This window comes from Pyrus communis, chromosome 5 (genome assembly GCF_041283825.1).
Source record: "Pyrus communis isolate YQ-2024b chromosome 5, ASM4128382v1, whole genome shotgun sequence".
In the NCBI taxonomy this organism is placed as follows: domain Eukaryota; kingdom Viridiplantae; phylum Streptophyta; class Magnoliopsida; order Rosales; family Rosaceae; genus Pyrus; species Pyrus communis.
Genome location: NC_142569.1, coordinates 2,750,712 through 2,883,321, shown reverse-complemented (window position 1 = coordinate 2,883,321; position 132,610 = coordinate 2,750,712). Strand labels below are relative to the sequence as shown.

At 37.0% G+C, this 132,610-nt stretch overlaps 17 protein-coding genes, 3 long non-coding RNA genes and 1 pseudogene across 34 annotated transcripts; 9 read left to right on the top strand and 12 right to left on the bottom strand.

Moving 5' to 3' along the window:
- Window positions 1-8,765: 8,765 nt before the first annotated feature.
- Window positions 8,766-10,129, bottom strand: LOC137726181 (ethylene-responsive transcription factor 12). The gene has a single exon (XM_068465063.2). It carries the CDS (start codon window positions 9,520-9,522, stop codon window positions 8,986-8,988), a length of 537 nt encoding a protein of 178 aa, XP_068321164.1. The 5' UTR covers window positions 9,523-10,129; the 3' UTR covers window positions 8,766-8,985.
- Window positions 10,130-13,384: 3,255 nt separating this feature from the next.
- On the top strand, window positions 13,385-19,298 carry LOC137722356 (protein FRIGIDA-ESSENTIAL 1). 2 transcript variants are annotated; one of them, XM_088693767.1, is made up of 6 exons: window positions 13,804-13,835; window positions 14,084-14,131; window positions 14,346-14,577; window positions 14,746-14,966; window positions 15,048-16,615; window positions 16,725-17,479. In XM_088693767.1, exons 3-6 carry the CDS (start codon window positions 14,408-14,410, stop codon window positions 16,752-16,754), a joined length of 1,989 nt encoding a protein of 662 aa, XP_088549893.1. In that variant the 5' UTR covers window positions 13,804-13,835; window positions 14,084-14,131; window positions 14,346-14,407; the 3' UTR covers window positions 16,755-17,479. The 2 variants fall into 2 exon arrangements, with proteins under 2 accessions (XP_068317445.2, XP_088549893.1); XM_068461344.2 differs by lacking the exon at window positions 14,084-14,131 and having other exon boundaries at window positions 13,385-13,835; window positions 16,725-19,298.
- A 998-nt stretch (window positions 19,299-20,296) lies between these two features.
- On the bottom strand, window positions 20,297-21,240 carry LOC148696561 (uncharacterized). Its single transcript, XR_015961990.1, has 2 exons — window positions 20,967-21,240; window positions 20,297-20,681 (listed from the first exon to the last, which is right to left on the bottom strand). It is a non-coding gene; the product is annotated as an uncharacterized LOC148696561 (long non-coding RNA).
- A 2,202-nt stretch (window positions 21,241-23,442) lies between these two features.
- On the top strand, window positions 23,443-24,558 carry LOC137725156 (auxin-repressed 12.5 kDa protein). Its single transcript, XM_068463748.2, has 3 exons — window positions 23,443-23,603; window positions 23,742-23,946; window positions 24,206-24,558. Exons 1-3 carry the CDS (start codon window positions 23,498-23,500, stop codon window positions 24,243-24,245), a joined length of 351 nt encoding a protein of 116 aa, XP_068319849.1. The 5' UTR covers window positions 23,443-23,497; the 3' UTR covers window positions 24,246-24,558.
- A 1,214-nt stretch (window positions 24,559-25,772) lies between these two features.
- Window positions 25,773-31,331, bottom strand: LOC137725155 (putative E3 ubiquitin-protein ligase RING1a). Of its 2 annotated transcripts, XM_068463746.2 has the most exons (10): window positions 31,000-31,331; window positions 30,782-30,824; window positions 29,581-29,639; window positions 28,175-28,256; window positions 27,899-28,019; window positions 27,760-27,801; window positions 26,847-27,374; window positions 26,555-26,662; window positions 26,239-26,448; window positions 25,773-26,074 (listed from the first exon to the last, which is right to left on the bottom strand). In XM_068463746.2, exons 1-10 carry the CDS (start codon window positions 31,091-31,093, stop codon window positions 26,045-26,047), a joined length of 1,317 nt encoding a protein of 438 aa, XP_068319847.1. In that variant the 5' UTR covers window positions 31,094-31,331; the 3' UTR covers window positions 25,773-26,044. The 2 variants fall into 2 exon arrangements, with proteins under 2 accessions (XP_068319847.1, XP_068319848.1); XM_068463747.2 differs by lacking the exons at window positions 30,782-30,824; window positions 31,000-31,331 and adding an exon at window positions 30,489-30,694.
- Window positions 28,282-28,587, bottom strand: LOC148696560 (uncharacterized). The gene is made up of 2 exons (XR_015962270.1): window positions 28,449-28,587; window positions 28,282-28,409 (listed from the first exon to the last, which is right to left on the bottom strand). It is a non-coding gene; the product is annotated as an uncharacterized LOC148696560 (long non-coding RNA).
- Window positions 31,332-34,652: 3,321 nt separating the features above from the next.
- Window positions 34,653-37,322, top strand: LOC137725854 (mitochondrial arginine transporter BAC1). 2 transcript variants are annotated; one of them, XM_068464666.2, is made up of 8 exons: window positions 34,653-35,054; window positions 35,567-35,656; window positions 35,803-35,904; window positions 36,091-36,195; window positions 36,270-36,368; window positions 36,449-36,637; window positions 36,733-36,831; window positions 36,909-37,322. In XM_068464666.2, exons 1-8 carry the CDS (start codon window positions 34,962-34,964, stop codon window positions 37,041-37,043), a joined length of 912 nt encoding a protein of 303 aa, XP_068320767.1. In that variant the 5' UTR covers window positions 34,653-34,961; the 3' UTR covers window positions 37,044-37,322. The 2 variants fall into 2 exon arrangements, with proteins under 2 accessions (XP_068320767.1, XP_088549891.1); XM_088693765.1 differs by lacking the exon at window positions 36,270-36,368 and having other exon boundaries at window positions 34,688-35,054.
- Window positions 37,323-37,582: 260 nt separating this feature from the next.
- On the bottom strand, window positions 37,583-39,762 carry LOC137725855 (squamosa promoter-binding protein 1). The gene is made up of 2 exons (XM_068464668.2): window positions 39,302-39,762; window positions 37,583-38,022 (listed from the first exon to the last, which is right to left on the bottom strand). The coding sequence occupies exons 1-2, from the start codon at window positions 39,652-39,654 to the stop codon at window positions 37,926-37,928; spliced, it is 450 nt and encodes a 149-aa protein (XP_068320769.2). The 5' UTR covers window positions 39,655-39,762; the 3' UTR covers window positions 37,583-37,925.
- An 8,051-nt stretch (window positions 39,763-47,813) lies between these two features.
- Window positions 47,814-49,933, top strand: LOC137727135 (mitochondrial arginine transporter BAC1-like). Of its 2 annotated transcripts, none has more exons than XM_088693763.1 (7): window positions 47,814-48,164; window positions 48,311-48,412; window positions 48,599-48,703; window positions 48,777-48,875; window positions 48,956-49,144; window positions 49,240-49,338; window positions 49,479-49,933. In XM_088693763.1, exons 2-7 carry the CDS (start codon window positions 48,353-48,355, stop codon window positions 49,611-49,613), a joined length of 687 nt encoding a protein of 228 aa, XP_088549889.1. In that variant the 5' UTR covers window positions 47,814-48,164; window positions 48,311-48,352; the 3' UTR covers window positions 49,614-49,933. The 2 variants fall into 2 exon arrangements, with proteins under 2 accessions (XP_088549889.1, XP_088549890.1); XM_088693764.1 differs by having other exon boundaries at window positions 48,281-48,412.
- A 215-nt stretch (window positions 49,934-50,148) lies between these two features.
- On the bottom strand, window positions 50,149-52,287 carry LOC137727086 (squamosa promoter-binding protein 1-like). Its single transcript, XM_068466023.2, has 2 exons — window positions 51,757-52,287; window positions 50,149-50,454 (listed from the first exon to the last, which is right to left on the bottom strand). Exons 1-2 carry the CDS (start codon window positions 52,134-52,136, stop codon window positions 50,358-50,360), a joined length of 477 nt encoding a protein of 158 aa, XP_068322124.2. The 5' UTR covers window positions 52,137-52,287; the 3' UTR covers window positions 50,149-50,357.
- A 12,598-nt stretch (window positions 52,288-64,885) lies between these two features.
- LOC137726688 (dof zinc finger protein DOF1.4-like) lies at window positions 64,886-67,444 on the top strand. The gene is made up of 2 exons (XM_068465627.2): window positions 64,886-65,368; window positions 65,574-67,444. Exons 1-2 carry the CDS (start codon window positions 65,300-65,302, stop codon window positions 66,639-66,641), a joined length of 1,137 nt encoding a protein of 378 aa, XP_068321728.1. The 5' UTR covers window positions 64,886-65,299; the 3' UTR covers window positions 66,642-67,444.
- Window positions 67,445-81,222: 13,778 nt separating this feature from the next.
- LOC137725221 (uncharacterized) lies at window positions 81,223-83,522 on the bottom strand. The gene has a single exon (XM_068463841.2). The coding sequence runs from the start codon at window positions 82,438-82,440 to the stop codon at window positions 81,562-81,564; it is 879 nt and encodes a 292-aa protein (XP_068319942.2). The 5' UTR covers window positions 82,441-83,522; the 3' UTR covers window positions 81,223-81,561.
- Window positions 83,523-86,245: 2,723 nt separating this feature from the next.
- On the bottom strand, window positions 86,246-87,545 carry LOC137725222 (uncharacterized). The gene is made up of 2 exons (XM_068463842.2): window positions 87,324-87,545; window positions 86,246-87,093 (listed from the first exon to the last, which is right to left on the bottom strand). Exons 1-2 carry the CDS (start codon window positions 87,462-87,464, stop codon window positions 86,374-86,376), a joined length of 861 nt encoding a protein of 286 aa, XP_068319943.2. The 5' UTR covers window positions 87,465-87,545; the 3' UTR covers window positions 86,246-86,373.
- A 2,113-nt stretch (window positions 87,546-89,658) lies between these two features.
- LOC148696559 (uncharacterized) lies at window positions 89,659-91,905 on the top strand. The gene is made up of 2 exons (XR_015962269.1): window positions 89,659-90,467; window positions 91,499-91,905. It is a non-coding gene; the product is annotated as an uncharacterized LOC148696559 (long non-coding RNA).
- A 3,543-nt stretch (window positions 91,906-95,448) lies between these two features.
- On the bottom strand, window positions 95,449-96,520 carry LOC137725220 (uncharacterized). Its single transcript, XM_068463840.2, has 2 exons — window positions 96,319-96,520; window positions 95,449-96,220 (listed from the first exon to the last, which is right to left on the bottom strand). Exons 1-2 carry the CDS (start codon window positions 96,454-96,456, stop codon window positions 95,669-95,671), a joined length of 690 nt encoding a protein of 229 aa, XP_068319941.1. The 5' UTR covers window positions 96,457-96,520; the 3' UTR covers window positions 95,449-95,668.
- Window positions 96,521-96,804: 284 nt separating this feature from the next.
- Window positions 96,805-103,614, top strand: LOC137725219 (uncharacterized). Of its 6 annotated transcripts, XM_068463839.2 has the most exons (10): window positions 96,830-96,937; window positions 98,550-98,660; window positions 98,999-99,076; window positions 99,564-99,702; window positions 99,858-101,294; window positions 101,381-101,455; window positions 101,707-101,807; window positions 101,917-101,963; window positions 102,059-102,132; window positions 102,717-103,614. In XM_068463839.2, the coding sequence occupies exons 5-10, from the start codon at window positions 100,725-100,727 to the stop codon at window positions 103,347-103,349; spliced, it is 1,500 nt and encodes a 499-aa protein (XP_068319940.1). In that variant the 5' UTR covers window positions 96,830-96,937; window positions 98,550-98,660; window positions 98,999-99,076; window positions 99,564-99,702; window positions 99,858-100,724; the 3' UTR covers window positions 103,350-103,614. The 6 variants fall into 6 exon arrangements, with proteins under 6 accessions (XP_068319936.1, XP_068319938.1, XP_068319940.1 ...); XM_088693760.1 differs by having other exon boundaries at window positions 99,564-101,294; XM_088693761.1 differs by lacking the exon at window positions 96,830-96,937 and adding an exon at window positions 96,975-97,082 and having other exon boundaries at window positions 99,564-101,294.
- Window positions 103,615-104,639: 1,025 nt separating this feature from the next.
- Window positions 104,640-107,179, top strand: LOC137726161 (small ribosomal subunit protein uS5c). Its single transcript, XM_068465041.2, has 2 exons — window positions 104,640-105,458; window positions 106,708-107,179. Exons 1-2 carry the CDS (start codon window positions 104,779-104,781, stop codon window positions 106,955-106,957), a joined length of 930 nt encoding a protein of 309 aa, XP_068321142.1. The 5' UTR covers window positions 104,640-104,778; the 3' UTR covers window positions 106,958-107,179.
- Window positions 107,180-107,641: 462 nt separating this feature from the next.
- LOC137722266 (transcriptional corepressor LEUNIG) lies at window positions 107,642-113,448 on the bottom strand. Its single transcript, XM_068461235.2, has 16 exons — window positions 113,188-113,448; window positions 112,953-113,050; window positions 112,509-112,621; window positions 112,284-112,411; window positions 112,053-112,092; window positions 111,866-111,965; window positions 111,454-111,500; window positions 111,187-111,345; window positions 110,734-110,787; window positions 110,396-110,543; window positions 110,136-110,245; window positions 109,882-110,031; window positions 109,496-109,651; window positions 108,864-108,980; window positions 108,547-108,753; window positions 107,642-108,241 (listed from the first exon to the last, which is right to left on the bottom strand). Exons 1-16 carry the CDS (start codon window positions 113,220-113,222, stop codon window positions 108,095-108,097), a joined length of 1,809 nt encoding a protein of 602 aa, XP_068317336.1. The 5' UTR covers window positions 113,223-113,448; the 3' UTR covers window positions 107,642-108,094.
- Window positions 113,449-116,186: 2,738 nt separating this feature from the next.
- LOC137727030 (uncharacterized) lies at window positions 116,187-118,801 on the bottom strand. Its single transcript, XM_068465975.2, has 3 exons — window positions 118,605-118,801; window positions 118,328-118,485; window positions 116,187-116,905 (listed from the first exon to the last, which is right to left on the bottom strand). Exons 1-3 carry the CDS (start codon window positions 118,683-118,685, stop codon window positions 116,785-116,787), a joined length of 360 nt encoding a protein of 119 aa, XP_068322076.2. The 5' UTR covers window positions 118,686-118,801; the 3' UTR covers window positions 116,187-116,784.
- Window positions 118,802-119,904: 1,103 nt separating this feature from the next.
- Window positions 119,905-124,743, bottom strand: LOC137726647 (nonsense-mediated mRNA decay factor SMG7-like). Of its 5 annotated transcripts, none has more exons than XM_088693758.1 (6): window positions 124,624-124,743; window positions 123,761-123,899; window positions 123,065-123,646; window positions 122,827-122,949; window positions 122,520-122,716; window positions 119,905-122,098 (listed from the first exon to the last, which is right to left on the bottom strand). In XM_088693758.1, the coding sequence occupies exons 2-6, from the start codon at window positions 123,821-123,823 to the stop codon at window positions 120,055-120,057; spliced, it is 3,009 nt and encodes a 1,002-aa protein (XP_088549884.1). In that variant the 5' UTR covers window positions 123,824-123,899; window positions 124,624-124,743; the 3' UTR covers window positions 119,905-120,054. The 5 variants fall into 5 exon arrangements, with proteins under 5 accessions (XP_088549884.1, XP_068321688.2, XP_088549883.1 ...); XM_068465587.2 differs by having other exon boundaries at window positions 124,540-124,656; XM_088693757.1 differs by having other exon boundaries at window positions 123,761-123,872; window positions 124,624-124,655.
- Window positions 124,744-131,342: 6,599 nt separating this feature from the next.
- Window positions 131,343-132,059, top strand: LOC137726976 (protein RALF-like 19 pseudogene; annotated as a pseudogene). The gene has a single exon (XR_015962268.1). The product of XR_015962268.1 is annotated as a protein RALF-like 19 pseudogene (transcript).
- Window positions 132,060-132,610: the final 551 nt, after the last annotated feature.

Sequence of the window (132,610 nt, the reverse complement as noted above, 5' to 3'; positions counted from 1 at the left end):
GCTAACCACTCGCTTGAATCTACGTCCCAATGTTTTGCATCAGTGAACACATTTTTTTAGGTCATTGTTCAATGTTCGTCGCGTGAAATTTTTACTCAAGTTGAGAAACGTTTCGATGTTTAATAATGTTTCTTTAACAAACACATGAACATTGAGTGAAATTTCGTGAATAATTAAGGATCTATTGAATTAACGGTTTTGATCATAAAATTATATTTAGAACTTGGATTTCTGATTAGTGAGAAGTTAGTGTGATTAGTGGGAAGAGAACCCCACTTGCAGAGAATAACTCACATGAAAACAAATTTATTGACGTTTTGATTCAATAATATATTATCATGTGCATAAAAAATATTATATAATAATAAATTATTGAACCAAAAAATGTCACGTAACAGTGAATTTATTACGTAATTCATTCTACGTTAGTAATTCTCAAAAGTATGTAGCTTTGTAGAGTGTCATTTAAACCCTTATTTTTTTTTTTTTGACATATCTTGTTTATTTTTAGGGAGTTTTAACGAAAAACTCACGGTACTGTTCACTTTAACGAAAAACCATATTTTTACATTAAAAAGTCAATCCTAGTATTATTCACTTTACCTTTTTTTTTTGTCCTTATTATTAAAACTCAAAGTTTTCAAGCCCTTTTCATTAGTTTTCCTTTATTTTTATGCTTTGATTTTTTTTTAAAATTTATTTGGTCTGCGTAAACGTGTGAAAATTATAAAGGTAGGTGTGTGACCTTATCCTTTTGAACTATGATTCTCTCTCCCTCCTCCTTCCATCTTCTTTTCTTATAATCTTTATTTTGTCTTTCTGATTCTATAAAAAATTAATATAAAATAGTAATGTGATTTAACCGTGATCGTTTAAATAAGAGGGAAGAGAAAGAAATAGAAAGAAAAAAAAAGAGAAAAAAATCTTACTCCTATCCATTTATCACATGAGTATTGTCTGACCGAGTCTTGGAGCCATGGAGACGGGGACCACGGAATAATCGGGTAAAAGAAAGAAAGAAATAATAAATATGTCACCGTCCGGGGATTGTTGTGGTGTTATTAATTGGAACCGCACGGCGACGCGCCACTCTGCAACTCTCTGCCCCCACGTGATGCACACCACTGTCGGACGGACTCTCAGTGCCCTTCCCTTTTCGAACAACTTTCATAGCATGCGAGTGCATCGTCAATGTAGTGTTTTGTTGTTTTGTGTCCATGTTACGATCTGATATGTAAATGTTATTGCGTACGATATTGTATTTTTGCACGTGAAATTATATTAGCAATGTATTTACGTTATACAAGTATTTTATTTTGCTATGTAGTTTTCAGTTTTCATCGTTCTAAAACTTATAAAAAATATTACCCTTAGTTGATCTAAATTATGAGGAAATAAATTTTTGGCCACGCTTTCTGGAACTCTAATTTAATCTCAGTTTGTTCCTTGTAAGTCAAAAGTCGTCACTTTACTAACTGAAACTCAAAGTTAGCTTCATTTTGCTCCCTGAAAATCGTTATGATCTTATTTTGCCCCATGAAACTAAGTCGTATCTATAAAACTCAAAATTCGCTCTATATTGCCTTTAGATATGTTAATCTCTTATTTGGGTTTATTTTGGTGCACTAGGCTAGTCATTTCTTCATTTTTTTTTCCTTCATATCTTCAATTTCTTTTATACTTAATATTCTTTGCTTATTGAATGTTAATGCATAACGGAGATTTATAATTAACTTCATTACACATGTAGTATAGTGTTATTGGGTGTTGGATCCTACATATGTTTTAGGAGACAATCCATAAGTTTCAAAGGGAAGAAAGAGTACAAATCAAAGTGGAACGAATTTTGAATTTTAACTTTCAAGAAATAAAGTGGTGACTTTTGAGTTACAGGTAATAAAGTGAAATTAAAATGAAATTCTAGGGATCGCAACTACAAATAAGCCAAAAGAAAATTGAAACTTAAATGCAATAAATGTAGTATACGGCTCTGACCAATTTTTCTAAATCTTAATACGTTTCATCATTCTAATCTAAGCTTCTCTTTGTTTCCAATTAGTTTTTTTTTTCTTTCACCTTATATTTTGTTTCAATTTTCTTGAGTTGTCAATCGTTGGTCTATTTATGTATTTGCTTGCTCAATAGTTTTATTCTCGACAATTTTGAAATGGATTCGAAGCTTGTTTAAGAAAGGAAGTTGAAAACGACATGCCAAAGACAACAATCTTTCACTCATCCCTATCAAAACGGTAAAAACCTTCTTAATGCATCATTATCATGTATGATAAAGGCTTATTAGTTGTTATCGTCACAATAGAGAAAATTTTCATTATGATCGGAATACAAGTATTACATTACGTGTTTTTATATAAGTGATGAGAAATTTTATTTTTTCAATTATTAACTTTTTAACACACATATCCCATCATTTATATAATAATACGTGGTGTACCATCCCGTGTGTCGGTCACACCAAAAAATCTCTCATATGGTAATGTATTTTCATGTTATTTCATATAGTGGGCACACGTGTCACATAAAATATAGCTTCGTCGTGTCCCAATGCTTGCCTTTGTAGTTGCTATATCTTAATCATGGATAAGGATTGTCTGCCCTTCCACTTCCGGTACCCTCCCGTGCCCTCTTGTTTTGTGTGATCACTGTTAAGCCACGTCAACATTTTATATTGTTTTTTTTATAGAGATAATAAGACAAAAATGAATAGTAATATAAAATGTTGATGTGGCTTAACTGTAACCACACAAACAGAACGGCACAGAACGGCACCGGAAGTGGGAGGGCAGACAATCCTTGTCCCTTAATCATACGTACCAAAGTGACTCACTAAAAATATATAATTCTCAATGAGCATCCTCTTCAGATTCTCTTTGTGAGAATTCTAAGAATCCTTATTTTATATCTGTTCATTGTATATTGTGTAACTAATTTTCGTTATGTACTGTTTGCATTTAATTTTAAATAAAAATATTTAAAATAATTTATGACCGCACGATGTACGATGAACGATGAACGGACATAATATGAGGATCTCCATAATCCTTACAAAGAGGATCCGGAGAAGATCCCCATTCTATAATTCAGTAGATACGTCTGTGATTTGTATAAAAATATAAATTTATATATAACCAGGCAAATATTTCATATAAGAGATTTTTTTTCATATAATATTATATAACTTGTGACTATATTTTAGCTGTAAAATACATGATAGCAAGTAAAATTATAAATCTTCGACAAAAAAGAAAAGAAAAATTGTAAATCAAAACATTAAATCATAAAAAGTATGTTTTATACTAAATTATAGTATGACAACATAATAAACAGAAAACTAAAAGCATAACTCAACTTTTGTTGTTGTTGTTGTTGTTTTTTTTATTTATTTTTTAATTTATCGATTTATTAAGAATGTGGTGTAGGTTGCGCAACGTAATAAAAAGCAAAACCAAACGTTGGAGAGACGGCCGTGACACCTCTGGTTCCGACAAGATTCGCCTGGTCCGGGGACCCGCCACAGTTTGAACGCCAGCCACTGCGCGCGCAGAGAAGCAGACACGAACGTGGGGGCAGTGGATTCCCGCCTTAATAAAATGGGAAAAAGAGAGAGAAAATAAAAAAACTAATAAAAAACTTTAAAAACTTTAAATTTTAACAAAAATTACAAAATTAAAAGTAAATTAAATAATATTAAAATTAACTTTTTACTGTAAAAATATTTTTATTTTTATTAAAATAAATAGTAACAAAAATTTTTCGTCAACGTCACCTAAAGAAAACTGAAGAGGGGAAGTGGGGAGGCACAGAAAGGCATGTGGGGACCAACTGGGGAGGGTCAAATCGGCCAGTCTATGAATTGACGGCCGGGGGTAGGTGTACCCACGCGGCAGAGGGTGGCAGCGGATGCAGCGTACAGATTCTGCAGAAATTGCAGGAGGGAGCAGCTGATGTACATGTTTGCTGAGTGGTGATGATGGCGAGTGGTGACGTTTGGAATTGCGTGAAATATCTCCTCCGTAAAAGCAATTCAAGTCTGCTGCTCTACCTGCACCTGCAGCTCCTTTGCGTGTTGTATTTAGTCTTGTTCCTCCTTTCCCCCTCTTATTTTATTCGTTGTCTTCTTCTCTGTAACCCTAACCCTAAATCCGACTTGTATATTCCATGCAACTGAAGCTTTTATCCACTAATATTTAATTATCATATTCTTTAACTGAGGAATTGAAAAAAAAAATACGGACATAAGCTGCAAAGATAAAACGTTCCAACTATTAATCATGGACAACATTAACGTTATAGAGATTAAATTTATAGATAAAATTTAAAAAATTAAAACACATAAAAATTGGTGATTTGTTCATTATTCAAACGTTGATAAACGTGTTATTCATATTTATGACACATTATTTAGTTTACAAATTTTGTTTTTAAATTTAATCGTCTTAGCATTATCTTTGAAATTTATAGTCTTGTTACAAAAATAAACGAAGAAAAAAAAAAACTAAATAATCGCTTTTTAACATAACAGAGAATTCTTGATTGTTAAGGAGAGGAGAGGGAGGGGGGGGGGGGGGGGGGGCGCTCGCAATGAATGAAGAGTATGAAAATTATATTCGAGTGCAAAGGCAATATCGGGTAGTGTCACTAATTTTTGGAGCCGATGACATCAATACTTAACATGGACAAATTATTGGCAAATATTACACGCTGAGTGGCTTGATATTATCACGTTTGATGGATTTCACCCACTTATTACTCTTTGGGTAGCAATAAGACATGGTTGAAATGGTAATTCAAATTAGAGAAATGCTAAGGAGACTCTCTCAAATTAGAATTCTTCATGGATTCTTTATTATCTCATAATATAATTTAACGATAATTAAAAAAGACCAAGGAGATAACCATCACAGAGTGACCCAATTGTTGAGAACGAATTCTAAGCTTATATTCCACACGACACGTTCTGAATTCGATTCCTGACGCTGGTGAATTGTACGATGATGCTTAAGATGAAACTAAACTACTTTTGTAAGTCTTCTAGGCTCTGAGAAGGATGACTAATGTGAGGAAACCACTAACTGATTCTTAAAAAAAAAAAAAAAAAAAAAAAAAAAAAAGAAAAAAAAAGACCAAGGTGGTAGCTAGTTTGCTTGTGCTACACATGAAAACGACATTACGTTTTGAACATTTGAGTCCAAGGGACACACGCACCATCATAGGCTACCTGTATCGATTTATAAAATTATATAATATTTTGTGACCAAAGCCGCCGCCCTAAAAGGAGGCTGTGAAAAAGGAAAACATTGACCAACAATATAATCCTAATGCTAATACTTAATCAATGGCCGTCTCATCCACTTTCTTTACCTAATCAAACCATCTTTCCTTCTTTTTTTTTCCCTTCCCTTTCCAATTATTACATATTAAATCCTAATTTAATTGATTAACAATTGCGTAATTTTGCTTTTAACTAGATTTTGCAATCTTTTGTTTACTTTTGTAACTTAAGTGACATTCTCCTGTTGTTGTGTTGTTGTGTACGAAAAATTTGTTTGAAAGTACTTTTAAAATAATTTAAAATATTTTTAGTAAAAATAATTTTGAATTTAAAAGCACTTTACTAATAATTTGTTCTAAAAAATATTATATCAGAAGCGTTATTAGCCATTTTAATTTGGGAGTTTTAACGAAAAGCCTACTGTACTGTTCACTTTAAGAAAAAATCATATTTTTACCCTAAAAAGTCAATTCCGGTACTATTCATTTTACCCTTTATTTTGTTCTTATCATTAAAACTCAAAATTTTCAAGTTATTTTTATTAATTTTTCTTTTTAATTTTACTTCTAATCGAACTTTGAATTAGCAACTGCACATCTGGTTGATTCACAAAATACCCAAAGCAGTGTCTGATCGACTAATCAAATCATTTGGTGCCCGGTGTGAGCCCACAGACTTGGATTCATACTAATTTATTGGTTTTAATATTGTTTTGTCTAATCTAAGACACGTCCTAAAAGCAATTGTGTTTCTGGTTGACAACTACAAACGATTTTGTATTACAACTTCATTTTCACAAGTATTCAGAAAAATTGGTATTGCACCACTACTTATTTTTAAAATTAAAACAAACAATAAGTTACCAAAATAAATAAATAAACAATATGACATATATAAAGAACATCCAAAAGTTACAATTAGAGTGAAAAGTGTAATTTGGAAGTTTTATAGAAATTTGTAAATTATATGATGTGTCACCAATAACAAATAAACATGTTGATCGTGTTTTAAGTAATAATCCAATCATCAACAACCATATCATGTAGTTTACAAAATTTAGTCTAAATAACTGGTCTCTTTAACATTACTATTTTCTTATATTTGAAGTTTTGAACACATCAGTTTGGTAAAAATGTGCTAGTTAAAATTACTTTGCGTGTATAAATGACCACTGACAGTTAATTAAAAGAGACTCTTATAACATGAAAATTTAGTAATTGAATAACTTGTAGTCACAGCCTGTATAATGTATCAATCATCCTACAAGATGCATTTATAACAAACAAGCCGCAAAAAATGACAGTATACCACAAATTCTAAAGAGAGTTGAACTTAAAACCTTCTCAAATTACGAGAAGATCGAGTGTCGCTAGACCACCTCAACAACATTGCGATTATATTGCACTTTGCGGGTTCATTTTTCCGACTTAAAAGTCTTAAATACAAACCCTAATCCACCAAAATAACTAGTGGTGTCATTGCACATAAGTTATATATTTGTCTTTCGCGATTGGTGCGAGAATTGTGATCAAGAATTATTTTACAGAATACATCTGGAAAAAGAAGAAAAATCCAAAGGTTGTCACTCACTAGGCTTGAAATTGACATAAAAATAATGCATGTGATTTTTTATCGTTATCGTTTTAATCAAGGTTCTGTGTACAAGTAAATAATATTATTTTCAAATATTGGTTGGGTTGAGAGAGAGAGAGAGAGAGAGCAGATGATTCCCAGAGGATGGAAAAAGAGAGAAGAAGAGAAAGTGACCCAAAGCCGGCAACATCACACCACATGAAGAACGCGGCCCTTTTATTGTGTACGTATGTATGTTCTTGCTTATACATAACAAGGAAAGGCTACGTCTTCACACTTAGTGCCATGAAATTAACAAACAAGACAAACCAACTTTTTCCAAAAATCCAAAGTTTGTCATACCAATTAGGCCCTACAATAATTTCTATAAATCACAATCACAATCTCTAATTATCGTCTACGTTTATGGATCTTAGCAAGTATGTAGTCACGATCTACGGATCTTGTAGTGAATTTGTAAAAACTAGCTGGAACTATTAGCTGTGTGTTATGTTTGGTTCTCGTACAACATATACAAAATTTAGAAAATTTGTAACCAGATGAACAATAACAGTACCCATCAATATTCCATTGGTTGCACTGCACGGAGTCAGAATTTTAACCTAAAAATTGCGCAAAAGTCACATTTGAAATGCTCTCTTAAGCCTACAAAAATTACTATGTCATGTGATGAGCAACTGTCAATTGTCGTTTACGATTGATGTAGTGTCGTCCTCATCATTTCTTCCTTAAACCTAAAACTCAAGCCTCTATGCCTTTCTCCCTCTCTCCCTATTTCTCAAAAGCTCACAAGAAACGGATTACTTGAACTCCATAAGAGCCACCAATTTCAAATCAAACGTAATAAAAGAAATTAAACTAAAAGGTCAGATTGGGGCCCGAGCTTGCGGAAAACCCTTGAAAATCATAAATATAACACTAAACTTTTCTGCGTGCAAAAAATGTTAGATGGGTCTGAGACCATCGCGGTCCCTTCATGGCTCCGCCTCTGTTGCACATATACAGGAATATGAGAAGATGAAAAATCAAACATTGAAGCTCAATTGCAAAAACTATAAACCCCTTAACGATGGGGTTTCTCTCGCCTCCCTTTTTCCTTTCCCTCCCTCCCTAGAATGTTTTTTTTTCCTTCTTTCTTCCCTCCACAAAGATTAAAAAAATAGAAGATGAAATTTCGAACGTTCAAATAGTAGGAGAGATAAAGAAAGAGATGAAAGAATCCTAGTTCATTGCTTAATGAGCAAGTCTATGTGTGGCAAAGCAACCTACACTCAATCATCTGTTACTTATCATTTCACTTAATTGTGGTTAATCCTTTCAAAATTAAAAAAATTAACATTTAATGTAAAAATTAACATAATTAAGTAAAAGAACATATGACAGATGATTAGGTGTGTATGAATATACAGCGTAATTATGGTGGTGAGCAATAATGCTCTTGAAATTATTTGAATATAAAGAGATAATTAAACTAATTGAATTTTGAAAATTTAAAAAAAAAAAAAAGTGATATTTATAGTTAACAAAATTAAGTAAAATGACATTTGACAATGATTAAGTGTAAAATAAGGCTACAACATCGTTCTTGCGGTGAAGCAAAAATGCTCTTGAAATTATTAACAGATGGAGAGATAATTAAACAAGTTTAATTAATGATTAAGGTACCGCAATCGTCATGTCGGGACAGACATGGACACTCTCAACTACCACGCGCCTCAGAACTGCAAGTGGTTCTATTTTTCGCTTCAGATTTCATGGGGATGCTAAGATTATCGGAAACAGAAGATCCCACTCGCACTGCACTGGAAAAACCAGAAGACATTTCTAACTGATAAATTACAAAATATTAAAGAAAAAAAAAACATAAATATTGAAATATATATACAAAGAAAAAGCCTCTCTAATAATTTAATTTTAACAACATTATTTTTTCCTCTCTCAAATATTAATATCCTCATACATCCGAAACGTAACAGTGAAGATTTTCTTTAGATAATTAGTGAAAATACTAAAATAAAAAGAAAAATTATGGCGAGAGATAATTAGAACCAGTGATGAGAGGGAAAAACACAGAACGACAGAGGGACGATTAATGCTACTCTTCACAGCCACAAGGGAGGAGGCTCATTGAGATCAATCGGCAAGCCACGCCGGACCAGTCCCAGAAAAGACGCCGTACTGCCGAAACCCGAACCTTCCGCGACCGTGGCATTACCGCCGCCGCCGACATTTCCCGCCACACCAACTGGAGTTTGCTGAGGTTCCCTCCTCGCCATCAACGGCAGCGTATCATTCGTGGAAGTGCCGCTGCCCATGTCGTTGAGGACTCCGGTGTGGAGGAATTCGACGAGGCGGCCGGAGTGAGTGGCCCAGTGGGCGGCGGAGGGAGCGTTGAGGTCGAGGGATATGCCGCTGGGGATCGGCGCAGGGAAGTTGGTCTTGGCCTTGGCGCCGCGGAGCGTCCTGGCGGCGCCGTCGTAGGCGAGGGCGGCTTCCTCCGGCGTGTCGAATGTGCCGAGCCAGACCCTCGTCTTCTTCCACGGGTCCCGGATTTCTGCGGCGTACCGGCCCCATGGACGCTTCCTCACGCCCCTGTAGTGGCCCTCGCGGGAGGAAGACGGAGCAGCTGCAGTCGCCATGGAAAGATCTAGAGAGAGAGAAAGCAAAGCTTTTGAGTGAGAGAAAGTGAGAGAGAGGGGGTTTTTGACGGAAGTTGAAAACAAGAATCGGTGTAGAAAGTGAAAAACTGGGGGTCCCACTCAGCCATCCGTAATCGTCGGCTGGACGGCACGGCTCTATTCTACTTATACATATACTGATTGTTTTGATTGGATGGCGCGGTTTTTTCTACTTGTTAATTATTTGGGCCGTTGGATTGATATCAAGATTGGAGATGTGCGCTCAGGTGCGGTCGGACGGTTATGGTGAGGGCGCGAGAGGGGTTTGCACACGTGAGGATACTGCTGTGGGCCCTAACGGGAATGGAAAGAAAAGAGCCGCCGCCTGAGTAGACGTGTGGGTTTGTGTGGGGGTGGTGATGTAAGCCCTACCGATATCTGTACGGCGGTGTGGCAGGCTCAGCCGCGCCCGCCATTTATTTCGTATTTTGGGATTTTGTTTTTAGATTCTTGGATTGATTATTTAAACAGTAATTCATGGGAAGTGGGGCCCGGTAGTAATTTTTTATTATGACCGGAACACGAATGGTACACCATATGTTTTTATACAAATGATTGAAAATTTTATTTTTTAGTTATTAACTTTTTAGCACACATATCTTATCATTTATATAATGACACGTAATTTACCACCTTGTGTTCCGATCACATTGAAAAATCTCTCGTACAGTGAATTGGATTGAAGGGTGTTTGGTGAGGAGGGGACACGTGGCGGGCAGAGGTGGTGTTTGAGTAGCAGGAGACAGAGGGCCGGTTGGGTTGACCCATTGAATTGAATTTGTGGTGGGTTTTTGGGTTAATTTTGAATTATGAGATGGGCTGCTGCTGGGTGTGGGTAGGGCTTCCGTCGATGGCGTGTTTGACTGGGACTGGGTTAGGGTGTGGGTGTGAGTCGTGTGACCACTGATCCACTGACTGCTGACCCACGTACAGACATCTGATGGAGGTAATCGTAAAGGACTGAAGGACTGAAGGCTCTCATCCTTCGTAAGCAACTCTCTCATCCTTCGTAAGCAACTCACGGGAACCTGACTGCTTTTTCTTCTGTTAGTTTTGTGAATATTGTTTTGGATCTCTGAATTTTGAAGGCTTAGATACGTATGGTGGTAGGGATTGTGTTCTTAGACACGTTTTATCTCTTTCTCTCTCACCTCACGTTGGTATTGTTATGTGTAACTCATTTTATTATTACGCTACGTACATAATATTAAGAATTTGAAGTGAGAACGTTGATATATACTCTGTTACTTGTAACTCAATCCATTATACGCTACGTGTATGGTACTAAGAATTTAAAGTGAGGTACACGTAACGGAGAGTGTATACCAACGTGAGGAGAGAGAGCGGGGGAGAGAGAAATACAATGTATCTCGTTGCAGGCAAGTTTTTTGTGCTCGGCAATGCCCAAAACCTTAATATGTGACATTCAAATGCCAAACAATTTCTTAGAAATCTTGTTAAGTAACACTATTTTAGTATTCTAAACTCCATATGGGAGTAAGTTGTGGAAGCACGGAAGCATTTTGATTTCTACATCGACATCCTTACCTGCAGTCGGATTTTGCCTAAAAGATCAACCAAGGGCAGTCAGAAACATAGGTAGTCCCGGTATCAGTGAAACTGAATCAAAACCAAATATGTACTTCAGGATTAGTATACATACATTTCTTTTCATGTTAACATATGCAAAAAGCCCCAAAAGCGTGCAGATTATGAAGTGTCTAATTCTTCCTTGAAGCTTGCTCCGTGCAAAAGCCTGCCTCCTAGAGCAGCTGGGACCTTTCCGGACAGGGAATTGTCATTGACATTACTGCAACATAACAACTTACATAAGAGTCTTTTTCCTGCACATTTTGGTTTCATACAACTACAAGTTGCGTTATAATACGTCTTACAGTCTTCGCAACGAGGTCAATTCTTCACGCGATTTAGGAATTGAACAACGAGTCCCTGCCAAGGAAGGAGCATGAGTTTTTTTTAAACATGAAATTGAACTGTTGATACACTGTCCTGGAAAAGAGAATATATGAGCTACACTTAGGGTTAGTTTGGTATTGTTGTGCTTTGAAAAAAAAACTGCTTCTGCTGTGCTGTGAGAATAAACTCATTTTTACTGTTTCACGTTTTCAGTTTTTTTTCACCCAAAACTGTGAAAATAAGCTATTTTTAAGTGTTTACCAAACACCTTTTTTATATCAGTTTTTTTTTTTATACTCACTTTATATAAAAGTACCTAAGTACCAAACCAGTATTTACAATACTTCTATAAGCTTGTTTAACTTAATTTCCAAGCGAGGAAGGAATGGACCCTTGTATGTTATTTCTGCTCAAATTTCTGAAGAACAAAACATGCGTTAAAAAGGCTGTAAAACACTCGGACTTGCTTGCTGTCGCATTTATGCAGTGAGTACCATTTCATCGAAGTTTAGCACGTCAAGTTGAATAAAAAACGAACATGCCATACAGAAGCTAACGAACTTCGATTTTGTTATTCAAAGCAAGTGTTAGAGAGGAACTCATATGCTTCGAAGATCACGTAATTTGGATAAGTCATTCGGCAAGAATCCCTTCATCCCTTGGCTATCCAGAGCCCTGTGCATGCAGAGTTAAAACACCCATTACAGTCCGTCGATGACCGACTTGTTGCTTGTTCTATCAAACTGGCAGTCAGCTCCGCTCCATGGATGTTGTTCGGGGAGCACATTGATCACCATTCCACCCCAACCGAACAGGAAGCTCCATTGTTTTCTTCAATGACAGTAATGCCTCAACTGGTAATTTTTTATTGTGAAGTAGAAAAGGAAGATAAATTAGTTACAGTTTCAGTAAAATTTTGGTAATAATTGGATAAAAGTCACACATTATGTGTTTTTAAAAAGTCACCCTAAAAATTAGATAACATTTTGATAAATTAGTCACCCTAAAAATTATGTAGTCATTTATATGCAAAAATAAATTGACGATTTAAATAATAATTAGATTAAAGTCACACATTATATGTGTATTAAAAAAAAAAGGTTTAAAATAACCACAGCAAGCGCTCTAGTGGTAAGGGTGCAGAATATGGCTCCCCAATAAATATAAAACTTTGGGAGGTCCCGGGTTAAATGCTTTGAGATGATCAGTATGCTTGATTGTGATCATGGACAAAATGAAATTCCTCATAGCCTCTATGGGTCTGGAAGGGATGGATAATCATGGTTTGTCATTAATTATCCCCCTTTACATGTAAAAAAAAAAAAAAAAGAATTAAAAAGAATTTTTAAGTGAATAGAAATTAAAATAAAAAAGGGAAAAAGTAGGAAGTATGAGAGAGAGTGTACGAGTAAAACTATGTGTATGCGGGTGAGGTAAGAAAAAAATTAACAAAATTTTTTTAATATGTAATTTAAATAATAAATTCTTTTTGTTTGACGCAGATTATAGATCTATACTAATATACAATGCCAATAGCCATTTAAGGTCACAAGCTTCACAAAAAGTAATGGGACATAAATGCCCCCAAACAAAAATGTATTATTACGTAGAATATCCATAAATTTATTCTAGCATGGTCTAATATTATTCATTTAGTTCCCAAATATTTGACTTTATTTTTCTTGGATGGAGTTGTCTATCTGCTTTTGGAATATCGATTACAAAAAATGATTCTTGTCGGATTTTTTTTCCTGAGGATTTTAAGGATTATGTGACTGTTCATCGTACATCGTATAATTAGTTATTGTTAAATATTACTTATATTTAATTTTAAATTTTAAAATAATTTCTAACCGCACGATATACGATAAACGATCACGAAACTTAGATTCTCACAAGAAGTATCCGGCAAGGATTCTTTTCCATTGATTACATGGCACATCTACGGTTTTTTCTAGTCCAAATAATTATGACATCAGCACTACCCGGACCCAAATTGCCTTGTGTTCCTTGGCCGACGGAGATCAGGGAAGCTCTCAGTCTCAGCGTCCCCGCAAACCTCCACACCAGGTCTCACCGTACCAACGTGTACAGCCGCGCACTGAGAATGCCTCACAGCGGCGATGACCAATCTCTGGAACCGGCCGAATGCTCCGACTCCGATATCGAGGAAGAAGAAGAAGACCCCGAGTTGTTAGAAGAAGAAGTGGAAGAAGAAGAGGAGGAAGAGCAGGAGGCGGAGGCGGAAGAAGAAGAGATGGCGGCGGAGGAGAATATGGAAGACGAAGCAGAAGGAAGGGTTGAAGTGGATATGGATATTTCAGATTCACCAATTCGAGCCCATGATCATCAGAACGGTTATTTAACTCTTCTATTAACCGAGTTTAATTTTAATTTCTTATAATTTGTTTGATTTTTTTTTTTTGAAATTTCGGTGTTTTTTTGCTTCTTTTGACTTCGAATTTAGATTGATTGTGTAAAATATGGCTTGATTGTAGCAATTCATGTTTCAATGCTGTGCCTTTTTATCTTAATTGGAAAATTTTAGGTGAAATTAAGTAATGCAATTGGGTTATGACGAATTGTTGTAAACTTGGAACTGTAGTTTGAAGAGTTTGGGAAAAGGTTTCGGTTTGCTCGTTTGAACTTATAGGTAAAGCATTCTACTTGATTCGAAATCCACCCATTATTCGATTCAATCATATATCCCTTAGCTAGAAGATGAATGTGTTCCAGTTTTATAGAAAAATTTAGCTCAAGGATAACTGGATTGTTATCGAATACGTATCAACATTCTATCTCTCACCAACATTTTGGTATAAAAGATGATTATGTGGTTGTTAACAAGGATGCTGGAATCCTTTCAGGCCAGAGAACCTCTGTAGACCTACGCGATGATGGCAACAGTCATCTGTGTAATAGTGAGATTATGGATGCTAAAGCCGCCAGCTCATGTAGAGTGGGCGGGGAAGAGAAGGCTGATGCCATCCCGATGAGGGATAATTTAGGTAAGGAGGTTAGAGGTGTTGTGAATCCAGAGGATGGGATGAAACAAGTGGACATGCGGCAGAGGAATGATAGAAAGCAAATGGATTCAAGGTGAGGTGATGTGTTGGCCCTTTATACGTTTAAAATCTTTTCATTGTAGAACCAAAGCCAATGCATTTTCAATATTTAGAGTGTTGGATTAACGTGCGTACCTGGTGGCTAATTATTTACCTTTTGAACCAAACCTTCACCCATCCCACTAACTGTCAGGTTTTTCAGGTCGGGTGCTTTTGAGATATGGACCACAATTACGTCTCCTGCGGTTGAGACTAGTGATCGAAACAAGCACCCAGCTATTATATGTGATTTCCATGCGAAGGGTTGGTGCATTAGAGGTAGTTCTTGTAAATTCGTCCATGTAAAAGATAATCCCATTAGTTCCCAACCACAACCTGAGGGAGATATTGCTAATTCTACTAGAGAAGTCCAGCTTGATGAAGGTACGTTGTATCTTCTTGGGTATGGATGTCAAAAAAGTGCTCTCCTATGACGTTCTTATTAACACCCTTCTATTGTAACAGGCCTAAGAGACATTACTGAGAGATCAAGGTCACCTGGTTTTCGTGAACCGCTGGCCTCTTCAAGTGGAAGTGATTTTGCATTTTCTTCACATCTCACATCTGAAAAGATCCGATTTTTGGAACACATAGGAAGGCAGCACCAGTTTCATGAAAAGCGCAAGTTTCCAACAGTTATAGAGGAGGAATCAAATGTGGGCGAGTCCACTGTTGCAAAGAAATTGCATTCATCCAAAGATGATCCAGGCTTTCTCTCTTCGCTTAAGGATATAGAAAGAGATGATCAGACACGAAATTGGCTTTCTGATAAAGATAAATCTATATTTATGAGCGGTTTGCATCCTGAACCTGGATTTTTTTCAAATGGATCTATTTCATCATCAGGCAAGTACTTTATAAGGAAGACCTCTTCACATACGAGCGGTATGGGGGAACCAGATGGAATTTGGAGCCAGCATGTGCACCGTGTTCATAGTTCCCCACTCGTGAACCTTGCTTTAAATTCAAGCTCAAGAAATCTTTCAACTACTGGCTTGTTTCCAACTAGCCGTATTTCATCTTGGACTGGATTTTCGTTGCCTTCTAGTTCTTCCAATCTCGATGCAAGTCCTCATGATACTCTTAAGCTTTTTGATCGAAGTAGGGATTACCGGTCTTGTACTAGATTACCTCCCTTGCTGAAAAGCTCTTCTCCCTTCTCTAGTTCTGAGTTGAAAAATTTTCCTGTGACCAGCGTGTCATTGTGCTCAGCTGAAATTAAAACAAAAATTTCTTCAAATGACTGGGAGCCATCTGTGCCTTTCTGGCCATCTTTTATTCTTCCTCATGCATTTCTATCATCTTCAGGAAGGCAGTATGACCCTCTTCGGGACAGCATTGAGTTACCAAAGTTAGCAAACATCTCCGGTGAAACTTCTTTCTATCCTGAAGGGGCAACCGCTGTGAATAAATTGCATCAGCAAATACATGTTGAATCTGCTAGTGGGACCACACGGACAGCTTGTGAGGGTGATACAAACTCTATGTCTTCACATAATACATATCATGAGAAGGTATTAGATAATAGCTGCTATATACGTGACCATAATTCACCTGGCACTGAAGCAGAGACATTGGGGACTTCTGCTGTATGCCAAAAAGGAACCATGACTGGAGAAGAAAATCCCTTGGGCCCGTCTCATCTCAAAGGTAGTACAAAACAAAACAAAGCCAGTACGGCGTATGGTGATTCTGGACATGAAAGTGACTGTTCTAGACACCAAGAAGACATAAAAGTAGATAGATTTAGAGATAAGAATGAAGTGGATGGTGAACATTTGACAGACGGGAATGTACAGCAAGAATCAAAAGCTGTGAGGAATTTCCGTGCAGCTCTTGTAGATTTAGTAAAAGATATGTTAAAACCAAAATGGCGTGATGGTAGTCTCAGCAAGGATGCACATAACATGATAGTCAAGAGAGCAGTAGAGAAGATTATCAGTGCTTTTCAGCCCCATCAAATCCCATCAACCATAGAAACAGTTATGCAATACTTGTCTGTATGCCGTCCAAAAATCTCAAAGCTTGTTGAGGTTAGCCTTTTCTTTTTCTTTAATTTCTGGTGATAGTGTGATGAAGCAGATCTTGGGTTTTGAGTATACAATTGTTCATGGAATCTGACAGCCACTTGTTTCATTGCAGGGATATGTTGTAAAATATGGAAAATCTTGAGATGTTAGGCCAAGTGATTTTTCTTTTGCAAATTTTCCTACACAGTTGACTAATCAGAGGTCATGGACGGTTGGTTTAGTATCCCCTGTTTTATATAATCAAAACTGAGTTTTTGTAGAAAGTTTTTAGTTTTCTTACAAGATTTATTCTTTCATAAATTATTTATGTTACTGCCAATTCATAGATTGTGAGGTAAATGGTGTCATAACTAGGACTTATCTTAGTCTGTGTTATAAGAAAATGGTTATCATTCATTTCATTTTTATGCAAGGAATATTGCATTAGGCTTGAATTAACTCAGCTTGAGGGTCTTTGCAAATTTTACCAAGTGTGTAAATGCTGGTTCTTAGTCTTTCTAAGGTCAGTCTTCAATTCTTAGGTGCTGTGGAGTGACAAGGTTAAATGAAACATTTTGGTTTGGGAAATTGGGAATTAATGATACCCATTTTGGACCCTGTGAAATTGAACTTATAGTATGTACATTAGTCTTCCATGAGTTAGGATGGATATGTAATTGATCAATTTTTGGGTATCTTGATTCTTGAGTTTACGTGTACCTTTATACTGCCTACAAAGCACTTGGAGAGTGGCAGTTTTACTTTAGGATAGTGAAGTGAATGGTTCAGAAATTGTAAATACTTAAAAGATGTTCAATTTAAATTTATGAAATTCGAGTGGACATATAATTGCTAGCAGTGTAATTTGAAGTTTTACTCTTCCTCCTCCGTCCTCATTTTTTTTGTTATCATGATCTGTAATTGTTCAGATTCTTCTGGGTTGTGTTTCATTATGTGAAGACAAATGTGGATTGAGGTACTCTTATTTTTCTATGGCTTGCTGTTATTTCATACTTTGGTAATTTACTCTCATGTTTGATGTGAAATGTTTTTGACAGTTCCATTCCCGTGGAGTCCTAAAACAGTTTATTGTCATGGAGTCCTAAAACTCAGATTTTCTTTCGGAAAATAACTTACATATGGGATTGTTGGTGAGGTCTGATAGCTGCAACTACAAAAGCTGTAAAATTAATCATGCTGTAATAATTTTCCATTTTCCCATCTCTAGAATAAGTTACGTTTGACCAGATGTATGGTTTCTCAACCCCAGTCAAAATTTGTTATCATAAAGGCCTAACAAGTTTCAAAAAGTAGCTTAGTTTTGGTATGATCAAGATTAGGATTAAGTAAAAGAAAAGGCAAACACAGGGCTTGGGAAATGATCTGTAGTGTTAATGTTAGTGTTAGGTCCAGGCAGCCTTACACTATGAACGACTTCAGTACGTTAGAAACGATACTGAGATGCCATGAATCCTGTTGGATATCAGATAACTTCATCTGATCCTGGTAGGTTGAATTATACTTTTTGTAGTTCTCTATACAATGCACTGTGCTGTATGATGAAGCGTTAATATAGATTATAAAGAAGTCGGGACTGTTTATCGGTTTATGGCATTGACTGCTGCAAAACAGATTTGTATTAGTGACTTTAAGTGACCTGAGACTGTTGAGAATCTATCATCGAGTTGTTTATTGATCAGAGCTTCAGAAAAGAAATTCATATCTGAAATTTATTGATTATTGCTAACTGAAACAAACTCAGGTTATATTGAAGCCTCACTTCGAAATCTAAGTTTTCTTCTCTACTATTTGAATGGACTTCTGATTAGCTGAATTAGAAAGAATTGAAAAGAAAAGGAGCTTCATGTCAACATGACTTCCCATTTTGTTCTGATACTCTATGTGCTCCCTCGATTGGCTTAGCAACTTGGCATTCCTTGCAAGGGAAGAAAAGTGAGTTGAATATTTTCTTGCCAAACGATGATCTTGGCGCAGGCTTCTCCTTTTTCTCTTGGTTTCTGGATTCTGGAATTGGCTTAGCATATACTTCTGTGCCACTGGTGGTTTCAGTTGATCTCTTATTTCTGGCATCAGTTGATCTCTTATTTCTGGTAAGTGTTGCTCGTACTGGACCATTGATGCGAAGCTGGTCAGTCTTGAGACGTTGCGTTGATTCAAACGCAGTTGCTTTTGGTACGATCTGACCATTCGAGATCAACAGGTCTGCTGGGTAATGCTTGATTGGGTCAGTGACAATGGACTCTGTGTGACTGAACTCAAACTCTGTGTCTTGTTTGTGAATTTGATTAGCATTGTTAGTAGGAGGAAGGCACTTGGATTGCTGATCCTGAACACAGATAAGGCCCGCGAATGATAAGGAATCGAGTGAATTGCTATCAGCTGCAGCATCCACAGCGATCTTGTTTTGCAGGCGGGCTGCCATTGCTTCGATGATGATGCTTTCATGGTTCCAAGCTTTCCAGGTTCTATATATACACTTCTGGATAAGGGGAGCAGGTGTGGATTTGAAGTTTTGAACTATTTCTTTTTTGTCTTGTTTGTTTATTTTTCACTTCTGCTGCTTTTGCCGTATTGTGTCAGCCATGATATACTCTTCTCCTTCTATTATTTTGGATGGTTAGGCAGCTTGGAAACAACGAGATATGATAAGAATATTTCGAATATTCAATATAGTTTTTATGATTCATTAATTGCGTAAAATTTGAAACTAGCCTTTGATCTATTGGTATCTGTCTATCACTTGGTTTGAGAAGGTTTCAAGTTCAACTTACATAGATGGCAATGATGATTTATACTTGTGATGAGTTACGATACCTAGTTGCGACTTGCGGCAAGTTTTGTTGGGGTATTTTCAAAGTTCGACTCACATAGATGTCGAGAATGATGTATATATGTTAGTGATGAGTTTGATACATGGTTGTCGGCAGGCAACTTGTAGCCTTGTTGGTGTGTTTTTTGGTATGGACGTGGATGATACCAAAGAATTAACTGGTGTTAAAATGGTAAAGTAATAACAAGGTTTGGATTGAGTTTGTAGAAATTATAATTTTTGTGGAATGGTTGTGGGTGCGGCCGGACGCCGACTCCCACGAAATCTGTTGTTCATCTACAAAACCTTAAAAATAAAGATAGCTTCGAGATTCCAAGGAACTTTTGTCTGGTGCTTTTGATCTCAACATTAATTACAAAACTTCGCTTTAAGAAGCTGATGTTATCGAGGATGGCATTAGCAATGTTAATAAATAGAAATACCAAGGGACTAACCACCATGGCTGTCCAATAGTTAGGGATGAATTTCAGACTCGTATTTCACAAGGCACGTTCCGGGTTCAACCAGCGGGAGGTTGAAATGCCTCTGTGAGTTTTCTTAGCCTTAAAAATAGTGGATTGTCATGGCCAAGGTATATCGCCAATATTGGAAATATTGGTAGTCCAAAAACACGGAAATTTCGATGGAAATATCGGGATATTACTGGTATCAATAAAAATTGAATAAAAACCACGAAAATTGTAAGAAAAACTTGGAAATTTTTATTGAAACTTTGCAGGATGTTTATTTAGTCAATTATCTATTAGTTTATCACAAAAAATTGGAAGGAAATGCATTGCATGATGGATTTAACTGATTTAAGTTGATTATATAGCGAGTTGGCAAACATTGCGAGTGTAGAAAATATGTAGTAATTAATGAAAGAAGTTTAAACACACCATAATCATTTATATATAATGAATTAGTACAATATTTTACGCTTTATACATTGCATGGTAAGATACATGAGTGACTTAGTACCACATAGAGTTCCTATGAGGTTCAAAATTTTCACTATCTTCATCATCTCTATGTGTAGAGTAAGTGTATTGTGAAGAGTAGTCATCAAATGATAAATCCCCAAAATAGTTTTGCATGTAATTGTTAACATGCCATCCATGGTCGCTTGATTCCATCCCAACAGGAATGGGATATGAAGGGTAGGGAAATGGTTGGTTATGAGTATAACCATAGTTACTACTTCTCACTCCAACAGAGTCCGAAGTTATAGATAACAAGTTAATAATAGAGTCCGAAGTCCTAATATTAAACATATTAATGAATAATAACCAATTTAATAATAATCCAATTTAATGAATAATCCAATTTGATAATAAAACCTAATATTAATAAAATAATAAAATAATAAATAACATTAAACATATTAAAATTATCCTAGGGAATAATTATACAACATTACTTAATTACTTCAAAAAATTAACATGCAAGTATTATTTGGTTCTTAGATCACATGTACGGGTCCACACAATTTTTTTTTGTTGTTGTATAAATTACAATAATATAAATATAAGTTTGTAAACTTACCTTAAATATGGAACCCTTTGTGTTGAAGCTCTGAAAGGGCTCTGGAAAGGCTTTGAAAGGGCTAAGGAAAGAAGAAGAAACGAAAAGGTGTAATAGAAGTGTGATGATCTGATACTCCGAATGTAAAAGAATTGGAAGTGACACACGGTTTTGAGTATGAAACCAACAACCACTACTTTTTGTCTTGTCAAAAGTTGGCCGGTTTGGGGGATTTATATTATATATATTATATATTATATTATGTAACTTATCATAACACACACACACCACCACACACTCATTGACACACACACCGACACACACACTGAATTATTATGTTTATTTTATCGATATTACCGATATTATCCCGATATTACCGATATTATCTCGATATATTGACGAAAATAAGGTGGATACGTGTGAAAATATCCCCCTCTCAAAAAAATGATATTATCGGCGAAATATCGCCGATAATATTGATATTTAAGACCATGGTCATGGCGAAACAAGTTGGTCCCTTTTTTTTTTTTTTTTTTTTAAAAAAAAATGAAATGTTAAGGGATTCTCTCAAAATTGAATTTTTCATGAACTCTCTGCCATCTCATAGTTTACTGTCAATTTCTATGCTAACATTATAAAATATTATGTTAAAAACATGAAGCAGCAGATAATATATAGAGAGCTCCACTTTTGAGAGAACACTCTTAAAATTTCTCTAATTAAATCACCTACTTACGAACTAATGGAATGATTTTGTTGGTGGACGTGTCTTCGTCCAATTGCTTGCTACACAATATCATCACTATTTGACTATTTCGTCAAAAACCTAGGTTGATTGTTGGGCCTTGAAACCGAGTCCATTTTCTGGATTCGGGAGGTGGATTCGGATCCGGAAGGTGGGTCAAAAACTTTGGTGTGATTGTTGGGCCTTGAAACCGAGTCCATTTTCTGGATTTGAGAGGTGGATTCGGATTCGGATTCGGAAGGTGGGTTTTGGGCCTTAGGTTTAGTTTGGAGAGAACACAATCTGCCAAATGAAGGGATGACCCGATTGTTGCAGTTGTATGAATCCTTGAAGATGCTCCAACGCTGTTATCTCTTCTAAGATTAAGCTCTAGTTTAGTACTGAGGTGATTCTGGCTATTTTTTTTTATGTTTGGTAAACATTCAGCTTCAGTTTTGTTTCACAGTTTTGGGTGAAAAAAAACTAAAAACACAAAGCTGCAAAACTCAGCTTTGAAAAACCAATTTTTTTTCACATCTGTTTTACATAAAAGTTTATCAAACATTATAACACAGTTTTTTTTTTTTCAAAAGCACTTTTACAAAAAATTTTACCAAACATTCTGCTGCTTTATTTCACAGCTGCTTATTCTCACAGTACAATATAATCAATTTTTTTTCAAAAAACAACCAGCCCTAAAAAAAACATATTTCATTAATAAAGAGGATGAAAGTAAATTTATCCTTCTAATCCTATTATGAGTTTGGAGAGAATTAAAATCTCTAAGTTTCGTTTTGAATAATTAATCTTTCACTCTGGATTTGGTTGTAATTTTTTTTTTTTTATCTCAACATATTTTGAAGCTTGGGATTCATGCAATCCAGTCGAATCTTATGTACCAAATTATGTCGAGAATATAGCCTAGATACATTAAATATAATAATATCGATAAAAAAATTTAACTAATTATATTATTATACTTAATAGTTAATATACCGAATGTGTTTTTCGCGTACTAAAAAATGTGTCGCACCAAACGAGCCACTGACAAGAATTGAGGACTTGTTGGAAAATACGAACCCCAATCAAAGTTTTCCACATGTCAGTCTGACCCATGTCTCTATCACTTTGTGGGCCCCACATTGTTCTGAGGAATAGGACAAACGTTTTTGCATTGAGTGTACACTTGTGAAGCAAAGCCCCAAGTAACTGACATTTAGATCTTAGGTGGATATTTTATGGCGGGACCCAATTTTAGCAAGTCTTCAGTCTTATCCATTTCCTTCGTCCTTTTCTCCACTCTCATGTTTACTATAGCAACTCATCTTAATTATAGTTAAAAAATAATGCTACATAAACTAAATTGTAAATAAAATTTATAAACCAAAAAATATGGAAGCTTCTGACTAGATTATTAAACATTGATAAACATGATTATTTTTTATTGACGACATATTATTTAAGTTGTAAATTTTATTTACAAATTTAATCGCCTTAACATTATTTTCATAATTCCTGATTCAATATCAATGCCGCCACCCCAGGTGGAAGTAGCAAAACAAAAGAAAACAAAAAGATAATGTTATATATACATTTACTTTTACTTTTTACGTACGTTTGTTAATTTTTATCAATTGATTTTTTTTATTATATTTTACTATTGAAAATTGAGAGGATATACAAAAATAAAATTGAGTGCATTAATAACATAATTTTTTAGCAAAATTTTAATGAGAGTGGAGATATTTTAGCTTCAAGTTGTATTATAAATAGAACCATCTAGATCCTAGATAGAAAGAGTGGAAAAGGAGAGAGAGAGAGAGCAAAAATGGTTCTGCTTGAAAAGCTTTGGGATGATATTGTCGCCGGACCTCAGCCTGAACGTGGCCTTGGCATGCTTAGGAAGCCGTCTCCTAAGCCCTTGAATATCAAAGGTAAGACAATTATTCTCTGAGCACGACGTTCGTTCTTTCTCCGTCGATCATTGTCCCTTTTTAATATGTTCTTTGCTATGGATTTAGAGGTTTTTACTTTTGGGTTTTAATTAATATTAACTTGGTCATGTTTTGAAGTGGAGGGAGAGTCGAGCAAGTTGGCGATGCCGATGAGCCCCGGAACACCAGGCACCCCAGGAACCCCGGGCACACCAGCTTCCGCTCGTGCTAAGGACAACGTTTGGAGGAGTGTGTTCCATCCAGGTAGCAACCTTGCCACCAAATCCATGGGCAACCAGGTTTTCGACAAGCCACAGCCCAACTCTCCCACCGTCTACGACTGGTATGTATACGTAGCCTAACCCTAATAACGTACGCATAGAACTAGTTACAAATTTTTAATCGAAAAAAAAAAAGAACCGAAAGATACAAATATGGATACTATAAGTACCGTGATTATATACGGTTCTGTTTGTGCGTATTTTAATATTAACGTAAATAGATTTAAGCCGTAGATCGAGGATCTGTTTGTCGGGTTTAGATCTATATGGTTTCTTGTTGCGATCATGGGTTAACCTTTTATGTATGATCTGATCTCACAGGCTCTACAGCGGGGAGACCAGGAGCATCCATCATCGTTAAGGTGACGAAGAAACAACTGAGCTGACCAGCAGCCTCCAGGGGCTGCATGTAAATAGTGTACCTTTTCATCTCAGTGTTTGCCACGCGCCCCGATGAGGGTTTTCTGATGGCAATACGATTAGGTATCCTTATGGATTTTGTATCTAGGGCTTTCTTCCAGGAGAGCTCACTGTCTTGGAATTATGATATGTGAGATTGTCTGAACGCTTGTGCGGTGATGATTGTTGGGTCAGATCTAACGTTGGATGGTTGTGAGGAGCTGTCGTGTTTCTACTATAATCAAATAAATAAATATCTTCTGTATTTTATTAAACGTTATGATGCACTTAGTTATTTGGTTTTATTGAAGGGATCATCGGGTCTTTTCTATTAAGGTCACTGGATCAAGTGATCTAGATTTTTGAAATTTGATCAAACAATCACTGGATCAAGTGATCTAGATTTTTGAAATTTGATCAAACAACTTAAGTTATTATGATTAAGGAGGTTATGATCAAATTTTAAAAATTCGGATCGTTTGATGCGGTGGGCGTGATTCGGTGGGTACACGATCCGGTGGGCGTGATTCGGTGGGTACACGATCCGGTGGGCGTGATTCGGTGGGTATTGATGGAAGAGATCTGGAGCGAATTTCTTTCCAATGTTTCTATCTAAACGAGATAAGAATCCAATGAAGATTGAGGACGACTTTATACGCTTAAATACATAAATACGTCAACGTGGAAGTATTTCAAGTTGATCGCTTATTATACAGAAGATATTAGATATTTTAATTTTTTTTCATATTATAATGTGGTATATCGTCCTTGTATTTTTAATAATTTGGTCTGTCCATGTAAAGAGACCCACATGTCTATGGATAAGGAGAGAGAATTGCAATTGGGACGTTACGTGAGGTTGGTGAGTGGGGCCCATTGGAAAGAGAGAAATTATGATACATTATCTTTGATCATAATCTTCATATGGTCCATAATAAAATGGAATCATGGAAATGGGAGATTCACCTATTTCATTTTTGTTCAAGGACAAATTAGGTGGGGACTAGGCTTCGTTTTGGTGTGTTGGATTGAATTGAAATGTTGCTTGCATTACAATTTACAAACCCGCAGATTGTAACGTCTGTTGTCAATAAGACAATAAAATAATACGGCATTTTATTATTGGTGGAATCATCGAAAAGTTACTGTAATGTCTCTTATCAATAATACAACACTTTTTAACACTCCGCACATTGTATTATTGGTGGCGTCCCGCAACGCATGTAAATCTTTCTCGTTGAGTGATTAGATTGGATTATACAGAAAATAAATCTTGAGAGAGAGAGAGAGAGAGAGAGAGAGAGAGAGAGAGAGAGAGTTTACTTTCAACTTTGGGATACTGCCTGATTGAAAAGACTATTTTAAAGACTGGAAGAAAATTCATAGGGTTGTGTTACTCACACCCATGATTCATTCTCACAAACTCCTCTTAATTTTCGATCGTAAGATTGAATGAAATGAAGAAAAACAAAAATTTAACAAGAGTGCGAGAGGTAAAAATGATGTTATAAATAGCACTACCCAATTCACATTGTATAAGTACATATAATATAACAGTTGAGTTGGTAACAAGCTCGGAGCATGACATGGCGATTTGCATCTGCATCCAAATTGCTCTGTACTTGGCGGCGAGTTTCTAAAACAGACACTCTTCTATTCAACAACATATGCCAGCAGCTGGGTGATCACAGTAAACATAAAAGGAGAAGGAGAAGGAGAAGGTAGAACCACTTGTTTTCAGATTTCTCGTCATCGTCGGCTTCAGTTCCACTTCTTCTGATATGCCAAAATCTGCAAAAATCATACATACAAATAAGCACAGTATTAAGAAAGAAAAGGAAATTTTTAAAAACCTGTAGACTCTCTCTTTCTTGACACGCAAGCCTTCGTCCCGCACAAGTTTCCCGCTAGCTCTATTGATAGTGTGAAATTTGAAAGAAGTGCTCACTGCTCACCAGATAGCCAGGAATGAGATTGTGAGTTCTAAGTTCTGCCAAAGTTTCTTCTTCTTTTAAAAGTTGCAGGTTTTCTTTGCTTGAATCAAGAACAAGAGACTTGGAAATTTGAATATTGGTGGCAGTTGAATGACTGAATTCGGCATGCAGCTCTTTCACCAAGTATATTTCAACTTCTTCAGCTTGACACGCGGTTCGGAGAGCTACATACTGTGTACAAATAAAACCAGTTTCGATATGGTGACGAAAGCTTCGGAGATCCGAGACAGTGAAAAAGCCATCAAATGAAAAATGCAGCAAACAGCTGAAGGATCACCTGACATAGTTGTCCAACTGACAGAGTAGACCTGCAGCAAAGATATGGCCGCTGCAAACTTGGTATTCTTTGCTCATCTAAAGATACAAGCAGGAGGTGGATGTCCAACTGAAAAAAATGAGAAAACGTTTGATCCAACCATCTCGGTACTAAAGCAGATTGCCAGATAAAAAGTCTAAATGCACATCATATATACATAGCTTGTGTGAAGGAATGATCTCAAAAGGCACTGCTCACAGTCCCCTATCACAGAGGAGTCATGACAAGATCGTCAGCCTAAACTCTAAATTACCTCGTCATCAGTATCTCCCGGGTTCCGAAGATACTCTACCAACTTAGAGAGACGGATGTTCCTGGCATTTTTACCACTGCCACCACTTGTACTGCCATACCGTGTATGACTCCGCATGCCACCTTTTCCCCAGGAAAGCCTCTCTGAGCTGCCAACACGCCCCAAAGATGCACCCAGAATCTCTGATTTGTTCATTTCATAATCATTTTCATCATCACTATCTGCATTAGCAGCTGCCGATGAGGGCTGATAATATCGATCTCCTCTCCATCTTTTGGATCTCTTCGGTCTTGGTTCTGTGCGCTCATCACCCGATGATAAATCTCTACCGCCATCATCACCATTTACATCCTCATTGTCATTGGACCCTTGATGTTCAGCAACATTTCTATAGCTCCTTCTCCCCCTTGCATTTCGATAGCTACCCCGTGATCTCCTCATAAATGCAGCTGCAGTGGCTTTAGCTGTTCGTTTCCTTCCTAGTGCCTCGGTTTGTCGTCGAAATGTCTGGGCAATGGAAGCTTGGATCTGTGCAAATAAGCTCAAAGATCAAGGGCCCGAAGCAGAAAAATAAGAACAAAAAGAAATCTCTATACAGTTCCACTAACTTCATGGTGACGAGTAACACCTAAATGATGAAAATGCGATGATTCTAGTGTAATACCTTATTATGTAGAAATTGCATTCTTTTCAGTAATGGGACACAGATAAGACCCACATACAAATAGATAATCAAGTCTTAACTAAAAGTTTCAAGGAATTACTGTTCCAGGGTTTTACAAAACCATATAACTCATCAATTGCATGAGAAAACTAGAATAATTCGCAGTTTGTTATTTTTCTTTATTTAGGGTTAACTTTCAATTAAACTATATTATTATCCCTAAAAGAAACTTGAAACTTGAATAGTCACCTGCTTATTGCGAGCCTTCTCCTCTTCATGAAAAGCCAATTCCTACAGGAGGTAATCAACCGTCAATTCTCTCAGTTATAATTTAACTTACAAAAAATAAAATTTACAGTTGAGATGTTGTAAATCAACATCGTAGTACCTCTTCCTCATACTTGTCAATATCCGGATATATAGCTGCAATTAAGGAATCGTAATTTGGGTCATCTCTCAAAGAGCGACGACTTGCACAATGGGTGCGGCAGGCAGGGCATTCGTTGTTCCTGCAGCAAAACCCAGTTACCAGTATTGAGAAGTAAAGCCACAAACTCAAACTTTCTAATACTTTGTAACATCCTCCAAACAAAATCTGTATGACAAAAATAACTTGAATGTTCATTTGAATTAAAAAGGAAAAAGTAATAGTTTGAAGACGTACCCCAGGCGCATGGACTTGTCAATGCATTCCCTGCAGAAGCGATGCAGGCATTCCATCACTGTCCTTGTTTTCCGAATGATCCCTATAGATACCAAACGGTGAATGAATTTCTTTTCTTTTCCAATGTGCGAATGTAAAAGGGACCAATGAGTACTTTGCTTTATATAGTCTGATTAATTGTCTTAATATTTAGAAAAATTCTAATATGAACAAAGAACTATTGGATGTGAAAATTCTCAATCTTTGGACATTAATTTCAGCCTGCATAATTAACATAGATTTAGACCGTCCAAATGGTTTTAAGTTATATTGGCACATCAATAAGGCTGCTTGTGTTTATCAGAGGAAGATATTCAAAAGATAATATAAAATTTTAAGGCCTTAGATATAAACCTGAGGATATAATTCTATTTCTTCCAATGAATTTACCATGACATAGAAACTTATGTGCTTCCGTTAACAGAGTTATGGGCCAAAAAAAAGAGAAAGTAATAAGTTTGACAGCATTGATGCTTTGTTGAGCTGAGATGACCATCTTTCAATTAATATGTAACTACCTATGAGCTACTATCATGAAAATATGACTCTGTAAACAGAGTAATTCTGTTGAAGAATGTAATCCATAAATTCTCTAAACAGAGTAATTCTGTTGAAGAATGTAATCCATAAATTCTAACATATATAAAAAAACCTAACAACTGCAATTTTAGGGAAGAAGATGTTAGGACCAACTCAGAGTCGCCACAGAATTTGCAAATATAACTCTTAGATATTTTTTGGATAAAATATTTTACAAATTACACAAAAAAATTCTGTCTTTAAATTATATTCTTGTAAAAAGAAACAACCACAAACTTCTGAGAAAATGAGACAAATATTGAGCTCTCTACCATACCCAACTACAAATTTTATGCAGTATAAAAAAGTTAAAAACAAAAAATTTCATGTCTATGTCAGCAGAGCAAACACATTGATAGTGGGCATGGGATTTCTCATAAAGGTGTATGGATAGAGTTGAAACAGAAAACAGCGGAACCAAAGATCACTACCCTCTATTGGTAGCTGATGTTTTGGCACTGACAAAGTGGCACACACAATATATGGTTTCGGATAAGTTAACAAAACCAATATTTCTGACTTGTATGCAAGAAAACTTTTAGACAAAGGCATTTCAAGATATTCTAATATCAATGCTGCCACACAACAAACGACATAAGCATGCGAAGCTACTATGATGTTCTAGAACTGAACTACAAACTTCCCTTTGATAATAGATAATGAGCTTTATTCTATGCTGGTCCCCAACAATATTACCTTTTACAAAAAAATAGAACCAGAAGAGATCAAAATGCTTACTTCCCATCTTGATCCAGTTATAATCCAAAATTTAGTATGCCAAGACATACCTAAACAGATGGGGCACTGGACTTCTTTCCGAATTTCTGACAATTTCACTATGACAAATCTGTGTATATTACCAATAAAAAGAAAAATTAGCATAGAGCAGATGTAATGTATAATATGTAGGTTGCCCTATGTGCAAGTTTTTATTTTTGCACGCTTTATAATTATATAAAGAATGAAAAATGTGTGCACTTCAATTTCTCAGAGGGAAATACAGAACCTAGCACAAAAGAGAGAAAAAAAATGAAAGTACAGATTTTCTGCAGAAAGAGCATCTGTAAGCATAGCCAAGCCCACCTCGAGCCATGATCAGATAAAATATATCATTGATCACTTTATAATATTGATTTCGTCCTCAAGCATAAATCCATCATTACATGGAACTTTTCATACCATTTTATCAGCCTTATGCATATCGAAACTAGAACATAAACTGCTGCATGTTATGGGGTTGCATTTTGCAAGCAGCATACAAATGCCCAATTCAGCATGCATATTAACGTTATTGTCAGCATTGTTTACCATATCCCAAAACGAAAATAAGAAAGTTAGTTGCTTTCTTTTATAAACATGGCAACAATTCAATCTAACGAGTAAAAACTAGCAAGCTTGGCGTGGTAAATATTCTGTAAGTAAAACACTTCTATGTGGAAGTTTAGCAGAACAATGAGAACCCAGTAGAGTAAGCAGGTTGTTTGTTCCTTCAGCCAAGCACCAGCAAGACTGAGAGAGTGAGAATTTCTGCTCGAAATGACCCAACAATCATCGAAAATTTTGACAAGAAGCGAAAGGAAAATGATCAGACTCTGCAGCTAATGAGCAAACCAGATTGGGCAACATGCTTGAACCACCCATGCACGATGGAATTTGAAGCTCGAATTCAAAAGATCCAAAACCCAACTCCACCAACCTTCTTCCCAACACAAACACAGCAATCCATCCCAGAAAAACAGAAGAGAAAACCCACATCAACCCAAAAGCCATTGCTTTCACAGTCGCATACACACGTCAATCCACCCAGCTCAAACCCAGCAGCCGCTCGATTACCACAAACAAAACAAAATCCAGCACGAAGATAAGCATGCAGATCCAAAATCACACCCAGCATTCGAACATCAAACAGTTACACAATAAACGGAAACGACCACCAAAAACAGAAGAAAGAGAAAAGCAATGAAGAAAAAAAAGAGAGAAAAAGCTCACTCGTCTTTCTCTTCGGTGCTCTGAGACGGGCTTCGATCGGACTCTGGGGAGCAAAAGGGATGAGCGAGAACAGATGAAGCAACAGCACAGAGAATCAGAGAAAACAAAAATCCAAAAACCATGTGAGGGGGAAGAAACGTGCGTGTACGGTGTTTGTATATGCGGTGGGTTGGAAAAATCTGGAGTTGGGTTTGGGCGTTGGGAGAAATAAGACGTACCCTCTTCGTCTTGCGGCGTTTCGTGGCTGTTTTCGCGGTGGTTCTGCGGAGGATCATCTTCCATGGCCTCATGGGTGCGCTTCTGTGCCGGCATTGCTCTGGTTTGCAGCGGAACTTTAGCAAGGAACGGAACCGTTGTGTGTGAGGTAAAATTGTTAGCTGATTGTGGTGCTCTCCGAGAGAGGAGATAGAGAGGTATGAAGGTGGCGGTGGTGGGCGGTGGTGGGTGGTGGAGTGTGGCTGACCAGAGAGAGAGGCGGAGGGGTAGAGGCTCGTGGTCTTACCGAAAATTCCTCTATTTATAAAAAAAAAAATTAAAAAAAAATGGAGACAATTCAAGCTTGGGTAATATGGTAAATATATCTTACTTTTTTGCTTTACTTTTCTGTTTTTGTTTTTGTTTTTGCTTTTTTAATTTTTGGGTTTACGTTGAGTTGCTGGCAATTCCTGGATTTGTAGTAAAAATAAAATCATAAAAATTATAAATTATAAATTAAAAAAATAAAAATAAAAATAAAAACTCTCTAATAGAACAATTATTCTTTCATGTTACGTACTATTTAATGATCTAATAAATTTAACGATTAATTTTGCATGTAGAAATATAACAAATTTGTATAAGGATTAAATTTTGCATAAAACCTATACCATTTAATGATACTTTCATCGGAAATTCAAAAAGGAGAATATTGATTGATTAACTAACATGCACCCGAATCTTATTTTCTCTTTAATTTCTCTCTATTGCCACCGACTTGTTATTGTTATTGTTATTGTTTAATTTGTTCTTACTAAATTAGCCCTAAACCGATACAAGTCCATTATCAATCTATTAGATTTGGAGTTTCATGTTTTCTTAACATTTTTGTTTTGGTTTTGAACCTTTTTCACCAAATACTTCATTGATAATGTCTAAGTTTGAAATTGGGATTCGCAATAATTTATTACGTTAAAGTTGAGCGTATTGAGTCGGGTACAATGAAAGTATGGCTAGAGATTTGCCAAAGTAACACGTCTGACATTCATTGGAAGATATTGAATTTGTCAGAATGTTAAATAACTAAATTGTGGCTTATTATTCCGTGTTTGACGTCTCTTATGCTTATTTTTCAACTGAAAGCACCATGTATCTACATGTATAATCAAGATCTAACCAATAAAGTATCTATAAGACAACGCTTTATTCATCTAATACGCCAATACTCTCCTAAACAATCATACAGAGGGGAAATTGGTAAAAGTATCCACTTGTTTCTGTTTGCTTGAATTCGGGTGCCCTTGGAAATGAATGACTTGATTGTGTCTGCGTGTCATTTTCTTTTGGCCTTTTATACAATCCAGTCAAGATTTACTGTACATAAGGGATTTGTAACTGGATCCCCGCCGGACCTAAAGGTACTGAGTTCAAAGATTAAATGATCCGGGCCAGTGAAATTTGATTCAACGGCTACAAACAGGGATCCCTCTAAATTTATAATAATTGTAACCGTTTGATCAAATTTCATTGATCTCGATCAATTGATCCTTGGGCTAAGTTCTTTTGAGTTTGGAGAGGATCCGGTTCCATTAACAAATAGCATGACAATGTTGAACCTGAAAAAGAACTTTATGCATAGATACAGTTTATGCAATCCTAAGCTTGAAGTTCTCTTTGTATACTCGCGCTGCATTACTGATGCATATAGTTCGGAAAAATGGATGTTGAATCTTAGTGCCACGGTTGGGAGGGAGGAACTGTACATATGTCCTTGCATCTGTCGTGCAATTTTTGTTTCCCCCCCTCCAAAAATTGGCTTGTTTGTTTGCTTGATTTAAAAAGTCCTCTTATGCTTCATGTCCTGAATCCTGATTGAGTTTAATCACATTAGGTTTCTCCCCATCAACTTGTTTTGGTGTTGTCACGAAAGTTTTAAAGTGAAAGTTTCCGCTCTCATATCAAACGAACCAACCAGGAAATACTCAAGGAGTTTTTCCTGCGATGCTTGAAGTTGAAACAGCAGCTGCTGTCCATCCTGGTGGTAGTGGCGGCGCTGTCGTTAATTCAGAGGGTCATATGATTGGACCTGTTACAAGGTATGAAGAACTAAATTGTTGTATGCTGATTGTCTTAAATTATTTTGCTCTGTGTACAGCCATGTTTTATAAGAATCACAGATTTGCACTTTCAATGGTATGAAGTTTGTTATTTCTACGAACGTGTTGCGTATCTACGTTGTTATTGAAGCTGCTTCCAGTGTCAGCATCGTCCATTCAGATCTTAGACGTGTTCATTTGGTTTATGTAAGTCCGTTTAATGAGATATATTCTTGAAACAGTAATGCAAGGCATGGTGGAGGAACAGTTGTACCGCATCTGAACTTCAGCATTCCACGTGCTGCTCTTCTGCCCATCTTCAAGCTTTCAAAATGTTATCTAGTCAACTTTTTATTTCGCACGTACCGGTCGTTTAAATTCATCTTCTGTGCTTGAATTTTTGTTTTATTGTTGGTGGCATACCGTATAAGATGTGTAGTGGAACTCGTTCTTTTTTAGCAGCCGAAGGTAAGCAATCCTGAGAGATCTGACTACTGCAGTTTTTCTCGCACAGACATGCAGGATCTTTCACTTCTCCAAGTTCTTGACCAGCCAAACCGTTATCTTTCTTCTGTATGGGCGTTGATGCCACCTCTGTCTCCCAAGCCCCCTCCTTTGCCGCCTCATATTCCACACTCTTTACTACAAGATACCAACAAAGAATGAAAAGGCTCTCGTTTGCAAGATTTGTCGCCGAAAGAAAAGATGTGTTTGAAATGCCAACCCAACATGCAAGGCAAGAAAACTTCCTAACAATGTTGTTCATAGCAAGTTATGACGTGCCAGCATCCTGCAACGTTCTCGTAGCAAACTGAAAGGCGTCGTCTGTAGAAAACCGAGATCAGGTTTCGTACCTGTCGTAGTGTTTGTTGTGCTTGACTGACTTCACGTACAGGGGTAAAACAACACGATTAGGGATTGAATCTTGTAATTTATAGGAAAAGCATTGTGCAATGCGAGATAATGTTCTCGGTCCCGAACAACAGTCTTATATCTACTGTAGTATATCATATATGCAAAGATATATTTGCAGTAAGGAGTAAGGGAGTGAAGAAAAGTACCAACAATGCTTTAGTTTCTTGTGAAAAACGCATCCTTGTCAGTTGAAAAGTACCAACAATGCTTTAGCTTCTAGTGAAAAATGCCTCGTCCTCCTCTTCCTACCAATATTTTCTTGGTTTCCAGATTTTTTTCCTGTTAAGTGAGTCTCACGCTATTGAAGGCTTATGCTTGGGCTAATTTGGCCTCGTAAATGAGAGATTTTTCAACATGCCGAAAACATAATCCGTACTAAGTGTTATGCAATTAGTTGAAAACTAATAAAAAAAAAAGAAATTCAACCCAAAGTACTACTCCGTTAGTGGTATAACTTTTTATCTGTCTCAGTAATATGGTCCAACATAAAAAAAAACTGTCTATCATCCATGACTCTTGTGTATTCTTTTACCCTTTGATGATATCACATATAAATCATTAATAATGAATACATGATATTTAATATACTGAATTATGTTCTCAACGTATTAAAAAATTTCTCCTCACAAATGCTTAAACTTCAAATTGAGTAGATACATTTTGTTGAGCTAAAAACTGTGTTTTCAGTTTTGGGGTTCGTATATGCTATCTTTTGGGAAAGTGGGTCTCGAGTCACATCGCACTTACCAAAACCAATCGCACAATATTTGCGATTTTCCCAAAACAGCCCAATAAAATTTTGTATGCGGCGGTCCTGACCCAGAGCCCCGCCTCTCGTCTCTCTTGCCGCCGCCTCTCTGGTCTTAAGCTATTTCAACAAAACTCCAGAGAGACGCAGAGTATACGGACAAGGACACCAAGATAAAATCCCAGAAATAACACAAGCCAATTCGCACAGAGAGAAAGAGAGAGATATGGCGGACAACTCTGGTTACAAGGAGTACGTTGCGGGCTTGATCGCCGGCGTGGCCACCGTTGGAATCGGCCATCCCTTTGACACCGTCAAGGTAAAGTCACATCTCTTTGATTTTGTTAACTGTCAGTGGGTTTAATGATGGTGAGGTTTACTTTAATGGGTGTAGCTTTTAATTTTATTTTCAAGTGCAATTTGATAGAATTTGGAAGTAAAATGTGTTAAACAATGCCAAAGATTAGTTTTTGGAATCTGGGTAGTTTAAATTTTGATTGGAAAATGTTTGGATTGGTATGATATTAGTGGAAAGAATCAAAATTTAGATGATATACTAAACTTGGTTTTAGTAGCAACTTACAGAGCTTAATTTTCCTTTAGGTATACATTGTTGGCCTGTTTTCTTATTAGCTTGATATTCTGTAAATTTACCTTGGCCAAGCTGTAATCTTTCGATCCATTCGTCGTCTTGTCACATCTGTAGTTGATGATTTCTGGATATTGTTTACCTCTAAGATTATCTTTTGTGAACTGTGAGAATGGATGGATAATTTCTCTCTATGTGTAAATTGTGCTTCCCGTTAAGGTTGTCTCTGAATGTTGAATTAGGTTAAGATGCAAAAACACAACACTTCAGCACACGGGATTACGTACAGGAATAGTTTGCATTGCACTGCAAGGATACTAAGGACTGAAGGTGTATGATTCTGAACTTTATCTAGCTGAATATCTCTAATGTAACGATCTAGAACCATTTTTCTTTCGGAAAGGGTGCCAATGTTATAGAATTTGAGTTTCCGCATCATCTTTTCCAGGAGAGCTGACTGATATTGGGTCATTAACAGATTAAAGGACTTTACAGAGGGGCAACATCATCTTTTGTGGGGATGGCTTTTGAGAGTTCACTTGTTTTCGGCATGTATTCCCAGATCAAACAGTCACTGCAGGTTTGAACGAAAATAAAGTGGACAAGCTTTGTTTATTTTATTTTGTAATGATCTGGATAATGGCTTCTGTTAGATGCATAATAGCGAACCAGTTTAGTGACTCTATCGATACGACTTCTATAAAGATATTGTGTATCTGTTATGGTTCTTATGTGACGTTCTTCTGAATTGCAATGACACTTGAAGGGAAGTGCCCAAGGTGCAGGTCCACAGCCCCAAGTCATAATTCCATCTGCTGCTTTTAGTGGATCAGTCATCAGTTTTATATTATGCCCCTCGGAGCTGGTGAAGGTAAGAGGAATTGGATGGTTTTTAGATTGTTCCGTTGCTTCTCACAGTAAACTTATTACACTGCATTTTTCCAGTGTAGGATGCAAATTCAAGGCACGGACTCTATGGTCCCAATGTCTAGAAGATATGGCAATCCTCTTGATTGTGTCCTTACAACTGTGAAAAATGATGGGGTAAGAAAATACTGTTATTTCTGGTGACAGTGGCGAGCATAACTTTTTATGATCATTTTAGGTGATTGAATGCTTTTCAGGTTAGAGGAATTTTTCGAGGAGGTTTTACGACATTGTTAAGAGAATGTATTGGAAATGCGGTCTTCTTCAGCGTTTATGAGTATGTCCGCTATCACATGCATTTACAATTGAAATCTGCTTCAACTGACCACAGAAACTTGATTGACGTGGGAGTTGGGATTGCTAGTGGTGGCCTTGGTGGTATAGCAGTATGCATCTTCACAATTTAACGTTCTCTAGTACACAAGCTCACATTCTTATTCCACTGGACTTACAAATTCTGATGTTCTCACCCTACTTCCAGTTTTGGTTGGCTGTTCTACCCTTGGACGTGGCAAAAACCATAATTCAGACGACTACAGATAAGAACGCTGCAAGAAATCCATTTCAAATCTTGAGCTCGGTAAGGACACCTCTCTCTCTCTCTCTCTCTCCCCCGGAAAATGTTTAAATTGGCCTTTGTTCTTTTTTCCTCTGTAGATTTACAGAAGGGCTGGATTGAAAGGATGCTATATTGGCTTGGGTCCTACTATTATTCGGGCTTTTCCTGCTAATGCAGCGGCAATCGTCACCTGGGAGTTGGCCATAAAACTATTAGGCATCAAACGCGACTAATGATTTCTCTACAATAACCAATGCTTCCAGCCTGTTTGGCAACTTTTAAACCGCATTCAGCAAGAGAAAATTATTTCACTCCGATGAACTCCAAGGGTGTTACTATGCATTGTTTTTTCGATTTAAGGAGCTTGAACATTTTTTCTACAAGAAAATATCAGAGATTGGAGTGGTTTGTTGTGAGATTTTTTTTGTAATGATTGTTGAAAAGTTTGTATCAAGGATTTCACATGTTTTATTGTAATTTCTGTCAGCTGAAATAGAAGTTTTTCTAACAAAGCAGCCAAGAAGTTTTGGTTGGTGTTTTTCTGTTCTTGATATTACAATTTTTTGAAATATTAGAGAGAAAGGTCTGGACATGGCTAATTCATATGGTAAATTTGATAGCCCTCCCCGTCCCGTCGCACCTGAAATGTGATGAGTAGATATACGTGTTGTAATATGAGTGAATATGTTTATATTTGTGGCTATATTGGTATCAACAAGTAAAATATATGCTAAACATAATTACATTGGTAATATTAACGAACAGTGTGACTGTTCATTTCACGTACATGTTTTCATAACATAATAATAAGAGAGATCTTAGGACAAAAAATACCATGCTAATGTACGATAAAAGTAGTGACAAATTAAAGCATGTGAAGAAAACAAGAATTATCGTTACCAACTGAACGGATCAAGTCGTAGCGTTGTTTCAAATCACAGCCAAGAATCATGAAGCACAATTTCAAGGTTCGAAATTGTGCTAGCAAAGAAGCAAATCTTCCTTAATTAATGCATACAATTGAGAGAGAGAGAGAGAGAGAGTTTCAGTGGTGCATACGTATAATGAAGGCTAAGGGTTGACAGAAGATTGGGAGCTTCGCCTCCATGTCCATGTTATTGTAGGGATGTTTTCCGACGCCGCTTATTGTGTCCAGCTAATCGCCGGCGACAACTCCTTTTACGGTCATCAAACTCCGATACGCTGTGAAACCTGTCAATTCACCACCATTCATTCATTATTCGACTCATGACTCATGAGTGTCTTTCCTACAACGCAGTTGAATGCACTTTTTTAAATGCAGAGTCAAGTTTATTAAGGAAATATTGACAACTTTATGGTCTGTAAATAAACTAAAAAGTTAAACAATCAACAATATCAACAAAATTGATGACAATTCGCATTTTAAAAAAGGCAGTTAATCAGCCATGAGTATTACAGTCTGATGGTATTTCTCTCTACTTGAAAGTGAGAGGTTTAGGTTCGAATTTCGTGAATGACGAATTCGATACCAAATTAGGCTACCCATTGTGTGGCTTAGCCAAACTCCCCCTCCCCTTAATGTAAAAATATCGATATACTACAAAAAAGGCAGTTAATCACACTTTAGAAAAACATGAGTAAGTGTGTATCTACAATTTATGTTGATGTAGAACAAAAGGCCGAATGGGTTGAAGAGGAAATGAATCGTCAAAAGGCAAAAGGAAGCAATGGGAATTTGCAAATTTGACATTCGAGGTCCGATTTAGGCCCATGGTACATTTTTAGAAAGGGAACGATGCCACAGTTCAAACACACAATAGATTTTGGCCATCCGAGATCGTTTCAGCCTCCAAAACGTAGTTTTAATTTTTGTTATAAAAATCGAACATTTGAGTTATCTTCCAATTAATGTTGAATTATTGTCATTTTAAAGTTCAAAGTCCTTTGAGTTGTTTTAGGAGTTGTAGTCCGTCTATTTAAGCCGTTTGACTGTTTCAATGTGATTATCAAATATCAATTAAACAAAACAACTTTTGGACTTTCTGTCAAACCCTGATGGACTCCAAAAATCTTGTTTTTCAAGGGTTTACGTTTGTATCTCTCTTGCTTCGTGCTGCATCATATTTAGATATATATATATATCTACATGAATACTAATTAGGCAACAATTAAGAAAACCGTTTAGCTAGGCATACTAATATTGCCTTCTCTCCATAAGATATGGCATGAAACTGTAGGTGTGGGTTCTTGCAAGTTTAATTCATACTATAAACCACCCGGGAACCTTTTCTTTTGAAAGGACTTCAAGGGAAAAGGTAAACCCTACATTTCCCAGCAAAAGAGCTTTCTGAAAGAGGGCATTTTATTTATTTTTTGCTTGATCATCAGGCATCACACGAGAGAAGAACTTCATAGATAAAAAGGTTTGAAGGTTGTCTAAGTGTTTAATGGAAGAGAGTTATTATTTGCAAAACTGTGGTAGTTGAAAAAACAGTTCTAAAATTGTTACCTACTACACTGCTGGCAAAAGCGCTGCAGGAATCCACCCATGAGCACCGCCGGAGCCTTGGCATGAACATCACAGACCTTGTGGCGGCGGTAGTATTGCTTTAAATCACTCAAATCAGCATTGCAACTATCTACCTTACAACATGGCCCTGCTGTAGACCCTCCTGCACCAGATCTTCTCCCTTTTGGAGAAGGAGCAGTACTATTCATCATCATCACTGTATCTCTCCTCTCATCCTCACCATCCACTATTGATGGTGTCCCACTCCTACTTTCTTCTTCTTCCTCCTCCCCCTCCTCCTCTTCCTTGTATTTCACCCAGGTCTTCTTTCCATGAGCTCTGCCTGATTCCATGTTTTTCCGACAGAAGGAGAAGCAAAGAAATGAGAGGAGAAGGAAGATGTTATATTCAAAGCAGAAGTAGGCTAAAATGAAAACATTGATCAAACAGCAAAGGTGTAGAAAAAGGAAGAGAAGTGTGTGTGTGTGTGTGTGTGTGTGTATGTGTGAGGACCACAAGTTCCATTTGAGTGAATGGTACCTCCAAACCCTAGAATTATTTACTCCAACAACACATCGTCTACATATGATTTTTACACTACAACAACATAACCACAGTTCAAACTCATCTTCACTAAATAATATCTAACCTCAATTTTAGACTTGATTAGTGCTCGTTTAGAGGCACTTTTCTTTAAAACCATTAAGTGATTTTATGAAGGGACGCTTTTTATGTGTTTCTCATTATAAGTGATGTTGGCCCCTTGAAAATTACTTTCAAATGAGCGCTTAACCATTACTTATATTAGGGGGCTAGGCACGAATTTAGTAACTAAATTTGGGTTCGGCTAAGCCAAGCTAAGGTGCTCTAGAGCTAGGTTATTTCGAAGGACTTTTTTTTTTTTTTGTTGTAATTTGAGATGAACTGGAGGACACTGAAACGCGTCCATGCATGTGTGATTATTACGCCATATAATCTTTATATAGAGCACAGAGCTTATGTCTAAACCAATCCTGGATCAACCTAACCAACAACTCAATTGTTGTAAAAATGAATTTGATTTGTACATTTGTCAATTCGTTACAAGCCTATGTTGAGTACGAGTCTCATATTGATAGGATGAATGACCTTACATGGGCTTATAAGTAAGTTGGGCTACTCCCCATATTGCCAATTGGTTTTATGGTGGAACCTCAACTTTCTTCATGGTCTCTTAAGTAGGTTGTCTCACGTGTGAAGCCAAACGGCCACATATGCTCCACGTCACCCGTTGTTGTTCACGTGTTGAGCTTGAAAATTCGCCACACGTGAGGGGGCGTGTTGAGAATGAGTCTCACATTGATGGGAGGAGGGATCTTGCATGGGTTTATAAGTAAGTTGAGTTACTCTCGATATTACCAATTGGTTTTATGATGAAACTTCAACATTTTTCAGCCTAAAGCGCTATAAAAATTATAGATATGTTATAATTTATATGGTCAGGCTTAATTATATGAATATATACATATAGATATTGACAGCCCTTTTCATAGAGAGTGTGACTTCTTCATTCATAATGTATTATAATTATTGGAAAGTGAAAGGTGAAAGGCCAAAGAAAAATTAATCCTAAATGATCCAATGAGGCAGCAACAGTGCCTTATCATGCTTTGATACATATGGTATCATATATTGTCACTTATAAATAGGGTTTGGTCCCCATTTGTACGATCCAACCCATGAGCAGATTCATGTGCAACATAGAGCACCGGTGGGTTTCAAATCTAATCCCTTAGATTTGGATTAACTAGTGTAACATATTCAAATGTACTCTGAAGAGAATGGCATATTCTAATTGATTGGGTTAGACATCATAATGGGCGAGCCACAAATTAGGTATCAAATGTAACAAAAAAATAAATATGTCTTCATCATATGTGTGAATCAAACATGAGACCTCTTACTTACTAGTAAAGATGAATACCACTAAATTGTAGTACTAACTAGTTGGTAGTTTTTTTGTTATGAACATTAAACAAACAAACAGAAGATGAGCCTTGCACTGACAAACTATGTTCTCTTATTTTAATTGCCAAATGAGGCATTTGCTTATTGATTAAGAAGATTAGGTTAGTTTGCCAAAAAAAAAAAAAAAATTAGGTTCAATTGAATTCAAATACAAGAAGTGTATAGCATGTGAAATAAAAATTTATTTTTTCTGTCAAATTATAGATTTTGTTAGATTAGATGTTAGATTAGTTATCGACAAAGTTTTTTCAAATTATGGGTTCGACATCCATGACGACCAAATTCAACCCTAATTTAAATCCCAACTAGCCCACTAGGCCCAAGAAGGTTAGCTTAATTACAATCTTGGATCTAGATCCTTGACCCATTTTTGTTTGGGCTGCAATTTTAGCCCATTTTTATTTGGGTTACAATCTTATATGCAGTCCAACCAAATGGTGGCCGAAGTCATTGAGCCCTTCTTATTAGGCAAAAGTTGCTCGACATCGAAGCCAGTAGTTATTGAGCCCTTAATATATTGGGAAATATTTGTTTCACAATTGGCCCAAATTATCAGATATTTTCATGCATAGTAGAAAAATGCGTGTGAGTTGCTGCATGTGTTTAAAATGTTTTTAATACATATGCATACAAGGGGGTTTATAGAAGCTGATTTATATACATAAGTTCAGAGTTATCAAAAGATTGGCAATTTTCAACAGTTCATTATTCCAAAGATCTTTATGCTACAAAAAATAGAGATGTTACTTGTATACATGTAGCAAAATGCCCAACCGGTGCGGATGTGGGTTTGGCGGGAACTTGCGTAGCTCCAGAAAGGAGAGAGTGATATCGAGCAAAAGAGTGATGTTGGGAGAGACAGAACAATGTTCAGTAGAGAGAGGAGACAAGAAGACGAAATCGATGAACACACTGATTTTTAGCACAGTTCTCCCAAAAAAGAAATTCACATTGGTTTTTCAGAGAGTACAATATTAGAATAACATAAATTAAGCAGGAGAAAAATTAAAACTACAATATACTTAAAAATAGTGAATCAGTTCATTTTGAGTTTTAATTTAGATTGAATTTGCATCTACTTAGAGGTCGAGGACCACACACTAGTAGAGTAACCGCTATAATTACAAGGCTTGATTATTGGCTTTTCTTTGAGTGATTGGGGGTTAAGTAATGATAATATTGTTTAAGTTAGACCATATACAAAAAGGATCATATAGCTTAATAGTAATACTATAACTACCAACACATACAAATATATTTTATATGCACGTTTTGAAAGTTACTCCAATTTTTTTAATAGGTACAGAAAAAGTTGGCTAGTTGTTGAAGTTAGGATTTCGGTGTATGGAATGTGTTCTTAACCAACTCAGCTATAAACTTCTTTCTAAGAAAAAGTTTGCGGTAAATAGTTGTTTAGTTGTCATATTAATCATTTTAGCTTTTTTTTTTTTAGCTAAAATTTTTTTTTAGTACAAATAATATTCTACACTAACATAAGTGTTTGAATTTGAAATACAGTGATTTGGAGAGGTAAACCTTAAATTACCACTTACCCATAACTTCTAGTTTTATTATTCAATTTACTTAATGTTAAAAAATTTATAGCATTTCATACCGAACAAAGGATGATTCTCTTAATATTTGACGTAAATATATACCCGACCAAATGTCCGACCTTTTCATGTCACGAAGGTTGAAGAGAGGGTTAATCACACCTAATGCCAATGTTTGGCATAATTACCTCTCTCTCATCATAATTACTTCTTATCACCATGCACTGCATATCCACTAATCACATTCCACAACATATTAGTTAAATATGATATATGCCAATTAATTAGGAGAAAATGAGGGAAGGTTTGTGGGTGAGACACCTTGAAGTGGAATAGTACCACACTCACTATCATAATCACATGTCACAAATCATTTGCCCATTCCGAACAAAGTCAAGCCACATACATGTGGTTGTGGGGAGTTGGCCATGAAAAAGAACCATGTCTACATGTTGCCTAATGTAATAATGATGGTGAAAGGTAGGTTAAATAACCCACGGACTTTCAATTTAGTAGTACTTCTCTTTTTAATTGGGTAAGAAATTTCAAGTTCGAACAACATATGTGATTAACCAGCACTAAGATCCAATTGACGAAGAGGTTTATATTATTACAGTTAATAAGATTAACCTAAAAATAAATGTTTTTCATTTGTCGTTGATGTTCCTCAAACAATGCTGTTGGTAATGGACAAAAGAATTCAAGATCGACCAACGTAATCATATCAATGTAAGATTACCAAACCAGACATTTAATTATGAAGGAATGATAATTTATGATCTACAAATCCCTCGATGATCATTAATTATTGTGCATGCTTCTATATGGGATAGGATCAAGAGACAAAGATTTTGACAAATATTTTTACACTTCTTTGTAGCCTTTAGATCTCATAAGATCCAAGGTCTTGTTGATTAAGAGTGATTTAGAGGCTTTTAAAAATAAATGACTTGAATGATTATGTGGATTATAACCAATAAGGAAAACACTAATTTAAATAAAAAGAATATCAAATAATACTAAAATTGAAAAAGAAATAATCAAACTTTGAAATATCAAGCGTAAAAAAAAAAAAAAAACATGAAATTCCATTTCCATCTCTGCTGAAGAGGTCTACAACTTCTTAATGAAAAGTCTTTCTTTCCTTCAAACAATGAACCCTAATTATAGAAAAACAAAAACAAAAAACAAAAACATGATACCAAGCAGAAAGAGTTTTGCTTTGACAATAATTTGTTTTGAATTAAGCACCCTAATCCTAGGCTAGCAACTCAATCACTTTGCCACCTACCATTCATTTGCACCGTATTTAAACAAAAAAAAAAAAAAAAAAGGTGAAGTCCAAGAGTCAAGATTAAAGATTTAGAATTTAGGGTTTTGTTCTGAGAAGATTCAAGAGACTGATAGCTTGATTCGTTGTACTGTGCATCAAAATTTCATATCAATCGAATTAGAGTATCACAGGTAGTGAGGCGCGACAACATTGATCTGTCTCCTTACCTTTCTTGGGTGTTCTTCACTATGGGTTTCTCCTTACCTTTCTTGTGTGTTCTTCACTATGGGTTTTACATTCTTTCTCTATCAGTTCAAATTTTGATTTTTGATTTGATTTGATTTTATTAGATAATTCTAATTAATTTAAATTTGTGTTTTCCTTATTAGTTATAATCCACAAAATCATCTTTCTCTATCAGTTCAAATTTTGATTTTTGATTTGATTTGATTTTATTAGATAATTCTAATTAATTTAAATTTGTGTTTTCCTTATTAGTTATAATCCACAAAATCATCCAAGTCATTTAATGTTTAACTGTCACATCCCAACCCGGGCCCCTACCACATCCCGAGCTCGGCTCCATTGTCGTAGCACGATATTGTCCGCTTTGGGCCCTGACCACGCCCTTACAGTTTTGAGCTCGGCTCCATTGTCGTAGCACGATATTGTCCGCTTTGGGCCCTGACCACGCCCTTACAGTTTTGTTTCTGGGAACTCACACGAAACCCGAAGCCAGTGAGCTCCCAAATGCCTCGTGCTAGGTAGAGATGAGAATATACATATAAGGCTTACAGGATCCACTCCCATGGGCGATGTGGGATGTTACATTAACAATCTCCACATCATTCTTAATCTAGACCCTTGATTGTTATAGGATCCAAAGGCTACAAAGGAGTGTAAAAGTGTTTGTCAAAATCTTTGTCCCTTGATCCTATCCTTATATATATATATATATATATTTATAATGAAGAGCATGATCTGTTGACAGCTTGTTACATAGAATGAGTGATTGACGGTTCTCACTACCATTATGCGTTTAATTAACAATTTTTTATCCAACATTGATACTATAAAGTATAACCATCAACTAAATTACATTTCTCTATATATGCACTTGGGTTCATGTTCGATCACCATCAATTCTTCTCCCTCATAACATTTAACACTTTAACCAAATCTCTCTCCCTCATAATATTTAACAATTTAACCAACTAATACTATTCTTTGTTAAATAATTTGTTAAAAAAAAAAAAAAAACTAAATTACATTTTCACAAAGTGGAAGAAACCTCCATCAACATCGCTGCCCTAATCCATGTCTATTAATGCATCGTTGGATTTGATCTAGTCTACCAACATACGTGAAACATGTGGACTCTCTCTCTCTCTCTCTCTCTCTCTCTCTCTCTCTCTCTCTCTCTCATGAATAGATTAGCAATTAAATAAAATAGTTTAGGGCACACCCAATTTGATTATTGTCCTTATTAATCCCCAACATTCCGAAGGCCCCACGGGACCGGCGGCACTTGAAACTTCTAGATATATAGCAATTAGTCCTTCCACCCCAGCTTAATCCTAAACAATGTAATCATAACATTATAATAATGGTGTTAGATTCTCTAATCATCTTCATTCTTGTGAGCTGTATACCATTTTTAATGGTTAATTCTTCTAATTAATGAGCATCTGAGAGTTAGACTAATTGATTAAAGCAAAGTATATATATCCCATTTTCTCAAATTTGAATGTATCATAAATATTAGAGTTTAGAATATCTATTTACCCTCAAGTTTGAATTTCCTCGTGAAATTTTCATTTTAATAATAATATAAATCAATGCCACACATTGAAGCAAAAATAAGGTGATGTGAAGTACAATGGTTTTGATCAAATCCACATACTGATGCTTAAAATCGAGCTGAATGGGATTATATGCTTGAAACCAACGACTTACTTGGAACTAATACTTTTTAAATCCCAGAGTCACTTTATTAGGCAGCATAGGAGTTTGACTACTGCATCTTTAGAATCACATGCTGCATGAGTTGATTACTAATTAAGTTTGGCGTTCATCTATTTTATCAGTTAGTGGAAATGGGATTATGATGTGAGTAGGTCATCGATCTCCCAGCAGAATATTCCCTAGCTAGCCCTACCTGGGTCGTCAGTCATCATCATGTGTTTTTGTAGTTGTTCCACGCGAGTCCATGTCTATGGAAATGACAATCTTCTGACTTCTGTGTAAAACAGTGGCCACATTGTCATTGAATCACACATTAATATCAGTACAGCTGCAGGTACATGATGGATATATCTGCGGTCGACAAATGGAATATGTAGTTCTAGAAAAACTCCATTCGCATTCTTCCTTCCACATCATTATCTGTATGTATATATTCTATGTACTGTATATTTCAAGATCAAAGATTAAATTCCAAAAGTAGGCCATTGCCTCATCATTGCTGGGTGTGGTCATTGCCTCATCACTGCTGGGTGTGGCCAACTGAAACTTCCTAACAATGTTGTTCATAGCAAGTTTTGAAGTGCCAGCATCCTGCTATGTTCTCGTACTAAACTGAAAGGCGTCGTCTGTAGAAAACCGAGATCAGGTTTCGCACCTCTCCTAGTGTTTGCTGTGCTTGACTGACTTCACGTATAGGGGTAAAACAAGAAGGTGGATTGTCTGCCTTCCCATTTCTATACTCTCCACATACCCTTCTGTTTGTGTAGTCACGTTTAAGTCACGTCAACATTTTATATTCCTATTACTTTTTGTTTTATTATTTCTATAAAAAATTAATATAAAATGTTGATGTGGCTTAACCGTGACCACACATCATAGAAGGACATGGAGAGAGTATGGAAATAGGAGGGCAGACAATCCACCTCCGTAAAACGATTAGGGATTGAATCTTGTAATTTATAGGAAAAGCATTGTGCAATGCGAGATAATGTTCTCGGTTCCGAACAACAGTCTTATATCTACTGTAGTATATCATATATGCAACATGAATTTGATGCAACTTGCAGTAAAAGCCGTATGATTTTAATTCTACCCTATTTTGCGTTCAATATTGTGGGAATGACCTCGGCTTTTGGTATAGATGTGAATGCTCTTAAACCAATTCATCAACGATCCTGTGCAATCCGTATGATAACTTTCTCAATTGTCTTCTTCTTCCACCTTTCAGCTATTCTTTTTCGGCCTTTTTTTATACAAAAATATATTTACAGTAAGGAGTAAGAGAGTGAAGAAAAGTACCAACAATGCTTTAGTTTCTTGTGAAAAATGCATCCTTGTCAGTTGAAAAGTACCAACAATGCTTTAGCTTCTTGTAAAAAAATGCCTCGTCCTCCTCTTCCTACCAATATTTTCTTGTTAAGTGAGTCTCACGCTATTGAAGGCTTATTCTTGGGCTAATTTGGTCTCGTAAAGGAGAGATTTTTCAGTATGCCGAAAACATAATCTGGTACTAAGTGTCATACAATTGGTTGAAAATTAAAAAAATAAAAATTCCAACCAATTGTATTAAGATATTTGATGTACGAAGTTATGTTCTTGACATATTAAAAAATTTCTCCTCACAAATGCTTTGAGTAGATAAATTTTGTTGAGCTAAAAACTGTATTTTCAGTTTTGAGGCTCGTATATGTTATCTTTAGGGACAGTGGGTCTTGAGTCGCATCGCACTTACCAAAACCAATCGCACAATATTTGCGATTTTCCCAAAACAGCCCAATAAAATTTTGTATGCGGCGGTCCTGACCCAGAGACTCGCCTCTCGTCTCTCTCGCCGCTGCCTCTCTGGTCTAAGATATTTCAACAAAACTCCAGAGAGACGCAGAGTATACGGACAAGGACACCATGATAAAATCCCAGAAATAACACAAGCCAATTCACAGAGAGAGAAAGAGAGAGAGATGGCGGACAGCTCTGGTTACAAGGAGTACGTTGCGGGCTTGATCGCCGGCGCGGCCACCGTTGGAATCGTTTGCATTGCACTGCAAGGATACTAAGGACTGAACGGGTATGATTCTGAACTTTATCTAGCTGAATATCTCTAACGTAACGATCTAGAACCATTTTTCTTTCGGAAAGGGTGCCAATGTTATAGAATTTGAGTTTCCGCATCATCTTTTCCAGGAGTGCTGACTGATATTGGGTCCTTAACAGATTAAGGGACTTTACAGAGGGGCAACATCATCTTTTGTGGGGATGGCTTTTGAGAGTTCACTTGTTTTCGGCATGTATTCCCAGATCAAACACTCACTGCAGGTTTGAACGAAAACAAAGTGGACAATCTTTGTTTATTTTATTTTGTAATGATCTGGATAATGGCTTCTGTTAGATGCATAATAGCGAACCAGTTTAGTGACTTTATCGATACGACTTCTATAAAGATATTGTGTATCCGTTATGGTTCTTATGTGACGTTCTTCTGAATTGCAATGACACTTGAAGGGAAGTGCCCAAGGTGCAGGTCCACAGCCCCAAGTCATAATTCCATCTGCAGCTTTTAGTGGATCAATCATCAGTTTTATATTATGCCCCTCGGAGCTGGTGAAGGTAAGAGGAATTGGATGGTTTTTAGATTGTTCCGTTGCTTCTCACGGTTTACTTATTACACTGCGTTTTCCAGTGTAGGATGCAAATTCAAGGCACAGACTCTGTGGTCCCAATGTCTAGAAGATACGGCAATCCTCTTGATTGTGTCCTTACAACTGTGAAAAATGATGGGGTAAGAAAATACTGTTATTTCTGGCGACAGTGGCGAGCATAACTTTTTATGATCATTTTAGGTGATTGAATGCTTTTCAGGTTAGAGGAATTTTTCGAGGAGGTTTTACAACATTGTTAAGAGAATGTATTGGAAATGCGGTCTTCTTCAGCGTTTATGAGTATGTCCGCTATCACATGCATTTACAATTGAAATCTGCTTCAACTGACCACAGAAACTTGATTGACGTGGGAGTTGGGATTGCTAGCGGTGGCCTTGGTGGTATAGCAGTATGCATCTTCACAATTTAACGTTCTCTAGTACACAAGCTCACATTCTTATTCCACTAGACTTATAAATTCTGATGTTCTCACCCTACTTCCAGTTTTGGTTGGCTGTTCTACCCTTGGACGTGGCAAAAACCATAATTCAGATGACTCCAGATAAGAACGCTACAAGAAATCCATTTCAAATCTTGAGCTCGGTAAGGACACCCCTCTCTCTCTCTCTCTCTCTCTCTCTCTCTCTCTCTCTCTCTCTCTCTCTCTCTCTCTCTCTCCCCCATCCCCCTCCCAATCCCCCGGAAAATGTTTAAAATGGCCTTTGTTCTTTTTTCCTCTGTAGATTTACAGAAGGGCTGGATTGAAAGGATGCTATATTGGTTTGGGTCCTACTAGTGTACGGGCTTTTCCTGCTAATGCAGCGGCAATCGTCACCTGGGAGTTTGCCATAAAACTATTAGGCATCAAGCGCGACTAAGGATTTCTCTACAATAACCAAATGCTTCCAACCTGTTTGGCAACTTTTAAACCGCATTCAGCAAGAGAAAATTCTTTCACTCAGATGAACTCCAAGGGTGTTACTATGCTTGTTTTCTCGATTTAAGGAGCTCGAACATTTTTTCTACAAGAAAATATCAGAGATTGGAGTGGTTTGTTGTGAGATTTTTTTTGTAATGATTGTTGAAAAGTTTGTATCAAGGATTTCACATGTTTTACTGTAATTTCTGTCAGCAGATATTCAAGTTTTTCTAACAAAGCAGCCAAGAAGTTTTGGTTGGTGTTTTTCTGTTCTTGATATTACATTTTTTTGAAAGATTAGAGAGAAAGGTCTGGACATGGCTAATTCATATGGTAAATTTGATAGCCCTCCCCATCCCGTCACACCCGAAATGTGATGATGTAGATATACCTGCTGTAATATGAGTGAATGTGTTCATATTTGCGGTTATATTGGTATCAACAAGTAAAATACATGCTAAACATAATTAGATTGGTAATATTAACGAACAGTGTGACGGTTCATTTCATGTATATGTTATTCATAAAATAATAATAAGAGAGATCTTAGGACAAAAAATACCATGATAATGTATGATAAAAGTAGTGATGTGCATAGTTGCATACGTATAATGAAGGCTGAGGGTTGACAGAAGAGAGAGAGCTTATCATATGCCGGGTGGAAACTAATAAATTAATTAGAAATGCCACCTCCATGTCCATGTTATTGTAGGGAGGTTTTCCGACGCCGCTCATTGTGTCCAGCTAATCGCCGGCGACAACTCCTTTTACGGTCATCAAACTCCGATAGGCAGTGAAACCTGTCAATTCACCACCATTCATTCATTATTCGACTCATGACTCATGAGTGTCTTTCCTACAATGCAGTTGAATGCACTTTTTTAAATGCACAGTCAAGTTTATTAGGGACATATTGACAATTTTATGGTCTGTAAATAAACTATAAAGTTAAAGAATCAACAATATCAACAAAATTGATGACAGTTCGCATTTTAAAAAAGGCAGTTAATTAGCCACGAGTACTATGATCAGGTGGTATTGTTCTTTACTTGGAAGTGAGAGGTGTTACGTTCGAATGTCGTGGATGGCAAATTCGATACCAAATTAGGCTACCCATTGTGTGGCTTAGCCGAACTCCCCCTCCCCTTAATGTAAAAATATCAATGTACTAAAAAAAATAGAGGCAATTAATCACACTTTAGAAAAATATGTGTTAGTGTGTATCTACAATTTATGCTGATGTAGAACAAAAGGCTGAATGGATTGAAGAGGAAATGGACCGTCGGAAGGCAAAATGATGCAATGAGAATCTGCAAATTTGGCGTTCGAGTTCCGATTTAGGCTCATGATACATTTTTTAAAAATGAACGATGCCACAGTTTAAACACACAATGGATTTTGACCATCCAAGATTGTTTCAGCCTCCAAACGTAATTTTAATTTCCGTTATAAAAATTAAACATTTGAGTTGTTGTCCAATTAATGTTGAATTATTGTCACTTTAAAGTCCAGAGTCCCTTGAGTTGTTTTAGGATTTGTAATCCGTTTATTTAAGCCTTTTGAGTCTTTGACTATTTCAATGTGATTATCAATTATCAATTAAACAAAACAACTTTTGGACTTTCTCTCAAACTCTTATGGACTCCAAAATTCTTGTTTTTCGAGGGTTTACATCTGTATCTCTCTTGCTTCCTGCTGCGTCATATTTAGATATATATATATATATTTATATATATTTAATGGCGCTTGAAATTAACAAAAAATTATGTGCCTACATGAATAGTAATCAGGCAACAATTAAGAAAACCGTTTAGCTAGGCATACTCACTAATATTGCTTTCTCTCCATAAAAACTGTAGGTGTGGGGTTCTTGCAAGTTTAATTCATAGTATATAAACTACCCGGGAACCTTTTCTTTTGAAAAGAGTTTAAGGGAAAAGGTAAACCCTACATTTCCCAGCAAAAGAGCTTTCTGAAAGAGGGCATTTTATTTATTTTTTGCTTGATCATTAGGCATCACATGAGAGAAGAACTTCATAGATAAAAAAGAGTTATTATTTGCAAAACTGTGGTAGTTGAAAAAACGGTTCTAAAATTGTTACCTGCTACACTGCTGGCAAAAACGCTGCCGGAATCCACCCATGAGCACCGCCGGAGCCTTGGCATGAACATCACAGACCTTGTGGCGGCGGTAGTATTGCTTTAAATCGCTCAAATCAGCATTGCAACTATCTACCTTACAACATGGCCCTGCTGTAGACCCTCCTGCACCAGATCTTCTCCCTGTAGGAGAAGGAGCAGTACTATTCATCATCATCACTGTATCTCTCCTCTCATCCTCACCATCCACTATTGATGGTGTCCCACTCCTACTCTCTTCTTCTTCTTCTTCCTCCTCCTCCTCCTCTTCCTCTTCCTCCTCCTCCTCCTCTTCCTCGGACTTCACCAAGGTACTCTTTCCATGAGCTCTGCCTGATTCCATATTTTTTTGACAAAAGGAGAAGCAAAGAAATGAGAGGAGAAGGAAGATGTTATATTGAAAGGAGAAGTAGGCTAAAATGAAAACATTGATCAAACAGCAAAGGTGTAGAGAAAGGAAGAGAAGTGTGTGTGTGTGTGTGTGAGAGAGAGAGAGAGAGGACCACAAGTTCCATTTGTTCCTTTGTGAGCGCAAAGTATAATAGTGAATGGCACCTCCACCAAACTCTAGAATTATTTACTCTAACAACACATCATCTACATATGATTTTTACACAACAACATAACCACAGTTCAAACTCATCTTCACTAATTAATATCTAACCTGAATTTTAGACTTAATTAGTGCTCGTTTAGAGGCACTTTTCTATAAAACTATTTGGAAAATCACTTAAAGTGATTTTATGGAGGAACGCTTTTTATGTGTTTCTCCTCATAAGTGATGTTGGTCTTCTCAAAATTACTTCCAAATAAGCTCTTAATCATTACTTATATTAGGGGGCTAGGCACGAATTTAGTAACTAAATTTGGGTTCGGCTAAGCCAAGCTAGGATGAGCTAGCTAGGTTATTTCAAAGGACTTAAATGGGAACTTTAACGAAAAACTATCTATATTGTTCATTTTAACAAAAAATCATATTTTTACACTAAAAAGTCAATCATGGTACTGTTCACTTAACCCTTTACTTTGTCCTTATCGTTAAAACTCATAGTTTTCAATCATTTTTCATTAGTTTTCCTAAAGACAAAATAAAGGGTAAAGTGAATAGTATCATGATTGACGTTTTAGTGTAAAAATATAGTTTTCCGTTAAAGTGAACAGTACCGAGAGCTTTTTGTTAAAGTTTCTTTTTTTTTTTTTTTTTTTTTTTTTTTCTTTTTTCTTTTTTTCTGTGTAATTTGTGATGAACTGGAGGACACTTTAACGCGTTCATGCATGTGTGATTATTACACCATATAATTTTTATACAAGGCACATAGCTTATGTCTAATCCAATCATGGATCAACCTAATCAACAACTCAATTGTTGCAAAAAAGAACTTGATTTGTACATCTGTCAATTCGTTATAAGCCTATGTTGAGAACGAGTCTCACATTGATGGGAGAAAGGACCTTACATGGGCTTATAAGTAAGTTGGGCTACTTCCCATATTGTCAATTGGTTTTATGATAGAACCTCAACTTTCTTCATAGTCTCAAAGCAGGTTGTCTCATGTGTGAAGCCAAACAGCCACACGTACTCCACGTCACTCCGTTGTGTTGTTCACGTGTTGGGCTTAAAAATTTGCCACACGTGAGGAGGCGTGTTGAGAATGAGTCTCACATTGTGGGAGGAGGGATCTTGCATGGGCTTATAAGTAAGTTGAGTTACTCTCCATATTGCCAATTAATTTTACGGTGAAATCTCAACTTTCTTCGTTTTAAAGCCCTATCAAAATTATAGATATGTTATAATTTATAGGGTTAGGTTTAACTATATGACTATATACATATCTATAGGGTTAGGTTTAACTATATGACTATATACATATATAGATATTGACAGTCCTTTTCATAGAGAGTGCGACGACCCCTCCATTCACAATGTATTATAATTATTGGAAAGTGAAAGGTGGAAGGCGAAAGACCAATGAGGTAGCAACAGTGCATTATCATGCTTTGACACATATGGTACCATATATTGTCACTTATAAATAGTGTTCGGTCCCCATTTGTACGATCCAACCCATGAGCAGGTTCTGTGCAACATAGAGCACCGGTTGGTTTCAAATCTAATCCCCTAGATTTGGATTAATTAGTGTAACATATTCAAATGTACTCTGAAGAGAATGTCATATTCTAATTTATTGGGTTAAACATCATAATGAGCGAGACACAAACTAAGTATCAAATGTAACATAAAAATAATACGTCCTCATTATCTGTGTGAATCAAATATAAGACCTCTCATTTACTAGTAAAGATGAACACCACTAAATTGTAGTATTAGCTAGTTGGTATTTTTTTATTATGAACATTAAACAAACAAATTGAAGATGAGACTTGCACCGACAAACTATGATCTCTTATTTTAATTGCCAAATGAGGCAACGCATAACTTAACAGTTGCTTATCGATTAAGAAAATTAGGTTCAATTGAGTTCAAATACAAGATGTTTATGGCGTGTGAAATAAAATTTTATTTTTTTATGTCAAACAAGAGATTTTGTTAGATTAGATATTAGATTAGCCACCTATAAAGTTTGAATATACACCGTCATATAAGGACTCAACACATTTCTACCACTATGATAAAAGGCCACTTCCTGTGTTAAATAAAATTAGTGAACTTAATATAGCGGGGAAAAATGGAAACGTATTTTGAATTTCTTAATAAATGTAGACCTAAATAATTGAGTTTGATAGAGAAGGAAGGGGAAGGACACACTCACAACAGCATGCATGCACCATGATTCACACATCCTATCACAGCTTTTTCCCCTGAATTTTATTTTTTCTTGTTTTTGGACTCGTATATAGCATGGCATGGGAAACTGAGAATGACTTCTCCGTCTGTGGCTCTCGGTACATCACCGTGACATTCTGAACAAATAATACAATATTGTACATTTTTTATTAACATGTAAATTGCATTTTTAATGTAAATAGCACGATGTTATACCGGAATGCATGTAAGTCTCTCTTCTCTCTTCAAACTCTAGATGCGACATTTATGACGGCCAAATTCAACTCTAATTTGGACCCCAACTAGCCCACTAGGCCCAAGAAGCTTAACTTAATTACAATCTTGGATCTAGATCCTTGACCCATTTTTGTTTGGGCTGCAATTTTAGCCCATATTTATGTGGGTTAAAATCTTACATGTAGTCCAACCAAATGGCGGCCGGAGTCATTGAGCCCTTCTTACTAGGCAAAAGTTGCTCGACATTGAAGCCAGATGTTATTGAGCAGTTTATACATTGGGAAAAATTTGTTTCACAATTGGCCCAAATTGTCAGATACTTTCATGCATAGTAGAAAAGTGCATGTGAGATGTTGCAGGTGTTTTAAATGTTTTTAATATATATACATACAGGAGAGGTCATAGAAGCTGATTTATATACATAAGTTCAGAGTTATCAAAAAAATTGGTAATTTTGAACTGTTCATTATTCCAAAGATCTTTATGCTACAAAAAAAAAAAAAAAAAAAAAAGATGTTACTTATATATATACATGTAGCAAAATGCCCAACCGGTGGTGCGGATGGGGGTTTGGGGGGAACTTGCGTAGCTCCAGAAAGGAGAGAGCGATATCGAGCAGAAGAGTGATGTTGGGAGAGAGAGAGAACAATGTTCAGTAGAGAGAGGAGAGAAGAAGATGAAATGGATAGACATACTGATTTTTAGCACAGTTCTCCCAAAAAATGGACAATTCAAATTCACATTAGTTTTTCAAGGAGGACAATATTAGAATAACATAAATTTAGGAGGAGAAAAATTAAAACTACAATATACTTAAAAATAGTAAATCAGTTCATTTGAGTTTTAATTTAGATTGAATTTGTATCTACTTAGAGGTCGAGGACCACACAATGTGGACTACACTAGTAGAGTAACCACTAATTACAAGGCTTGATTATTGGCTTTTCTTTGAGTGATTGGGGGTTAAGTAATGATAATATTGTTTGACTTGACATATACAAAAATGATCATATAGCTTAATAGTAATACCATAATTACCAACACATACAAATATATTTTATACGTATGTGTTGAAAGTTACTCCAATTTTTTTAATAGGTAGAGAAAAAGTTGGCTAGTTGTTGAAGTTAGGATTTCGGTGCATGGAATGTGTTCTTAACCAACTCAGTTATAAACTTCTTTCTAATAAAGAGTTTACGGTAAAAAGTTGTTTAGTTGTCATATTAATCATTTTAGCTTTTTTTAGCTAAAAATCGTTTTTTAGTACAAACAATAATCTACACTAACAGGAGTGTTGGAATTCGAAATATAGTGAGTTGAAGAGGCAAACCTTAAATTACCACTTGCCCATAACTTCTAGTTTTATTATTTAACTTACTTAATGTTAAAAAAATTATAGCATTTCATACCGACAAAGGATGATTCTCTTAATATTTGACGTAAATATATACCCGACCAAATGTCCAACCTTTTCATGTCACGAAGGTTGAACAGAGGGTTAATCACACCTAATGCCAATGTTTGGCATAATTACCTCTCTCTCATCATAATTACTTCTTATCACCATGCAATGCATATCCACTAATCACATTCCACAACATATTAGTTAAATATGATATATGCCAATTAATCAGGAGAAAATGAGGGAAGGTTGGGAGTGACCTTGAAGTGGAATAGGACCACCCTCACTATCATAATCACATGTCACAAATCATTTGCCCATTCCGAACAAAGTCAAGCCACATACATATAGTTGTGGGGAGTTGGCCATGAAAATGAACCATTTCTTGTAACAAAAAATAAAAAGGAGATGTACATGTTGCATAATGTAATAATGATGGTGAAAGGTAGGTTAAATAACTCACGGACTTTCAATCTAGCAGTACTTCTCCTTTTAATTTGGTAAGAGATTTCAAATAGGTTCCATTAACATATATGATTAACCAGCTCTAAGGTCCAATTGATGAAAAGGTTTATATTATTACAGTTAATAAGAATAACCTAAAAATAAATGTTTTTCATTTGTCGTTGATGTTCCTTAAGCAATACTGTTGGTAATGGACAAAAGAATTCAAGATCGACCAACGTAATCATATCAACGTAAGATTACCAAACCAGTACATATAATTATGAAGGAATGATAATTTATGATTTACAAATCCCTAGATGATCATTAATTATTGTGCATGCTCTATATATATATATATATATATATATATATGAGATAGGATCAAGAGATAAAGATTTTGACAAATATTTTTACACTCTTTTGTAACGTTTAGATCTTATAAGATCCAAGGTCTTGATTAAGAGTGATTTGAAGGCTTTTAAAAATTAAATGACTTGGATGATTATGTGGATTATAACTAATAAGAAAAACACTAATTAAATAAAAAGAATATCAAATAATAATAAAATTGAAAAAGAAATAATCAAACTTTGAAATATCCAGTGTAAAAAATTTAAAAAAAAAAAAACATGAAATTCCATTTCCATCTCTGCTGAAGAGATCTACAACTTCTTGATGAAAAGTCTTTCTTTCCTTCAAACAAAGAACCCTAATTATAGAAAAAAAAAAATCCATGATACTAGGCAGAAAGAGTTTTGCTTTGACAATAATTTATTTTGAGTTAAGCACCCTAATCCTAGGCTAGCAACTCAATCACTTTGCCACCTCCATAGCAAAACCGTATCGAGTCAAGCATGTTTGAGATTTCTGCAGCCACAAACTCATCAACCATTCAATCGCACCTTATTTAAAAAAATATATAGATATATATATAAAATAAAAATAAAAAGTGAAATCCAGGAGTCAAGATTGAAGATTTAGAATTTAGGGTTTTGTTCTGAGAAGATTCAAGAGACTGATAGCTTGATTCGTTGTAGTGTGCATCAAAATTTCATATCATCGAATTAGAGTATCACATGTACTGAGGCGCGAGAACATCGATATATCTCCTTACCTTTCTTGGGTGTTCTTCACTATGGGTTTTACATTCTTTTTTTATCAGTTCAAATTTTGATTATTTTTTCAATTTTATTTTATTAGATAATTCTATTTAATTTAAATTTGTGTTTCCTTATTAGTTATAATCCACAAAATCATCTAAGTCATTTAATGTTTAACAATCTCCACATCATTCTTAATCTAGACCGTTGAATGTTATAGGATCCAAAGGCTACAAAGGAGTGTAAAAGTATTTGTCAAAATCTTTATCCCTTGATCCTATCCCTATATATAAAAGATGAAGAGCATGATCTGTTGACAGCTTGTTACATAGAATGAGTGACTGACGGTTCTCTCTACCATTATGCTCTTAATTAACAATTTTTTATCCAACATTGATACCATAAAGTATAATCATTAACTAAATTACAGTTCTCTATATATGCACCTGGGTTCGTGTTTGATCACCATCAATTCTCCTCCTTCAAAACATTTAACAATTTAACCAAATCTCTCTCCCTCGTAATATTTAACAACTTAACCAACTAATACTATTCTTTGTTAAAAAAATAAAAATAAAAATAAAAAATAAAAAAAACTAAATTACATTTTCACAAAGTAGAAGAAACCTCCATCAACATCGCTGCCCTAATCCATGTCTATTAATGCGTCGTTGGATTTGATCAGTCTACCAACATACGTGAAACATGTGGACTCTCTCTCTCTCTCTCTCTCTCTCATGAATAGATTAGCAATTAAATCAAATAGTTTTAGGGCACACCCGATGTGATTAAACATGTGGACTCTCTCTCTCTCTCTCTCTCTCATGAATAGATTAGCAATTAAATCAAATAGTTTTAGGGCACACCCGATGTGATTATTGTCCTTATTAATCCCCAACGTTCTGAAGGCCCCACGGGACCGGCGGCACTTGAAACTTCTAGATATATAGCAATTAGTCCTTCCAGCCCAGCTTAATCTTAAACAATATAATTATAACATTATAATAATGGTATTAGATTCTCAATGAGCTTAATCTTATGAGCTGCATACCATTTTTAATGGTTAATTCTTCTAATGAGTATCTGTAAGTTAGACTAATTGATTAAAGCAAAGTTCATATATCCCCTTTTCTCAAATTTGAATGTATCATAAATATTTGAGTTTAAAATATCCCTTTACTCTGAAATTTGAATTTCCTCGTGAAACTTTCACTTTAATAATAATATAAATCAATGCCACACATTGAAGCAAAAATAAGGTGATGTGAAGTACAATGGTTTTGATCAAATCCAGACTGATGCTTAAAATCGAGCTGAATGGGATTATTTAAAAAAAAAAAAAACCAACGACTTAATTGGAACTAATACTTTTTAAATCCCAGAATCACTTTATTAGGCAGCATAGTAGTTTGACTACTGCATCTTTAGAATCACATGCTGCATGAGTTGATTACGAATTAAGTTTGGCATTCATCTATTTTATCAGTTAGTGGAAATGGGATTATGACGTGATTAGGTCATCGATCTCCCAGCAGAATATGCCCTAGCTAGCCCTACCTGGGTCGTCAGTCATCATCATGTGTTTTTGCAGTTGTTCCACGCGAGTCCATGTCTATGGAGATGACCTAATCTTCTGACTTCTGTGTAAAACAGTGGCCACATTGTCATTGAATCACACATTAATATCAGTACAGCTGCAGGTACATAATGGATAAATCTGCAGTCGCCAAATGGAATATGTAGTTCTAGAAAAACTCCATTCGCATTCTTCCTTCCACATCATTATCTGTATGTATATATTCTATGTATGGTAAATTTCAAGATCAAAGATTAAATTCCAAAAGTAGGCCAATCATTCGATCCAACACCCCCTGCCGTATACGAACAACAAAAAATCGAATCAACCAGTCAAATTAATAAACCTAGAATCATACGGAAAATAGAAAGAAAATACACACACACACGCACACGCATATCGATATATGTGTGTGTGTGTGTGTATATATATATATGTATATATTTGGAGGTATAAGTCAAGATAGCTTCACATATGTTCTTGTGCATTCTCTAATAAGATTTTTAGCTGAATTTAATGGTTGTCTAATATGGTGTTAGAATCTGTGTCAAAAAGCTCTGACTCTTGAAACCCTAATATATACTCATCTCTTCACTAATTAAGTTTTTGAGGCATAGCCTCAATCGAAATGGGTGCTCATATAAATGGTTTAATAAATTAACTAAATAGAGAGAAAATCCAATGCAAGACGATGGAAATGGAGAGTGAGATCTTTGTCTGTCGACTGCAAAATTGTATGGGGTGCATCAGCCTGTGATGGATATAGTTGGCTTGGATTTGATGCTCAGCTGGTCCCCGTAATCCTCTCTCAACTCAGTGGCGGATGCATTGAGAGGGGGGGGGGGTGGATCAGCTGACCTCCTAAATTTCGGTGAATGTCCATGGATACTTTAGGTGCTGCCCGTATGAAGATTAGAGTTGGCTTCATACATGCCCTCCAATTGTTTGATAAAATGTCTGAAAGAAGAGTGAATCAAATGGTGATCTCGGTGAATAACAAAGCATCATCATTCTTGGACAAACATATTAATGGGATGCAATGATATCAAACATTGTTAGTGTGTTCACGATAAGTGTGTTTCTTTGTTAAGCATTCATATGGGAGTAGCCTTAGAACATGCTAGTTACCTTCACACATGAGGCATTAATAGATGTGCAGCATGCCCTTCCAAATGACTTTAGGCTTATCAAGACTTGATGAAATGGCGATATGCATGCTATTTCTAGTAAAAAAAAATTTGCGCGCCCCTAATGTTATTTCCTGGATCCACCACTGTCTCAACTGAAATTAAAACGGGAGGCTTCTTTCTTTCTAAAGCTTTAACGTACGTGTTGGGTTTCTTTCATGTTCTTCCAAATTGGAATCTCTTGTGTTGTCCGATGGTGGTGGGGGGGGGGGGGGGGGTCGTCACGAAAACAGCACAAGTTTTATTGACGTAAACTAATACCATAAATAAAGAAATTAAAAAAAATAAAGAATGCATAGGCTCATGGATATTTCTTGCAAACTTTTTATATGCAAACCCTGGATATTTCCTTAAAATATCGAGGAAATTGACTGATTTTCGGAAATATCGCGGATATGGGGTGAAGTCTAAACTTCACCCCCTCTTTCCATATCGTTCCCTTAATTTTTGGATATTTCCGAAGAAATATTGAGTATATCCAAGATATTTCAAACACTGCTTATAACTAGTGGCGGAGCCAAATGAGGTCATTAGTTAGCTACTTATGACTCTCATAGCTTCATAAACCTAATGTATATTTATATGTTTATTTGTCTATGACACTTATACATAATTGCGGCAAACTGAAAGAATGAATAAAAAAACATTGTATCACAAGCTGATGCTTCTTTTGTACAACTCAATGTATAATTATTTGTAGATGTGTTCAATAAAAAGCCTCACTCGATCGGCCTAAAAAAATCGATAAAATGCGGCATAACTTGACGGGTATCCACCAAAAGCTCGATCGACGAAATGATCCAATAAAGTTGTTTTTGCCAAAATTAATTATGATCCGATTATTATAACATTCTAACTCTGCCACTAGAGTTAAACTAAAATCAAATATAACTTGTCTTACAATTTTATGAAAAGTGTCATAAAAATGATGTGGTAGGATACTCTTACTCGAGTTTTACAAGAAACAATTTCTTATATATAAGTATCCAAGTATACCATAACTATATATATATATATTAGAGAGTATTCATATTGATTTACAATTGACCACCAATATCCATATGGGTGCCCACCAGGACTATGATCAGTGGACCTCCAGTATAGTCCAATTGTCCATGAGGTACAGCTACCAGCATCATCGTCATAATTCAAACCCAAAAAACTATTAACAAACACCAACCAAAGTAGATTAAAGATGATATCCATGTTTTGGATAACAATTGTCCATGAGGTGGGTGGCTTCAATTTTGGTTAATATATAGCAAATTGGGTGTTGCAATTAAATTTACCAAGTTGTAGTTGTAGGATCTAAATCACCCTAACATGCTTACTGTATAGTATACATTTGTTTTCCCGCAGTAGCTACTTTAATTATCTGTAGTCAAATTAATAGTCTTACACCTGCTGATAGAATATACATGATCTCAATCTAGTAAAAAGCAGCAACATGCATGACAGTAATATTTTAATGTGAGCCCTATTTTAATTTCCAATTAAAGGTATAATTAAGTAGAGTAACAGTATGAGAGAGAGAGAGAGAGAGATGGAAGTGGTCACTGGGGGAAGGAAGAATAATGATGGGTTGTAGGGAAGGAGGAGAAGATCCCTTGGGAGACTACAAAATCCATTTGTTCCCTCCTCGAACGCCTTTTTCTTTTTCGGAGCCGATGAGCTGCCCTCCACATGCAATTCACTTCTGTTTCCCTGCGGCTCTCTATTTTTTTTTTTCTTTTTTGATAGAAACTGCAGCTCTCTATATGCTAGCTTTGGTTTGATTTCCCCAGTTTTATCTCTCTCTTTCTCTTCCTTCGTGAAACCATTAACGGTTTTTCTTTCAGTAGTCTCTGTGATGTAGACCACCACATTGTGCCCTCTTGTCTCTTTCTTTTTGGAGTTTTCACCAATTCCTATTTCAAATGAATAATTCCCTCCTATATATATATATATATATATGTTGTGCTTATTAATTATAAGGGTGCTTTAGATTTAGCTCCTTACAATTGTTGAACTCTAGACATAAACCTACCAATATTAAAACATCTAAATAAAATCTAAATTTTGAATTTGATGCCATGTAAGATAAAAAATGTCCATACATTTAAATTTATTTACAACACCATGCCACCAACATTAATATGTCTATTACGGTTTTTTTTTTTTGTAGACTTTTAATTAGTTTAAGTTTTTTTTGCTTTTAATTAAAAAAAAAAAAAAGAAGTTCTTTTCTTCTTTTATGTGAAATCGCCTATTCCAAATCTAATTAGTTCAATATACATTCTATTGAAAAAGTAGATACATTAACTTGTGAAAATTTAAAAAAAAAAAAAAGAAAAAGGTAAAAGTAAACTAGTAGATACATTGTTTCTTGTAAAAACTAAACAATAGTTACGTTATTTTCATAAAAAAATAAACAATATTTAAATTTTTTTTTAATTACACAATAGGTACACAATTTTCGTAAAAATTAAATAATAGGTACTTTATTTTTGGAAAAAAAAAACTAGTAGAAACATTGTTTTTTTTTCTTTTAAATTAAACAATGAATTTATAAGGTAAATTAGTTTGCATGTATTTTGTATTATGGATTTGTTATTATGTAGGTAAATTATTTTTCATGTATTTTACTAGTAGGTGCACTATTTGAATCAAATGTTTTTTTTTTGTAGGTAAATTATTTTGCATGAATTTTACATATATCAGTTATATATATATATAGATATATATATAGATATATATATATATATATAGATATATATATATATAGATATATATATATATATAGATATATATGTATGTATACACACACACATACATATATGTGTGTGTGTGTGTGTGAAATAATATATCAGTCATACACACACACACACACAATAATTTACATAAAATTATATATGTAAAATTATATTTTATATACACACACATGTCTATATATATATATATACACACACACACACATACATTATATATTAGGCAATGAGTTTATAACATTAATATTTTTTTTTGTATAATCACTAATTCTCCCTTACCATCCATCCGCATAGCATTAATTATGTACATCAAACATTCAAATAAAAAAAAATTCAAATAGGGGTATTTTAGGCATCCAAATTTTTTTTAATATGTGAAGTCAAACATAATTAATGAATTTGCTGATGTGGAATCTAGTTAATGGGTTTTATTCAAGAAAAAAACTTATGTCGGGTTTTATGTGGAGAAAATTAAGTTTTAGGTGCTAAAATCATATTTAATCCTCCTTTCTATTGCATATAATATCCTACCCTACCCACCATTAGTTCAACACATGCCTCCACAATTTAGAGCTCGTTTGGATGTGGTTTTAAAATAACTAAAACCCCTTTTATTGAAAATATTTTTAGAACCAATACTTAGTAAAAATGCAAGTAAATTCTATAAAATCACTTAAAGTGTTTACTGGAAGAAGCACATAACTGGTGCTTCTTCCTAAAAGCACTTTAACTGCTTTTGAAATCAAAAAACATTTTCTCTAAAAACGCTTTCAATCAGTTTAAAAACACATCCAAACAAACCCTTAGAGTTGTTAGATTGTAAATATAGCTGTTAGACTGTATATATGGTCAACTGATTACGTTGAATTTTACAGTGCAATTTACGGATTCATCAATATAGTAGTTATAGTCAACAATTATTCATGCAAAAAAACCTATAAACTGAACAAAAAAATGTAATTAATATAAAGTACAAGTACCACTTGCCACTTTCTATAACAAGATCATTAACATATTTAAAGAGAAATCATTTTCCACAATATATATGATGTCCCACCAAATTAACAGTTACACAATTCAGTTTGGATTATTATTATAGAGGGTGGACCTATGCATACATTTAACTTTACTTCTTACACCCCTTCTTAATTTTCAGTCATTTAATTGAATGAATTAAAGAAGATCAATAAACAAAAATAACAAGGGTGTGCAGGAGGTAAAAATAATGTGTGAATAACACTACCCTTATTGCATGTGGTCCAATATCCTAGTAAATAAGGTGTTGGGTTGCTACTCATGCATCCCGAATTCGAAACTTCCCATTTTCCTAAATTATTGTAATAGTATCGAACTCTCTGAACTCTCCCCCTTCCTCCTAAATAATAGCACTCCCCTTATTAGATTACATTGTTGTGGAAATGGGGATAAGTAACATGTTGATACATGGGAGTTGAGGGGCCATACATGTAGTAAAGTGTACAATTAATTTGATTAAATAAACAAAGTAAAAGAAAAAGAGGAAGTGGGATTTGCTGCGAAGACTGCATCGAATATTGGGGCTCTAGGGATTCCCTCAACTCTTATCTAGTTTGCTTGCTGCTATCTCTATGCAAATAAAAGGAATGTATGTTCTTGATTAGCTTCAACTCCTTAATTAGTAAAAGTCTCTCCTTCTTGAACCTCCCAAAGATTCATCTCTAATGTCACATTACCTTCCTGTCCGCTTCTCGGATTTCGAATGTCCTCAATATTCTTTCCCATTTTTTAATTCCATTTATAATAATCAAAACCGATTTTACACCACAACCATCACGTGAAATTAGATTCCAAGTAATTAACCCTTAACCAATTCTCATCTAATATTAATCAGACAACACATTCATTCCCTCTCGATCTCCTCTCTCTCTCTCTCTCTCTCTCATAGTCATAATATATTTCAACTCCATCAAGAAAGACTCACGTCGCCACCTGCTCTTTGTCCGCATACTCTTTGTTTCAACGATTCCCTTCTCAAAGAGAAAAAACATGTTGAGCAACTGTGATCATGAGAAGATGGCTCTACTCATCTCTTCAACTACTAACGAATGGCCACAGGTTCCCTTCTCTCTCTCTCTCTCTCTCTCTCTCTCTCTCTCTCTCTCTAGATTTCAATTATTAGGCAAACCATGACACAACTTTTGTTGCTTAGCTCTTGGAACAGAATATTTCTCCTGTGATGTAGTTATTTTTAACCTAGTACCACTGCCTTAACCCTCTTTCTTTCTTTCCCCTTTCCTTCCTTCCCTTTCGATATTTGTAGTTGCAGCAGGACATTCAAATCGATGATATTCATCATCAAAAGGGCTTGAACAACAACAACAATAACGTTAGGTCTTCATCCACGTCTTCGCCGGCGAATCGGATAATGGAGAAACCAGGTCAAGAACAACTCCAGCTCCAACAGCAAGCCCTAAAGTGCCCTCGCTGCGATTCGTCAAACACTAAGTTCTGTTACTACAACAACTACAGCTTGTCTCAGCCGAGGCACTTCTGCAAGGCCTGCAAGCGCTACTGGACCCGAGGTGGGACCCTCCGCAACGTTCCGGTCGGTGGAGGGTGCCGAAAGAACAAGCGCGTAAAGAGGCCCGGCTCAACATCTTCAACATCATCAGCCATGGATGGAGGAGCTACTTCTTCTTCCTCTTCAGTTCCTAGCACTACTGCTGCTGCTAATAATAATACAAACCCCAATTCACATCCATCCCACATCGATCAAATCAATCCGCTGTTTTATGGGTTGTCTAGTAACCCTTTTATGGATACTGCTTCAGGGTTTGATCTTCATCAGTTGAATCATCACGCTCAGCTGGGATTAGGGTTTTCATCATCCTCAGGTACTAATATGATGTCCAGTGATAATTATCGAAACCGGTTTAATCCTGCTTCGAGTTCATCACTTCCTTCCAATTATAGTCCCATGTTTAGTACTTCCCCATCCACCACAGTTCCAACTATGGCTTCTGTGCTTGCTTCTAAATTCATTAATGGCGGTGCTTTCAAAGATATTCAAGCTAGAGGGCCTCATCAGCAAAACCAGTACTTCCAGTCCTTACTACCCTTCGAAGATCTTCAAATAGCGGCAGGAAACAACGGCGAGGCTGGTGGTGCTGTGAAAGACGTGAAAGTAGAAGATCATAATGGCCAAAACAGGTTACAGTGGAATAATAACAATGGTAGCAGTCATGTGAATGGTAATATGAATTGCCAGAATCAGATCTCGGAGCAAATGGGGCTATCAGATCCTACTCCTTACTGGAACTCATCGACTCTCGGTTCTAATTGGCATGATCCAGCAAATCTTGGGTCCTCCGTCTCTTCACTGATCTAGCAAAAACCCAACTTCATCCTCAACCTTATTTTTCGATCTCAAATCTTCCTTTTACCTTAATTAGAGTAATTTTTAGGGTTTTTTTTAGTTGGTTGGTTATTGGTTTTTAGTGAATTGGAGTGTGGTTTTAGAAAAGTTAAAGAAAAAAAAAACAAAAAAACTTGAAAAACAAAAAATTGGAAAAAGAAAGTTCATGGGTACAGTATTGGAAAGAAGATGGCAGGAGCTGGGATCGGAGTGATCATGTCAGCAGCAATAAGAGAATCAGCCTCTTGATAAGTTTTTTATTAATCAAGGGTTGACAATCCCCCCTAATTTGCGCTGAGAGGAACCTCGGATCTTCTTCGTCTCACTGCCTCGAGTACTATCAACGATCATTATGATCATAATCGTAATCATCTTCTACACAGAGCTGAAGTCTCCTCCTCCTTTGGTGCAAACAGCTTCCTCTCTAGTTCAGTAAGTTGGTGTGTTTATTTGGTATATGTATATATGTGCATGACAATGTTTCCTAACTGCCATATGTATTGGTTATAATTAGCTAGGTTGGGGTTGGTGGGTTACTTTATCCATGATCAGAAGAACTGATTTATTTTCTTCCTATTTTGTTCTTGGGGATGGTGTGTTTAGAGGGGAAAAAAGGGGTTAACTTGGTATAATGGTATACAAGAGATGGGAGACGATTGTTGTTGCAATGTGGGTAATATATATGTTGGTTTTTCATTTATATGATGTACGTTTCAACTTAATTTGTACTTTGTAGTTGACGATATTGTTCAGGAGCATCATTAACTGGTTTTGAATTTGAGTATGTTTTTAGAAGAATGCTGATATTTTCAAACCATTCACATTAAAAGCTGAACATATACTGTATGTCATGATACTGTCTGTACATGATGTTTCACGAAGCTACGTACTAAGGTTAGCTGTACAGAGTATGGGGTGGGTAAAACGCCTAATTGTGGCCAATAACCTCATTATTGATATGCCTTTTAACTCGTGCAATTAGCTACTAACACGCATTTTCCTGACTCGTAACAACTAATGTCAGTAGCTGGCTATTGTCAGTTGTTGCATGTAGTGAGCATGCATTTAGGCTACCATTGAGATTGAGTGTGGTGTTTGTGGAAACTAATGTGAACCTCAAGAAAAGTAGATGGTTCGAGTCAAAGCCACAGTTTTCATGTCTTGAAATTATTCTACGGGAGACAACAAATATATGGATTTGAAGGTACGTGAGATTTATGCCCTTGGACAATAGTATGCTGGCTGTAGGGAACTGTTTATTCTCCCAATTTATAGTACTACCAGCTTGGGGAGAGATAGAGAGAGAGAGAGAGAGAGAGAGAGAGAGTGGTGGAGATTCTTTATGCACGTACGTGATGAAGGTTTCACATGGGAATAACTAAGATAAGGTAATGAATTAATGTATTTTCAAATGGACAAGCCATAAGATATCTACCTATGAGATATCAGTGGGAATTCTTTGACTTATGCGTGCATGCATGTATATGCAGATTTAGATGATTAACTTAGTTTGAATTGTTAACTTGTAAATTTTTGTTAAACTAGCTAGCTAATCATCTGATGAAATTTATGTTGTTGTCACAGTAATAATATTCAGTATGGATATGATATCCTAGACTTAGTGGTAGACAACTGGTAGCGCACTCCTTCAAAAGCTGCCAATTCATGATCTACCCTTGCCGGCTCTCCCTTTGATAAAATGAATTCAAAATCTGGTGAGAGCGAAATTCAGATGGAAAACAGACTTACTAATTTCTTATTTTATGTGGGCATACAATAAAATGACTAAGGGGAATTTGGAAAATTAGCTTTTTTAAGATTCAGATATATCCAGTTGAGTCCCCTCCAACAATGTGAAACTCTCGTTAAAAGAATTTACTAAAATTCTTTAACATATTCCACATTTGGCTACTTTGCAAATTTTCTCTGAGCTCTAGGTTTTGGCTTAGGTTTTTGGAATTTGAGTGACATTACATAATTCATGCGTAGGATGAAATTCGGCCTTGTCTCACATTTATATATACGTGCATTCGTTTTTGGGACAATATATACTCCGTTCTTTTGGGTCCTTTTTGCAAGGGTTTGTGGGTTTAGAATTGGCAAATTAGTAGCAAGAAAACTAGATTAATTAAAATGAGCGTGTTTTTCCTAATGAAGACAGGATTTTATGAAATAAGGTAATATATGGTGGTTTTCTGTGGTGGTAGTGCTGCTGGTCCCAATTTATATTGGCTGATCGGCAAGTACTGATCACGATCTAAACTTGCCTCCAAGATGGAACTTGGAAGCCTTCATTATGATATCCATGCCATGTACATGTACTCAAAAGTAGCTAGGCAAGTGACGATGCCAACATGTATGCATGGTGGTCCTCAGTTTGTATATTTTATGCATGCATGTTTACATGTTGTCTGGATTGAACATCGTTTGGTGATGAGGGCATGTGCCTTTATACGATGATCTAATATATCAATATATCAAAGAACAACCGTGTGATATGATTTCAACGATGTGATGATTGTAGCCTCATTATATATTTATAACATTAAGAAGAAATAAGACCATGGTTGTGGAGCACAAAGCCATACTACATTCAATAATTTTCGTTAATAATTTAACAATATAACATGTCAGATTATCTTGTAGAAAAACAAAACATTTAGACGACTGATTTGTGTTACCGTATCAACATATATAATGTAGTACCAACGTTTTACTGCAGATTACGAGGTCAGATTATACATCAAAATTAATTCTAGGCCGATATTGGCAGGGCAATAAGGGGAAGAAACCAAAATGACATAGAAACCTGTTTTGTATCTTTTATAAGAGGTAACTTGTCCAGAAATTCAAAACACAATTAGATTTTAGGGCGTTCAGTAATTAAGAAAGGGAGTGTACATGTTGTAAAATAAACCTGTACAGGGATCAAATTCTGCAGAAAGCTGATCCTCTAGGGCTGAAATTTGTGTCGTTGAAATTAGGGTTCCAAGCTGCATGTGATGGTGTCTACAGTTTACTTTTGTAAGAAATTACCGAGGCATGTCATTGACAGACCTCTGCAATTGCAACCTCTGCAGAAGTGGGGTCTTGGATGCCAAATTAGTCCAGTGGGCTTGGTTTCAGGTTCAGTCTCTTATATTGTCTACTTGTTTATCCCTAAGAAATCCAATTTTTGGGGGGATGCAGGCCCCCCTCAATTGACAGAGGAAAGATGATCAGCTTCTTAACACATGCGGGGTCTCCTAGCTCCTGCCTCTCATTCCTGCATTTAATTTAGTTCTGGCTTTTCATGCAAGCTATCGATATCGGAACATGGTCGCATCGGCATCGTGGTATAGTAATTAAAGAGATAAATCGAACCATAACCTTGACATAATTCAATCCAAAATTAATAAAAAAATTTAAAACATTTCAAAAAGTACGTATTGATTGAATGATAATATAAGATAGGCTTTTTAAACAAAATGATCCTTGAGATTTGCATAACACATCATTTTGGTCATTGAGATTGTCCACCATCTATTATTTTGGTTCTTCCATTAAAAACTCCGTTAAGTGGTCCCGGAGCTTATACAAAAAACTGAGATTTTTAGCCGGAAGTTTGGGCAATTTTCAAAGCTTCGTAACTCAATCGTTTCTTAACCAAATTCGACCCATACTATATCAAAATGAAGATAGGAAAGTGTTGAACAAGATTATACCTATTTGGAAGCCCAATGGTTGCCGGAGATGGCCGGAAAATATCCTGAAAGATGACTGGTCCGCGGGTAAACTTTAAACGTTCATAACTTCTTCAATACTCAACGAAATTGAAGGATTCAAAAATGAAAATCATACTTCTCGACAAGACAAAGAGAATGGTACCTTTCTCGACAGAAAACTAGGTGTGGTTTGGCTGAAAAATAGCCTGAAAGGTGACTGGTCCACGGAAAAACTAGAAGACTAGGTAAACTTTAAACATTCATAAGTTCTTCAATACTCAACGAAATCGAGTAATTCAAATACGAAAATCATACTTCTCGATGACACGAAGAGAATGTCACATTTCTCGATGGCTAACACACTGTGGTTTAGCCGAAAAATATCCTGAAAGATGACTGGTCTGCAGGAAAACTGAAAAACTTGCCGGAAACTGGGTAAACTTTAAACGTTCATAACTTCTTCAATACTCAACAAAATTGAATGATTCAATACCAAAAATCATACTTCTCAACGAGACGAAGAGAATGGTAGCTTTCTCGATGGCTAAGTCGCCATGGTTTGATCGGAAAATGGTTCAAAAGTGGTTGTCTTAGTCTCATCAAGTTACCACTTTCGAGCTATTTTTCAACCAAATCACAGCGAGTTAGCTGTCAAAAAAATACCATTCTCTTCATCTTGTCGAGAAGTATGATTTTTGTCTTTGAATCACTCAATTTCATTGAGTATTGAAAAAGTTATGAACGTTTTAAATTTATCCAGTTTCCGGCGAGTTTTCCAGTTTTCCCACGGACCAGTCACCCTTCAGGCTATTTTTCGACCATCTCCGGCAACCATCGGGCTTCTAAATAAGTATAATCTTGTTCAACAATTTCCTATATTCATTTTGATATATTATGGGTCGAATTTGGTTAAGAAACGATTGAGTTATGAAACTTTGAAAATTGCCCAAACTTCTGGCCAAAAATCTCAGTGTCCGGTATGAGCTTCAAGACCACTTAATTGAGTTTTTAACGGAATGACCAAAATAATGGATGGTGGACAATCTCATGGACCATTTCTATTGATTTTCAATCTCAGGGACCAAAGTGATATGTTATGCAAATCTTAGAGATTATTTTAGCTAAAAATCCTATAAGATATAACAACCTGAGCACCACGATGTTTTTTTTTATAGAGTAATGCTAGGTAGACCAACTTTTTAGACTATATTTACAAATCATGTAATATATCATCAATAGAAAATAATATTGTTAACACTTAATCCAATCATCAACAATCACGTCATGTGATTTATAAAATATGATTAAATACATGTTAATTTGTCTGGATTGAACATTGTTTGGTGAAGAGGGCATGCCTTGGTATCGATGATCCATATGTCAATATATCAAAGAACAACCATGTGATATGATTTCAACTAAGTGATACTTAAAACAATACGAAGAAAGAAGACTACGGTTGTGAAGCACAAAGCAGTAATACATTCTATAATTTTCGTTAATAATGGAACAATATAACATGTTAGACTATCTCATAGAAAAATAAAACATTAGACGACTCATTTGTGTTATCACATCAACATGTATAATGTAGTACCACCGTTTCACTGCAGATTACAAGACCAAATTATATATCACAATTAGTTCTAGGTCGATATTGGAAATGCAATAAATGGAAGAAATTAAATGGCATAGAACCTGTTTTATATATTTTATAAGGGGTAACTTGTCTAGAAATCAAAACACAACTAGTTTGATTTTAGGGCCTCGAGTAATTAAGATAGAGTGTTTAGGCAACATGCATGTTGTAAATTAAGCCTGGACAGGGATCAAATTCTGCAGAAACCTGATCCTCTAGGGCTGAAATTAGTGTCGGGTGAAATTAGCTTTCCAAGCTGCATGTGATGGTGTCTAGTCTGCTTGTGTAAGAAATTACTGACATCGTTGACAGACCTGTTGCAATTGCAATCTCTACAGATGTAGTGGGGTCCTAGATGCCAACTTAACCCAGTGGGCTTGGATTCAGGTTCAGTCTCTTATATTGTCTTCTTGTCTGTATCCCCAACAAATCCAGTTTTTTGAGGATGCAGATGCAGCCCCCCACTCCCCTCTTTCTACTCCTCTCTCAATGGACAGAATTGACAGAGGAAAGACGTTCATATGCTTAACACATGCTGGTCCTCCTAGCTCCTGCCTCATTTCATTAGTCATTCCTGCATTTAATTTAGTTATGGCTTTTCATACAAACTTGCGATATCGGGAACATGGTGAAGCTCGCTTCGTGACATAGTAATTAAATATATAGATCTATCGATAACTCTGAGTCAGAATTCATTAGCAATCCAAATTCACTAAAAATTTGAAAATACCTCAAAATTTATTGATCTAATGATAATTAATAAGATAACAACCTTAGCAACAACAATACTATTTTATAAGAACTATGCTTCGCTACGGAAAGAAGAGCAACATTGAAGAAGTATTCTTCCCACTTTACTCACAGCATGGTCATAATTATCATTTGAAAAATAGACAATTAGATTTAAAACCTTTTCCTTAAGCAAGTTTTAGGTAACTCCTCCAAAAAAATCACGTTTGATGTAAATCCCTTGACTACTGTACAACCTAGGATAACCTTCCTTTTGTGTAAGATACAAAGAAATATTTTTATTTTTCAGTTCAAGCCAGCCCCTAAGTTTAAATGGATACAAACATGATTTGGGCAACACCTATATATTAATTATTATGATTTCAAACGGCAAAACTTATATTTGATTGGCATTTTTTGTTAATTGTCACTTTCATGCTAAGTTCTTATTCATCTTCTTCAACTCTTTTTTTCTTTTTCTTTTTGCCCGTGTTATTCTACCTTATATGGAGGCATAGTTTGTATTGAAATTTGTCATGGTGAATTGGTGATAACTTGTAATATATATTCCTTTTGCTTCTACATGTCTTGAAATTTGCATTAGGTATATAATTGTTTTGGTATCTTTATTGAATGTAGATAGTGATATTTTTCATACGTAGAATTATTTCGTATCTCTTTTATATAAATGAAGATGTTTTATTTTTCATATATATATAATTGTATTATATATGATTTAAAAAAATTATTTTAGATATCATTATCATAGGTAAACAATTGCATATAATTAGGAATTTCAATTTAATTATATATTTAATATCAATGTCATCAAAATAATCATACAACAAGAAATGAATGCACAAATTATGTTTAAATTGTAACCCCATAAATGTTGGGTTAAACAAAAAAATTACTATATTGATTGGGCCTACATCAAAAGACCTCTTGATCGTAAGATTGGGTTTGTCATACATCACTTATCATATGAATCCAATTGTAAAGGATGAAATTCGTTTGAAATATGGTTTTAATTAAATATATAATCTCATTATATAATTAATGGGAAGTGATTTTCACACACTTTTTTTAGTTTCTCACATACTTCTCTTTATTTATGATCATCAAATTAAATAAATTAAACAAAAATTAATAACAAATTGAACAAATGTGTGCAAGAAGCTAAAAATAGGGTATGAAAATCACTTTCCATAATTAATAAGAGAAATACAAGACGAAGCTCATGTAATCTTAGAAATTTCTAATATAATTCCCTACCAAATACATTATGTTAATTTTATTTTATAAACATTCTATTACAAGCCTTACGACAGGTATACGAAGGAACCAGCTAGAAGAGGACAAGTAGACCAATGCGAGGAAATATAGGTGCAGATATGAGACAATGGGCAGTTGTGTGTGAGGGATTTAATAATTAGATTGGTGATGACTGATGGCATGCAGTGCAATTGTAACCCCTTCCCTCCTTCCTTCCTTAGAAGTACCCCCTTCTCCACGCTATTTTCACAACTCCTTCACTTTGATAATGGCCTACGTCAAACCTTTGCTCTAAAGCAACCCTTTGCCATGACAAAAAGAAATTTCAACTACCTTTCTTGGTTAGTCCAACCCCATCTTCTACATTGGTCCCCTTCTCTCTTTTAGTCTTTATTCCCACTAAAGTTTTAGTGTTGGACAAAAACTTAAAAGGAAATTCGATCACATTATTCTTACGATAATTTTTACAGAAGTATGTGACTCTATGTATTTTGGTTTCACCTGATCTAACGTACTCTAATTGAATAATCTGGGTGTGAAAGCTACCCTAGTAGTGCAGCTACCAAAGTTTCTAATATAGAAATAGGAATATTTTGCAAATTAACTACACTTTTGTGAACCCATCATTACTTTATCCACATTCACTTTCTAAGACACAAAGTCTCAATACCATAATGTGGTCTAAACTTTCATTTTACGGATCATTGACAGTATTTATATTGTATAAAGAATTTATGTGAATTTAGAATATATTTGAGGAAAAGACTGCGTATTCATCACATACATTTTAAAGTATCAGTGTTGCTTAATGGGATCGTAGAATAATACCATTAAATAGTATATAAGTTGATTGGCTGAGGAATGAGGATACATATTTACTTTCTAACCATTTTGATTGAAAATCTAATTACAAATAACTCCTTAATATAATTATGCACACACACTATTGTCCTAGATTAGCACACGTAATTGTCTCAAACGATCATATGGTTTAAGTGGCTAGCTAATCCACAAAACTGTCTAATGAACCACAAGACACCAGCAAGCTTGACCAAATGATGGTGCATTGGGGCTTTGAGTCCCACATCGACGGGATGTTAATTTGATGGAAAGTCCACTTAATTTCCACCGGAGTTTTTGTATTTTGGCCAAGTTGGTCACCACCACTTATGCATACTTCGATCTTAGAACAGTTCCACCCCTAAAGACTTTGCGTCAGCACCCAGCGCATTTATCCATTCAAGTGAACAGTAATAAATCCCAGTAAACAGTAATAGGCCAAAGCATTTCCACCCCTAAAAAAATACGCTGGCACCCAGTCTAAAAATGCGATGGCACAAACGATCTCCACCCCTACAAAATGCGCTAGCATCCAGCCCATTTAAAATATTTTATATTTTTTTAAAAGAATAAATAAATAGTTTTATTTTCAGATAAGATTTTTAACCAATTTCGGATAAAATTTCAAATAAACTTAAAAAAAACAAACTAAAATAAAATTACATACTCATCAAATAAACTTTAAAAAAAAACACACTAAAATAAAATTACATAAACTCATCAAATACACTTTATTCTTCAACCACAAGTTTATTTTAATTATCCTTCTTGCAATCCCCACTGGTGCTCAATCAAGTTATTCTAGCGGGTTACGTGCCAGTATGGCTCTTGCACATTAGTGTACTGCTGAGCGATCAATTCATTGTAACGTCCATCCCGTTCTAACGGCTCGTGTTGCATGGGATCTTCGGTCCGGTCATGAGCACAGTAGATACGTGTTCTTGAGTTGTTCATCAGATTCGGCTCATATTCATCGACGGCATCATAATCATACTCATCTTCCACAATCATGTTGTGGAGAATAATACACGTCATCATGATGGATCGAAGAGCCCCGACATCAAACATTCTAGCAACAGACCTGACAATCACCCAACGAGCTTGCAGGATACCAAAACAATGCTCCACATCCTTCCTACACCCCTCTTGACATTTTGCGAAGTGTTTTTCTTTTTCAGTCTATGGAAGATGAGGGTTAGGTATTTATAGAAAAAAAAAAAAAAAAACTTTTTAAAAAAATTTATGTATTTTTTAATAAATTTTCTGTATTTTTTCATAATTTTTAATAAATTTTAATATAGTTAAATAATCTGGACCGTTGGATTTGAAAAATATTCAAATCCAAGAGCCAAGGCACTGCCACGTGGCCAACGGTCATAATTCTAACCGTTGGGCCTTTTTTATTTATTTTATTTTTATTTTTGGTGAAAAAAACGTGAACCGTTGATCTGTGATCGGACGATCCATTTTAAAAGTCAAATTTAATTTTTTTTTACTGTTGGAAATCCAACGACACTGAGGAGGGCCACGTAGCTCTAATCCGGGTGAACACAAGTGGGCTGACAAGCGGGCCCCGCCGCCTGCACCCTTGTCTCCTACTCACGCCAGTCGCGAGCGTGCTGCATGCGCTAACCAAATAGGCTGGCCTCTGGGTCTGTCCAAAATGGGCTGGTTTGTTGCCTGGCTTGGGTTGGGTGCCAGGCTGTTTTGCGGGCTGGAGCAGATTAACAGGGTGCTGGGCTGATTTTTGGACAAGATCCTGGGCAATTTTGTGTCCGATGGAACTGCTCTTATAGAAATATATACATCACACATCAAAATCATATGTAAATGTTCGATGTGGAGCTATAGCTAGACACTGGGTTGTTCCTCCATGCAAAGGGTGGTGGAAGCTTCCCCACTAATGCAGCTGTACTCTCATCATACTTTGTCCTGAAAGCTGTATTTACCATCATGCCCTTTCCAGTTTCAAGCCAGACCCTTTAGGTTGAAATACTCAATCATTCCCATTATTTATGGAAGTCTCTTGGGGCACAAGCAACCGAAGATGGCGACCTCCAATGTGCTTTACTGTTCACTTTAGAATGGATGGATGTGGGGACTGGATTTTTTTTTCCAACGAATAGTTTTGGCTAAGATAGTGATGGACTTCAAAGGAATATTTACCTATTTCTTTATTTTTTTTATTATGTTGGAGATATTCGAATACTGATTTTAAGTTATTCGTAACATCCTCATCATATACAAATTGCAGTGGCTTGTCATTCTTTAATCCATTTTTCATTTATTCCACATCAAAACTCCAAGAGCATATTTTACTTTGTTTCGACACAATAAATAGACATGAGATGATCATCTTAGGGTGATTTGTCACATCCCAGACCAATTCATTTTTCATTTATTCCACATCAAAACTCTAAGAGCATATTTTACTTTGTTTCGACACAATAAATAGACATGAGATGATCATCTTAGGGTGATTTGTCACATCCCATACCAATTCCGTCGTAGCACAATATTATCCGTTTTGGGCCCCGGCCACGCCTCACAGTTTTGTTTCTGGGAACTCAAATGAGAACTTCCTAGTGGGTCACCCATCCTAGGATTGCTCTCGCCTGAACTCACTTAACTTCGGAGTTCCAATGGAATTCGAAGCCAGTGAGTTCCCAAAATGCCTCGTGCTATAGGAGGTGGGTATGTACATATAAGGCACATTACCTCATTTCTGTTGGTCGATGTGGGATGTTACAATACACCACCTTTAGGGACCCGACATCCTCGTCGGCACACTCGCACCGAACGGCAACCTGGCTCTGATACCAAACTGACACACCCCAACCCGGAATGTCCACCTGGACACTTGAATCGCGATGTGTTGGGCGACACCTGGAAGGTGACGAAGCCATAAAGTGAAGTGATGTGGAAAATGTGAATAAATTAAAACCTAAAAGTGACTAATTTAAAGTGCGCATGTGAGCGGGGATTGAACCCATATCACACAAGTGATGTCAGAGCATGATAAATTTGCTGTAAAATAAGAGTAATGATAATTGTACTGAAAGGAGAAGTCTCCTACATAACAGCTTTTGCCAACCATCCTTGTCATCACGAAACCTCTGGCACTAAAATAACATCCCACATCGACCAACGGAGAAGGGATGATGTGCCTTATATGTACATGCTCACCTCCCATAGCACGAGGCCTTTTGGGAACTCATTGGCTTCGGATTCCATCGGAACCCCGAAGTTAAGTGAGTTCGGGCGAGAGCAATCCTAGGATGGGTGACCCACTAGGAAGTTCTTGTACGAGTTCCCAAAAACAAAACCGTGAAAGCGTGGCCAGGGCCCAAAGCGGACAATATTGTACTACGACGGAGCTGAACTGGGATGTGACATAATATTGTACTACGACGGAGCTGAACTGGGATGTGACATGATTCTTTTTGGATGGATGCTCCTTTTACACTTGTAGGCTCTAAAGGATAAGAACTAACTAACTATGTAGCATTTACATCGATAATTCAATTATCATGTAATATTTGTACTTGGGATTAGTTAATGATGCTGGAAAAAAAAAAAAAAGACAATTCCACTAAGTTTAAGTCTTTAATACGTGGGTACTACTCTAACACTACATAAGCAAAGATAAGGTAGCAATTACAAGCATAATATGCACCTAAGATTCTACTAGTTAAGGCCAATATTTAAATTCCAATTAACAAACTATCCATTGCAGATTTTACTCTTAAAGAAATAGTAAGCCAATATACATCAAAATTTAATCACAAAACTGGAAAATTGTTTATTGATATTCAGCCTTTCTCAAAAGCAAATTCAAATGAAACTTGATGAAACTTGTAATGTTTGCAGTAAAAATTATTTCATAGCTTAAGCTTATTATAATTGTAGAAATTGAGATTCTACCATAAAATTAAAGGAAAACTAACAAAAAGTTCAAAAAAAAACTTCAGTTTTAATGAAAAAAGACAAATAAAGGTGCAGTGAATAGTACTAGGAAAATGTAAAAATATAGTTTTTCATTAAAAGTGAATAGTACCAAAGTGTTTCGTTAAAACTCTCTAAAATTAATTAAAAACATATAGAAAATAGCCCAATATTTATAAATAAATTCTATTTTCATTCTTTTCTTGACATAAAATTTATACTCTCAACAACGATACAAAATAAGATATACTACGGTCTACATGTCTCAACAATTTCCACTCAAACTTGCTTTGAAAATTTAAATAGTATTCACTTTTAGAGTTTATGGTTTAAACAATAAATTTTGAGTCACTCGCTATAAAATAGAAAATCGGGTTTTCCCTTTTTTGTTGTGCGACAGAGATCTCTCTGTGGCAGACCACAGATTTGCTTTTAGTCCGAAACCACAATGCCCACCTTCACGCCCTCCCTACCGACAAAGAGTCTCACGTTGATTGAAAGATAAACTTTAAAAGAGTTTTTTAAGTTGTACTGTTTTTTATATTGCTATTTAGCTTTTTATGGAATCTTAATTTTTTTTTATGGTATCAGAGTAGGTTGACTCATATGTAAAGTTCAACAGTTACACGTTCTTCCTGTCATTCAATTCATGCCACATGTTTGCTTTAAAAATTTGCCACACATGAAGAGCGTGTGAAAATATGAAGGTAAAAGAGTTTAACATCAATAAAAGAAGAAAACATCAATGAAAAGAGAAATCTTACAAACCACAAATATGACACTCGTTTACTTTCACACTCACAACATTCTGTATTTGTAGAATAATCCCTCCTAATCCCACATGGATCTTTGCTTTCAGTCTTAATGCATTGATTATTATATGTTAATTCATCATGCGATTGCAAGTCCTAATACATGATTGTTTACGAAATAATTAATTAATAAATGTAGTGCTAATCAACTGTGCCGGTGGTGGTCCTTGCAGAGTTGGATTCACTGATGGAATTGGATTCACTGTCCTATAGAACGTGGACGGTGTTGTTTCAAATGGAATCAAACCATGCCGGCTTTTTCTCCCTTCCTTTAGGCTCTAATCTAGAATTCATTTGACATGTTGTAAATCTGTGAAGAGAGACTTATCTACACCTGATACTCCATCATGGCGTCACAAATTCAGGGGCCTAATAGTGCAATTAGATGGTATCGTGTGATTCGTACAAAATATCACATATCACAATAGCATATGTAGACAAGTAACTTATATCTTTGATGAGGCATTTAAACTCACCACACGCAAATAGTGGTGAGCAATACCAGCATATTATTTTGTTATCAAATGCGTTTAAATTTTAAAATATATATCCTATGAAGATTATATCACACACCCGATTACAATCAACACAATGGTCTCCAACAGCTATGCCTGCACAGACGACACAATCTCTTCCAATACTTATTCATTGATATGAATTATTAGTATTTTTTTTTTTTACAAAAATTAAAGCAAATAAAGAGAGCTTGTAGCTGTAATAGGCAGGCTTTAACTTGCCAAGTGCAATAATAAATCATAAAGCAAAATAACCAAAAAAATAAAATAAATCATAAAGCAATTTGGAAGTCTGTCTCAGGTGATTCATCCTTCATCAAAAGCATTTGCAGTCAACCACCACATGCAACAAGACCTATCCATATGACTCTCGTTCGTCAACTTTTCTACACATTTAGCTAAACCTTCCTCTGTGCTTGCATTACATCTAACTTTCTGTTCAAGTACTCTCTTCTTGCTTTTGACCTTTTCCTTCAAGACCTTGAATCAAGTACAAGTCATCAGTTTGACATAATTTTCACACAACTTTAACATTTATTGATCACATTACTAATTGCCTATTTAGTAAGAGTTTTGTATACGTAGATAGAATTAAACTCTATTTATTAAATCGGTTTTCAACAACGTAATCAGTAAATATATATAATGTATAAATAACTGATCAGATACTCATCATTTATCTAGTACAAGTTCCGCATAAATAAGTCAAACTCACTTATTTTTATTACACGTCTTCAATAGTGTGACTAGTAAATATGGTATAGAAAATTGATTATATATTGACCACATAACCGGTATGAGTTCTGCATACATGCATACACGAGTTGAACACATCATCTCTGTTATTTAGATCTGTCTTCAACAATGTGTTCATTAAATATGGTGACTAATCACATACTGACCATTTTGCTATGACAAGAGTCCCGTGTAAAATTGGAATGCACTTGTCTAAATCCCACGTACAATTGGAATGCACTTGTGTTATTAGGTCAATCTTCAACAACGTGGTCAACAAATATGATATAGATGGTGTTAATTTTGGAGTACGAGAGCAAACAATAAAGGCATAAAATACCAAAAACAAAAGCACAAATATTTAGCTCAATAGCTTTCGATGAATTTCAAGTTCAAAATACCACCACCTAAATAACCCAACTCATGGAATTGAACAAAAGGCTATATATGCCTATGACCCAAATATTATCCTCTCATTTACAACATAATATATAGTTTTGTTCCACGAGAAACAAAGATCATACATACCTTAACCACCAAGTACAATTAACCAATTTAGTAAATAATTATAAGAACTGAAAATTAATGGGTGACACTTTGAGATCCATATGGTAATCTCCCTTTGGTATACAAAAGTAAGTATATGATTAATTTGCATGCTTTGTAGGGATACGATCATACGCATGCCTTAAAAGTCTCTCAATTAGGAGAGCCATATGATCCGGGCAGATCAGGCCACTGCTTTGGGTTCAGAGATGGGCCGCCGCTGCTGCTGCTGGCAGTGGTGGTGGTGGTGGTGGTGGTGATGGGGTTGTTATTGCCCATGGTCCACAAAGCGCTGTCCGAGGCTGCTGCTGCTGCAGAAGAAGAAGGATTCACAGATGATCTGTTGACGACGCTTTGGGGGGCCCACTGATCATGCTCAGATGGGTACAGAGCAGCTTGATCCAACAGATTGTTGCTCCTGGAGCCGCCCATCTGAAAAAACTGCTGACGTTGCTGCGGCTGCAACGCCACCATAGGAACTGAGAGATTGAACCCCTGCAGCAGGCTCATGTTCGAGGCAGGATCATGACCGCCCCCAACATTGAACGGCTGAGATTGACTCAGAGATTGAAGCCCTGCAAAAGGTGACAAGTACCCATGAGAAGAACCAGGGTAGTACTGATGGTGAATAGCCAATCCACCGCTCGGGTTCGCCGTAGACATCCCCACGGACCCGCCGCCAATTCCCAAATTGTTCTGCACGTTCTGCTCTTTCTGTGGTGGCTGCGGCTGCACGGTCCGAGATGCTGACGCCGAGGAGGAACCCCCCTTGGCGCGCTTCCCCTTCCGGCATCCGCCGCCGACGGGGACGTTCCGGAGGGTCCCGCCCTGAGTCCAGTACCTCCTACACGCCTTGCAAAAGTACCGTGGCTGAGAGAGGCTGTAGTTGTTGTAGTAGCAGAACTTGGTGTTCATGGACTGGCACCGCGGGCACCTGTGCGGCTGCTGGTTCTGCTGCTCCGCCGCCTTCAACCGCTGATCCTGGTTCTGCTGCTCCTTCTGCTCACCTCCCTCCTGCTGCTGTTGCTGCATGTTGCTTTCTCTCTTGTGATGGTCTGAAATTGTCTGATGGATTGATGTGGGGCTTCAAGCGACATGCAGAGGTTTATAAATAGGAGGAAATTGGATCGTTGTTAGGGTGTGCTAAACGTGTCCGTCGCTAGTCCTAGATAATCTACTCTCGACACCCAAAACTGCCAAAACTAACGGCGAGCGTTATCGTTATATTGCTCTCTCTCTGCATGCCGGGTGTTCCTTCCTTCTTGTTCCCACCCACCTACCAGGGTTACATCCAAACCCATCGGCCATTCATTTCATCATTCACATTGAATAATGAAACAATTAAAGCCCAGGTGATAATTGAAATTTATGGAAAATCTGATCTTGAAATCGAGCGATATCCGCGAGGATTTCTTTTTCTCCTTCTAGAAACGGTGTCAGAGTTTGAGACGAATCGGTTTGACTTGCTTCTTCTTTTTTCTGGAATTTTGGACCGGTGGCAGATATGCAGAAAACCCAGAAAAAGGAGAGCGGGAGAGGGAGAGGGAGAGGGAGAGGGAGAGGGAGGGAGAGAGAGGGAGAGGTTGTAGTAATCTGTGGGAGCTAGAGACAATATGGGAAACGATTTTCCGTCACATAACAGCATCTATCTCACCAACCCAGCTCAGAAAAAGTTAGAACTGATAAAAAATTCCCAGTCCATTTGCTTTTGATCCATCAAATACAGGAAAACCAATACAGAAAAATTCAGCCCTTACCGGAAAACGGTCCAAAGAGTCGGCCTTTCCGTTCCGATATGCTAAAGATTTCAGACCCAATGATCAATATCACCACCCAAAAAAAAAAAAAAAAAAAAAAAAAAAAAAAAACCACAGAAATATTATGAGAAGAAAAAGATGAGAGTTTTAGCTGTATTCGGTTTCTAGATATATGGAGGTGTAGGGTAGGAGATGGACCACAGGAACAGGGGAATAAGAGAGAACAGAGCCTGCAGAGGCGGCGGGTAAGGGCGGAAGAGGGTGGCTACTGGCTAGTGGCGGTCGTCAATGGGTTTTTAGCTGCTGTGTCAGATACTCAGACTTCAGCAACTACTATTTCTTCTCTCTCTCCTCTGCCTATCTACTACAATCATACATACTCTCGAGTCTTGTATTCACAACTATTTTCCATTTCCTTATTTAAAATTTTATTTTGTGGTGTTTTTGTTGGGAGAGTACAGATTTTCTCCGGATCTGAAAAAACAAAACTCAATAATTAAATAATATAGATCATTCAAATTTGATTTAATAATTACAAATAAGATATTTTTTAAAAAATTATAATAATTGTAATCGTTCGATTAAATTTTAATTATCCGAATTATTTCATCATTGGGTTCCATTTTTTTTAATTTGAAGAGGATCTGTACTCTTGTTGGACGGATTTCTTCTCTTCTATTTGACATCACCATGCTAATTGGACACCAATTCTACTCAGAATGACAATTGTGTCCCCTTTGATAAGAACATTTCCACGGTGACTCTCTCTCTCTCTCTCTCTCTCTCTCTCTCTCTCTCTCTCTCTCTCTCTCTCTCTCTCTCGCATATTTTCTTGTATACTACTCAAGTTTTGGATTAGTCAAAGTACTTTGTCATTCTTCAACAAACTAACTTTGTCCAGAAGAATTCGAATTTGGTTGTAACCTATATTTTTTTATACAAGCAATAGTCTATGTTAAATTTATCCAAAATACAAATAAAAAAATTTTAATTTGAGTGTAGAAGAATGAAAATATTGCTCTGTTTCTCGTTTAAGAAAAAAAAATGTACGTGTGTGCGCTAAAAAAAGCAATAGTTTCCATATAAAAACTTCACATTTAAATCTCTCTGAAAAATGTCAGCGTGTGTTAAAGTATTCTCGAATCTCTCTTATCTCGTTTACCTAAAACCGTCACCGTTAAAAATGTTAACGTCAAAGATATTCACGTTAACATATATTCCAATCTGCCTCTTTGATCAAAAGTGTGTGTGTTAGAGAACCAAATCTCTCTTTTCTCGATGATTAAAAAATGTATGCGCAACAATATAACGCCAGGTGGTGATTGGTAACTAGAGTTGATGGAACGTCGAGCGTGTTATGCAATAGGATTGAAAATTAATTACGTATCAATGTGGAAGAGATTATGTTGATAATGATTTATCTACCACAACAAAACTAAGATTTTATTGGGTTTTGTATGTTAAGCCATCTCTTATGCACCAAATAATTTGGACTAAGATATTATCTGTGAGTCCATATGTAACATTTATGCAACGGAAAGTTAAAAACCTCTATATAAGTTTATATTCAAATCAAAACTTATATTCAAATTTTAGTTATATATAAGATTTAAATCTTATGCGGAGCATTGATTTTTCACTAATTCATTCTAAATTGCACACGCAAGAAGCACCATAACCATGTACTTCATAAATATCCAATTATTAGAATATATAGATTGCATTGGAGATGGTCTCATTAGCATTATGTTTTTTTTTTTTTTTTTTTTTTTTTTTTTTTTTTTTTTTTTTAACTCATTTGCTTTACGTTTGGTAATGGAAATTACTTGATATATATAAGGACCAAGGAGTGGCAATTTGGGCAATTCAGTTTGAAGCTATGAAAATGGGTGCTGACTGCTGAAATTCACATTTTCTAGGCCTAAAATATAGATTGAAGTGTGAGTGTGTGAAATGGAAATTTGGATTTGATATGTGTAGAGATGTTTTTGACACACATCTTAACACTGATTTAGTTATTTTGTAGGGTTATTTCGCAACATACTTAACTAATTGAACTGTTTATAGTACAACATTCATCAAATCATTCTTATAAAAAAAAAAAAAAAAAAAAAAAAAGATAGATTCCAAACAATTAAGACATTTTATTTGTAGCAAAGAGAAACAACACAAAACTCTAATTTCTATCAGTCATATAGTTTTAAATTTGCGTGATTTTTTGTAAACATGATATTTTAAAGAAGACCTAAAAACTAAACATATTCAAACTTTTGCAATTATATTACGAAGTAAGTTCTACGTAAACACGTTTAAAATATGTCTTAAAAGCGTGAATCCCAACTCCAATCAAATATAATACTTGATAAGATTGGATTAGGATGATAGAGAGGCACTTACCCCTGCCCTAACCAACGTAGTTACGTAACGGCAGACGGCAGAAGAAGAAGAAGAGGAGTTAGCAGATGGACCAGTTGGTGATGGTAGCGTCCGTCAGGGGTTGCAACTGCTCCCCCACACTCCCACATTCATACCGTTGTCCTCGTCCCGCACTCCACATCGTCCTCCTCAAAGCTCTCTCTCTCTACGTGGTATGGTGGGGACGAGGTTACTTGTATTTATGCCATGCGAACATACTGCAATTTCTGATTTCGATGGCATTGTTGGGCTGGTTCAATTTGGGCCCGGCTGTTAATTCTGTTGGGTCGAGTGGTACACTATTCAATTCATCCGAAGGCTATTGAGTTGGGTTTTTGTAATCCATCTTTCGTCACATTGTCTTAATCTCACAAAATTAAAAGTCCCTGCCCAACCATATCTACATTGTTCTTTAATAATAAAACTAAATGAGCCAGTATTCTCTTAACTAGTAAAGAAGAGGTTTTAAGTTTCGTGCTCACTAGGTAGCCTCACAAAAAACACAAATGGTTCAGAGAACGAAGGCTAACTACATTATTGTTAATCCGTTGTGAGACTTAATCCACTATCTGAGATATCGTTTGTTAAAAAAAAAAAATATACTAAGCCAAAGTTGTAAAATATACATTTGAAAAGCAAAGAAAAAAAAAAGATGAAAACATTAATGCCACTTCAAACATGCCACCTTTGATTTATTAACTACAAGTCTACAAGTACCAAACATTAGGCTTCAACTCCCTCCATGATATGCAATGCAACAACTGAGCAAAATTTCCTTCGCCAAAACATCTCACTATTTCTTCACATCATCTTCAGGCCTCCGAATCCGCCTCCTAACATCCACAACATTCCCCTTCTCATCTAATATCTCCACCACCACCACATCCTCATCCAGAACGTCCACAACATTCCCCTCCTCATCCAATATTTCCACCACCTCCACACCGTCATCCAAAACCCCCACAACATTCTCCTCCACCGCCACCTCATTGTCAGAGTCCGATGAAGTCCCAACCACTGTCTCCTTGATCTTATGCCCCGCCTCCTCCACGGCCCCCCACGCCCCCTTCACTGTGTCCTTCGCCGTCTCTGCTGCCTTGCTCGTCCCCTCCTTCACCTTCTCCGCCACCGTTTCTGCCACGTCCTCTGTTTTCTCCTTCATACTCCAAACATTCTCTGTCGCCTTCTCCTTGGCCTGCTCCGCCGTCTCCACGACCTCATAAGTTCCATCTTTTGCCTTCGCAGCCGCAGTGTCGGTCATTTCTTTCGTTTTCTCCCTTGTTTCATAACCGTACTGTTTCGCTTTCTCCTTGGCGCTCTCTGCCGTCTCCGCTGCTCTGTTCACTCCCTCTTTAGCCTTCTCCGCCATGGTCTCCGCTGCGCTCTTCGTCTTATCCTTGAGTTCATCTGTTGGATCCTTTCCTTTGTAATTCACGTTCTCATTCCTCCACTTCTTGTCATCATATGCCCAGTCAGCCCTCGAATCTCTATTCCCTTCTGGTGCATTTCGACCCTGAAGTTCAAGCGTGTACCGGATCAAATTAAATTATGAATCCATCAAGAAAATTTTAGAGAGACGGACCAATTATCTACTACTAAATGCACCGATGTTATCCCTAACTTGCACATACCTTGTGAAAACATGGGTGGAACCATTCATTAAATATATCAATTTTTCGATGTCAGATTCTTACATTCGTCGACAAGTATTACTGTTAATCACGTACTCTAATAACTAATTACCTCGGAGGATTTGGAGGCGGAGGCGAAGCAGACTCTCGAGACTTTGTGAGAGGAATTTCTGAGAGAGAGTGATGAAGGGGTTTGAGGGAAAGACTTGGAGAGGTTGAAGATGATATTTTTTGCCATGGAAATTACTACCATCTTCGCTGCTCAGATTATTTTCTGTTTGCTCTCTTTCTGTTCTTTCTTTCTTTCTGTTTCCCTGTTAAATTTAGTTTTCCGTTGTGGTATTATATCGAGCCACCGCTTTCTGGGGTTGCTTCTTGTTTGGGAAGATAAGGTGGCAGCCCTGTTGCTCGACGCGTGTACTGGTCAATGGATGGGGGCTCTGCATACTTACACATGTTCTGTGATTCATGAGTCAGATATACTGCAGTGTTCTGTTAGGTATTGGCAAGATTGAAAAGCAGCTATCTAGTTTGAGGGTAAATTACATAATACCCTCTTAGGTTTGGATCGAATTACAATCTTATATAATATTTTTAAAATATTTTAACCTCGTATATTTATTATTATTTTTTTTTAATTTCATACGACCGTTTTTTTTTAATTTCATACAACCGTCTCTTTTCCTGTTAGCCCTTCTGTTAACTGCTGAAGCAAGTCGGACATGTGGATTAAAAAATTAAAATTTTATTATGTTTAAAATTAATTAGAAATTCAACTAAAATTTTGAAAAGATAATTGAATAATTGAAAAATAGAAAAAAGTTTCAAACACCCAGAAATTCGTTTCTTCATGTTCTTCCGTCTCCACTTGGTCCACTCAAGGACCAGAAGTCCCAGCAAAAGCTCAACCTCGAATTCGACGAAGCCGCACTGAGATCTAAGCCTCTGACGGAAGGCAGAGGTCGTCCAGAAGTCGTCGAAGGTGAGTTCGACGAAGCCGCACTGAACCTAAAGCCGAAATCCCCAAAACCCAGATTTCGCTGCCCTTCGATTTCGTTCCAAGTGACCAGTCGAATACCAAAATCCCCAAACTCCCTTCGATTTCGTTACTGGCTGCGTCTCGCGGTTCCGATCGACGCCAATTCGAGGTTAGAGTGAGAGGATGAGGAAGAGAAAGAGATAGAGGAGGTCGCCGGGATCAAGTGGGAGGGCAGCAATGGTGTTTGTAAGGGAGGGGAAATAGGTTCCATCTTTCTTTTTTTTTTTTTTTTTTTTTTTTTTTCTAGGGTAATCTGTTTCAGATCTTATATATATTTTTTGGTTGATTCTTGTGTTGAAAACAAATATGGTTTTTTTTTTTTTATGGGGCAGGGGTTGTTGTTCGATCATGTTGCTGGTTGTTGTTTGGGTTGCAGATAGGGGGAAGAAATGGGTAGCAGGTGAGGACACGACTTGGAAGAAGAAATCGAGGCAAGGCAAGGGTTTGAGGTGGTGAGGAAGGTGGGGCAAAATTCATAGTGAGCCCTTGGGGTTTTCTGGGTTGCTCCGGGCTTTGCTGATGAGGAAATTGATGGTGGTGGTTCTGGAGGAAGAAGCTTTGTTGGTGCGGAAGTGATGGGTGATGGGGGATGGGGTGGTTATGGTAGAAGGGTGGCTCGGGTGGGGAAAAGGGTGGTGGTGGTGGTGGGAGAAGGGGTGGCTGGAAGAAGAAGATGAAGATTTGTGTTTTTTTTTCCTTTAATTAATTATTTTAATATTTAAAATTTTTTATTAAGTGTTTAGTCACGTGTCACAAATGTGGCAGCCACGTCAGCACAAATAAGGATTTTATATTTGCCACGTTATTATTTAACGGTTAACTTAACAGATTTTTTAACGGTTGTATGAAATTAAAAAAAATAATAGTAAATGTATGAGATTGAAATGTTTTAAAGATGTATAAAGTTGTAATTGGACCCAAAGTTGATGGGGTATTATGTAATTTACCCTTAGTTTAATTCTAATAACGTTTCTAGAAAAGTGAAATTGATATTGAAATTATTTAATGCTTTTTGTCACACAATTTTGTGGTGGTATTTATTCAAGGTGTTGCATACGAAATTTGTAGACTGGAAATTAAATACTTGTATATTATAGCTTGTCATTTCTTTTTAACAAATGATAATTTTGTTAATTAAATATTAGTTAGTCACCGACATGATTCGAACTCGTACTGTTATGTAAGCGTTTAACATTTTTCTACTACGGTGATAAAAGGTATTAGCATATAGCTTGTCATCGGATAACTTAGTCTGATTTCATTTTTTTTTTAAATAAATAAAATCAACACATTCGAAAAAAGAAAGTGATGATTACAAATTTTTTGTAAGAAAATGTTTCTAGTAGTGCTTTCAACACCTATTATCTAACATGTAATTTACGATGATTACTTAACAACGCGACTGTTGCACAACTTTAAATCATGAATGTCATGTCCAAAAGTTTTCCTTTTTAACACATATATGGCACAAAGGCATTCACGATATACTTATGTTGATCCTAAAATTTACCAAACGTACGTGGCGCGCAGACCGAGTAACTAATGAGCTAACTACGTTTTTCGGTTATGTGCAAGGCGTGCCAACTCATCGGCCAAGCTCGGTCGAGGATTAAAATATGCTGATGTTGCATTAAGCGCTGCTGACTTCTTAATTTTGCGACTGCGGCCTAGTAAGGAATACGTATCGGCCTTCAGGTTTTAGAGCTTGAAGACAAAGCTGCTAGTTCTGCAAAGCTCATGGACCGTCGACGCCGGGTTCGATCACGATGATTATATTCGTGAGAGTAGGGTTGGGCAAACGGATCCTGGACCCGCGGGTAGGGGCGGGTACCCGTTGTTTGGGGCGGGTAAGGGCCGGGTCCAAAATTTCTAAACACAAAACGGGGAGGGGCGGTTCTGGTATACCATATTAGCGGGGCGGGGCGGATCTTGAAATAGAAGTGGACGGGCCCCCGGCCCGGCCCGTTTCTAGAATGAATAATAGAAGAAAATCAAGAAATTGTTTCCTCCAGGTCCTCCCGACTCCTCTCATTTCACAGTTCACTCAGACCTCTCTCCTCCTAACTCTCTCCGATCGTCCTAGCTCCATACATTGCTACCCTCCGTCCGCTGCCATCATCATCAGGCTTCGATCTTCTTTTCCTGACTCACTCTCTGGAAATCAATCTCTCTCCCTCCGACGAACAACGAAGTCGAACAACTCGTGTACCCAACAAGGTAAATATTTTCTTCTGCTTCCTTAGATTTGTAGATGCTATTCTGGGTTCTCAAAGTGAGCAAGACCCCAATTGAAAATTCATGTGGGTTCTGTGACTGTGTGCTTTTCCCAGTCTGCGTTTTGACCCCAATTGAAAATTCATGCTAAAATTCGTTTTTTCTTGTCCATTTTTGTATGATTGTTAGGTTGATATGGAGGGTTTTGGGATTTTTGGTTGATTGTTTGAGATATTGGAGTTTTGGGGATTTTTTGGTGTTGATCAGGGGTAGGGGTTTTTGATTGTTGATCAGGGATTGTAAGTTCCGAGCGTGTAATCTGAGGTGGGTTTGCCGAAATGTTGCAGAAATCTGAAGAATTTCATCGGCAAAAGCTGAGATTGCTGAGAAAGCGGCGGTCTTGAATGTGCATTTTACGGCAAGTTGTGTTGTTTTTGGGTGTTATTAGTTGCTGGGTTTAGTTTGGTAGTGGGATTTGAGAATTAGGTTTGATTAATTTTGGTATTGTGGTGAGTAATTTAGAATTGGTTTGTAGCAAGTTGAAGAGATTGATGATGTTGTTGGTAGAATTTTGGTGTTGGGTTTTTGGATTGCAAGTGATTTTTTGATCCCGTGGTTTTTGTGAACTTTTGCTGGTATTGCAATTGTTTAAGTTTCTTATTTTTGCTATGAACTTATGATTGCTGAAATCTTAATAGATTGAAATAGTAAACTTAATTGACTAAAATTTGCTTCTTGTAGTTTCTGAATTTCGTTGCGAACTTATGCTAAGTGAAATCATAATACATTGAAAGAGTAGACTTTACTTTACTATTGTAAAATGTCATTCTGGTTGAATGTGCTATAAAGTGATGGGGGTATTGAGGTTTTGATGAACAAAAATTCCAAAGTGAGCAGCCTATGTAGCGCTCCTTCCATCGATTTATGTTCTTTTAGTTTGAGAAGTGCAATATTTGGACAGTGGTGTTTGTGAAATTGGGGTCCTCAATCAAATTTAAGAACTGTGACATATATGGTAATTTGCTCCTTTACAGTTTAGACACACAGTGAGGGCAAAAACTAGGGATGGCTGTGGCAAATATGCTCGAGAATTTTGTTAGAGATGGATCCTTCAAATGGTTGCTTGGAGATCGTAGCCCTTATGATGAAGAATTGGAGGATATGGAAAAATCTCCTTCTGCCCAGAAGAATTGGGTTCCAGAGCTATCTCCAATTGCAAACATAGTTGTCCGAAGATGTTCAAAGTAAGTTTTCAGCTGTTCACCTGATACTCTGTCAACTGTTATATTATCACGGTAAAACTGGATGAAATATGTGCAACTTATGTTTATCGCTCCTTTGGAAATTATTCTTTGTTGTTGGGAACTTCATATGAATCACAAACAAAATGTGGTAATTAGTATTGTTAATCTATGAACTTGGATGTTGGACTTTGTATTTAGATTGGATGTGAATCTGTGCAGTTTTGCAATCTGTGCAGTTTGCAATCTGTGCAGTTTTGTGCAGATTGCAATCTGTGCAGTTTTGCAATCTATGCAGTTTTGTGCAGATTGCAATCTGTGCAGTTTTTGTGCAGATTGCAATCTGCAATCTGTACAAATTTTTTTTTTTTCAAACAACCGAAAAAAAAAAAAAAAAAAAAGGACCCGTGGACCCGGCTCGAACCGGCCCGTTTCAACCGGGCCGGGTAATGTCCGGTTCTTATATTAGAAAATGTAATCCCCGGCCCCGCCCGCCCCGTTCTCTTTGAACCTAGGTCCGGTCCGGTCCCTTCAAAATTGGGCCCGGCCCGGCCCGTGCCCAGCCCTACGTGAGAGTATAAGCACGCCGAGGTACCAGACTATACGGACACAAATACTCGAAAGAGATGTATGTCTTGATGGTAAATGTGGTTCGACCGTCGGAATGTCGAACTCTAAAACTAACTTGTGAATATCCAACCATAAAACAACTCGGCGTCCAATGTGCCGAGCCTGGTAACATGTAACACCTCACTTCGCCGAGAAGGCTGATGAGATGACCTCTACCAATAAGGACTAAAAAATCCTCGTCGACCGAGACTTGGATAAATAACCAATCGGTTTCAAAGCAGTGCTGTTTATCCAAATTGAAGATGTCGTCGGTTGCCTTCACAGTGCTGTTTATCCAAACTGAAGATGTGTTGGTGAGAAGAAAGGGGAGAAGGCTGGGACGAAGCCATAAATTTGTAAGAATGAGGGCATCATCAAACAACAAGGTAAAATTAAAAAAACTCAAGAATTTACTACACAAAACACTTATATATTAATCCATAAAGTTTTTCATACAACATCTTACAATATTCCTCAACGTGTTTTCATGTTTTGAAAGCGGTGCATGACAACATCATTACCAATACCATCAAATCTCTCTCTATAAAAATAATCATGTTATCATTCATCTATTGATCTTCCATTCAATCTCAATTGATTCAGAAAGTTTATGGCCGAAAATGTTTTTTCAACAGTGGCAGTAACAACTGGAAGAATTAGTGCTAATGTCATAAGTATGTAAATTAGTGGATACACCTTATCTTTTTTCGACTAGACCATTTTTTTATAGTTTAATTAGAACTAACTTTAGAATTGAAATGTAATCTATTTTTTCATTTGTAGTTTAATTAAAGCTTGAGAATTAGAATGGAAAAGTACACACACAAAATTGATTGGGGGCGGATGCCCCCGAGGCCCTATACAACTTTGTATGTTGAATTGGAGAGTCTTTTAGTCATCTGCCGCTGGGTATTTACAGCGACTTGCATGCCCAAGTCCTGAAAACAAAATCCCAATTGCACTGTGATTCTGAGTTTTTATTTGTTGATGTTGACCACGCACTTATCCCATGCATAATCGCATAATAAATGAAGCTCTGAAACTTTATCTTATATACACATAAGTCCACGCCTTATCACATCAATCAAAGCTTTATCCCATCTTTTCCATCTTGACCTGCCAATACAATCTTTTTCAAAGATTCAATCCTAATTGCGTCATCACCATTGTTCAAAATCCACGTGTTCCCTTGTAGCAACCTGATGCAGTCCCACTTTACCTCCGCATCTGGTATGCAATCCCACCTTTTCCTGGATAGAATAATGCATGCAATTTCATTAATCCCATTTAATTAAAATACTTGTCATTTTGCCAAGATACTCAGTGGCTATGATTCTTCCATATCTGCACATGTTGCTTGAACTACTCCGTGCTTGAATTATTCGAAGATACTCTCCCAATACACTTAAAAACTCCAATACAAGAATCCCAACCAGACCTGTGGAGGAAGAAAAGTCCTTGATTTCAAACTGCACTCTTCAAGCTCATTTTAGTATTTTACAAGATAATAACTACAATAATCTAATAGTAATATCTAGAAAAATATTAGAAACAAGCCAATAATACTACAAAGTTGATCACATTCCAACGTCTAGAATTCTTTATAATCATCCGACGGTCTTAATTGCTTGGACCGAAAATGTAAAATCGGGTCCAAACAACTTATCAACATATAATTAGAAAGACAATTTATAATCCTAATCTTACCTAAATTATTTTTCACACAAAATAATTGTTGTCTATGTTGACATTTTCTTTCCAATGTTTGTCATCACCATAATTCACCATGTTAACAAAATTAGAAGAGCCCTCTAACCCTCTATCATGGAAACCATCAAAAACTCAGTTTCTCCAATCCAAATATAAAATTGTCGTTGTCTCTCCACTTATTCATCTAAATCCTGTTATTGAAGTCTCTTCACTTATGCATCTAAATCATGTTGTTCCTCTCGTCTATTTAAAAGGTTATAACTCTTGAACATGCATCCGCCATCTACGAGAACCTCTTTTAACTCTTAATAGTGATTCCGCCATCTCCAATAACCTTTTTAACTCTGGAAGTATCAATGTGGTTCCATCCAGGGTAGAACTTTTTGAATCACAACTGTCGGAGAACTTTTTGAATCACAAATTTCGGCATTCGCGTTGAAACTGACAATTCAAGTCTTGTGATGAGTACATAGGATTTTGGACATCATCGAATTGATAACTTTGAGGGAGGGGAGAAGGAGTCAGGAGTGTGGTTAACCTACAAACCCACTCGTAGCTGAAATTTTGTAGATAGTAGTGCACAATTGTGAGTATTATTTAGTTTTCACCAATATTTTAAACTATTTCATAAATAATTTTAATATTTTTGGTTCGTGTCCCCTCGAAATTCTTATTAACCTACGTTAAGCAAAAGAGGCACAAGCCGCACAACGAACGGGGAGAATAAGCTGCCATGGTACCAAGCTGCCATGCCATGGGTGGTCTCAAGAACAAATCATGGCAGTTCATTTCAAGCCACATAATGTATAAGAGTTTCAAAATGCAAGGTCGGCTAATAATCGAATCAGGCGTAATTAGCATGATATATGTCACCTCCTTTTGGTGATCTACACTCACACTAATCATGTACCGTCACACTAACCATATTTCAAAGTAGTAAGGACATTCGCAAGATTGAAACTCGCATAATTGCTAAATTGTAAAACACAATATGAAGTTTGTGTGGACTTCCTTTACAAACACAGTTCACACTTCAAATACCATCATTAATTTTGATTAATTGGTTCTGATTATCGATGTGATTACTGCAATTTTACTTGACCAAGTAATTAATCTAAAGGCATGCATCAACCTGAACGGAGATGAGATATTGTGGGTGTGACAATCAAAATTCTAATTTTTTCTGATTTTGGAGAAGAAATAATTCCTTTTACAAAATGAATGTCAATGCATCTCAAAACACGGGTTATGTCAATGGTTTAGATTTAAGGAAGTTTAACGAAAAACTCCCGATCTCATTCACTTTAACGAAAAATCATATTTTTACACTAAAAAATCAAGTATTATTCATGATATCTTTTATTTTATCTCACTTTATCTTTTATTTTAAGATTATCGTTAAAATTCAAAAAAATTTCAAACCATTTTAATCATTAGTTTTCCTTTAGATTTATTATTAGAATGCACAATTTGCAAAAAGCAAATAACCTAATTCATCGATCACAACAGTTGCAAATTAAAAACGAAATATTGTAAGTCTCAATATTACTTCACAAGGCCCTTGCCGGCATGCCGCCTTAGTTCGCATCCATCACCTTCCCTTCCGCCACGCCATCGCCATCACTCTCACTAGTAGAGTCATCATCAATGGCCACCACCTCCCACTTCCTCATCAGGAGCTACCACCGTGTCCTTAATCTTCTGCCCTGTCTCCTTCACCGCCCCCCACGCCCCTTCCACTGTGTCCTTTGCCGTCTCCGCCGCCTTACTACGCCCCTCCTCAACCTTCTCCGCCACAGTTCCCACCGCATCCTCTGTTTTCTCCCCCATCTCCGACATATTCTTTTTGGCCTTCTCTTTGACGCTCTCCGCTGTCTCGGCTGCCCTCCGAGTCCCCTCCTCCGCTTTTTCTGTCACAGTGTCCGCCATCTCCTTGGTCTTCTCCTTAGTCTCGTAACCGTACTCTTTAGCTTTCTCCTGGGTGCTCTCCACCGTCTCCGCTGCTCTGTTCGTTCCCTCTTTCGCCTTCTCCTCCATAGTCTCAGCTGCACTCTTCGTCTTCTCCTCTGCTTCCTGCGCGTAATCCTTGGTCGTCTCTTTCATTTCCTCGGCTTTTCGCTTCGTCTTTTCTAGGCCTTCTCCCATGGTTTCTTTCGCTTTGTCATATCCTTTGATCTCTCCTGCCACATTTCGTCCCTGAAATCAGTCGACACAAATATGTTAAAACTACAATTTTTGACAATACGAGCATACTGCCCTAACTAACTAGCCTAACCCGTATTTGTAAATGTTACCTCGGATTTGGAGGCGGAGGTGAAGCAGACGCGGGAGACTTTCTGAGGTGAATATCTGAGAGAGAATGGCTGAGGGGATCGAGGAAAAGATCTGGAGAGGTTGAACAAAACATTATCTGCTACAGAAAGCACTGCCATGTCTGCTTGCTCTGCTTTTCTCCTTTCCTTCGGTTGGTTTGTGTTATCCTATCACCGCCTCTAGGGTTTGCATGTTATAACGAGATTAGGAAGAGTGGTGGCAGCTTTGGCGCTTGACACGTGTCCTGTCACTTGCTGGGGAGCTCCTGTAGCCTACATAGATCACCACTTTTGTCTCAGTAGCCGACTCTCAATTTTGTCTCAATAGTCGACTCTCAATCCTCAATCTTAATATGGGCTCTAGGGCTAAAAGCCCATATCATTTTGATTTATTTGTGGCCTAGAAAAGTATGGAAAAGAAGTGGGCCATGTTCAAGAGGGATATAAAAGCCCATCAATTTGCTTTTTGGAGCCCAAACTATTCGGGTTTTTACTGATCCGAAGATTTCAGTCCGGCAAAATAATGCCAATTGGGGCGCATTCTTCCCCAGCTCCGGTACGACAGCCACCGAGGCTAGTTTCGGAAGTCCACCGTCTTCAGGTACTGACAAAAGCTCCTCTCTTTGCTTGTTTTTACTACATATATTTTAATTAACAAGTTCATATTCAAATCCCTAGAACTGGATTGAATTGGGAATTGAGGGGTCCCGCTAAAGATTTGTTCTTTACGCTTTAGAAGTTGATGGGTATTTTTTTTTCATAGAAATGTTTAGCTTCATTTGGTTGATTTGGTACGCTTCAGGAGTTGATGGGTGTTTTTTTTTTCATAGAAAAGTATAGCTTCATTTGGTTGATTTGGTTTTGGAAGCTGATCATTGTTTGTTGTTAATTGGTGTTTCTCTTCCATGTTTAGCTTTGTATGTGCAATCTATGAGGCTGTGAAGCTTCAATTTATTAGATTTCTTAAGATAAGTCATTGACGGGAACTGTTACTTGCACTCCAAAAAAGTCATTTCGCACTTTTCTCCGGAATCTAAGAAGCATGCCTTAGATCTGACCAATGTCATTTCCTTAGTGGTCTATTCCATATTTTTGCAGCAGATGATCTCAAATTTCTGTGATTTTTGGTGAACCATGGTTACATTATTCAGTTAAGTAGAGCATTGTCATGTAAATTTGACAAACAAGTCTCTTATGAAGCAAAGGTGAAGACCAAGTTTATCATTACACTCACCTAGATTAGAATTTTGTCCGAATCTTGATTAAAATAATCCTTAAGAAAGATATATCGTTGTGTCGCTTTCCTTCTGTATTGTTCTTTCTATCTGAAAGGAATTAGACCTCACTTCATATTCATACCTTATAAGAACTAATCTCGAACAGATAGTCTAGAACCTAATGAAATCCTTCCTGTTAATTCACTTACTTGAATACATAAATGTATTTACTGCAGTTCCATCTATCATAGAGGTCTATTTGCAGGAGATTGATAAAATGCTAATTTATGTTCTTCCATTTATCCTAATTATTTACTCATGTTAGCTCTATTGAGTATTTATTTAGCATATATAACATATATGCAGATCTTTTCTACTCTGAAACAAATTAAACTCAAGTTCATCTTTACAAATATATGAATTACTAGAACCCAAATTAGAAGTCCTTCCTTTGTTTGGCTAACCCTTGTTAACTTTGATAAGTTTCACAAAACATAAATTTCGCAAAACATAAATTATCTAGTGTTAGGATGCTAGGTTTTTTGTAGGTCCTGGATGTTTTTGATGTCTTACTCTGATTTTTGGGAAATCCTATTCCATAATCCATATAACATCATTATTGAATATTGATTATACATGTCTCCGCTCATGTTTCAAATTGTCCCATATTCAGCCTGCTAATCTTTTTAATTTTTGAAAATTTTTTTGACTAATGCAGCCTAAAACTCTTTAGTTTTGAACAGTAGAATGAAATAAATTAAAAGAGGAACATACATAAAGGATAAAGGGAGCCAATTTTCACACACTCTTTTTAGCCTCTCACATACCCCTCTTTATTACTGGTCGTTGGATTGAATAACTCAAACAGAAACAATGGACAAGATTAAACGGGTTGTAGGAGGAGAAAGAAAAAAGTGTGTTTATCATTTCCCATGATAAACTGATTTACTTACCAATTTGTCTTTTTTGACCATGAGTTCATTCCACGTTGAACAGGTTGAGCGTTTTTCTCCATGATCGACATATATATAACCGCCTGGGCAGGTGTTGGGTTGCATGCAGCTTCTCAATAACTTTCTCAACTCGATATGAATCTGCTTCGAATAGGTTGAGCATTTTCCCCATGATCAACATCTATAAAACCGTCTAGGGCAGGTGTTGGTTTGCATGTTCCTTGTCGAACCTTTATGCATCCACGTTCCACAACTTGAGAGCATTTTTCTGCATGATTGACATATCTATATAACGGTCTGGGGCAGGTGTAATCACCTAACATGTTTGGTTTGCATGCATTTTTGTTGAGCCTCTTTATCACCTCTATATAAATCCTAGTTATCCTATGGTCTCATCTCAATTCGGTATTCAAGGTTTTTCTTCCCTGTTATTGCTATAAATCTGCCATACCTTCTTTCTTATACAAGCAGTTGAAATTTTTGCTGTCCCAGTGATGAATATACGAGGAAATCGTTGTAATGGAGCTTCCTAGTAGATGTGATTACCACAGTTATTCTGTGGCTAACTTTGTAAGTACTAGGCAGCAATACTGCACTCATATCGCTTTTCATTTTCAGCTCTGTTATTATGATATTATAAATGAATTTCTTTTTTTCAGCAGGTACCATGTGTGAATTTGTATTTATGGTTTAAGTTATCAGGCCTCTGTTAGGTTTTCCAGCTTTGGATTAACTTCTATGCTTAAATTTTGTATATAAATTTTTATTACCTTTACCTTATGGATCTCCCAGATAAATTTGAATCCATTACGTGATGGATGGAGTCAAAAGATATCTAAAAGTATTCTAAAAGGGAAGATCATGAATTGCAAAATTTTAAGTTCAATTTGCTTCTAATTTTGTCCAAAACCAAAGATGGTAGCCTCTTTAGTGGATACGGATATGGCAACTGGTGGGAATAGAAAATAATAATGGAAAGCACTCTATTCAATACTTTTCGAACAGATTATGCTAATGCAACCACAAAAGTGCTAACGAGATTTTATTTTTGATGTAGGATGGACTCAAAAGCAGTTTTGATTCTCGCTTTGTGATTGAAGAAATACCAAGCAAGCGAGACATGGCATGAAACCATGAACTTGAAGTGATTCAGTGCATGACGAAAATAAAAGCACAAGTTCCATTGAGTTCATCAGGTTGTGCTACCCCTTTTACTCACATTCCCAACATTATAACAATCGTTTACTCACATTCCTAACATTACAACCTCTAACCCTCTAGCTATAAAAACTTAATATAAAATTTTAAATATAACAACTTAAGAGGGGAAGTTCTGGGTTTGCTATTTCAGGAGGAGGCCTTAATTTGCAATCTTGGGCTTCAATTTGTCTAGGATGGCGTTTCTGGTACTTGTCATACGAGGCGTTGTTGGGCTTGGTTGCAGAGAGAGGAAATCATCCCTGGAGATAGCAGTCCCTCTACTTCTTCCTTTTATAACATTTATAACAATCCACCTCCACCAGTTGCTCTTGGGATGCTGGATTTAGAGAGGGAAAGAGTGTGAGTCTTGAGAGTGAGGGAGGCAAAGGAGCGAGAAAATGTGGTTTGACAGAAGGCAATGACTGTATGGGCTTGCCTTGGTTTTCCATGGTGTTCTGTGAAAGAAAAGGATGGAGGAGTATGGCTCCACATATGTCCATACAGTCAGACTCTCATAGCCCAAGTTTACCACATTTGAACTAAAAGAGGCGCCAGAAAATGTCGCTCTCCTCTATGTGTCTCTCTAACTCTTCTCTCTGATTATGTTCTTCTTTTACACACTGGTCAGATGGCTATTCCAAAACCACCACCCTCCGGCCACTTGTCATTCGCTCCCCACCTTGTCAAACTTTCCATAACACTTACAGTATACTCTCTCGTTCAACCCAATTTTCTCTATCTGGCACTCCTCCTCAGCCTTTTCGTTAATTTCTTTCGTCTTGCTTCCTTTCCCTCACGTGCTTTTCCCCACTCCTTTGCACCCCTTACGTGTTCCTCTTGCTTTGTCCACACCTGTACTCTCTCCACTGGCAGCATCCCCAGTTTACCAAATTGCCCATGGCCTGCAGCTTATACAACCCCACCCTCACCCTCACTCACACACACCAACATAAAACCATCCCCTACCTTCTCTGAAGACCAACCCTCGCTATCAACAAGCGCTCTGTGTTCATAGACAATGGAGAACTTCAACCCACCATCTATGCCCTCTACAACCACCGTAACCTCTACTCACAAGACAAATAACTCACAGTCCACTTGTGAACCAGTGAGTTGTTTGCCTTCAACTACTTGTAGTCCTTTGGCCACTCAGTACAGGTATTACCCGGCGCAGTATCTAGCACCAAATCCAGGCCTGCAATTCCCGCATGCAAATAATCATTACCTGTACCATCAGGCCGGTCTCCATATGTATCCATTCCTGGTCGGTGCCCAACCGAATATGGTTCTTTCCAGAGAACAGGCCAGCCGAGACCAATCAGGATGGATATTGGATGCACTTATGTCCAAGTCTGCAAGAAAAGAGAGAAAGATGGCGAGACAGAGGAGTCTCAGTTTGAGCAGAAACGCAGCCAACGCTGCAGTTTCCTGTACTTGTTCTCCCCCATTGAGCAGGCATCCTCCATTTCATGGGAATGATGGTGATGATGATACTCGTGGAATCCTTTCCACATCATCATCTGGAAATGGTGCTGATTTGCAGGACACCAAAGAACAGCTCTACTTGTTCTGCACGCCGGATAACAAGGTATGGGTTTGCTTTTTACCTCCTCGAATCTGAATTTCAAATGAGTTTTTCTTTAAACTACTAATTCTGTGTATTTTTATTAACAGAAATTGAGACCGCTTTTTAAGAAGGAGTTAAAGAATAGTGATGTTGGACCTTTGGGCAGGATTATACTACCAAAGGTGAGGTCTTTGTTTGTTTTGGCACTTTCAGTCCCTTTTACTTCTTTTTGTTTTTCCTTTTCTGAGAAACGAGGATGGAAGAGAAAGAACTAAAAAGGTGAACCAACCAACTTCTTAGTTTGATTTCTTTCACTTTTATTGACGATTGCAAAATGTTTCTGATTTAGACTGCCTAGTAACAAATCCCTTCCTCATTTATAAAATTTTGCACCAACATTGCTTCTCTGTATGCGTTTTCTCCTCATTCACAGAAAGAAGCGGAAAATAACCTTCCAATGCTCTCCGACAGAGAAGGCATCCAGCTGACTGTCAGAGACGTACATTCCAACCGGCATTGGGAATTCAAATACAAGTAAGCGTATGGACAGTACTATTAATTTTATAGTTTAACGGCAAACCATGCAAGAGTTTTCTGCCAATTAATTGAAGCCATTTTTTTCTGCTTGGTTAATTTTACACAGGTTCTGGTCAAACAACAGAAGCAGAATGTATGTGTTCGAATATACAGGTAAAAACCGACGGAATTGCTCTTAATGTTCATTGACAAACACGCGATATATCATGTTTACTGACTTAAGAGTATCCATATTTTCAATGTAACAGGCTCTTTTGTTAGGAAAAAAAGGCTGCAGGCGGGAGATTGCATTTATCTTTACGAGGATGAATGCAAGAACCTCGTGAGTCCTCTTTTCTTCCTTAATTACTACAGAATCTGTTGCAAATTAAAGTAGGATTTTGAAAGTTGAATACAAATTAAAGAGTCTGAGCTGCATGCCTGGTGACATTACTTTTTACGTTATGACAACGATATCCTCTGGAGGATAGTGTGAAGGTACATAATAAGGTGCATGTATGGATAGGATAGGATGGCCAGTGATGAGCGCCTAGTAGATTATGCGTTGGAAAGCACAGGTGTGGCACAAGTATTTTGCAATTGACCCGAGCGTTTAGAAACAGCTCTAATTAGCTGGCAGGAAGACTGAAATGGGCGTTTTAGGCTTGTATTAGTGTACAATTCAGTTAAGTGGGCCATAATAATCCCCTGAAAATAATAATATTTCCTAATGAGAAAATCTGGAGTTTATGGAAAGACCATTACTCTGAGTCATATCTTACATAGATTTTGAACTGTCATTGTTTGCTGTATATTAAATCCTGCGTTGTTGGATATAAATTTCAGTTTATGCATTAGACTATTTTGCTTCTCTTAATATGATGTTATCTTAACTAAGCTGCTTTTTTCGTCCATGCGAGGAAACAGTACATCTCCGTAGAAAAGGTGCCAAGACCAGTACATGTAGCTGAGCCTTCCTCTTCTCAACAGCGTAATACTACAACTAACCCTACAGATCAAACCATCAAGATCGTCCCCAACATCAACTCTAGCCTCAAAACCAACACCACCGACAACAACAAAACGAACACCAACAACTCTGCCAACACAAACACCAACACCAACACCAACGCTAACACTCCCAACGCTGATGCCAAAACCCTTAGAAGTAACCCCTATGTGGCCTCAAACTTATCTTCACCTTCACCATATACCTATGTAGCTGGCGACGAAGTAGACAAATTATCTCTAGAACAACTTGTGGAACAACTTAAGCAAGATCAAGAAGCTAACATCTTCGCGGATGCTTTGTCTATGGTCTCTAGAGACTATAGGGAACATGAGGAAGCTACTACTTTGTCCAACATTGCTGCTAGCCATATTGAGACATCTACCCAGCCACCATCCACATTGGCTGCCGGAATCGATCCTTCATCATCATTATCATCATCAGAGACTAGAGCAACGATGGGGATGGTAGATGAGGATCACTTTGAGCTCGATGACTGCTACAAAGGCCTTGGGACGCTCCCAGAAGTCAACCGCTACAAATACATATGACTATCGTCTCTTTGATCCCAACTGGACGAGGCCACGGCGGACAATGACATGACTTAGCCGGGGATCAGCAAGGACCGTATGCAAAAAAATGTGACTGCGTGGTTGAGTACTTTTTTCTGGCACAGGATATCTCATCAATTGTTTCATGTGCTTGAGAAGATATATAGGAAAAGCAAATTATTTATGTCTTGTTAATTTTTACATTCTGATGTCAACTATATTCTCAAATGGAATAATATTAAAGTATTTTTGTACTTTTATATTTTTCGCTGGAATTGGCATCTTCTTACATGTCTTCCTTGCTTCCCAAGACTTGAAATGGACGAGTTTCCAAAAAAAGAAAAAAAAATAAGACTTGAAATGGACTGGGCCGGAGAGTTGGGCTGAGCTAAAGTTAGGATGGGTTCCACCTGATGCCTTGTTCCAAAACGAAGGAAGACAAAAGATGGGAAAGTACATTGCAACAAAACTAAAAGCTAGTTGGCTCAAAATTTTGATTGAGAGCCACGCGAGATATATACTAAAGGTGGGATAGAACGCGTTGAGTGAGTCCAGGAAGAGTATCTTCTCCGAATCCACTTTGTAGAGATTATAAGGATTTCTAGATCTTAGCCGTTTATCGTATATCGTACGGTCGGTTCTCGTCAGGTACTATTTGTGTTTAATTTTAAATAAAAAAGTAAATGATTTTTGACTACACGATACACGACGAATGACTAAGATCTGAGGATCCCTAAGATCCCCACAATTTGGATTCGGATGGGATCCAATTCCATCAAAATATATAGAGAGAGTAGGTGTTTTGTGTGTGCGGTCGGTTGGTAAAGGGGTCATGTTTGGTGTTTGTGTCATACCTTATCTTAATGAATTGTGTAATGCCAATTTCGTTATTTTAACAGATTTTTAGCAGGTGATCTGATACCGACCCGACTTGTTAATAAGTTTTGTCGTTTTGTGTCGGGTTAACAAATCATGCAAGAAATTGCCATATCTAATGTTTAGGCCTTGCAAACGGGTCGTGTTCGCGTTGTTTATGTGTCATACTCGATAACGAATCGATTCGTTAATATGTTTCTAACGAGTGACCCGATAACGAATCGATTCTTTAACGAGTGACCTGATAATGACCCCACTTGTTAACAGGTTGATCTGAAACTTGTTATTTTTGTGTCGGATTAACAGTAGGGTGTTTTGTGTGTGGGATCGGTTTGTAAGCGGTCCAATCGTCCGCACTCAAATGACAAGTCGTATAAAGGAAAAAACGACTAGACGTATAATGCTCGACTGACAATTGCATATTACACATCATCATCGTCTTGATGATGAGGCGATGACTCAGCCATCCTCCAAGCTTCTGCCTTTTTGGGGATAAGTCTGTCTGATCCAAAACCCCCACACTGAACTCCAACCCCTCGCTGCTCCTCCTGCCATGGCCATGTCCACAACCTCCTCCTCTCTCTCCTCTCTCTCTTCCCTCTCTCTCCACCCCTCTCCCCGCCTCTCCCTCCTCCCATTCACCGCTGCAGCTACCCCCGCAACCAAACCCAGAAAACCCATTTCCCTCATCCTCTCCTCTTCCCGACCCACCACCGTTATCTTCAATGCCGCCGCGTCCGACGTTGAGACCTCCTTCTTCGACAACGAGGACCCCGAATTCGATGGCGTGTTCGAGCCCCCGGAGGCCCCCGAAGACTTCGTCCCTCCGCCTTCCTTCGATGAGGATTCGACCGAGACCGAGGACGAAATTGCGGCCGCGTACGAGGAGCTGTACGGCCCGGCGTACAGCGGCGTGACCATGCTGGGGAATGACATTTACGTGATGGACTCGAAGGTGAAAAAGCTTGGGGCTTTTGGGAAGCTGAAGAAGGAGAAGATTAGAGATGGTTTCGAGGAGAGGGTGGTGCAGGTGAGGAGGGTAACGAAGGTGGTGAAAGGAGGGAAGCAGCTGCATTTTCGGGCGATTGTGGTGGTCGGCGACAAGCAGGGCAATGTGGGTGTCGGCGTCGGGAAGGCCAAGGAGGTTATTGGGGCGGTGCAGAAGTCTGCAGTGAATGCTAGAAGGAACATTATCAGTGTGCCCATGACCAAGTACCTGACTTTTCCTCACAGGTATTGTCATTTTGGTTTCTGGGGTCGATTAATTTTTGTTTGAATTGTGCTTGAATTGTTTGTGTTGGATATTTTGGTGGTGTGGGAAATACTGCATTTTCAGGGTTTTGTTTAGAATGTGGAATTGAATGTCATTGCATTTAGTATTTTGGCTATCTGCGTAGCTGTGGTCATTTCTGCATTTCAGTTGGGTTTATTTCAATGACAATGTGTGAGAATTGTGTTAAAAATGATACTTTTGGTCATTTGATGGCATGGAAAGTTCTGCATATAGGAATTTCGTAGAATTTGAATCGAATGTAATTGCAATTTTTGGGCGCGCCTGTGCTTTTTAGTATAAGACTGCCTATGAGACTTCGAAATATTTGAGAGAGGATGGTGCTTGGTTAAACTTGGAGTCGTAGGTCTGAGACAATACGGAGAGGTGAAATTGATTGTATATGTGGTTTTATCACACTGCACGCTAGCTATACTTGAAGTATTATATATTCTCTGAGTCTTATGATTAATATTTGGTGAGTTACTAAAGTGTCATTTATACTTGAAGTCGTCTGTTCAGCATACATTTTTTCGTGGAACAGTGTCTTCTAATATTGACAACCCCAATTTGTGATGGATGTAGTACATATTTATCAATAACCAGTGAATCAGTAGGTTGTTGCAGTTGTATGGGAAAGACCATACAGGTACAACGTCACGTGGTTGATAGCATTGACGTGTAGCCTAGGAAGTGATTTGATAAATGGCATCAGAAGGTGTAAACCATGTAATGAAAATATGTGGATTCTCATTCGATCTGACAGATTGGTCTTCTGGCGTAAACCATACACGAATTTAAATGGGATCAAAAGAATTGCAAAGCTTAGTTAAATATGAAATTGAACTATTAAACTTTTGATTAAGTGTAACCTTTAATTACTCGGGAAGTGGAAATTCATATCAGGAATATCGAAGTAGGTTAAGTTGTGATGTTAATGTGGACTACTAGCAATATTGTCATTACACTGGGCGAGTCCCACTTGAATGTTCGTAACTTTCTTTGTTCAATCCAAACTGAAGTTGATCCATTGTTTGGAACACATTAGGTAGCGAAAGGTTGTCTCCATTTCTTTTCTTTGATAACGACTGTTTATATTCTTATCATGTTCCTTAAAGTTGAATGCAATTACTGGTGATGGGACAGAAGTGAGTTCCTTCCTATTCTTCTAATTTTTGCATCTCCTGTTTTGTTTACTCTAAAAAATGGCAGATCTGAGGGAGATTATGGAGCAGCAAAGGTGATGCTGAGGCCTGCTTCTCCTGGTACTGGAGTTATCGCCGGAGGGTCTGTGAGAATAGTTCTCGAAATGGCAGGTGTCGAGAATGCTCTTGGGAAGCAACTTGGAAGCAAGAATGCTCTCAACAATGCTAGAGCCACGGTGGTTGCCGTACAGAAAATGAGGCAGTTCAGAGATGTCGCTCGTGAGCGTGGTATCCCGATGGAAGAGCTTTGGAAGTGATAGAACAGAAGTAAGCAAAAGCAGCTGTTCTGCATTGTAGATTAATTCTTGTAGTGCAGGCTTCTTGTTGTAAACGTATAAGAGCCTTTTTTTTCTTTTCAATTTTGTCTTCATTTGAAGCTTTTGATGTTTTTAAACTTGGCGTAGCCTTATCATGTTTCCAGAGAATCTACAATACCACGTTGCATTCAATCTGAAATGAACGGGTGAGATTTAAATAAATGAATTTACCCGATAGATAATTATACCTTCATCAAAATGGGTCTAGAGAAAAATTCATACTCCAAAGCTTGCAAATAATTAACCGCAAACGTTAGAGGCTTTTTATTTTTGTGTAAAAATGACACGACGTTTGGAGAAGTGAAAACTGAGGTCAGTAAAGCTTCTCTACTTAGCGGTCACGCAAGACTTAGCATGCACGCGGCTGCCTTCTCAATTGCTCCATGGACCATCAATTTAATATCTTTTCCCAAATTTCTCCGAAAATCTCATGCATGCTACATCAATATATATCTCTACATTTCCGCAATGTAACAAAAAGAAAGTACTCCTTAGAAAGAGAAATGCTAATGAAATTCTCAAAGTGGAGATATTCATGGATTTTTTGCCACCTTACAGTTTAACGTTAATTCCCGTATCAATATTATAAATATTGTGCTAAAAACATGAGCTCACGAGTCCATAGAGAGTCCCTTTTTTAGAGTCTTCTTAGCATTCCTCTCTTGAAAATTATGAACTTGTTTAAACTCAAAAACTACATAATATAATATAACATAAGCAACTTTGGCGGATTTCTATTTAACACTCGCCATGTTGGTCCAAAACTTTTACATCGAATTTGTAACTTTGAGAGTGCAAATGTGCCTGTATCGGAGACCAGAGGGCACAAATTAGTACCTTCTTCCTCCTATACAAAAATTCAACCACTCCGGCGTATGGCATGCACCGGCCAACGAAGGGTTGAAGACCCAGTCTCAGACAAATTTGTTCAAAAAGTTCACAGAATCCAACGCTTTAAAACTCCTGTGTATACTATTTTTAAAACTCCTGTGTATACTATTTGGCTTTGTTCTTGATTTCCCAATTTACGTATTCTCCATAGTTTCTCATGCAGCTGCACTTTCACAGTGAAGGGTCTTATTTCCATAGCTTCACACACTGATCATGGCTCACTGAGGCAACCATTTCAGTATTCGCGGATGCTGACAGTGCAGAAACTATCCCCTGGTGCGCCGGAACTGTCAGTGTCTTGCTGCTCTCGCTTGGACTCCACAACTCAAGGGTCTGCCAAGAACAAATGGATACTTTAGACGAACAAATTTACGATCTTGTGGACATAAACTGAGAAACTAATCACCCTATGACTCCTGAACAACAATATTTTCAAACACTAAAGATATTCTACATAGTAACTTGTTTCCAGTTTCTTGAACGTATCAAATGCAAATACAAAAGATCGGCATCTAGTATTAAGGAACCCGCGAAAACTTGTAAGTGCGGAACCCCATTTTTGTATAAAGGGAGGTTATAATCACCAACAGCCTCGCCAAATTACTGGCCACAATGACAGTTTAAATATTAATAGTTACCTGGTAACCACCGATAATCAAGAGCAGTGAATATCCGGGATGAAATGTGCATGATTGGAATTTGTTGCCATTTGATTTCAGTTCGTATATGCATTTCCCGTTTGACGCAGGAGACCAAACTCTTGCACTATCTTCACTAACAGAGGCAAGATACTTCCCAGTGGGGTCCCAGCAAAGTGAAAGAATATCTTTGGCGTGTCCGGATCCCTGAAAAATGTTTTCTTTCTGTCAATTTAAATGAGCAAGAACAGGGAACCTTGATGCATTAATAAGAGCTATTGTAGCATGTAAAACGCATGAATGGTCTCAAGGCTTACCGTCAAGAACAACTCAATCCGTCCAGTCTCAAGATCAAATATATTGATATCTTTTCCTGAAGCAGTAGCCAAAAACTTTCCAAATTGAGGCTGGAATCTGACTTGTTTAGTTGCTCCCTGCAGTTACTCAATAGGGAGATTGATGAGGAACATAAGTGGTGGCTTCTTAAATTAAAGGGTGTTTTAGTCTTTTAGTCTCTAGGGTTTTATTATTTTAATATCGAGGGGATTAGTCTAGTTTCCTACTTTTATAAGGATTAAGATTATATGTGTTTTCGCTTCCGCTAAACTACCTAATTTCCGCTGCCACCTCAGTCCTGCATCAGAGATTTAGGTAAGGCCTTGGGATGAAGTTCCAAGAGAAACTTGTCTACCAAGTTATCTCCAACTTATGCGTTGGGAGAATAAATTGCCATATAATTGACTCAGAGTTCTAAAGGTTTGAATGATATGCAACATAAAACGATGCTGCTACTGAATTTAAGCGCAGACCTCATACTTATACAGATAAAGAAGACAAGTTTCTAGAATTTATTCCTTAAAACTCTCCCTCAATGTGGGATATCAAGTTTTAGCATAATATGATGCTACCATTAAACAATAACAAATGCAACGATCAGGTATATTAGTACCTTAAACAAGCGTGTGCAAGCACATTGGATGGTGTTCCAAAGTCGAACTTCATCGTTACTACCACATGAGCAAAGGAGATTGACCTGCCTTGGGTGGAAATCCACTGACATTACTTGCTCAGAGTGCCCTACAAGCTGGGACAATGATCTGCTTGACTACAATGGCACAAGAATGTAACAAATATCATTTATCTATGTTGAAGGATCTTTTGTCAATCATTACTTCAAAGGGGTGAATTGCAAGCACGTGTGAGTCCAGAAGATACAAGTATGGAGACAACATAAGACTAGCCAGACCCAACAGGCTTGGACTTGGAGCAGCGCTCGTATGTTCAACTCACATACGAAGACAAGGTCTTAAATTAGTGAGAATGGAAAAAACTTACGTTTGATGCATCCCATATCTTCACAGTTTTATCAAATGAAGAAGTTGCAAAAACGGTTGAGTTTGGTTGAAACCGTACATCTGTAATGAGAAGAGAATGCCCTTCTGAAGTTTTAACAAAATCAAAAGTTTCCATATTCCAAATCAGAACCTGCCAGAAGACTACGAAATCAGCCATAAACTCATAAAAAAGACTACTAGAACTGACTAAGAATGTAATAAACTGAACATGATAGATGGTTTTCATCAAGTGACCTTTTTCTCATGCCCTGCACTAGCTAACAAGTTCCCTTCTGATGAAAAATGGCAGCATACAACCTTCGACTTGCTTGAGTGGAGGGAACCAACTTCTTCAAATGTGAAGCCTAGCAGTTGGTAACAAAGTAAAGTTAATGAAAGCTTCTCATCCTATGGGGAGCAAAACATGGACGGGAACTGCATTGAGACTCAGTATAACAAATTTAGATAGTACAAAGTACAAAGCATTATTATTTTTCTAACTCTCAATGAATTACCTTTTTGTTCATTTTTGTTGCAAGCTGTAGCACGACGTCTTAAAAATCTGAAAGGAGTGCGTGTACCATCAACGTTGTCATCACCAGTGGACAAGAAAGATTCGGCATTTTCTTCCACAGGTATTTCTTCATTAGCATTCATTTCGTCCTATGGTTTGATCCCATGAAGAAATTAAGCACAATGTTGGATAATAGAAGCCCAAGAAATTATAAGTTTCAGGAGAAGTATCCATCAGAAATGATGAGATTCCCCAAATCAAAGCATTCATTAACTTCCAAAAATATCGATGTCATGTGATAAGGGAACATCTTCATGTATTGCAAGGTGTATGACCTACCAAAGCGCTGCCTCCAGTTCTCAAATGGGGTGCTGTCTTCCTCTGTCTGCCATTCTGATTTTGAAATGACAATGTTAGACAGATATACTTCAGAAAAAAAAAAAAATGTGAACCATCACCTTCAACCAAGCCAAGAAACTTCTAATAACCAAGTTTCTAATCAAGCGTGTTAATCAAGGTTACTGCTAAACCTCTAGTAACTTGTGCTTCTTTTCCTTGACCAATCATCTTAGTCATCATCACCAATCAGTTTTCAATAGGAAAAAGATTTTAAACATCTACTGAAAACTTATTAACATGTAGCTTGCACTCTGGTTGCCAATATTCGTTTTCGTATCTTTTAGTCAATGATAGCACCAAATAAATCGGGAAGTAGTGTACAAAGACAAGTATGCCAAAAGCTTATGCTTGTTGTATTTGCGGGATGACTTTGTAGGTGATGGTACAGCATACCTGATCCAAACACGGATACTGATGTTCTGTTGTCAACGTCTGAATCTGTTGCTGATGGCTTGGACCCTGTTTTTGCTGATCATTCAAAGCCTGTTGTTTCTGATGGTTCAAAGCCTGGTGTTGCTTATGATTTGGAGCCTGCAAGGCTGAGTTTAATACCTGGTGACCCACCAGGGAGTTTGATCAACTTCAGATAAAATATTAAGAAAACTGAATCAAAATGATGCTAAAAGAGTTCCAATGGACAAGTACTTATAAACCACTAACTTCTAAAGGCCTCCCATGAAGTGTTCCAGGATTGACTGCAAGCATACCTGGAAACATAAACAGAAAGCAATCACACACCTACATAATGTAAATCAAATATAACACTTCTCTTTGTATGATAGAGGATCAAACAATTAATTCAAGATAACCATATAATGTAATACTGGTATACAAACAAACATTCAAAGTGATGGACATGACAGATATAATGTTTGACCACTCCCAAAAGTATCACAAAACATGGTCAGAGAGTGCAAGATTAGTCCTGGATCAAACAATAGCAGGAGGTAGTAGATACATGTAGGTATAGAAGATATATCTTCTTCTCAGTGTGTTATATGATATATCTGCAATTTCACAGTGCTCTGAGCACTGTAATTCCAAAAAATGAAACCCAATAACACTAACAAACCTGAATCCAGATCTTCAGTTACTGGCAATGTGGTACGACGCAATCCATAAAGCCTAGGGTCCTCAGTGACAGCCCTGCCCGAGCTTCTGTTGTCCTGTGCCTGAACATTTAAGTTTATCTACGTCACTCTAGCAATTTGGGGTTCTTATTCGTTTGAGTTGACGGAGTACACAAAATTTCCAAGTACCTGCTGTTGAGCGTAATTGGGAAGTTCTGGCTGCATATGGCTAACACAAGAAGGGAGAATGTCAATAAAAGAGAAAAATAATGCTCTGGATTTAAACAAAGCCAACTAACAGTAAAGAGGACACGTATTAAGGAATTGCAAAAATGTTCAAATGAATTGTACAAATGATTTCAAAACGAAATCAGCTTCTGATATAATTAATCCAGAGTTACGAAAAGGACTAAGGTATACCTTGACCTGGTTGCAACAGACCTTGAACTAGTACCCTTATAAAATTGTGGAGGCTTCGGTGGGGTGGTTGCTTTACGTGCCGCTCTTGGACGCTTATTCTGTCCTTCATTCTCTCGCATTTGCTTAGCCTGAAAATTGGAACAAAAATATAGGTATATAAAATGATGCACCATCTTACACAAAACTTGGAAAGCAAGACTTCAAATTAATTCAGCAAAATTATACCTCAGTTGCAGACGGTCCTGCCTCGGCCTCTTGAGCCTCTAAGTGCCGAAGGGCATACACATCATGAAACAAAGACCACCATTCGTGCAAGAATCCGTCTGGACTATTAATGACTGGAAATGCAAGAGCCTCACAGTTAAAATTTATAACTCTAATCAATCAAATTTTGGGTTATGAAATCATGATTGAAAGCAAATCGAGCACAAATTCCCCAAGACCGTTCAACACAATCGAAAACCATAATTTTAAAGCGAAATTCTAATGCTACATTCTGTACAGCCACGATTAACTCGATTTTTGCTTCTTTCAAACAATGTATGATCAACAGTATAATCAACAAAATTGTGGGTAGTATTTCATTGCAATTCCAACTAAATCAACACACTCATTCATACAAAACTTATAAGCATAAAAGCAGGGGAATTTGAGCAAAAAAGGACTAACCAACAGGATGGTTGAAAACATCAGCCTCCTCCCTGAAAATTGCAGCAGTCTCGTGCATATTTTTTTTCACCATATAGTCATGTAAATACAGATTAAACCTAATACCACATATCAAAATACACACAGATTACAAATTAAAAACCAAAAGAGAGAATGTGAAAAGAAAAAAAAAAAAACCAATATTTATTATTTCAAACTTGATAAGAACAGAGAAAATAGAGCAAATAATACCCACATTTTTTCAGCATCCCAGTGTGAACCTGAACCCATGATCACCTCCCAGTAAAAACCCAGTTGCGTTTGGAGTAAAGTAAAAACCCAGATGGAAAGTCAGTGACTTGGAGAAATTAGTGTAAACCCAGTTGAGATCATTGAGGAAGAAGAAGAAGAGGAAACGGCCAGATAGACAGAGAGAGAGAGGGGGGGGGGGGGAGAGAGGGAAAGAGAGGGAGAGAGAAAGAGAGAGAGAACTTGAGTGAGCTAAGAAAGTTGTGACAGCGCCATGCAAAAAGGGAACCAAAGAAAAGGGACAAGCAACAAATTTGGATTTTTCTATTGAGAATTTGAGAAAGAAATAGAGAGAAGAGAGTTTGGTGAGTCACCGACTCGCGAGGTTTTACATGTACACACAATGGCAACTCCCGGGTTGGTGACTCACTGACTCGGAGTTTGCCACCTGGCCAATAGCCTCGCACCACGCCGCTTTAACCCAACACAATTTTTGCTGGAAATAGAAGAAAATATAGGGAGGATTGTTCATAGAACCATAAGAAAATCAAAAGGAAAAAAATTTCATGTTGTGATTGCCTCCTCACTTTTTTCCATGTAGAGAAGAATTGTGATTTCGTGTAGGAACTAGGAAGTCATCGTAGTTATTAACTATTTGAGTTGTGAGTTATTTGGTTTAAATGCGCATACTACATTGATTGTCACGTTAAATTACTCGTTCGGTGAGACTAAAAGGAAATTTTTTGAGATCTGACCGTTAGCCCCGTCAATAATACAACATCACACTCAAGAAACTAGCCTCGGCCACCCACCCACCCCCTCTCCGCCTCGATTTTAAGGCCCACCAAACTCCGTCTTTTGTTATTCACAGAATCATAAGAAAATCAAGTGGAAAAAAATTTCATATTGTGATTGCCTTTTTGCATTTTCTATGTAAGGTGACAAACACTATTTTTGCTTGATACAAACCATAATAGTATAGGAGAATTGTGATTTCATGTAGGAGGAAGTCGTTGTTATTAACCATTTGAGTTGCTAGTTTATAACGTTGAAGATAAATTATTTGGTTTAAGCGTGCGTACTACATTAATTATCCTGTTAAATTATTCGTTTGGTGAGACCAAAAAGAGAAATTTTAGGGTTCAACCGTTAGACCCCATCAATAGTACGACACCACACCCAAAAAACCAACCTTGCCCAAGTTTTACGGTTTGACTATTAGACCTCGTCAGTAGTACAACACGACACCCAATAAACCAGCCTCGGTCCCCAACACCCCCAAACACATCCCCCCTCCCCCTCCCCCTCCTCCTCCCCCTCCCCCTCCCCCTCTCCGCCTTGATTTTGAGGTCCATCAAACTTCCTTCTTTTGTATTCATAGAATCATAAGAAAATCAAAAGGAAAAAAAAAATCATATTGTGATTCCCTCCTTGCATTTTCTGTGTAAGGTGACAAACACTATTTTTGCTTGATACACACCGTAATAGTAGAGGAGAATTGTGACTTCATGTGGGAACTAGGAAGTCGTTGTTATTAACCATTTGAGTTGCCAATCTTTAACATTGAGGATAAATTATTTGATATAAGCGTGCATAGTACATTGATTATCCCGCCAAATTACTCATTCGGTAAGATCAAAAAGAGAAATTTTAGGGTTCGGCCGTTAGATCCTGTCGGCAATACGACACTACACCCAAGAAACTAGGCCTGCCCCACCCAAACCACCCTCCTCCCCGCCCCGATTTTAAGGCCCTCCAAACTTCTTCTTTGGCCCCGACTCCCACGACTGTCTCTTTGGCCGTTGTCTGACTATTGGACAAAAGAATCGCTCGATCGATGGGGGCTGAGTGAGGCCGAAATGCAAGAGGAATTGGTGAGAATTTTACTTGTTTGATCATAGAGTGAAGTGGCATGGCCAACCGCACCCAGAATTTCCCCTTTTTGCCAAACACTAGTCATTAAGTGCAAATATTTTGCCAAGTCAATTGGATTGGACGGTGCGAGTAAAAGCTCCATAGTCAATTGGATTGGACGGTGCGAGTAAAAGCTCCATAGTTATTTGAGGCATGCCATACTCTTATAGCAAGTTTACCGATACATCAAAACTGTACGGACTCCGGGGCGAAGGTGCATCCCATTCAAGGTCGAACTTTGCCAACCTAAGTCATTACTAAATGAATCATAAATCAATGTGTTTACCAAAATTGAGTTGTGAATGGAAGCAGAGGATTCAATGAATGCCCAAATGTGGCAACCACTATCAACTTTGACCATATCATATACAATAGATTAATGACATTTCATGTTTTACTAGATATGATCCGCAATGCTATCCACACATCTATTTTTACTTTTCATACACTTCTTATTAATTTTTGTTCTTTGATCTTCTTCAATTCATTCTCTCCGATGGCCGGAAATTGAGAAGAGTGTGGAAAGTAAAAAAAATGTATGCCCATATGACAATTAGGTTAGGTCTTGACAAAAACGGTTCTAAATTCAAATCTCATAAACAACATTCGATCACCATTTGATATTTTTTTTCACATAATTTAATTTAGTGTAAAATATCGTTTGTATAAAATACAAAATGAAAAGACTAGAATAGGATGCCACATTAAAGCAATAAAATGGATATCTTCTACCACCAAACATTGTGGCCTGGTGGGAAAGGTGCTTCTTCTCCACGCTCAATGCCTAAGCTCGAGTTGGGGAATATTTATGTTCACCATCTTATTTATTACACTTAGATAAGTTTAAATTTCGAAATCTGTGTAGTGCAAAATTAGAGTGATGAGCATTACCACCACTTCAGGAGTGATGAGCAAAAATGCACCCTTCGAGTTACACTCAAGGTGTTTAGCAGGCTCCTTCAGTGGGCTCAACACTTGGAAAATAACTCGGTGAAATTTTATTTTATTCTACTTAAAAAAAAATAAAAAAAATGAGAGAGAAAATAGATCTTCTAGTAAATACTGGTAAAAACGTAACATCACGTCGCTGTATGCATGACTTTCTCCAAGAAGCCACCAGAAAGATCAACCTACTTCATTAAATTCCACTATAATTTGTTTCCATTCGTTGCTTATATGCCTCACATATTCTTTCCTTTCCTCACACAAGGAAGAAATTGCAAGGAGAATACCAGAAGCATAATACACCAAAGGGCAATGATGACACAAATGGAGAAGCAAAGCTAGGCATCTTGAAAAAATAAGAACAGAAAGAAAAGGAAAAGCATCTTTATAGGAATAAAGGAAAGCCAACGCCGGAGTACGGTATATATACCAATCTCCAGACAATCTGATCCCACACCTCCGGACAATCTGATCCCCACACCGTCAGAGAGATGAAGTTTTTGCTTCAGTTCCCGTGTTGCTCGTGTTTCTGCTTCATCAAACCCAAAAGGAGCAAACACAAGGAGAAAGAGGCCCAGACTGACTGAAAGATGCGACTCTTCTCGTCGATGTTTCTCATGAAACAGTGCAGAACTCTACAGCAACCTGCTTGCTGTTTTGACAACCTTCTTGTTGTCTTCTTATGCCTCTCAAAAGGATTGTATCACAAATGTAATTGTCTTTAATTGAAGTATAAGTTGCCCTTTTAAAGGGATTTCTCCGCGTTTTTCACGACACCTTCTCTACTCTCCTGTTGATCATTTGGCACTAAGCCTATCTCACGGATTTGATGTTCAACAGAAACCAAACCAGTCTGTGCAAGAAACCTGCAGCATAAAATCAATCCACAAATCATCAAGGAGTCATGAAATAATAAATTTCAGCTATTTGTGCAAATTTTATCCTCCGCACCAATGCATTTCAACAAAAATGACAAAATCAAGAATCACTCGGGTTTTCTTATCTCTTTCTTCTACTGTCTAAATTCACGTAATTAGAAGCTTTCCATCAATGGCTAATTTGCTTAAACAGTTGAGGTTAGTCATAAACAGAATGAAACACCCAAACACTGGCAATAGCCAACTTGCAAGGCTGAATGTATCTCCACCTTCCAGATTAAATAAGTCATATATCAAATCAGTCGTAGGTTGTACAATTGATAAAAGCAATGTCTGCAAGATTTATCCCTGTGCTCACTTTGAAACGACAAATAACACTGTTATTGTTGATCAGAGTACCCTTAGCTTTTCCGCTAATTCCACAGGGATATGTATAACAAGTTCCCATGGTTCACACCCCATGCTCCAAAATTATAATTTAGTCGTCTCAAACCTCCCTCACAACAATCTTTCTGCCGGTTGTTCAGAACCATTGAAATTTAAGCGCCGGGCTCAGGTAGACAAAAGGTTGGACAAGCTAGAATCTACTCCATAGACAACATTTCATTCACATTTTCACACACTGCTATATTTTCTTCATCCAACAACAAAGATACAACATATGTATCTGCATATATTAGAAAACACATAATCGTGAACAGACAATAGGTGGGGTATTCAGCCAGCCCCAATCCATGGTAATGACTACTAAAATTCTTATAAATAGACGTAGGTTAATGATATTGCAAGTGTAAACTGTAAAGGCTAAAGATATGAGAGAGTACCAGCCCATACATCAAGCAAGCTTTTCCCCTCGGTGTATTACAACTAAATTACTAACTATGCCTCCAAATCAACGAGCGCAATGCGCAATCTAATAACATAACATGGTAACCACTATTGTTTATTCGCAGTTGACCGATCAACGAGCACAAATCCATTGCTGGGGTATTCACAAAGTAACTAAAATATGTTCAACCAGCAGCACAACTCATCAAAGAGAAAGAATAGGTTGTAATGTGAGCTATATGCATACACATAAGCTAACAATTGGACTTAAAGCATAACGAGCACAAGTACGCTGACGGTAAAATTGAAATCACGGTGACTAAAAGTGATTTCGAGTCAAAACTGTGTTGTACCCTTTCAAACAGTTATCAACAACAAATACTAATTCCATTACATATCCAATAACACAAAGGCAATAAATTAATCAAAATACATAACATATTGATCCAGAAAAACATAAAAATTAATCAAAAGAGAAACCACACACAAAAACCCACATCCAGATTTACCGAACTGCAAAACTTTACAAGGGGAAAACAAATTGTGAGTATTTTACTGGAGATACAAATTCAATGAACTTACCAGCTAAGAAGCAGGAAGAGGGTCGCAGTGATGAGTACGAGGAACGCAACGTGAAACACCAACCAAGAGTCACTGGAAGAGAATGCCAAACCCAGCATCACAGCAAGGCACACACCCAGCATCACAAACGCAAATCTCAGCGTCGTCCATGTCGGACCCTGCAAAATTCAATCACCCAAAAAATAAAGAAGCAAAATTTCGATTAACCCTTTTGATTTTTGGCAAGAACTGTTCGTAATCGTAGGAAATACAGAAAGCAGGGGGAAAGTGTGCGTACGTTAACGCCGGGAGCTAGAGCGCCGAGAAAGACTGCGTTCGCCGGCGAAATTTGTTCGGGTTCTGGTTGCTTTTTGGCCATCGTGCGGCGGTTAGGATCTGCGATTGGCGAGCGGAGAGGTTCTGAGTGCAGGGGAGGTGTGGGAAAGCTGGAGCAGTGACTTGACTGGTAGTTAACCGGAGGGTGGAGGAGAACATTTTATTTACTAACAATATTTAGCTATAGGAACTTCCATTCAAAAAATTTCAAAATTGTTCGTTCTTAATTTATAAAACTTCATGTTTATAATCAGAATCGTTTATATTATAAATCATCCTACAAAAACAAAAAATAAGTTAAAACTAAAATCATTTAGTAATCAAATTGTTTAAAAACAAATGAACAGTATTGGTAAAAGCATTATGAACCACCTATGTATTTACTACAATAGATTGACTAAACGATCTTAGTTTTAATTTATTTTTTGCAAAGTGTGATTCATAGTATGAACCGTTCTGATCATAAACACGAAGTTCTGTGATTAAAACATAAAGAGTTTTGAGTAGGTGTTCTTACTCATCTTTGAGTAACCAAGTATTGTTCTTTATTTATTTATTTTTGTACTGGATTTTTCTTTGCTTTGAAAGTTTGAATTTTGACCTTTACATGGAGAGATTTTTCGTATGTAAAGCGCACGGCTCAATACTAGTTAAAACATACAAAAAAAATTTACAATAAATTGTATTATAACATTTAGTGTATTGGGCCGTATTCTCAGTACATTGAAAAATTTCTCTTTTACTTGGATGCATCCTTAGAACCTCACTCCTGATTAAGGGATTTTCTAACTCACACTTGTTACAATTGGAAATTTATTTTTAGTGACATATTTTCAAAAAACTTTTTTTTTAGTGACATGCAATTTGATGGAATTTTTGTAAGACGATCTCCAAAAATGATAAAAACTGAGCAATTTTGATTAAAACTTATGTACGGTAAAAATACGTCAATACATTAATTTCGGTCTTGTTCAATACGATGAAGAATTGGGGCAATTTCGGTCGTATCGAACTTATGTAGGGTTGCATGCTGCAATGAGCTTTGCCGTGCCCCAGCTTGCTCGGGGGATTTCTCCTTCAACTTCTCAGCCTTGAGGGTATTAAAAGCCATTTACCGCTGTTGTTCTGCTTTCATAGGCAGGTTCTTATGCGTAATGATGCTCGGGTTAGAAAATGTGACACCATGTTAATGGCACTACCATTTGGTTTGTATGTGTATGCAGGCTCTTTGCTTAGGCATCGATCTATCGGCTCAAGTCCAATTAGCGATACAACATATAAGACATGCATTTTCACAATTCATCACATTGTGGACTGCAGGATTTCACAACTTCATCTGCTTACATATATACAAAAATGCAGACAATGACGTGCATGTTTTGCGACTATCAACTCTACATGTGAAATATATCTCAATTGTCCAAATAACTAGGACCTCTGAAAGTGGGATCATGCTGCACTTTCCTTTCTAACTCCTTAAGGTACTGCAGAAGCGGCCGCTGCTCGTTTCTTACATCCCTCACAGCGCCACACCCGTAAGGGCTTGTTCTTTGATAGCCAGGAAGAAGCTTCTCCCTTCTTTGCCCATCTGCATCACCATAATCTAGAGGAAAAGGAGGAACCAATGGCGGAGGGTTGTTTGTACACATTGGCGGATTAGAAGCCATGTGATGTCCCCATCGGTTGAAATGATTTAACCTGGTAGCATCATAATCGGACAAGTTTCCGAGGTTCCTGGGCGGATAAAGAGAATTTGGCCAAGCATTATGGCCAAGGTTGAGACTTTCTCTGTACTGACGCAGCCATTCAGATGATGTCATTTGATGCCAAGGCGGGTACTTATCCACAAAATTTGGAATGCCGGAACTATAATCTGGTAGCCCTTGAGTTGCAGTCCAGTTTGCATAGCTGCCTGCCTGTGAATGTGTCACGTCAGCGTCACAGAGATTGTCGGTCATGCTGATCCCTGCGGAGCTTTTGCAGTCGATGAAACTAGATTCGGTTCCACCATTAAACCAAACAGCGTCATCTGGCAACAAAGGAGCAGAAGGCAGAGGAGTTGTATAAGTAGAGGAAGAGGATTGAGTGCTCGAAATTTCGTGACTGCCGATAGAATATTCATTTTCACTGATGGACAGAACATCCACAAATTCCGAAGCTATTTCCTCAATGGGGCTCAATCTCGAGCCACATTTACTAATACCGCTTGTGCTTTTGTCCTTATTACTGTTCAAATTTCCTCCGTCCAGGACCCAAGCATTAAGAGAGGGAGGCCCCGCGGTTATTGGTGGCTGTTCCTTCACAGAAGGCTCCTGCTGATTAAATGGCATGTTGCGCCAAAAATTAGCGATGTTGGCATGAGAAGATAAAGGATCAGTCTTTGCCTTGTTTTGCGCTATAAGAAGTGATGTGGCACGGCGCAAGCACTCATCAGAAGGTACACTTTGATCTGCCATATCTTTCGTAGAGTTAGGATCCTTTAAAGGAGAGGAAATCTTGAGTGGTGCTGAGTTATGTCTTGTAAGAGGCCTGAAGAGAATAACTTCTTCCTCTTCCGTGTCAACAGATTGTCTGGTCGAACTTGGGTTTTCCCCAATCATCTGTTTCTCGCATTTTTTCAGCGCTTCGGGGATATGCTGACTAGGCACTTTCAGTTTACCATCAGAATTCTTGGACTCAAGTCCTCCTAGTTCTTTCCCGTCAGCATATTCATTTGACTCTGCCATATCGGCTTTGGAAAATTTTCTTTGAGATTTGTCATAGACAATCCACTTTTGAGAACCAGTTGATCTGTCTGCAATTTTCATTGCAGCCTTGATGATTCTCTGAGCACGACAATCAATTCCGCTGTCATAATTGTCTATATGTTCCCGATTGTACAAGAAATCTAGTGATGCATGAACACAAGCTACCGGAGCAAATCCCCTCAGCTCATAGTCTTCCCACAAAGGAGTACCTTCTGGACACTTGGCCTCATCCTCGCTGAGGTTGAATCGCTTCAGAAGATCAACAAATGCACCAAAAAAGTAAGACATCGCACTTCTGCTTTTTTCATCGACCCCATACGTTTCTGCTCCACTCAGCACGACGACTAGCCACTCCACAAAAACAAGCACAGCTGGTAGAAGGGGGCAAGTCTCGACTGGACCAGCCTCTGAACATCTTTCAACAAAGCGCCCCATGAAAATGAATGCTGCATTCAGTGCCAACTGTGTCAGCTCTTTTTGCTGGATGTCAATTTTGTCTGTTGATTCTTTTATTTCAGGGGTCTTGATTAGATTCTGTACGGTAAAGATTAGTACAGAAACAACTTGGAGTGCTCGAAATGGGCCTCTTCTAACCGAATCCATACGTTGATATGACTCCAATGTGGCTTTTAGCTCTGTATCATCTAGTGCAATCAGTGCATCCAACTCTCGCATAGTAGATGCAAAAGCACAGGGGAATTCATCTACACTGCTCACATAAAAAGTTCCGCAGAGAACATCAGAACTCAAACAACATAGAATCTGATACATAAATGAAGAATTGGAAAAACGAGCATAGATCAAATGCAAATAGATTCAATGATTCAACATTACATGGCCTCGATTACAATCTTCATCGAAACATCACTTCGCTCAAGCAATGTGAAGCAAGTTAACAACTTAACTAAGTAACAATGTAAGCTCAAGTTAAAAATCTATTCGCTTTTACAATCTTAGCTGCTACGGATTGGGAAACCGAATAGAAGTACATGACAAGTTAAGAGATTATTTAAGGATAGATAAAGTAGCATTGTAACAACAAAATGTGGACAGTCACAATTCAACATAAGATGCACCACCTAAATTCAACAGCTAAATGTAGCATCACTCCATAGTGGTTAAGTGAGTACCTTGATTTAACGTGAAAGAAACTTAGCGTTCCAATGATAAGAGACCATAACTTTGTATCCATGAAGCAAACATTCTCAGCTTTCACCATATTATCATCGCTCGACTGTGAAATAGTCTGACCACCGCTTCTTTCAGATGGGTTTAAGAAATTAAAGCGGACCTCGCTTGAAAGAGAATATACATGAGATGACCTGCTCTGCAAGATTGTAAGGAGCAAATGAGAACCGCCCAAGTATGAGTATCAGAAGATAATATGAATATAATGACTAAAAACAATAGATGTTCTTGTAATTTGTCCAATTTTACCCTTTCAAACAGTAGAATGAGGTTATCTTGGGCGTCAGGGAAAGGTTCTTTAACAGCTAAACTTCTTATACAATGGTACAAAGCGAGTAATTCATCACCAATATATATTGCCAATACAGCCAACTGCAAACAAACTCACATGTAACTTTCAAGTCAGTATTGTTCAAGATAACACATGCATATATCATAAAGAAATTTAGTTCTTGTAATAGTAACCATCAGGGAAGTAGTAATCTACCTGATTGTGGGGGTTTCCACTATCTGACCAAGTTGCTGCCGCTTCCAAGTAGTGAGTGGCCGCAACTGACCAATTTCGGGTTTGCACATCAGGCTTTTCATATTGTTCTCTGTACCTAGCCAGATCCCCAAGACATACCAAGAAGCGATGGCACAAAAACTGGCACTTCTGCATCTTTTCCTGTTCTGCAAAAGTAAGGTCGCCTTCCTTTCTATTTATCACGGACTCTTCTGGGAGACTCTTACATTTTCCTAATTTCACAGTCACATTCTGGTAAAATTCAATTGCTTCGGATAGAAAGACTTTAAACCCTTCTATATGAATATCATTTCGTAGCACCACCTTATTTTTGCTTTCTGCATTCACTGAACTTCCCTTTATTCTTTTGCGAAACTCATCAATATGCTTGTAGTGAAGCTTCCACAAAGAATACTCGATGTCTTGAAGGTCCAACTGCTCACAATCACTCAGTATGAGATTCTCATAACTAGATCGCACTTTGCGGTACAAGTCCTGAACCTCAGAGTTCAAAAGACCTTTGGAATGGACCATACCCCACAACTGGTTTTCTTTGATTGCAACCTGAGATGACAAACGTTTCAACATTTTCGAGACTCGCAAAGAAAAATTGTACAACAATTATCTGAGATCTTTGAGTTAGTATTAAGCGGTACCAAATGTAGCTGCAGAATTTACCTCAATCAAAAACTTCTGTCTTTCTCTCTGATCCTTGAGGGGCAAAGGTGAATTCGCCTTCATGTTTAACTGGAAAAACTTCTTCAGGTGTTCTTTATCTCCTTTGTGCAAGCTGCAATATGCTTATGGCATAACTCATCTGTTAGAAAACATCATAAATTAGTGCAAAAACAAAGTATGAGGAGCATCTGCCACAGGCAGTACCAGATTGCGAAGAAAATCGCATTTTAACGATATCTTGAGCATAATTGGACAACTAAAGGTGGGAATAAAAACCCTAAACTGAACTGAAACCGAAAACCACTAACCAATTTCGTGGAAATTTAGGGAGGGATGGATTCCTAATATGATAAGTAGTGAAAAGTTGAAGCTGAAATCCACTAAATTTCTCAAAGATCAAAAATTCCACAAAGAAAAAGGAAAGAAAGTAGGCAGCTATTGACTTTTAGGGTTTTAGCCACCCAGCAGATAATGATCATCATCCAAACAAATGAATGTGGAAACTGTCCTAAAAGCAAGAGTCTTTCAAACCTAAACTCTACCCTCAAGGGCCTCAACTTCTTTAATCATGTTTAATTGGTTAATTAGATTATAAATACATTTAATTATACAAAAAAAAAAATCAGAAGAAACCCATATCAAATTCAGAGTAAAGCAGCGAATGGAACACAAATATAGAAATTACGGAGGAAAGGAAAAACCCCAGTAAAATTCAGCAAAACAACATCAAGAAACAATTTTTTTTCATCTGAACATGTTGAAAAGGAAGAGAATTTTACAAGGGAGCTAAAAGTAAGTCCTCCTGAGAGCATAAACAAACTCTAGAGTTAATAAACTCAGCAGCCAAAGTTTGAGTCCTTACCTGATGCTGCAGAAACCCACCAAGCAGAAAAGCACACAAACGGAAGGGGAGACTTGAGAGAATCATGGGGGTCTTCCCTTATTTGTCTTTCAGTTGTGAAACAGACAAAAGTGCTTTTATTTGTCCTTTCATTTTTCCAAATTCTTTAGTCTACGTAGTTTCCAAAAAATAAAAAATAAATAAATTCTTTAGTCTATGTTGGTAATAAAATAATTGATTATCCAATGTTAGAAAATGGGGAATAATTAAAATGACTTGTCATCATGTGATTCGTGTCCAAGCATCAATTTCATCGGATTAGACAGAGAGGATGACAACTTGTTCTTAGCATTAACATGATACATTGTTGTGAGACGCAATGTTAATGCTAATAAAATTAAAAGAAGGAAGCAATGATCTATTAAAAAAAGCAATTGAAGAATTGATAATTCACGTGTTAATAGGTTATTTGTTATTGTTGTATTCTGAAAATTAATGTTCTGGATTTTTCGTGTTGTATGAATTGACGTAGCTTTGATTTGGCATATCTGTTTTGGACCCGTAATATATGAATTCCAAGGAAAGGCAAGATTTGTGAGACTTGTTAAACAACAAGCCCAAACGTATTTATGTCGTTTACCATATTTAATTCGAATTGTAATATTTAAGGGTGTTTATATATTGGGTAATATTAGGGAGACTAAATATATAGATAAAATTTTGTAAACTAAATGATATGGAAGTTGATAGGTGGATTATGACTTAAACGTTGATAAACGTGCTCATTCCTATTAATGACATATCATTTAATTTGCAAATTGTGTCTAAGAATTTAATCTCTCTAACATTATTCTTTTATATTGGCTTATTATATTAACACATCACAAATTGTTGAATGAACCCCACATACTTAATACACTCCACATTTTCTTTTTCAATTAAAAATTATCTTAATACACCCCACCCCACATACTTCCCCATAATACCCTCACACCCCACATTTTCTATACACCCCTCATTTCTCAAATCTTATAACACTTATTTGTAATTTTCATGGACTAAATCTAAACATTTAAACTTTTAGTTTGCTGAATGATTTCAAATTGAATGATTTGAAGAATGTTTAGATTCATTTGAACATCTTTCAATAATAATTTCAAAGCAACCCTGCTGTTTTCATTTTCTTGTGCACATTTTGGTCGAATCAAATCGATCTGCAAGAAAGCATCGTAGTATAGTGCAAGAAAGCATCTTAATTATAAATGTCATTGACTCACTCTGCAATCAATTCGGGGGCCATGGCTTTTGAATTATGAGATTCATAAGTGCTAAGTCTTGAATAATGAGATTGACAAAAGATGCTGCCTGGAATTTTGACAAAAGATGCTGGTTGGGATTTGAAGCATATATGGGTTTGTTTTCAATTCCACAATTAAAATCCATGTGCGTGTGTTTTTAATATTTGGTGGTAATTTTAAATGTTTAATTCTTCATGTAATCCCTGTGATCCCTAAGAGATGAATATGAACATAGAAACTTAAAAAACGCAGCAAAAATAAGATTAAATAATTATCGATGTTGTCGAAATCACTAAAACAATGAAAAATATGAAGTCTTACCTCATGTGAAGCTTTCGAAACATCGATTTCATGTTCCATTAGCTGAAAATAATTTTTCTCAATCAACATTTTGTAGTTTTATTTGTTAGGGTTTTGTTCAACAATAGAGGGTGAGAAGGGTTTTGATAGTTGAAGAAGATAAATAATACGTTAAAAGTGATTTTGAGTGTATTTAGAAATTTTTTATTTTTTTAAACCTAATAAGGTCACAATTGTAATTGCATAGTAAGACAAATAAATCATTTAATATTAAATTTTAAAATTTGATGCATTCAACATTTTATAGAATGCTAATATAAAAAGCCTTTATATTTTGTGGGTTTTCAGGATTAAAAACATTACCAATAGGTCATATACGCATGGTGGAGAACACAAGGCAAAATGACTATTTGGTCCCACGTGAAAGTCCATATTTTGACGTTAAGATCGTCGTGATAAGGATATCTTAGCCGTCAATTTAATTAATATTATCCTCTTTGACTGTGGAGAATAAAAACAAGGAAAAATCAAAAAAATCTAGAGGGGAGTAATTATAATAGCTCAAAAAAATACGATGAGTGTGGATAATGTATGGCCACATCATCAAAGCGGGTCCACGAATAGTTGTTGTTAGGTTGCTGATTAGGACCCCTTTGAGCAATATTTTCAACCTTAACACAATTTACATTATATGAATTTGGTGAGCTGCAGCACTTGGAAGCAATGCCAACAGGATCCTCTCAGGATCCTTTTGGTGATTATCGAGATTCATAAATCGTATTCGTTTATCGTATATCGTGCAATCATTTTTTATCAAGTACTATTTATGTTTATTTTTAAATAAAAATATTTAAAATAATTTCTAACCTCACGATGTATGATGAACGAACAAGATTCACGAATTCCTATACAAAGAGAATCTGCCGAGGATCCGGACTCGAAGCAATGAATGTAGATCTTCATTCAGCAATTGTGGGATTGAAGATCTCATAGTCATTGATGAAACCATTGTGTGGGTAGTGCATACATCGTTTTTCTTCTTTTTTTTTTTTTAAGAAGGGAAATTAGATTTTCATCCTTTTTTTTTTTCAACTCCATTGATTAAAATCTTATTCGTTTTCAATTTTTCATCAAGGTCCCTCGGTTTTAATAAACGTCATTAATTATTTCAATAATAAAATATTTTCCATGTCAATATAATTAAACTTTGTTTTTAAATATATTTATTTAGTGTTTGAAACGTTACATTTGATACATATATTTATGGCTTAATTTTGTAGCGTATATTTTTATTTTTACTTTGTACCCATTTTAATTTGCAACCCTTTTTTATTTTATTTTAAATTGTACCGATTTTCTTTTCAGTTTTTGTCACATCCCCGCCCGGGGGGAAATCACTTCCCGGGCCCGTTCCACCACCGTAGCACGATATTGTCCACTTTGGGCTTACCATTCCCTCACGGTTTTGTTTTTGGGAACTCACGAGCAACTTCCCAGTGGGTCACCCATCATGGGATTGCTCTAGCCCCCTTCTCGCTTAACTTCGGAGTTCTTACGGAACCCGAAGCCAGTGAGCTCCCAAAATGCCTCGTGCTAGGTAGATATGAGAATATACATATAAGGATCACTTCCCTGGGTGACGTGGGATGTCACAATCCACCCCCCTTAGGGGCCCGACGTCCTCATCGGCACACACGCGGCCAGGGTTAGGCTCTGATACCAAATTGTCACATCCCGACCCGGGGCGAATCACTTCCCGGGCCCACTCCACCACCGTAGCACGATATTGTCCGCTTTGGGCCCCGACCACCCCCTCACGGTTTTGTTTTTGGGAACTCACGAGCAACTTCCCAGTGGGTCACCTATCATGGGATTGCTCTAGCTCCCTTCTCACTTAACTTCGGAGTTCCTACGGAACCCGAAGCCAGTGAGCTCCCAAAAGGCCTCGTGTTAGGTAGGGATGAGAATATACATTTAAGAATCACTCCCCTGGGTGATGTGGGATGTCATAGTTTTAGTTTGTATACATATATTAATTTCTTTTTATGTCCATATTTTTCAAACTTTTATTTGTACTCATTTTTTAAACCTTTTATTTGCACCAATAATTTACTAATAATGTCACATCCCCGTCAGGGACGGATCACTTCTCGGGCCCGCTCCACCACTGTAGCATGATATTGTCCGTTTTGGGCTTACCATTCCCTCACGGTTTTGTTTTTGGGAACTCACGAGCAACTTCCCAGTGGGTCACCCATCATGGGATTGCTTTAACCCTCTTCTCGCTTAACTTCGGAGTTCCCACGGAACCCGAAGCCAGTGAGCTCCCAAAAGGCCTCGTGCTAGGTAGGGATGGAAATATACATTTAAGGATCACTCCCCTGGGCAATATGGGATGTCACAATCCACCCCCCTTAGGGGCCCGACGTCCTCGTCGGCACACCACGGCCAGGGTTAGGCTCTAATACCAAATTGTCACATCCCGGCCAGGGACGGATCACTTCCCGGGCTCGCTCCACCACCGTAGTACGATATTGTCCGCTTTGGGCTTACCATTCCCTCACGGTTTTGTTTTTGGGAACTCACGAGCAACTTCCCAGTGGGTCACCCATTATAGGATTGCTCTAGCCCCCTTCTCGCTTAACATCGGAGTTCCCACAGAACCCAAAGCTAGTGAGCTCCCAAAAGGCCTCGTGCTATTTAGGGATGAGAATATACATTTAAGGATCACTCCCCTGGACGATATGGGATGTCACAAATAATGTACCCATTTATCTTTAAAAATTTACCACTTTGTTATAAGTAAAACGTACCTTTTTTTTTTTTTTTTTGTAACTACCCTTTTTTTATGTAAAATGTACCCGTTTTCTAATGTAAGACCTATTTATTTATTTTAATCTAAAATGTACCAATTGTTTTTTTTATATATAAAATATACCCATTGTTTTTTTTATACAAAATGTAACCATTCTTTTCTATAAAACGTACCACTTTTTTTGTATAAAAGATACCAACTTTTTGTATGTAAAATGTAACGTATGAAAATTACCAATTTTTTGTATGTAAAATGTCAATAATATAAGTAATAACAAATCATGGGTTTTATTTAAATATAATTTATGTTAGTGACAAATCATGTCATTAAGATAAATTATACTTTTTTATATAATTATAATTTATTTTTTACTATTTTTAATCCCACAAATCTTGGATTTTATTTAAAATCTCATTAATATAAGTAACTACAAATATCAAATTTTAATTTAAAATTATAATAACTTGCATAGAAATGCATTATTGCATTAATTTCAAGGACTTCAATAAAAAAATAAAAAAAGTCAACAAGATTTCAATAAAAAAAGTTGATAAATAGAGATCGCATCTAAAGTCACAATTTTTTCTATTAGATATCGTCTATAAAACTTGACCGGACGCAAAATACTTTTACACGAAAGTTTATGCATTCTTGCATACGTTTACACAATCCTTTTAGCATTTCTCGCTCATCAGCAATAGAGGATACGATGGGAAGACAAATGTGTTCAATTGTTCAATCAACCCAAGTATAAAATGTTAAAATGAGAATATTAATGGTTTCAAACAATGCCAAGAGCTATGATTTTACTTTCATTAAGTTCAACCTAAAATGTTTGATGATTTTTTTTTTTTTTTTTTTTTTTTTGCGATTAAATGTTGAAAAGAGAAGATTAAGAATTAAATTTTCTGGTAAGTTCTGGATTGTCCCATTTTGATGTGCACTCTACTTCACGGGGTCCAGACTCCACCCCCATCATAAATCAAGATCCTCATGTCTTGGCTTGAAAACCTTTGAAATCTTCAAGTGAGTAATTGGCAATTCGGAAGGAATTGCCATAATTTTACCCCTCATTTTATTTTCTTACGTTGAGAGAAATTTACTCGTAACATATAAAATGGCATATACTTCTATGTCACGGGAAAAATAAGTACAAATGGTAACATATAACATGCAAGGTTACGTTGCAATTAAGTTTTAATTCTTTTGATTGAGAATAATTCTAGTGAAAGTGTTTGACCAAACCATCAGTTGAACACCTCTAACATCTGTAAGGCTTCTCATAATTTAGTCTCACCTGAACCAATGTTGATTCTATGCAGTATCAGAGTTGATATACTCATACAGTGTGAAAGCTGCTCTAATAAACGTGCCAATCTTAAGCCAATCCTAGTGAATACATTGGGACTAGTGCAAAACGGAATACAAACTATGATATGGGCTACGTATATATAAGCGCATTCTTACATTCATGCTCAAACCCAATGTGCCATATTTCACAAAGAGGTGTCAAAATGCAAAATAATAATAATAACTAGCATATGGACACACATAAAGTGTATGGAAAAATTTTTTATTTTTGTTTTTGAAATAGAAGGAGAGAGGAAGAAAGTGATAGAGAATGTGGATGTGGGAAGTTTTTAATTTTTTTTTTTAATTAGAGATATGTTAGGATTACATGTAGGTGAGACTTTGAAAAAAAAAACAACAAAATTTGGTTATGTGAAATCACATTTCTGCCCCATATTTCTTATTCATGTTATGTTTTAATTAGAGGGTTAAACTGATAATTTCATAGGATTTTGGTTGACAATGAGTGTTTTATTAATTAGTAGAGATAATAAATAAATAAAAAATAGAATCAGAAGAGGTTAACCGTATCAGTCAACGACATAAAATAGCCATAAAAATTGAGGACCTTAGAGAAAAAGTTGGATTTATCTTCCAATTACAGCAAACGGTGGGTACAAAAACAGTTGTCCTATACGTTTAAACAATATTTACATGCAACACAAAAACTACAACTATATACAAAATGTTACCGTCAGTCGCGCGTGAGTATTTGATACATTTTTAGCCGTTAATGAATGTGAGATCACGTTCATAGACAAATGAAAAATCGTTCACTTGTCTATGCTCGACTGATGTTAGCATTCTGTCTCTCTATATTAACAATGTGACAGATAAACGAGGAGAAAGAAACGGGCAGGGGGCACCCAAAATATGCGTTCAATCACCAAAAACACCAACCCAACAAACTAAATTTGACCCTCTTTTTTTTTATCCTAACGAATCAGCTGGACATTTTCCTCTATATACTTCATTGTCCTTCCTTCCTTCTGTCAGGAAGGGCAGAGACAGAGGCCAATTAATAAAGCCCTCTCTTTTCTTCTCCCCATACAAACAAATTGTGTTTTTAATTTGTTTGTGTACGTACGTACCCTACCCCTAATTAAACAAACACCAACGATGGGATTCAAGCTCTACCTGATCGCCCTCATGGTGGTCTTGGCCATGGTGGCTAGGTCATCGGCTAAGGTCCACGATGCCTCGTGGACTCTCAGCCACTTCGGCGATCACGATGATGAGTCGTTGCTCGACAGCGCCAACAGCAAAGTCGGCGACTTGATCGGAGAGGAGAATGAGATGATGATGGAGACAGAGAGCACTCGTAGGACACTCAGAGGCCGCGGCACGAGGTACATTGGCTATGGTGCCCTGAGACGCAATGCTGTTCCATGCGGACGCCGCGGTCGGTCTTACTACAACTGCCAAGGAAGGCAGAGGGCGAACCCTTACAAGCGCGGTTGCCGGTACATCACCCGCTGCGCCAGACGCTAAATCTGATCGATGATCGATTCTATCCAGTTAATTAACATGGCCATAAAGGGTACGTACGTACAAGGATATATAGCGAAGAGAGAATGAAAGTGGGATCACTCATCGATCATCACCATGATCATCATCATCATTTATGCCTGTAAGATTTATATAATTAATTTCCTCCTTCGGTGTTTTAATTTAAAAGAAAAATATTAAGATGAATGTGTTTGTTTATATGCCTATTATTATTATTATTAAGGAAGAAATGAAAATCAAGATATATAATCAGGATTTCTTTTATTTTTTTTATTTTTTTTCTTCTGGAGCTTATTAATTTTCCAGTGTTCTTGGGAATAGCATGCATGCATGCATGCAAATTACGTAGAACCAATGAGGCCAATAGCCCTTCATAATTAATTGTATTGCATGCTTTTCCACATTGGCTTAGTTCTTCTCTACTTGCATCTGGAAATAGCATTGCTGCAGTTGTACAAAGAAAATGAATTCTGCCCTCTTTTTATTTTCTTCCTGCACTTTCTTTTCTATTTTTTGCGTTTAGATTGAGTAGATCGAATAAAATCAAAATACGAGGAGATGAGCGCAGACAAAATGAAAAAAGCAAAAATCAATTCCCTATTATAAATATATCTCTATTACCCCCAGGGAACGATACAGTGAGATTAATTAATGAGACTCACATATACCAACAAAATTCTTATCTTTTCGTTTAGTAAAATAAGATTTGTAGTTGGTAAATTTGCTACGCAATAAGC

Bases quoted from the DNA above. Each gene is read 5' to 3' on its own strand.
- LOC137725855 (XM_068464668.2), bottom strand. From the start codon at position 39,654: ATGGAATCAGGCAGAGCTCATGGAAAGAAGACCTGGGTGAAATACAAG. The intron at 38,023-39,301 runs GTAACAATTTTA...GTGAATTGACAG, and splicing joins TTTTGCCAGCAGTGTAGTAG to GTTTCACAGCGTATCGGAGT.
- LOC137726161 (XM_068465041.2), top strand. From the start codon at position 104,779: ATGGCCATGTCCACAACCTCCTCCTCTCTCTCCTCTCTCTCTTCCCTC. The intron at 105,459-106,707 runs GTATTGTCATTT...AAAAAATGGCAG, and splicing joins TACCTGACTTTTCCTCACAG to ATCTGAGGGAGATTATGGAG.
- LOC137725155 (XM_068463746.2), bottom strand. From the start codon at position 31,093: ATGCCGGCACAGAAGCGCACCCATGAGGCCATGGAAGATGATCCTCCG. The intron at 30,825-30,999 runs GTACGTCTTATT...TTTGCTCCCCAG, and splicing joins AACGCCGCAAGACGAAGAGG to AGTCCGATCGAAGCCCGTCT. The intron at 26,663-26,846 runs GTAATTTAGAGT...CATTTTTTTCAG, and splicing joins CGGGAGATACTGATGACGAG to TTGGACATCCACCTCCTGCT.
- LOC137725219 (XM_068463835.2), top strand. From the start codon at position 100,725: ATGGAGAACTTCAACCCACCATCTATGCCCTCTACAACCACCGTAACC. The intron at 101,295-101,380 runs GTATGGGTTTGC...TTTTATTAACAG, and splicing joins TCTGCACGCCGGATAACAAG to AAATTGAGACCGCTTTTTAA. The intron at 102,133-102,716 runs GTGAGTCCTCTT...GCGAGGAAACAG, and splicing joins AGGATGAATGCAAGAACCTC to TACATCTCCGTAGAAAAGGT.
- LOC137725156 (XM_068463748.2), top strand. From the start codon at position 23,498: ATGGTTCTGCTTGAAAAGCTTTGGGATGATATTGTCGCCGGACCTCAG. The intron at 23,604-23,741 runs GTAAGACAATTA...CATGTTTTGAAG, and splicing joins TAAGCCCTTGAATATCAAAG to TGGAGGGAGAGTCGAGCAAG. The intron at 23,947-24,205 runs GTATGTATACGT...CTGATCTCACAG, and splicing joins TCTCCCACCGTCTACGACTG to GCTCTACAGCGGGGAGACCA.
- LOC137725222 (XM_068463842.2), bottom strand. From the start codon at position 87,464: ATGGTAGTAATTTCCATGGCAAAAAATATCATCTTCAACCTCTCCAAG. The intron at 87,094-87,323 runs GTAATTAGTTAT...CTTGAACTTCAG, and splicing joins CCGCCTCCAAATCCTCCGAG to GGTCGAAATGCACCAGAAGG.
- LOC137727086 (XM_068466023.2), bottom strand. From the start codon at position 52,136: ATGGAATCAGGCAGAGCTCATGGAAAGAGTACCTTGGTGAAGTCCGAG. The intron at 50,455-51,756 runs GTAACAATTTTA...GTGAATTGACAG, and splicing joins TTTTGCCAGCAGTGTAGCAG to GTTTCACTGCCTATCGGAGT.
- LOC137725220 (XM_068463840.2), bottom strand. From the start codon at position 96,456: ATGGCAGTGCTTTCTGTAGCAGATAATGTTTTGTTCAACCTCTCCAGA. The intron at 96,221-96,318 runs GTAACATTTACA...GACTGATTTCAG, and splicing joins CCTCCGCCTCCAAATCCGAG to GGACGAAATGTGGCAGGAGA.
- LOC137722356 (XM_068461344.2), top strand. From the start codon at position 13,412: ATGGCACATCTACGGTTTTTTCTAGTCCAAATAATTATGACATCAGCA. The intron at 13,836-14,345 runs GTTATTTAACTC...GAATCCTTTCAG, and splicing joins AGCCCATGATCATCAGAACG to GCCAGAGAACCTCTGTAGAC. The intron at 14,578-14,745 runs GTGAGGTGATGT...CAGGTTTTTCAG, and splicing joins AGAAAGCAAATGGATTCAAG to GTCGGGTGCTTTTGAGATAT.
- LOC137726647 (XM_088693758.1), bottom strand. From the start codon at position 123,823: ATGAAGGCGAATTCACCTTTGCCCCTCAAGGATCAGAGAGAAAGACAG. The intron at 122,950-123,064 runs GTAGATTACTAC...GTTTGTTTGCAG, and splicing joins GTGGAAACCCCCACAATCAG to TTGGCTGTATTGGCAATATA. The intron at 122,099-122,519 runs GTACTCACTTAA...TTATGTGAGCAG, and splicing joins TTCTTTCACGTTAAATCAAG to TGTAGATGAATTCCCCTGTG.
- LOC137726688 (XM_068465627.2), top strand. From the start codon at position 65,300: ATGTTGAGCAACTGTGATCATGAGAAGATGGCTCTACTCATCTCTTCA. The intron at 65,369-65,573 runs GTTCCCTTCTCT...CGATATTTGTAG, and splicing joins CTACTAACGAATGGCCACAG to TTGCAGCAGGACATTCAAAT.
- LOC137727030 (XM_068465975.2), bottom strand. From the start codon at position 118,685: ATGGCCAAAAAGCAACCAGAACCCGAACAAATTTCGCCGGCGAACGCA. The intron at 118,486-118,604 runs GTACGCACACTT...TGAATTTTGCAG, and splicing joins CTCTAGCTCCCGGCGTTAAC to GGTCCGACATGGACGACGCT. The intron at 116,906-118,327 runs GTAAGTTCATTG...TTTATGCTGCAG, and splicing joins CTCTTCCTGCTTCTTAGCTG to GTTTCTTGCACAGACTGGTT.
- LOC137725221 (XM_068463841.2), bottom strand. From the start codon at position 82,440: ATGCAGCAACAGCAGCAGGAGGGAGGTGAGCAGAAGGAGCAGCAGAAC.
- LOC137726181 (XM_068465063.2), bottom strand. From the start codon at position 9,522: ATGGCGACTGCAGCTGCTCCGTCTTCCTCCCGCGAGGGCCACTACAGG.
- LOC137722266 (XM_068461235.2), bottom strand. From the start codon at position 113,222: ATGGGTTCAGGTTCACACTGGGATGCTGAAAAAAT. The intron at 111,501-111,865 runs GTTTGTTAGTGT...TTATGTTTCCAG, and splicing joins AACTGAAGATCTGGATTCAG to GTATGCTTGCAGTCAATCCT. The intron at 110,544-110,733 runs GTAGGTCATACA...ATCAAACCATAG, and splicing joins GAACTGGAGGCAGCGCTTTG to GACGAAATGAATGCTAATGA.
- LOC137725854 (XM_068464666.2), top strand. From the start codon at position 34,962: ATGGCGGACAACTCTGGTTACAAGGAGTACGTTGCGGGCTTGATCGCC. The intron at 35,055-35,566 runs GTAAAGTCACAT...ATGTTGAATTAG, and splicing joins ATCCCTTTGACACCGTCAAG to GTTAAGATGCAAAAACACAA. The intron at 36,638-36,732 runs GTATGCATCTTC...CCCTACTTCCAG, and splicing joins GTGGCCTTGGTGGTATAGCA to TTTTGGTTGGCTGTTCTACC.
- LOC137727135 (XM_088693763.1), top strand. From the start codon at position 48,353: ATGGCTTTTGAGAGTTCACTTGTTTTCGGCATGTATTCCCAGATCAAA. The intron at 48,704-48,776 runs GTAAGAGGAATT...TGCGTTTTCCAG, and splicing joins GCCCCTCGGAGCTGGTGAAG to TGTAGGATGCAAATTCAAGG. The intron at 48,876-48,955 runs GTAAGAAAATAC...AATGCTTTTCAG, and splicing joins CAACTGTGAAAAATGATGGG to GTTAGAGGAATTTTTCGAGG.